The sequence below is a fragment of the Hibiscus syriacus genome, unplaced genomic scaffold (genome assembly GCF_006381635.1).
Source record: "Hibiscus syriacus cultivar Baekdansim isolate YM2019G1 unplaced genomic scaffold, ASM638163v2 tig00002919_pilon, whole genome shotgun sequence".
Classification (NCBI taxonomy): domain Eukaryota; kingdom Viridiplantae; phylum Streptophyta; class Magnoliopsida; order Malvales; family Malvaceae; genus Hibiscus; species Hibiscus syriacus.
In genome coordinates this window covers 227,753-369,600 of record NW_024061957.1, presented here as the reverse complement: position 1 = coordinate 369,600, position 141,848 = coordinate 227,753, and the positions used below count along the sequence as shown (strand labels likewise).

Below are 141,848 nucleotides of genomic sequence, written 5' to 3'. Positions count from 1 at the left end.
TTGGCTCCGAGATTTCCAGAATGCTCGGAGGGAACCGATTCCCCCCAAGGGGGTACCGATTCCCCCCTTGTACAACGGTCGAAATATTTGAATTTTACACTTAGGGAACCGATTCCCTATGAGGGGAACCGATTCCCCCACGCTCCAAGCTGTTTTATTAAATGTTTTCACACTAAAACGGCTATAATATCTTCTCTAATCATCCCCAACGTTCAGAAGTGATCCAAGGTGTATTTAAACAAGTTCTGAAGCCCTTGATCAGCAAGAAAATCATAGAGAAACAAGAGAGAAAGCATCAAACACAAAGTTTGTGCAATTCAAGCCAATTTTCATTCAATATTCATTTTGCTTTCAAAGAACACTTATTGTGCTCATTTGTAATTTTCTTTGAGTGTTCTTTTCTTGTTCTAGAATTGTGCAAACATCTTACCTTGTGAGGTTTTCTTGTAAGTTTGCAAATTTGTAATCTTCTCTTTGAGAAAAGAGTGTTCTCAAGAGTTGGGGTATACTCTTGAGGGAATTGTAAGGTTATCTCTTTGGCCTCAAAAGAAAGAACAAATTAGTGAATTTGTTGGAAAATCCTTAGTGTGGATAGCTAAGGTAGTGGACGTAGACTTTGTTTGAGAAAGTCGAACCACTGTAAATCGCTGTGCAATTACTTTCAATTTTCTGCAAAAGCTTCCACAAAATTTTTATTGCCAATTCACCCCCCTCTTGGCCAATTTCGTCATTCGATTAACTCAACAGTATTGTTTTGATGCTTATGTCATTTTTATGCCATGTCATAACACCGTTAAATAGTTAACGACAAAGTGAGCAAAATGATTTAATTTGTAAAGTTCAGTGAGCAAACTAGAAAAATAGAAAGTTGGTTGAGGAAAATATGAGAGAGAGTATAATTCAATCAATAATGGTGTAATTTACCCTATCTATTAATAAGGATTGAATTACACCCTTGTTATTAAATTAATTTGAATATTTCAATTTCATCCCTAAATTGTAACTTTCATTTTAAATTAGTCTTCACAAATTTGAATGTTCTAATTTTATTTCCAACTATAATTCTTATTCTAGAATGATCCTTAAACTATTGAATCTTCCAATTTCATCCATATATATATAATTTATTTCAAACATAAGTTAACCTAAATTAAATGATTTTCAAACATATAATAATATAATTTGTTTTGATAATTTTATTAACAAAAAACATGATTAGTATATATCAATAGTTTGGGATGAAATTAAAATATTTAAAAGTTTAAAAACCAATTTGAAATAATGGTCATAGTTTAAAAATAAAATTAGAACATTAAAAAATTAAAGATTAATTTAAAATGAGTCATGATTTATAGCCACTATAAATTTATATCGTCGCCTGAATCAAACCGATGACTATGCCATCTAAAACTCTTAGGGGTGTTTGGTTTAAGGATTGTAGATTCCCATGGGATGAGAATCCCACATTCCCATGTTTGGTTGGCCGGGAATCTCATTCCCGGTAATGTTTTATTACCAATAGTAGATTTTTTGGGTTATATTACCGGGAATGTCATTACCTCCCTTCCCTAAGGTATTGTAACATTACCGGCGTTTTAGACTAAAATGCCCTTAAATTTTTATTTTTTTTCAAAAATATCTTTCTTCTGTCATTGAATAATAAAAATTCTACGAAGGTTAAATTACAAATTTATCCTTAAATTATTTTAGATTTACAAAAAAAAAGTCTATAATTAAAATTTTTATATGAATTTCAGGGATTAAAAAAAATTACCCTTTCATTAAACCTTTTTTATATTTTTAATTTTGTAAAAAAAAACTATATAAATATTATGAATTTAATTTTTTAAAGAAAATATATAAATATTTTACAATTTGTAATATTATACAAATATATAATAAGGGCAATTTGGTCAAATATTCACACCAATAATCTTTTATTCCTTTAACCAAACACGGTAATCTTACATTCTTGCTAAACCAACCAAACACAAAATACAACATTCTCAGTAATCCTATTCCCTGGTAATCTTTTATTCCCACTGGTAATCTTACATTCCGTGAACCAAACGCACCCTTAGCGGTTGTTGGATAGCATACAATTTAGAATTTTTTTCTTTCTCTAGAGAAATTAAAAAATTTAGAGTACTTCTAAAAGAAATTTTAATAATTTTCATTTTGAAAAAAAATATATTAAGACACATGTAAAACAATCTTTAAATGATATTTTTAACTAACATTAACAATCTAATCTTAAAATGGTATAATTTGAACCTTTTCCAATTTTACGACTCTTTTTATAATTTTTCTTAGTTATTAATTTTTCATTTTTTTCTAATATGGTTGAACCAGGAAATGGAAATCCACCCAATTCTGTTACACTATAGGGAAAGGGAACATCCAACATATAAAGGGCAAAGATGCGTTAATAAAGCAAATACGATATCCGATATCTGGGAAGGATAGGAATAAATAATTTGGGACAGCTGAAACGGCAGAGCTCGAGCAGACGTTGCATCGACCCTACCAAAAATGGCAAGCCAGATTATCTCAATTTCCCTGAGATTATCTCATGGGATTTCCCCCTCAAGATCCATCATCTAGCAAGCAACAATAGAGAAAAACGAACAAAAGCAGGGATTTACAAAACCAGAATACGTCACACCCTGAAAATTAGAAACATAAAAACACTATTACGAGCATATTTCACCTCCCTGTTCTTTGCCCTGTACAGGCCTTTCTTCTCTACGTGGTCATTGTGTAACAAGTGCATAGTGTCCCCTGGATCCATCGTTATATTGTTTAAATATGGATAGCTAACGATCTATTGTGCCTTTGCTAAGACAGCCCTCACAATCCGCTCACCAATGTTGTAGGAAAATAACCAGTCTATGGGCAACACTATAAAAGCAACTAATAGCCCAACTCCACTACCTAAAGCTTCCAAATTCAAATACAGGCACTACATGTTGCACAGACCGGTTGCTGTCACCCGGAAAAGCTACTCTATGAGCACTTTAGATGAAGAAAGCAGCTAATAGTTACACTACTTCACACGACTATGAAGATTATGATCCCGATAAACCCACCAAAACTACCTAGATTTTCCGAAATTCAAACACAAATACTATAAGCGGTGGACTTCAACTGCTATTACCAGGAAAATCATTCTATGAGCAAACCATGTATGACGAAAGCAGCTAACAACTACCCTACACTACCCACTGATGCAGATTATGAATTCGATAAGCTCAAATTCGCATCAAGCTTCTAAAATTCAAACAAAAGCACATGTTGTTGAGTTCAAAACCAAGAATGTAATACAATGTATAATACCTACACTAAAAGCTAGCTCTCTCGACCAATGAAGATCATGAAAAACATCAATAACCAAGAGAGACCACATCTAAGCAGACTCAAAATGCAATAGGAACAACAAAAGACCCTGAAAATGAAGAATACACATTTGACGGGTTTAGCAAAAAACTGCCATTATAATTCAAAATCCACCTGTAAATTAGTGGAAATGATACGAATAAACATTAAAATATTCAATTCTCAGCCACCATTGATCTACAGATCCACGAAAAAACAAAATGAAAAATCATAAAAGACCCAGAATAGTTCAAAAGCTTAAATTTCTTGAAGAAACGAGCAAATCACGTACCATGATATAACAAAAATAAGAACCCTTAAATATCTCATCGAAACAGTTTCAAAACCGTCCTTAGATTAAAAAAATTCAAAAAAAATACATAACATTAAACATATTGTTCCAATAAAATGTTTAGAACCTGAGCTTCGTAAAAAACCACCTGTTTTTTCCAGTCTTGAACCTCTCTTCGAACCTCGCCTTAGTTGCCTTACAAGCGGCCACCTTTTTGTCCTTCGTCAGGAGAGCATCGACGGTGACCACATCTTTCAAGTCCACGTCGAGGGTGTAGCGCGTAGGCATCAGGTGCTGGTAATTGACGAGCTTGACGAAGCACTTGACGCGTGATTTATTGGCTGTTTTCTTGGCTGAGTCCTTGCGGATAACCTTGCTCGGATACTTCTTTATCCCTGCAACCAAACAGTGGCCATAGGGGCGGTCACGTGTGCCATCGTCGAAAGATTTAACAATGACGGCTTTGCGACCGGCGTATCGTCCCTGGAGAACGATAACAGCCTTGTTTTGTTTCAGAAATTTCACCATGGTGACGGCAGCAGCGACTGCTCTGATTCTCTTCTCCCAAAAACCATACGTTAAGAAGCAAAAACGAAAATGACGTAATATATACTGTGAAACCGTAGCTCTTTCGGATTCTCTGCGGGCTTGGGCTGAAGATAATTATGGTGATTTTTTGGGTAGATTCTGGCGGGCTTGATTAGATCCAATTATTTGGTACGTGTTCCGTATATTAATCGTTATGTATTTATATCATCCTATAATGTATATTGATATAATTATTTATACGTTAATAAGTCGTATTTTATATATTGTGTTTTTTTATGTGTTCTTATTATTATTTTTATCAGTTTTCAGTTCAGCTAATCTTAATTTTCATTTTTTATATTAATTTTAAATTCCTATATTTTATAGTTTTTTCAATGTTTTATTTTTTAACAAATGTTTTTTTTCAAAAGTTCAAATACTTTTACCATATATGATATAATAAAAAACAATGGATTGTGACAAAAATAGTTATATCTATATAATCTAAATTTATTTTTCATTAACAATGAAATTAATTTATTCAACCATAACAAGTATATGAAGAGAGAAACAAAAACTGTTTGATATCTCCATTTTCATAAATAATAGAAAAACCAAAGGCTACATAGCTCCGAGTGTTGATGAGAATCAAACAATGGGGATCAATAAACTCCGATGAACGTAAAAGCTGTGTGTAAATCTTCAAAAGCATGCATCCAGAAGGCAACAACAGCACAGTGCAGCAGCACTGCAGAAAAATAAAAATAAAAAACACACATATTCAAAATTTCACCCCCAAAAAGAATGAAAAAATGGTTCTGAAAAGACTTACCAACCCTTCCAGAATCCATCACCTCTGGACTTGGTTTCGACAGCAACAGGCTTTTGGGAATAGTCGCCTCCGTTCACCGGGTAACCGGCCGGCTGTGGAACTACATAGGGTCCTGCTGCTGCTGATGGTGGTTGGCATGCACCTGAAACAACAATTCAACAACTAAAACCGGAATTAGTCGCTGGTTTCTGCATCACTGCAATAGAGATCATTATTAAAACTCCCTCAAAGAAACAAAAAACGAGCAAGTAAAGGGACCTGAAGGTTGATTGATGTGCTGTTGCTGGTTATGGTTCATCTTAGAAGTTAGTTCGAACAAGCGGGAAATGAAGATGTGTGCTTTCAAGAACAGAGAAGAAAGTAATTTATATGGGGGAAATTTGGTATTGTATGCATATATGTATATTGGGGGGTTTTGCTAGAAAGTGGCATTTTCTCTTTGGAATTGCCGTCGGCGGCCGGCGGGGGTAACCACATGTAATCAAACAAACATCGGTTTAGTCGTCTCCTTCCCTGGGGCTTTCTTATTTTAATATACTCCATTCTAGTAATTTTGGCTTCACCTTTGGCAATTTCATTTCTTGCTTTTGGTTTTTTTAAAGTTAAATGTAACGGTGAAATTATATTTTAATTAAATAATAATATAACGTTATAACCCAATATAATAGAAAATTTGTGTTTTGATATATATATATTGTGAAAGTAGTTTGTTTATAAATTTTCTGTGCTAAATGTCCAAATTGTGTAGAAAACGAAGAAAGAAAGAATATATCAAATTGAAAAGTCAAAATCAAAGCTATTACGAGAAGAAGTAATATGTCAAATATGACTATTTACATAAATTAAAGCTATTTTAATTATTTAATTATTCTTGTAGTTACATGAACTAAACGACTTTAGTGGTTAAATAATTTGTTATTGTCCCCTGAGGTCTCAAGTTCAAGCATCACATATGTTAAGAGTATGAGCGTTCATTGTCAAGTGATTGGATTTTTAAACCGACCTTAGTGTCTAGCGTTTTCTCTGTTATACTTTTAAGTACCTATCGTTAAAAAAACTTCATTAGTTGACATGTGTCACATTTATATATTTTATTTTAAAAATAAAACTCTTATCAAAAAAAGAAAAAAAAATTAAAAAATCCCCTCCCCCACGTCGTCCCCTCTCTCCGCACCCTACTTTCTCTCACTCCCATCTCTCCCAGTTCCGAGGACGAAGGGTCACTACTACTTGAATTTTGTTCGGAACAGGACGAAGAATTCAATAGTGGCAGTCATGTAATTCACAGACAACAGGAGCCATCGGAATCGTCGAAAAAAGTAAATGAAAACTTAGAATTCTGACAACACTTCGCGGTGCTTTCCATGATAATCGATTTTGGTTGTGATGATAAGACGGTTATGATGGCATCAACAGTGATGATTACGGACCAATGATGACTGATCGGTGGTGGAGGAAACAATAATATGGGATTTTAAAAAAAATATATAATATTAAGTGTTTTTTAAAATAAATTTTATATGCGTGACACATATCAGATAACAATCAAAATTAACGAATATCACGGTCTATGCACCTAAAAGTGTAATGTTGAAAACGTTAGACACCTATTTTTAAAGAAAAATTCTTTAAGCACCTAAAATTAAATTTGAGTATAATTTGGGCACTTATTTTTATATTAAACCAAAAAAAATATTCTTGTAGTTTTATTTTATTCATCTAATTATTTTTTAAATCATTCTTAAAGTTATATTTTGATTTCATTTTGTTCACTTATCGTTAAAAAATAACGGTAATGTTAATGTGTTATCATAAGGTAATGATAAGTCATAGTTGAAAAATTTATCATATTAATAGTTTTATTTATTTTTTACGATGAGTGATCATAACATGATCAAACCCAAGCTTTTAAGTATGATTTAAAAAAATAAATAGTTAGGTGATCAAGAGGAAATCACAAAGGTAATTAGATGACTAAATGTATAATTTACCCTTAAGCATATATATCTGGAAGAAGAAATCTGCAAAAGTGTGTGATGGAAGCATGCGGGGAACGAGATGGAAACCCGAAAGCCAAGTGTGGGTTTGTTGTTGGGATTTAAATTCAGGATTACGTTTGTTCCTTGTCTTTTTCTTCCCTTTTTCACTTCCTATAATCACCAAATCCAAGTTAAAATTATATATTTAATTACATAATAGTAGTGTTTATTACACTAATATCTTCTCTTTTGTATTGTCTTTTCTTAACTACAGATTGACTTTGTCGCAATAATAACAGTAAAAATTCAGACATTTTTTCGCAAGTATTTTGATCCTTCTGTTTTTTTTAAAAAAAAAAAAAAAAATTGGTATTGTGATTCCACAATTGTTTAATGAAGCAAAACTTGATACGATTAGACAACTTTTCAGCTTCAGCTTAGAAGATCAAACAAACTATAGAATCATACGTCAACAATTTCTCGAAGTTCTTCAATTTTTAAATCTGGGTATTCTCGACTTCCAATTTGTTTTTTTGGGTTTTATGTGGGTATGGCTGTTTGCTCCTGTCTTTCTTGGTTCACTTATCGTCTGCTTGCTTGAAAAAGATGATAATTATGTGAAATTCATCGTTAATTTGGAACTTCTTTTGTTTAAAATAGACTTTTCTCGATCCTGTTCAGCTAAGAGTTAGTTATAAGCATCAGTTAAACGATCCTACCGACAGCTTTGATAGGAACCATATTTTGTCGTTCATTTTCTGTTTTATTTATTTATTTATTTATGTTATGGGTATTTCTAGCATACCCATGGATCATTTGGATAACTTGGATTTTTTTTTGAAGTCATTCTTTTAGGGATTTTCTTTTTACTTTTGATGATTTTGCTGTTAAGCCTTTTCTGGGTCACCTTTTCTGGGTCATGAATGATTGTTAGTTTTTGAATGGTGTTCTCATGCTTGATTTGGATGCTTCCCAACCTTTTCCTATCGGTATGGTAGATGGCTTAATTCTTGCTATCCCGTGTTTTATTGGCGGAATGTTATTATCGAGACAGAATGAGTGAAGGCTTCGGTAACGCAAGTGCAAGTTCCAGCTCAAGTTTGAATAGCAGTTTCCAAGATACAGAGGATGATCAAGCCATAGCAACCATGTTAGCAGAAGAGGAGAAATTGCACAACAATAGCAAGCTTGGAAAAAGGCTTTCCCATCTGGATTCCATTCCGGTATAATCATTTCTACCTCTTATTTGTTTGGTTGGTCGCTTTGTTGAAGAAGTATGTCAAATTATACCACATGGAATGGCCATAATAGTTTTGGGCCAAAAATGCATTCTTTTTTCTTCTATCTCATTCCTTAAGGACTATGTTCTACTGAGTGAGATGCTATAATATATAAACTTTAGGAATTACTACTATGGTAAGTGTGGTGGTTGTTGACAAATTGGATATATTGCCAGAAGCATGGTGCTTCTGGAGGGAAAATGTTGTGTTACATGTGTTATTTTCATCACTTCTGAGACCCTAACATTATTTCTTTCTTTACTTGTTATCAATTCAATAACTTCATTCTAAACTTTTCTTTTCCCGTTATGGCATGTTTCCCTAGTTCATGAGTTGTGTGCATTATTGTGGCATAATTGTGTTGACTGAAGCAGAAGTTTTTATGGCATGATTCGTGCTTATTTTTTGGTACAAGTGCCGCATCACTCTTATGGGATGATCATTTTTTAACTTCTCATATTAAATGTACATTTGTTAGAGAGCACACTTTACATTTGTTGGCATTATAGGAGTATTACTCGGAAGTGTGATATTGTGCCTTTTTTCTTTTAACTTTTCTTACCATAGATATAGGAGTCTAGTCTACCAACGAGTAATTTAGTGTCCTATTTTTACCCTTTTTTGTCTCTCTTGCACTTGATTAGGAAATTGTGAATTCTATTTAACATGGTTCAAAAAACTATACTGCCTCCTTTTGCTCCTATGTTTAATGATTATTTCAATGTCTGTTCTCACCTGCAGTTCATTCTATTTGGCTGATGATTTGTTGACGTGATCATTTTGTTGACAGCTCACTCCTCGTGTCAATGGGGAAATACCTGATGCGAATGACGCAACCTTAGATCATGAACGACTTTCTGAAAGGTTGCGATCTTGTCATATACACTATATCAATTTCACATTGATTGTTTCATCTTAAGTCGTTCACTACTTATAGTCTGCTCCCATTTAAGCTTTTACAAAACAAAAGTGGTTTGGACTTCATTTTATGCTTTAATTCTGTGGTTGCTACAATGTTTAATTTGTCTATTTCTTTTGAAAAACTTTGTGGCCTCTTTCCATTTGCCAAAAGGTCTCTTGAAATCTTGTTGGCTTCAAGTTTAAAAAAGAAACTCATTTTAGGCTTGTATTGTTAATAATTTTGTGCAATATATGACCCCTAAAAAGCTAAACCATTCCATTCTTACTGGCTTGGTATTTATTAATTTTGTGGTTAGCAAGAGTTCAAGCATGAGCTGTTGCATTCAAAATGCAAATAAGAAAAATATTATTTTTTGGAAATATCGAAATACAAATAAGAAAAAAGAGACAAAATAATTAAATTTTTTGGGTTTGGAAGTTGTATTCAAAAGAAAAAAATTCTCAGTTCAATTGCATGACTACTTTTCATCTTATTTCCTCACCAACTACCGTTTTGTTTCTTTTGTGAATTTGCTTCATTTTGCTTGGGTTTTTGTTAGTTAGGACACCCGACTCGTACCCAAGTCCTGGCAACATAGCAATATGACACGAAAAATAGACATACATCCTGACATGATGGCTGCAGATTTTGCATTTGATATCCGCCCTTTCATACTCTACATTTCAGATATCCATTTAAATGATTTGCTTTTATTTTGTTATGATGGTTTTCCCTCCTTGTTCAGGCTGGCTACATATGGTTTAGCTGAATTGCAAATCGAGGGTGATGGAAATTGCCAGGTCTTTCTTTCGGTCCTTTGATTAGTCTTTTCTCCACAATCACCTTTTATATCCACATTTCCATATAAACATGAACATATATGCAACAATGAGATTTTAATATTAGTCACTGAATATATATATATATTTGCATTATTACTGTTTTCTTGTCTACATCTGATGTTTTGCTTGATAATCTTCCATGATGGTATGTTTTTTGATAGTTTCGAGCACTAGCAGATCAGCTGTTCCGCAATCCAGACTACCACAAACATGTTAGAAGGCAGATTGTCAAGCAGGTAAGGTTAATGATCTCACAAATTCAAACATATCCTCACAGCTTCAGATATTATCCTATTAGATAAATATTAGCTATTGTGACAAAGGAGCCTTCCCTTTTCGAAATACCCTGACTGTTATTTCTCCTCATTAAATAATTGGTTTTCATGTCTTTGACTTTTATGAATATTTTCCCTTCTACTGTTTGTGAGATTTATGACATCTCTGTTTATATGGGCGAAGGTGAATGCATTATATAAAAGAAGAGTACAACTTCGGTGTATGCATTCCTGACAGTCTTAGAAATAAAAGCTTTCTTTTACCAACTCAAATCATATATTACACATCAATACAAGTTGAAGATCTCAAAGATCCGTGTATATATGTTGATGCCTTTGCTCCTACGAACAAGAGCATATAATATTTTTTGAAATACCAAACTAGCGAAAATTTCAATTTGGTATGTTATCTAGTTTCATTCACTCTATTATCATCGCTATCTCCTAGATCTAGGCTACATGAGCAATAACTGAGATTAGAATAATCATTTTTATGTTTACACCGACTATTATTCTTTTATGTTAATTTTATTTTCTTTATTTCTCAGCTAAAGCATTCCAAAAAGTTGTATGAAGGCTATGTTCCAATGAAGTACAAAAGCTACCTGAAGAAAATGAAAAAGTTAGACGTTGGTTCTTGTTGAATTTCCTCTTGATGAATATAAAAGATTTTTTTAATGATCTAAACCGAGTGAATTCCAACTCATTTAGTGCTAATTTTTCTGTTCCACTAGATCCGGGGAATGGGGAGATCATATCACTCTGCAAGCAGCTGCTGACCGAGTAAGCTGAAATTTCATCGTTTTGACTCCTTAGAATGACTCCTTGATACTGCTCCGTAGAAGCTCATTTTTTCCAAGCTATTCTCTATTGTTTGTTTCATCGTAAAAGAACTCAGATCTTCCACTATAGTGTATAATCTGTCTTTCACCCGAAATGGATACGATAATCCATGCAATACTTTGAGATTCTTGAGCGTGATAATCTGAAGTTCATTAAGTTAAGCTTATGCGGAAATGCTTAAACCTCAAAGAGTCCCCACTGCAATAATAAGCTTATTTTGTTATTCTATCTATTAACTATTTCATTGGGAAAACTTTTGATGTTTGACCTCTTCGGTATCATTTGCAGTTTGGAGCCAAAATTTGTCTAGTCACCTCTTTTCGTGACACTTGCTACATCGAGATCATGCCCAAACAAGCAAGTCCTAGTAGAGGTAGGTATTACAAAATCTGTCTTGCCTGATTTCTTACGCGGTCCTCCTTTCAGTTCCATGATAGAAATTTCATTTCTTATTAACTTTTTAATCGAGTTCATTGTCATCTGTTATAGTAGTTCTATTTTGAGCATTGATAATCGCATTCCTAAGCCACCATAGGCAATTTGATCCTCCTTTGTTTTACCAGCAGATGCTTAATCTAAGTTGCTTATTATTGTGTATTTCAGAAGTTTGGCTGAGCTTCTGGAGTGAGGTGCATTACAATTCACTGTATGCAAGTGGAGGTGAGACTCCATTTTCATCTCCTTTTTGTTTTATTGCATTATCTTTCATCCCAATTCTTGCTATTTCATTAGCCTGACTAATGAAGTCTCTCTCAATATATATTGACAGATGTTCCCACCAGAGCACCGAGAAGAAAGCATTGGCTTTTTAGGGGATCATATATATATAATGACAAACTTCCTTGTTTATATCTGTTATGTGTATTTTTTTACCTCAATGTTACCTTCAAAGCTAGGGTTTGCTGTTGTAAAACTTCATAACTATTTGATGACTCAAATTTTATTTCAACATACAAGTAATTAACATTCGGAAAATATATAGAAATGTATTGTCTGTACAGCCACTTCTACATTTCAATAAAATTTCCTACTTAATACAAAGAGTACTAATTATCAAACTATTAAAAAGGAAGAAAAAAGAAACACAAGTGAAGCTGTTGGAGCATAAATTGATCATGAAGCATGGATAGAAGCGCGAAAAGGCGGGCAATGGGAGTGGTTAAGTAGCCATGGATGGATGCAAGAAAGATGGTAGAGATGTGGACACTCGCCTAATATCCTGCAACGATCCCCTTCATCTCTTCCAGGCATATTGCTCAATTTGCTTCTTCTTCGTTGTCCTCTTCTTTTGCCGTCATTTCTTGGTTGCTGTCAGGGTTGTTGCCTTTAAAGAAGGCAGCGGCGGCAGCTGCTGCATGGATTGACGTAGATTGCAGCCAGTTTCAATGTCATTCGGCTATGATATAAACAATACATTGTTACTGGAAATGATGCGAAAACAATTGGAATTGGAACGATATTTATTGCTTTCTCAGCCTCAGCGCCTGCCAGAGGCATTGACATGTCTATCAAGTCTATACCCAAGACCGGATCTGAAACCTAATGAACTGCTTCAACGCTGGCTGTCTTCGCACTGCATGAGGACCTACCATAGTAATTTTGTTGGTGGTGCAGTTCCGATATCTTGACATTGGCGATGACAACATAGAAAATCATCTCCGCCCGCGGTTATTAACGAGCAAAGCTCTAAGAAGAGAACAAAAATGGCTGCACATAATAACTCAGAAAGAATAGAAAACAATCTGACAAGATTTGGTGGACGGCATATCAGATTAAAATCCAAAACAATGATTCTCTCGAGAGAAGAAAAGAGAATATATAAAACAAATATTGCTTGGCAAATAAGATTAAAGGCAAAGTTTTAAAACATGTTTGAACATTTTTTACATTATTACAGGTTGATTCTGACTGCTCAGAGAAGCCAGCCCTTCCTCCCACCACTTGAATACTCCATAGTTTCCAGCAAGGAAACACACAAAAGAAGAAAGAAAATAAAATCCAATTTGGACATCATTAGACTCCCTTGAACGATACCAATGAGGAGTGTTTCCAAAGGATCGGTAACAGACCGACTGTACATCCATTTTCATTCTAAACCACTAATACTACAACTGCTGCTGCTACTACAACGCCTCCAATCAGTATTGGAGTGTCTCAAAACAGAGCACCAAAATATCGCTCCCCAGAAGCTGAACTAACAACTTCCGGTCATCAATTCTCCCTCATCATATAACACATCATGTGTGTTACTATGATAAGTTCCATCAAATTACCCAATTTTTAGGGAAGGAAAAGAAGGGGAAGGGGGTGAAGAGGGGAAGGGGGACAATTAAGCAAATAATGTTGGCCTGCCCCCTCTAAACAAGACTCAAAAACTGTATAAACACATACCTCTTGCCTCTATTATCCCACTCACATCCTATTGAGTGCATTGTTACCGATCTTCACACACTACCCTTCCTTTTTCTTTACTAGCCCCTTACCAACTCGGAGTTGATTTGGCTAGTACTCACAGCAGGCAAATTGGATCCATTCATGGGCACAGATTGCTGAGAAAAGTCCATCAAAAGCTTCCTCTGAGACTCATTTGTGTGAGGAAGACTAGCTCGTAGAAGTTCACAGGGCATTTCACACCTTATAGCCTCTGAACCAATGACTTCTGTGGATGACTGAAACTGATTTCGTATTGATTGGATTATTGTCTCATATTTAGTCGCACAATACTTGGTCAGAAGGGTGAAAAATTCATCAAATGAAGCCCTCCAGAAGGCAAAATTAGGCATGCTGCAATTTCCAGAAGGATGACTTAGAAGTTTAGTGGCCCTTTCAAGAACTGATTTTAGAATAACAGAAGCACCATCCCCAGCTGAGCTTCCAAGGGCCCTAAGTGGAGGCTGCTTCGTAGAACAAACAACTGCAACAAGGCATGCACTAACCGCATGAAGATCCATTCCATTAACACACATGGAAACAGTCTTTGCAAGATCATTAGTTGTCTTGGTTGCTCCCAGATCCGAAGAAAGACCACCAAACAAGAATCTCAAGTGACGAAAAATGGTCATGCATGCTATTCGCATAAGCTCACTCCCAGGGATGAGAAGCTGAAGGAACCTAGTGATAAGCTTCCGGCCTTTTGCTAGGGAGACTAATCTTAGGAACACGATGTCATCTTTGGGAGCACAGCTAACTGCACGCACACCTTTGCTAAGTGGATCCACAAGCTGAAGTGATGCTGCCATGCCCTCAAGCAGGATCTGCCGCCTACATATGAGCTGAGCCCCACCATCATGGGGTTGACTAAATTGTATGAGCCGGTCAATGTCATCTAGTTCAAGAAGAAGACTGAAACCATCCTCAATAATGATTCTAACTGCAAGCATAGGCTCCTGCTCTAGAGGCCTCTCAGTTTTCTGATCAGAAGCATCACCTGAACCTAAGGGAGGACCGACTTCAAGTAGAGGACGCAGTCTACAAAGGGAAGAGAGAGAGACCTTCCCAAGAGCATCCACATTGAGATGCAAATGCTGCTCTCCACTGTTACGGGATCGAGAATGTGATTCCTTCTTACGAGATGGGTAAAAATGATGTTTAGCCCTGGAAGCAGAAGATCTTTTGGCAAGACAAGCTTGGTGGTAATAATCATCCACATAAGGATTATTACTATGTGTGGCAGCATGCTGTATCTTGAGAATGCTCTCTATCTCTTCACCAGTCATATACTTGGATCCGAATTCCACCAACCCACTCTCACTTTTCTGGCTACCAGTATCAGAACTTTGCTGAGAAAAACGCATGCTTTGCCTGTTTCTTTGTGATGATTTAGTTCGATGTTCCCTAAGATCAGCCAGTCCAAGCATCATTTGTGTGATGAAGGATGGGAATTATACAGTTGAGATTGCAATGCAGTAAAATGTGCTAAAGATGGTTGAGCTGAATGGTGTAGTCTCTGCTCTTGCAACTGCTGTTGAGGGGACATTAGGCCATTTAGATGAGGTACTTGCTGTTGCAACATATGATGCAAAAGACCAGCATGTTCTCCATGTAATAGACCAGACCGGTTAATCCAATTATTCTGCGACCTGCTACTAAAAGATTGGCCAGGAGATGTTAACTGGGACAAATTACCGCCAAAAGTAATCCGTGAGATAGACCAGCCAGATGAAGACTGGATGTGGAAATTGGAGCAAGGCTTGCTGCAGCGAAGGGTGACTGAGATCCAGTAGTAAGAAAAGGAATTTTTAGGTTGCCAGGCAAAGATTGTTGGCATCCACTACCAGGAGGAGGGAAAGATGTGAAGGTTGATTTGGGTCCCACAATTGGTTCTCTTGAGAAGTGAGGCTCTGGTTGCTGGTCAGGATATGATGAAGTTCTATACAAAGGCTTTGCTCCTGAAAAACGAGCAGAAGATGGTTGTGGCTGAGAAGACCATCTCTTGCCTTCTTGAACATCTTCAGTATCAAACATGAAGAGAGGCTCTGGTTGCTGCTGGGGATATGATGAAGTTCTATACAAACGCTTTGAGTCTAAAAAACAAACAGAGGTTGATAGTGGTTGTGAGGACCATCTCTTGCCTTCTTGAGCATCTTCTGTATCAAACACATGCTGATCCATCCAGTTGAAAAACTCTCCATCTTGAGCCCAGTCAATAGCAGAAGAACCTGAAAAGAATTTTTCACATGAAATATAAGCAATTAAAATATAAATGTTATCAACCACCATTGAAAAGAATAAAATCATAACTAGACAAATTGGCAAAGTTCAGATATTAACAATTCATGCGTTTTACACAAATGGAAAACTCTATTGGTTATCTTAAATGACTAGAAAGTTGAGGCTTAAACTAAAGAAAACTGTGCAACTGTAATTGCATATAATTCACCATGGAACTGTGCTGGGACAAGAAAAAGAACTTGCACACAAATTTTTCTTTTGGGGGTGGGGGCAATAAGCTTTTAAAAGAAAATGGAATAGAAAGTCAGCTCAGCAATATGCCAAGCATGTAATCAGGCAGGAATCTTTCCATTCAATCGAAATCCATTATCAGCTTTACATATATCCAATTCATGTGTTAAAGTTAAACAAATAGAATGATACAACATTTATGTTTTTTTCTCTGAAATTTGTGAGCATATATATAGAATTATTATCATATACAAAGTGTTTTCTTTTTTCAAATATCAACTGATATTATATGTTTTCACTCATCAATACAGATCATAACCACAACATACAGGCATAAAATATGGCATAATTTTACTTACTTTCCCTTGAAAAAGAATCAGATCTATCACCAATAACTCCTGGATTTTTTGGTCCCGCGACAACCCTATTCAACTGCAGGAGAAAAGAGATTATATTAAAATCCAATCACCATGAAAAGAAAAGAAAAGAAAAGCAAAATAGGTAGCAAGGGAACAACATAAAACAAACAAATAAGTGTATCTGCGGAATTACATGATTATATGCATGCTAAGATATTCAATCTGCCAACACCATGGTAAAACAACCATCTTCAAAATCTCCCCTCTCCCGTTTCAAAGTAGTTCATATAGGGTATGGAAGTAAAAATGGGAAGGCCAATAGCATCTCCGGAAACAGGCATATCAACTCTTATATACAACTGTTACTGAGAAAGGCTCATTATTGACATTCATCACACTACAACGTTTATAAATAAACAAAACATACCTTTGCAAAAGTACTAGCCAGATCATCCATGTCAGATAATGACCCTAAACCTCCAACCTACAAATTAAATAACCGGTAAATAAGAGCTCAAATAGTCATATTTTAAAATCAAGAAACATAGCAATTTGGAACCAAGGATAGTTTAGCACATGATTGATTACAGCATATAGATGAAGGGAAGGTGCCAATATCGTTAAGTGTTATATATATATAAGGCAAAAAAAATCAATTTGCATGAATACAGAAATCGATGGCATATTTTGCTTCATAACATGAACAGATTTCAACAGAAAGCTAATACAATTCACTTTGATGCAAGACAAAACAAATATAGGAAGGAATCAAATGTTCCATTAAAGCTTTAATTTTACGACCGCAACTTCCTGCATTCAGATATCCCTTGAAGTGTTGATTTGGCAAACTCGCTGAAAGGTTTAGGGCCAGAATCCGAACACAGATTAAATTTTAGGGTCTTAATAAGGATTCGCAGCTCAATTCGTAACCAAAGGAATGAAATTTCACCTCTCCCTTATCAAACAAACGGTACTCATCGTCTTCATTGGATGCAAATATAGGAGTTTCCTCTTCACCATCTTCCAGACCTCCAAACACCACTTCTTCCATAGCATTTTGACCAAAAAATTCATACTGGGAAGCATCAAAAAGCGCGTTATCTGCAAAATTCTTAACCAATTAGCAAATCAAACAATACCATACGAGTGAACATGCAACGACAATAAAACAATCGGGTTAAACGGTTAAGACTTAGCCCCGTTTGGTGGGTGAGAAAATGATGTAAAGATCCAAAGCTTCCAACGAAATATAATTCCTTTCGATCAAAATAATAAAAGGGATGGGGGGGAACGAAAGAGCAAACGGAAAAGAAACTTGCCGTCGGATCTGTCCATAATAACGAAACCAACCGGAAATGTAAACCCTACATACAGCAGCAGTTGAAAAAGAAGGAGAAGATGAGATTTTTTCGATTAAGGAGGTGAAGGGCAAGAAACGTAATTAAATGGGATTACGAGGGTTTTTATTTAGGTAGAATGAAGGAAACAGAGAAATAATTCTCAGTCTCTCTGACCTCTGTCTAGAGAGAGAGAAAGAGAGACGAGGGAGATAATAAAACTGAAAGAAAAATGGAACAGACTATTGATTTATTTCCTTGTTATTTAAATTTGATATTTTATGGTATTATAGTATTTAAATTTGATTTTTTATTAATAAATTAACATAATAAAATAAAACACTAAATTCTACATATTGTTCAAAATTTATTATTATTTATTTATAATTATTTTTATGATATTTAATTTAAATTATTTACTTTAAATGTTGATGATATTTTGTTAGTTTGAGAATATCACGTTATAACTTAAATTTTTAAAAATAATATTTTAATCACTAAATTATTTAATTCGAAATAAATGATTAATAATTGTATAAACATATAAAAATTGACTGTTGAATGAGATAAGATAAACCCCATTAATTAGGCCCACTTTTGTTTTAATTAAATTTTTAATATATATTATAAATGCCTTTAATTGTGGTTTTAATGCTAACGTTTTCGAATCTAAGTTCTATCGTGTGTTGACATTATTTGTAGAATTTTTAATTCAGATTTCAGATTTGTTAGGTATGTATTGTTAATTTTTTTATTTTAATAAATAAAAATTTATTTCTTGATAGTCCATCTCTGTTACATATTATGTTAATTTAATTTTAATTATATAAATATATTAATAGTAATTGGGATTCCAAATATATTGATATCATAATAACTTAAAAAAAGCACATTAGAAAGTAAAGATTCGATCTATATAAGAAAAGGAAATAAAGTAAAGATTCCGCAACAAAATAAAGTTGTATTCTTTTTTTTAACTCTCTTCACACAAAAAATTATATTTATTCATTTTCTTATATTTAAAAATATAATATAATTTAATTTAAATTCAATTATAATTTTTATTTAAATTGTGCTTAGGACACGGCCAATGCTATTCAAATTCGATGTAAATTTATTAATTATGTATATAATTTGTTATATGTATTGAAATAAAATATTATCATAATTATGGTACATAAAAAAATAAAAATAAATAAATAATGGAAGCAAAGTAAGTGGGTGTGTGTTAATGGGGTAAGCACATGCGAGCATTGATGAATTATTTGACTAAAGAATATCAAATCTTAATGTTTAAGGAATATTTATTTATTTATTTATACATGCATTGTATTTTATTTTTTAATTTTTTGATTATCGGAGGCCTTCCACGAAAGCTGCTCTCAACCTGACGTTGGAGACAACCTACTTCCCTACCTCCCTCTTACCCCATTACATATGAGAATAGAGTTTTGTTATTGTTATTGTTGTTGTAATGTTCAAGTAAAATCTTAAAATCGCATTTTACAAATTAAGTAATTTTAATGATTAAGAGAATTAGTGTTTTTTTTAGAATTTAACTTTGAGTATCGTGTATGTGAAAATATAAATGTTTTTATTAAATAATTAAAAATTAAATATTATCTTATATTTATTCTAAATTTATTTAAAAAATAAAATTGTTTTGATGTGCATGTATGGATTAAAATACGCAGTTAATTAACGGGACATCAAGTGCGCCGATTCACTCTTAAAACTGAGTTTTAATTTTTAATAAATTTCTAAAAGTTACGGGTTTAAAAGATTCCGTGAATTAATTGCATAGATCAATAGTTGTCACGTTGTATTAATGTATTAATTAACTGAATTAAGCTTTGTGGCCCATTGTACTCATTGATTATCTCTAGGCTTTTCGGCCAGCTGTACCTCTTCTTAACCATTAATCGATTGATGATTAAAAGAGAGTTAATTGTACAAGAGGTCCCAAACTATGACCCCTATTTTATACTGATTTTTAAACTTTAAAATGTTTCATATCACTCTTCAAATTATGATTCTTAAATTGGTTCTGAAACTTTAAAATGTTCTATATTAGTCCTCAAATTATCAATATTATTTCATTTTTTATCTTTCTATTAACGTGTCGTTAATTCTATTGATTTTTGAAGGTCTTGAGAATTGAACATGTAACTTTAAAAATAATAATTTTTAAGGTCATGAAAACTAAACTCGTGACATTCTAAAACAATTTAATATGTTTTTGAATGCCTTAAGAATATTTTAAATCACGAGTTCAATTCTCAAAACTTTAAAGAATATATTATTTTTTAACTAATACAATTAAAATATAATGATATTGATAGTTTGAAGGCTCATAAAGAATATTTTAAAAGTAAAGATCAATTTAAAATAATAATTATAATTTAAAAATTGAAATAAAACGTTTTTAAAGTTTAGAAGTCATAGTTTGAAAACATCGTTTGCGATTATCTCTTAAAAAAATTCAATACCCTTTGTCATTTAATTGGGAGAGAAGAAAGTAAAAAGAAAAGTAAAGAAATGAAAATCATATATATTTATGTTTTACAAAAAAGTTCAAATCTTTATTCTTTAATCATGCTTTATTCATCAACCAACATGGCAGAAGGGCTTTATTAGATTGCAATATGGTTCATGACATCTTTGTTAAGCGCTGGTACGTACAAGTGCAAGAGCCTCACCAGCTTGCAATTTCGTGGAGAGCCGTAGCTCTCTGTACTCCTCATAAGTAAACGATTTGTAAAGGCGTGGGTGGTCGGAATCAACCAGCTCCGGCGGCGGCTCTACCGTTGCCTCTTTCGGTCCCAAGAGGAACGTGGCGATCGACACTCTAATCGTTGCCTCCTTGCATTGCACTCTATGTCTCACAGTGTGTAACCTTCCATTGCTCCATACCTGAACGAGAAAAACAACAAGAAGAACCCAATCATAATACGAGAACAACAACAACACGATCATAATATGAGAAAATAGCATGACACGACACGAAAGAGAGTGTTAAGCTCACATTTGCCATGTCTCCAAGATTGACAAGGAGGCTGCCAGGCAAGGGATCAACAGGTACAAATTCACCAGATTTGTCCACTTCAAGGCCACCAACATTCTCATCGTCTTGAAGTATAGTTAGAAACCCAGAATCAGTGTGTATTTGAACCCAGTGGTGCCTATAGATTCTGGGGTGAAATTGTACTTATTTATCCTAAATTGACAAGGCCAATCCTTGCAGTAATCTCCATTCAATCCCATACTCTCAACTATTCTCCCCCCAATATCCATTATCATCTCATTTATTGCTTGAGCATACTTCTCAATTGTGTCTCTGAACCAAAATAAAAAACCAACCATTGAAGATTATGCATCAAAGAGAGGAAAATCTAAGATCAACAGATGAATCGAACATTAAAACGTGTGAAATCTTAAAACAAGAACAACCCCATCAAGATAAAATGAAAAAAAGGCAGACCTTTGTGAAGGAGAGGCTTCCAGCCGAGAACAGAAGTCACGAACAGCTTGGGAAGAGGCCATATCATAGAGACCCAGAGCTTCATAAAGAGGGTTTTTAGTGCTTGGAGCCCAGTAACCACTGCTGGCGATGACATCAGTGTTGTTTTTCTTGATTTCGATGGGGAGGTCAAGCAATGATCTCACGACTTTCTTCATTTCCTGCATCAATTCCAATGGGATCCTGTGATTCACCACCCTGAAACAACCCCACTCTTCGGAAGCTTTCCTTAGTTTCTCGTATTGTCCTGGAAAATCTGAGAAATCAATCGTGGGGATACTCTGGGTTTTTTCCATTCTTTCCACTCACTTTCCTCTTCCTCTGCTTTTTTCCCCCCCTTTATAATTCTTCGTAGGCAGTTTACAATAACTTGTATACAGAGTATATTAGAAATATAATAATGGTGAAAACGTGAGATTGGGCATGGATCAGACGGCAGCAGGGGACATGTTTTAGCTTCTTCCGACAAGGGTGATCCATTGTCGCAAGAAAAACAAAGAAACACACGACATGGTGTTTGGTTGAACGCAATGGCACATTGGCAATGGAGTACAAATACGGGAATGGTCAAAAGGAGGGGAAACATTTTTTTTTTTGGATAAGTAAATTTTTATTATCCAAAGGTCACAATATAAAGAATCCAAACAAGGATAAAAATAAGCTAATTACAATAAAATAATGATTATCATATGCTCCAATTAGTCATAAGTTGCATATTAACAAAATCAAGACTATTAGTAACTCTATTCCTAAGTTGAACGCTAACAATCTCTTTGATTGAAAATAGCAAATCATCAATGGTTCTAACACGTCATTGGAATAAACGTTTATTTCTTTCTTCCCAAACGTAGTAAATGAAAGAGCACCAGACAATCTTCAATATGGTTGTAAGGAGAGATTTTCCTTTCCAAGTCGAAGATGCCCAAGCAAAAAAAGAATCCCAAGACATATGAGACTTATCCAAAAGAGAAAGATTTAGAATTATATTCCAAATAGCAGCAACCATAACACAATCATCAAACAAATGATTCTTCATTTCAAGGCCATCATTGCATAAAATGCAAGAGTCAATGGTTGTAATTCCCATACGAGTAAGTCTTTCTCTAGTGGGAAGACGATCCAAGACTGCAAGCCAAGTAATGAAGTTGAATTTGAGAATATGAAGGGGATACCATACAATCTTGTGCCATAAATTTTTTCCATGCTTGATACGTATCTCTTCCCAAATGATTTTAGAAGAAGAAAGTCCTAAACTAAGAATTGGAATGGCCTCATATCTTAATTTAAAAAGCCTATTAAAACAATAGCTATAAGAGGGGAAACATTATTGGTGTCGACGTTTTCTCCTTTTTCATTGCATGGTAAACCGTGTCAGATCTATAAATATGTTTGAGGATGAACATATTAATAACATAAAATTTTTCATTAAAATAAATACAAATAAAATTTTAAAGTAGATATCATCAATAAATTAATTAATTATCGAAGAAAATTTAAATTTTAAGATAATTAGAAAATTTAAATTTCAAGATAAGTACGTGTTTAGACTCATCAAACAGTAGCATTTAGTCTTTTGTCGAAGCAGTGGTGATTCAATTTTTTCGAGGAGTTGATCCTTTCTTTTTCTAGTTTATGGCAACTCGGTTTGTCTGTGTTTGATTCAATGGTTTTATCGTCTTGTAATCTTCCATTAATTTCATGTGAAAGAATTAGTTGAAAAATTATTATCTTATTAATTTCATCTTTAATGATAAAGAAAAAGAAGCTCAAATTTTTTGTGTGTAAATAACAAAACGTTTGATGAATTATTTGTAAATCGTTCATATAACATTTTGTTTATATTCGTTTATTAAATTAAATAAACATGTATAGTTTTTTTATGTTCATTTAATAAACAAACGAACACAAACAAAAATATATCTGGTTTGTTTTGTTCACAAACAAATTCGTTTACCAATTCATTACCCAATTCTTCCACTTCTTTTTTTATATTAAGATAAACTTTGAAGTTTAAACTGTGAAGCCTAAAAAGATTAAAGATTAGTGGCAAAATTCATCAGTTTTCTTTGGCTTACAAAAAAAAGGGTAAAAAAGTGTTGGTTGCCAACATTAATCAAACATGTTTACAAACGTTAAATGAATTTATTTATGAATATTAAACGAATTAAACATACACATTTTCAAAAATAAATAAACAAACAAAAGCAACCTTATTAGTTCAAGCTCAATTCATTTACATACATCCTATTTCTAAATAATCAACTGATAAGTAAACCAACCCAAACTCAAAACTCTATTCAACTCGCATTGAACCACCCAACCGCAAAATGATTTGAGCAATTATACATCCACAGATGGAAAAGTATAAATCCAACCTAAAATGGTATGAGAAAGGTAAAAACAGTTTCTGGTCTTCATTCTACAAAACATAAGTTACATGCTAAACACACAAAAAATAAGCCATTGAACCAAAAATAGTAAACGCTAACTTCTATTTCTATATGTATAGAACAGTGAGAATACACTTAACGGTGTCCACCTCTACCTGGTTCCAATACTTCTTTTCGTCAGATGAGGCTCAAAATTGTGGGGAAGATGAGAACAGTTGAGTTTTTAGAATGGCTAGTGCAATTATGTCGAAGATAATTAAGTTGCTTTTTGTCGAACAAACCGCTGCAAGCTTTTTGGCATTTCGATTTCCAGATTGGTTTTCTGCTTCTTTCTGGATGTTTCATGTTCTTGTGTTTGTTGCTCCAAGAACGGCCTCTTCACTTCATCGATCATCTCTTCTCTTCTTTGCTCTCTTACTTGGCTTGTTCCTTCCCTTAGTTTTCTTTTTAAACACGGTATCCTTTGCATTTTCAATGGCAGCTTCCATTTCAGATTCTATATCCTTCTTTGTTGGTTTCTCTTTCTTTTGTGGTGCTCTCACAGTACCGACCTTTTGGTTGGGTCCAACATTATTGTTTCGGGTGGAAGCTTGCCGAGTAGAGAGTGCACTTCCTTCTCTCGCCTCTGTTTAGATGTTTCAAATGGGTTTGCCACCCAAGAATCAAAGTTGGGTTCCCCAGATCCCGGAATGAAAATACTAGACCAACCCATGGAGTGACCTATACCCAAAACATCTTCATAAGGCCGAAACAAGACTTTCCCAACCTGGTAACCTTTTGCCATGGAATGAGTCATATAGCTGCTATAATTCTGAGATCCAGAAAAATTGACTAAAATTTAAATAAATGATCCGGTTCCAGCAGCAAGCAAGCCTTTCTGACTGAAATTCAAGGTCTTTGCATGGCATGGCAATGTTTGGATAACCTCAAACTTCCTCAAGTCCCAAATCCTGATTTTATTTTCTCTCCCAGATGTAGCCATGAGATGGCCATTGGGATGGAATGCCAATGATGAGACAGGTCCAGGATGACACAGCATCTTTACCAGAGGGACAGCACTGGTGGGCTTCCACATTGTTACTGTACCACTTGAATGGCCTAATGCAACAACCCCGTTGTATGGATTGACCTGCATAGCATCAGTATGGCCTAAACCAGTCCGGAAGTTACCTATGATCTCACCCATTGTAACATCCTGATAATGATGCTGCCCAAATTTGTTTATGGATGCCAAGAGGAAGTGGTTTTTAAGAAACTGGAGTCTTAGTACTGCACCATGCTCTAAAGAGTAAAATAAAAAACAAAATATCTTACCTCAGTTTGACTAATGTATCTCGAGTAAATTTAACAACCAAGAAAAGAATGATGCCAAAGTTGAGTTGTTAATAGTGAATTTAGATTCTGAAGGTGTAGACTGTGCTAAAAGCAAAACATTTCCTGAAGGTAGTATATTCAAAGAATCGTGATCAGATTTAATGTGCCCGTGCATTATCCAAAGCGCAGAATAAACAGAAGCAACAAACACGACTGGGCCAAAGCAAAAACAAAATAGCTGCAGAAATAATGAGTAAGAATTTAATATTGGATTAGCCTTGTACTTATCAAGACTAGTAAATTTCCATACAAGTTTCTAACGAGTAAGAATTTTTAAGTTTCTTGGGAAACAATGTAAGCTAGGGTAAAGGGAGCCAGAACAGCAGCAAGTTCAGATACGATACACACCCCAACATTGCTTTTTATCTTCCTACTGTCTAATAAAGTATAAATAATATAAAAAACAAAGAAGAGCGTGGATGAAACTGATTAACCATTTAACTGGTTTCTAGAAAATGAGAATTGAAAAAAAAGACCATGTGCAATGCAACTAATTAAGTAAAACAGTTCATCGAAAGGTATACTGACCTTTAAACAATGGAGTTCAGTTCCATCACGATTATAAATATAAGGGTACCTGCACTAATTAGCACCTTAGCTGCTGTACTCTTATAAAGCTCTTACTCATTAGCTGCATAATTTTCATGTTGATGACATTATAGTAGAAATATGGCATCCTTAATAGACAGAATAAATTTTATAAAGATACAATTGATGAAGATAAATGATTTGCTTTCGTAAGACAGTGTTGCGTCCAATAGAGAGTAAGCACAAAGCACATGTACCAACTAATCGTAGAGATTTTGAAATGTACACTCCATGGATATGCAATCATAAGGAACAAAATTGAATTTTTGGGTCAAAATGAACATTTCACTTGTAATACGAGAAGGCTTACTTTTTCTGAGCAGCAGAAAAAAATAGTTATTTATGCAAGTACGCTGCATCCCGTACTGTTTCTCTAACCTGAGCAAAAAGAACCGGCAATTTTAGGTAAACCAAATCATCTCTTTACTAATGGCCAAAGAAAATATCACTTTAGTCAAATCTGTATCATACAATTAACCTTTGAGTAAGAGATTAACATTGAGCAATAATTGGTAACCTTGAAATACAAGAATAAAGTATAAATTGCAAATAATCATTTCAGTTATATACTCCCAAGCTAATTATATGATTCAGGATACTATTACTTTGCTAATACAAAAATATCAGCATCTCAGGATAGAATGATGCTGCAATAAATCAAGTTTGTTGACCACTTATATAACACTCGAAGCATGTGATCAAAGTTCTACTTCCCTCCAACTTGCTGAACTTCGTAGACACATGGGATGCTAGCTGAGAACTTAGACTAACAAAAAGCAATGACAAGACATATGCACATTCCAACATGACAAAATTATCTATATCCTTTTGAGATTGTCCTATATAATATAAAATCATGAATGAACAACAAAATCACAGATATCATCAATGTTTACCATGACCAAAATCATAGGTTCTCTATAACAAGACCACGTTGGATATTCAGATTCTCATACCAAGATGGCGCCATGGTTAAGCAATGGCTGTAAAATATAAGAACCAGAGAATGAGCCAATGAATCTCACACTACAAAAAACACTTGGATTCAAATGAACTTACTGGCTCTAGGTTTTAATGAGATTAGGTGCAACCTAAAACTTTTAGATTCCCCCACAGATCTATTCGACCATTTGATCCATACTATCATTTTCTTCGACTAAAATTGCAAACAAAGCCTTGCACAAATGGATGGAATGAAAAATAAAATATGTAACACATGCATTCATTTCCTACAATGAATTATAAGAAAAATTGCTCAATATGCCACCCACCTTCAAGAGCAGACATTAAATTGAAACCATAAAACAACCCATACTTTAAGCATTATGATAAAACTCAATAACAAACTGATTTAGGTCAAAGAATAGGTGAATTTCCTTATATACTATTCAAATGGGAACTTTCGATATGCAAAATCAGACTGCCACCCAATGCACAATATCCCCTTCAACTACAAAATTTGATTTTTTTTTGTTTTTGTTTTTGGCAAGAGCAGTGCATACCTGAATCTCCTTAATTAGGTTTAACGTCTTCATATCAACAATAGCCAGATGGCCCTTGCGTCCAGAAGCCACCATATACCGATCATTTGAGGTGAAATCTAGAGTGTATGGACCAAGTTCTGCACATGTAGATGGAATCAAAATGAGTACAATAAAATCGAACAGAACTAAAACAAGCAATCATTAACATCGATTTTATTGACTGATTGCTAATTCTATCTTATAATCCAGCATATAATGCTTGGTTCAAACCACTAAAAACCTTCTGCAAAAACCTTGTCGCAGACAAATTATAAACATTTGGGAAAGTAGGCACCTGGTAGAACAATATCATACTGGTTCCTTGAGCTTAAGATATCAACCTCACGAGAAATAGATTCTTGCTTGATCCTCCATGTCTTCTCAATACCCTCTGCCTCCAAATAGCCACCCTCAATCGGCAAAAGCCACTAAAAACCCAAAAATAGAAAATTTAAGATTAAGAATAATTAAAATACGCACAGACATGTGTGTTCATTAAGAAATACAAAGAACACATTGCTTAAAAAAGAATAGAAAACTCATTTTCTCGATCTTGGCTGCAGTTTTAGCAGATTTCCCATACAAATCTTCCCTTACAGCAAGTTGGCCTTTTAGTTTCTTGTCTTTTAAGCCCTGCAGAAGATAAACAAACAATAAATTCATAAATTAATTTGAAACAAAAAAAATGAATACAAACATTGATTACCTCCATATTAGCAGCCTCCCCTCTAAGATACTTCTTTACTTTCTCGTCCATCTCATCATCGCTATTCTCCTCTGTAGCACCCATTGTTACGAAATGAACGGAAGTTTGGTTGCTGAGGAAAACTCCTACTTCAGTCAGTGACGAAAGAAAAACCTTAGAAACCCTAACAAACCTTAGATGAAAAGTATTCATCACAGCCCGTATCCCCTTTAAAAAGACAAAAGGGATAAATACTATTTATACCCTAAAATAGAACTAGAACTTCAATTTAGTCTTTTTAACATCTTTTGTTATAATTAGGTGACAAATTGGATATTAGCCTTTTATTAAATTGTCACTTTATCAAACAAACAGTAATTCACGACAGCATGATCATTTTATGATTTATAAGTAAATTTAATGATCATAACATAACTTTTAAAACTTTAATGTTCAAATTAAAAATTTATTGATTTTTTGTCTAAAATAAAATCTTCAAAAAATGTCAAACATGTTTTTAATTTAGACAAACGTTATCAACACTATTTCAAATTCATATGATCATGAATGAAATGTACAAATTATACTTTAATTGAATCGAATTTGTGTACAAAGAATTCAAAATGTTTATAACAAGTTCAAATGCCTTGTATTTTCTTCGAATCATTTTCATGCGTAAAAAGATAGAAAGAAAGAAGGAACATTATTTGTTGGAAAATTTTTGATCTTTTGATTGTTATTTATGACAGTAGACATCAAGAAATCTTAATGGGTAGTTCTGATATACGACAACCTAATATAAGACTAAGGAAAGACGCAACCGGAAATGTTAAAAAATTATCATTAACATTATAGGTTGTAAAAATATTAAAAGATTAACATTTTAGGTTACGGTCAACACGAAAATGTTAAAATAAATTTAAATTTTCCGGTTATACATTTCTTTAGCCTTAAATTAGGTTGCGTTTCCTTACATTCCCAAGCCTTAAATTAATTAGGATGTCTTTCTTAGACATTCCCAAATCTCAATAAGTACCTGAATTGTTAAACATATTTGTAATATCTTTTAGGGCAAACTACATATTTGGTGATCCACCTATTACTTAATTTATATTTTGGTCACCCAACTATTATTTTTTAAAATCATGTCTAACATTAACTTTTGATTATGTTTTGATCACCCACTATTAAAAATTAACAATGATGTTAACGTGGTATTTTTAATTATTTTTAATGATGACGTAGCATTATTTTATGATGACACATCAGTATCATCGTTAATTTTTTAACAACGTATGATTAGAACATAACTAAAATATAACATTAAGTATGATTTTGAAGAAAATAATAGTTGGATGACCAAACAAAAACTAAGTAGTAGGTGGGTGACGAAATAGATAGTTTACCCTATCTTTTAAGATAAGCATGAATTAAAATAAATGATTTACCTAATATCTGCAAGGGTAAACTATACATGTCTCTTATTTTATCCGACATTCTCCTCCAAATTCTGAAAGGAAGAATTGCACCTTTTTGTTATCTTGGCCTTCCCTGAGCTTGTTGTGTGACCGGGACACTGTACAAGGACTTCAATTGCCTGCTTATCAATTTGCTCTTATTCAGAGCAAGTTGAAGATCCAACTCATCAGACCACCACTGCTCCAACCCATGAGCCTCAATAAACTTTTGTTTCCACGGCTTTGACATCACGAACAACTTCGCCAACGTGCATATCCATAGGACAAATTTCCGCATTTTTTTCCTCAATTCCTTCTGGATCAGTGTAGTGGAAACAGATATAATCTCTATTATTCACGTACAAGTGAGGCACCCATTTTTTCAATCCAACAGAAGTTTTCTCCCCATATATGTGGCCCAATCTCCCGATCGTTACTGGCCTGAGGTACACTGCTTGAAGGAAGCATCGACTTGAGCTGCTTCCAAGCGAACCCTGCTTTTTCTCCTATATTTCTCAAGCTCATGGCTAGTGAGATAAAAGGTGGATTAAACAAATGAGCATCCACGTATATTCCTTCTTTAGCCAATGCTTTTCCCACTTGTAAAGTAAAGCCAACTCCCAAGGAATGACCTGCAACACATACATTGTTGCTTCCATACCTGTAAGCAACTACTTTTAATGCCTCCAAAGCTACCTTAAATCTTACTGAACCCTTCAGTCTTTACCAAGCTATAAATCGGAGATCATCCTCGACATCCCTCCGGATAGTCGGGCGTTTAAGCAATGTTCCTCGAAGTGCTAAGACAGCCTTTGGTGCTCCACTAGGTCTAACAAGCACAAAGTCGACCAGGGCTGCCGACTGATCCCATTCTAGTACTGCTCCAAATATTGATCCATTCCTTTCATCGATCAAAGTTCGGGCTAACTTGTACTTGAAGGTCATCCACCAGTTTGGAGCAAGGGCAGTTTCCTTTGGTATGCTCTCTTGTCTGTCCAATTCAAGCAGATAAATTGCTTGTATGAAGCATGCGATCATTGTTCTCTTATAGTTTGAATCTTTCCTGTATTATTTGTGAATCGTTCACTAGAGTGATTTCAAGAATTACTCATCTAAAATTCATTCACAAACCTGATCAGTTTCATGAAATATAGAACAAATACCAGGATTTTGTATAAAACAGATGATCCAATGGAGTTGGAAGTGCAAAAGCGATATATGCACATGCAAATATAGCTATGAATTCTCTTGGGTCGAACATAAAATTCATAAATCCTGAACTACTCATGGAATCATTAAAATCCAAGGATCTTAATCAAAGACAGATTTGACGCAAAAAGGAAATGATCCATAGATTCATTTTTGAACAATACATTTGCAAATGTAAATCATACGGCTTCATTCAAAGAAAACTTCAATTTTTCGAGGTTCAAACATAAAATTTCCTATCACAACACAAGAATCTTTCTAAACGACCAAAAACAGTGAGAAAACCCAAAAAATAGGAGCAAATAAGAAAATATTTGTCTTAAATTAAATATTTAAACTTCGTTTTTCAGTCAAGATCGTACAGCATGAAATTATAACCAACTAGAATTGATGAGTCTCTCCAATTAGGTTTGGCGATATTGCGAGGACCGGACACGTGAAATGCATATGGGTGTTCTTCTTTCTTCTTCTTCCACTATCACCACCACTGCTTTTTCAATCCCAGCTTCTCCTCCTCTGCTCCGGGCTTCGCCATCACCAAAGAAACCTGAACCGATACAAGCTGAAATCTAATGCTTCTTCAATTCTCTGTTTTAGCAATCAGCTTAATTTCTTTGTTTGCAAATTGCATGGTTGACAATGTGAATTAGAAAGGGGAAAGCTTTCGGCTAACATAGTTTCCTTTTTGGGCGTTCGAAACCTTCGACTTAAGATGAAGTAACGAAAGGATGAAGTTAATTTATACTTGTAATTATGACTAAACTACACTCATATTACTAAAGTATGAAATTAATAGCAAACATGTCATTGTTTTAAAACATTTTCCTTTGTTAAATATTAGATGGAAATATTGGTTTGGTTGGTTTAGTAATTTTTAATTCTTATTTATATAATTATTAATTTAATCAAATCTAATAATTAATGAATTTAATCTTTATTTTAATTTTTTATTATTTAATCTTCAAAATATAGTTATCCAACTGTTGTTTTAACTATATGAACAAAATAGTTTCAATTATTGTTTTGATCATAAACTCATTTACTTGGCAATCATAAAAATAAATTAGATTGATATAATTGACAAGCATTGTAATTGTCAAATAAATTAACCTAATTCTCAATTTAAATAAAAAACAAAATATATAAATAGTATAGAAATATAGGGTCGATCCACAAGGACTAAGAAATTTTAACTCAATCAGATTTGGTCTTTAACTAATATAAATAAAAATGGTTTATCGAATTAAATTAATAAAATAACAAAGCAATATAAATAATAATTGAAAGAGAGAATGATACGAGATAGCCTATAACTTCGCTTGACTCAACTCGTATTGATCCTTGAAATAGATTTTACTTCGAAATCTTGTCAGTTACAGTCACAAGGTTAAACCCTTGTAACTTGCTCTCTCTCATGTGAATTATCCCCAAAATCATTCTTAAAATTAATCATTGTTGGATTTAACTTTGACTATCGATGTTAACGCCAATATCTTCTTTAATGCTAGAAAAATTCGTGATAGAATTACGTGTCTCAATGAGAATTGAACCCGATCTTGATTTCCCTTAGCGAACCGCCACTAATTTTGTTATTAGGGATTTAAATTTTACTAGTGATTCTCATTCCTAACGGTAAATCAAAACAACATTCAACCCAAAGTGCAATCTTTGAATTGAAAGTGTAAGAATTTAAAGATTAAGTTGATTACCTAACATTGTTTGCCAAAAATCAAGAAAGATGATGAAGCGTTTTCAATCTCACAAACGGATTGAGTCGTTGCTCAGCTATCGGCTAAAAGGTTTAAACAAGATGGATTGAATCATGCTTAGCATTATGAAAATAAAATAATGAAAGAAAAATAGAACTTCAATAAAGTAAGGGAATATAAATTCCAATATGAGTTTAAAGGTTGAAATTAGGGATTTATAACCTAAAAGTTCTAAATAAATAAAATGACTAATTCCTAATCAAACTAAAAACCTTACCAAGAGTTCTAATAAAATAATTAATTCCTAGAAAATAATCAACTAAAATCATAATAAAAAGGTTTATCACAAAAGATATAAAAATAAATTTAAGTCTTGTACTTCAAGAATACGCTTCATCTTATGGATAACCTTATACCAATTAAATTCCAATTAAATATTAAAGATATCAAATCTGCTACTTTTGGGCTAATTAATCCCATAAAACTTATGTACAAAATAAACCCAAAATAAAGATAAATCAATAATATCCATCGAAAATAAGGAGTAAATAACAATAATATATGCAATATAAATCACTCTCAAGATTTTTAAATATGAAAGTTTAAATTTATTAAATATTTTAAACTAAAATGATAGAATATAAATTTTAAAAAATTAAAAAAATTATAATACTATGATACGTTAACATTGGATTTGATTTTATCGACATAGCGACATGTTTGTAACAATTTAAATTGAATGATTTGTTTGTATTTTCAGAAAAAATGTACTTATTTGTTATAAACTCATAGTTAAGTGATTTGGGAGTAGTTTACCCAAAAATTATTTATTACATTGAAATAAATTTAAAAGCAATTTGCAATCTGAGGCTGGAACCTAGTTAGAGGTAAGTGGATTTGGAAGGTTCGGATTTGCAGGGATAAGGTCAGATGGCACAAGATCATTTGGTTTCCTGTCCATATTCCTAAATTTTTCCTTATTTCCTGGATGGCTATCCTTGATAGACTTTCTACCAAGGATAGGCTGATTCGTTTGGATTGACTATGGATGCTGGTTGTGTTGTGTGTGGGACTGGTTTGGAGTCCGGGACCATCGTTTGCAGAATGTCCTTTCTCCATGGAAGTATGGAATGATGTTCTTAGCTCATGTGGTTTTCGATCTGATCTGTTCAGTGGGATGATCGCCTCAACTGGCTGATTGATAACTGAGAAGCAATTCCCACCGTGTGCGGATCTCAAGCTTGCTTGGATTGCCTTCTTGTATTATATGGGAGGAACGCAACTACAGAAGCTTCGAGGTCTTTCTCGTTCTATTGATTGTATTGTAAAAGAATCAGGGAGTCTGTTAAATCAAATGTAGTCCTACATGTATAGGATTGATGATGTTAATAGGAGTCTGTGCATAAGTGAGGTATGTTTTAGCTATGTTTTTTGCCTGTATTGTTACAGCTAAACTGCATTCTTTTTGGATAGAATATAATTTACTTATCCAAAAAAAAAGCATTTGCAATCAAATGACCATACTAACCTCTTTGCTTCCTCGGAAGGAAACTAGAGTCGAATATGAATGTTAGTGGAGTTATAGAGAAAATACTTTATGGGAAATTACATTTGTTTAATATAATTTTAGTAAAATGGCCTTTAGATTAGTTGAAGCAATATGTTACTGTAATAAAGATGCACAACTAGTGCTTGAAAACCAACAACAATTGCTTTTACAGGCTAATTACAGATTACATTACAAACCACTTTCTACTGTTGAAATAATTATGCATACATATTTAGCTAAATTAATATATTAAATAAATTATTTTTGGAACATTTCACATACAAAATTGTAGAAAACACATAAAATCAAATAGTTGTCATAAGAACTGGAATTAAGATTACAATGAGCAAATGAATGCATCTATTCTAGCGAACATTCATTGATCCACTACCACTAGTAAACACATGATAATCAATGGCGGATGAGTCATTTGCATGATTCTCATCGTTCCATCACTTCACTTCTCTGCAGTTGCAATGCGAATTCAAGTCCGTACACCACTTCACTCATTGTCGGCCTTTTCACTCCTTCTGAAGCTAAAAACTTATAGCCACCACCAAATTTTAACATACTCGGAAGGTTGATCTTATCTCGTAAATAAGGATCAATGATCTGATCAAGGCTTCCATTGTTGTAGCAAAGTGTGCCCATTCTGCTAAACTTATTGCATATGATCCTCGGTTTCGATTGATCGTGGTCTTGCGCATATACTTCGCACAAACCACACCGAAAGAATAGACGTCGGATTTCTCGGTTAGTTTTTGAAGACGGTAGTATTCCGGGTCCAAGTACCCGAAGCTTCCCTTCACGGCGGTGCTTATATGAGTGTTGGATAAGTCATTCATTTTAGACAATCCGAAATCGGATACTTTAGCCACCATTTCTCACTTAACAAATATTGTGGTCTTCACGTCTCGGTGAATGATGGCGTGATTGGGACCCTGTGGAGATATTGTAGTCCATGTGCAGCACCAATGCACATCTTTAACCTTTGTTCCCATTGCAACGGGGGATTATCAGTGTTGTAGAGGTGACTCTCAATGTCCCATGAACCATGTAGTCTATACAAGGATCATTTCCTTGTTCTCTTCGCAGTATCCGATCAGAGAAACCAAATTTTGGTGTCGGAGTTTGGAAAGCATCTTGATTTCGGTCCTAAACTCGAGCACCCCTTGTTGTGAACCTGGATTCAAGCGTTTGATTGCTATCGGGGTGGAGCTAGCATTAATGAATCCTTCGTAGACGTCACCGAATCCTCCTCTTCCGATGATGAAATTACCATCGAAGTTGTTTGTAGCTGTTTGATCTCCTCAGTGAGAAGAGGCGACAAGTATCAGAAGGTGGAACAGAGATGCTGTTGTCGGCTAATTTATTGGAACGATTCTTGAAAATCACTACAAGCAAAAGAAAGGGTGACAAGCCGGAAATCGAGCACAACAGCAAAATTATGTCCTTTCTCATGATGGAAATTATTGTTTTGGATCGGGATTAGGTCCGGCTAAAACAAGATTGTTGCTCATTTGAAGATTTCTACCCCATTCAGGATTGCATCAGAAAAAAGAGTTCTCCAAGGTCGACTAGGATGCAAAGCAATAGAGAGATTTTGCTGCTTTGATTTCCTTTGGTCCCTATTCGAACAACATAATCCCGATACACTGGAACCCCGTTTCCACCACTCCATGCTATAACATCTGCTTCAGTTTCCGCAGTTAAATTAGCCATAAAATCTCAAAGACTCGATCACCTTGTTGAGTTATCTCATTTTGGAACTCGCAAAATGTAACCTTGCCAAGTAATTGAACCCATAATCAACAGGAAACTCCCATGTCAGATTGTGTTTTCATTCTCCGTCTTGTTCGTCCATGGTCCTCGCAGTACATAAAGCTCCCTTGGAGCAAGAACGAGGGATACTTCTGAAGGTGAGATTACTGGTATTAACAGGAAGAGCACTTGGTCTCGCTATGTCAATAATCGTTGTCATTAACCAGTGCCGGGACATCCCAGTATCTTCTCCTGGCGATATTTCCCTCCACCAACTCTGATACGATGCATCATCTCAAGGGCAGTGTCATTTCCTATGCGTACAAGGTTCCCGGACAAAAGGTACTCCATCTTCATCACCGGCTGCTCCATAATAATCGGTCGCATGGAAACGATTTCAATCCCGTTTATGAAAGCATACGCATCTGAGATAGCTGAACTTGGAGTGAATGTTATATTTGGGTCTCACCATCTTCAAGTTCGCGCAGAATTCTTTACCAGTGTTTGCTTTCCTTGAGCATGGAGTAAAGCACTGAAGTTCCTGAGAATGTAAATGACCTGCTTTAACAGTGAAGAAAGCCTTAGACAGATCAAGCCCGGGTATGAAATAGATGAAATGCAAGCGAATGAACTTGGCCCGCAGCAGATAGTGAATCACGTAGGTGAATCCGAGTACGAACGCGGCTTGTGATGTAGGGTTCATGGCCAGTACTAGGGAGGCACTTACAAACACAGGGTGTTTGTTTTGTAAATGTATGACGGGGAATTAGATTAATGTCTGCACTCCAGGGCGACCATCTGAAGCTACGGAGTCACGGGAGAGCCACAGTTAATTGTGATGTTTTCAATGGGGATGTAAGGGGTAACCATAAAGTCTCCGGCAACAGGATCGACAAGGTACTGAACAAAGAAGAAAAAGACAAGGAAACAGTATAGAAAAGCGGTTAAAAACACTTGTTTTGCTTGTTCTCCATTGTAGGGGGAAGAGAAAAAGAGAAGATGAATATGATGAAAGGAATCAACAATTGATGTCATAGTTTATAAGATAAAAATAATGATTGTAATACCAACTAAGTAATCTAAGTAGTTAACGGTTATTAATTGTCATGATCTTGGGTTTAACTTTAACATATCTTATGGTCTAATACATGTTTGTCTTTAAAATAGGTTGTTTTTTTCAATTCAGTGTTTTAATTTTTATCCAAATTAAGATTTAATGTTATTAATTTTTATTCAAAATAAATAAAATTTTATGATTAAAAGAACTAACTTTTATTGAAATAATTATACTGTTGACTTAGTCTACACCCAAGACTCGAGAATAAAAAATAATAAATTCCACACGCAAGTTTCTCCGAAAGGCTTGTCCGCGGACTTCGACCATGAAGACTTGGAAAAATCTATCTTTTTGTTGATAATTGTTATTTTTTCTTAATTAATAACTAGGGGTGTAAACGATCCGAGTCGAGCTCGAGTATTACTGAACTCGATCTGACTCGAAAATTCTAAAATAAGCTCGACCCGATTCGCGAGCTTAAAATTTTTAAGCTTGACTCGAACTCGAAATCTTGAACTGAAGCTCGTGAGCAGCTCGAAAAGGTTCGAAATGAAAAAAAATCTTAAACTTAACTAGATTGAAGCTTCAAACTCAAACTCGAACCTGAACTTTAAATACATGAAAGCCTTACTGTATGTTTTTTTTAAAAAAAAATCAACACATAAGTGTTAATATTATTAATAATTTATTTATTTTAAATAAAATCTTGATATATTATATTTTCGAGCTACTCACGAGCTTTTCGAGTCGAGTATCAAGTAGCTTGTTTCGGTTCGTTAAGAATTCGAGTCGAGCTCGAGTCAAGTCCATTCGATCCGAGTATTTATCGAGCCTTGACCAAGTCGATCGAGTAGCTCGCGATCTGTCTCGTCTCATTTACATCCTATTAATAACTGGTATCCAAAGACTCGAACTCAATACTTTAAGTGATATCAAATTGTTTACCACTTGAACCAACCCCTGTTAGTGAACTTAAATATTTGATATAGATAGATTATTTAAAAAATGTAAATTTTAAAAAGTAATATAATTAAAGGAAATAAAATAAAATAAAAAGAAATTTATATTCTAAAATTTTTATCAATTTAACATTTTCAAAAGAAATTCGTTGAAAAATTAAACAAACAATGTAGCTTGTTTCGGCTCGTTAAGAATTCGAGTCGAGCTCGAGTCAAGTCCATTCGATCCGAGTATTTATCGAGCCTTGACCAAGTCGATCTCGAGTAGCTCGCGATCGTCTCGTCTCATTTACAGTCTATTAATAACTGGTATCCAAAGACTCGAACTCAATACTTTACTTAAGTGATATCAAATTGTTTACCACTTGAACCAACCCTGTTAGTGACTTAAATATTTGATATAGATAGATTATTTAAAAAATGTAAATTTAAAAAGTAATATAATTAAAGGAAATAAATAAAATAAAATAAAAAGAAATTTATATTCTAAAATTTTATCAATTAACATTTTCAAAGAAATTCGTTGAAAAAATTAAACAAACAATTTAATTTTAAAATATTAAGTATATTAAATATAAAAAAATCAAAAATTTAATTCTAAATTTTTTTGGATAAGTAATTTATATTCATCCAAAGAAAAGCAGCAAAACTGCTACAAAGAAACAATCAACATACTAGATCAGACCCCAATTAGTGAACAGAACCCTATTAACATCAATCCTATGTATACATTCCTTATACAACTTGATTTTTACAGCCCTTTAATCCTATATACAACTGTGCCAGTTGAACGAGCATGTCCCCTAAACACCTATAGTTCCACTCCCAATGTAGTACAGGAAACCAGTCCAAGCAAGCTTCAGAATTTGCACCGAGAGATTACCTTTCAAGTTGGCAACCAAACAATCATCCAACTTGCATGTCATAACGAACTCACATAAGGATAGTCCTCCAGACTTCCTTAGCAAAGAAACAACCTGTAAAGAGATGGTCACGGGATTCTAAACCTATCCACACACAACACAATCAGTTTCTATAATCAAACCAAATCGAGCTAGCCTATCCTTGGTAGGTAATTGTTGAGGAGACATCACGAGATAAGGGAGAACTTGGGTATATGACCGGGGAACCAAACGATTTTGTGCATGTTAACCATCTCCCTACTGACTCTAATGTTGTCCCAAATCCATCTGCCTTTAATGTGGTACCAGTCTGTACCAGGAGAAAACAACCCTTGCCTCTTCTCTAGCCCCAGCAACTTCTTCATAATCCAGCTGAAGTGGCTTTTGCAGTCAACATCCCAGAAATTCTCATTTTTAAAACAGTACTCGTGCAACCATGCAATCCAAAGAGAGCCATTGTTAGCCAAAATATTTTTAATAAGCAGTAAACAGCAGGCTTTATTCAAAGAACTAGGTCCCTAAGTCCCAGGCCCCCTCTGATTTCAGTGAACAAATCTGGCTCCAGCCACGTACTCCTCTAGCTGGGGAGTCACAGCCTTTCCAGAAAAAAACGCATGCAAATATTTTATATCTTGAAATTTTCATCTACTTTCTAAATTCACATTTACATATTATTTCTCGAATACTATGTTCAAGAGCGGATTTAAAACACAGAAACAGAAAGACAAGATATGAAGAAAGTGATATACAATTGATGTATTAGATCAGATGAGACCAAAGAGCATTCACAATATGAGTTTTCAAATTTAAACATGGCTTAATAATGAAACCAAATATTTTTCAACAATTGTCACTACTGGATTCTTTGGCTTCTGTGGATGAAATATCCTGTTGTTTGACTGTTACTGATTCATCTCCAGAATAACTCCTTGCCTTTGCATGTACAACCATTGTCTTGAGACAAGTAAACGAAAGCAATCAGAGAGATCTCAGCTGTCAAAGTATGATCCAAAGCTTATGCTCCTGAAGTCTTTTCATGATATGCTACCAATCCAGTGTAAATGTTGATTATACCTAAATTGACACTGCAGTTCCCAGTAACCAGTCTGCAGAAAACCATCCACTTCTTCCTTTTGATCCCCTGTAGACAAAGTTTTATGCTCAATATGTTCTACAATGTCATGAACATCTCCTCTACATCCATTTTAGAAATGACAACTGGTTAAATATCTACAATTTCTACATATTCAAACTTAATAAGGTACCCATACAGATGTAAATGAATCTATGTTTGTTTGTTTACTTTTAAAAGTGATTATGTACAGTTCGTATTCTTTTAAAATTTTAATATCATGTTCGTTTTTTATTTCTGAAGTTGTTTGTGTTCATTTATTTATTGCCCGCTAACATGGTCGTTTATATGTTCATAAATGATTAAATTATGCCACTAGTATTTTAGCTCCTTAGGCTTCACAATTTGAACTCCAAAGTTCATCATGTGTTCAATTTAGTCTTATCTTCACTAATATTTAAATGTAAAAAGAAAAAGGAAATCGGATAAATGAGCTTACAAACGAGTCAATAAAGAACTTGTTCGTGAACATAAATGAACCGAACACACATTTGTTCATGTTTGCTTGTTATTAAATGGATATACATATTTTTTTCATGCTTGTTTATTAGCTTATTAAACATTTGGTATGAGAAGGGTTCACAAACAATTCATTGAATTTCCATTCATTTACACCCCTAGGTATCCGGTTGAATCGAATAACTAATTATCTCGAAAGTTTAATCCCAAAAAAGGGTTACGGTTGTTTACCTTGAAGGACGAAGAACCCCAGTCAATGCCTGCAACCATATGGTACCATATAAAGCTAACCCTAGTCTTTGATGATGATTGTTGAAGGAATCATTAAAGTTTTTGACAGACATGACTGCCCCAGCTGTTGCGAGAAGTAGAGAAAGAATCTGCTGAACAAAAATCAACAGTTAAATGCATGAAACAGATACTTTAAGAATCATGTCTTAGTAAATATCAGAATTGAATTAATTCTTCTCTAAACTATTAGTTTAATGTGACCTTCTTGACTTGAGTCTTAAGATACCTTACTGATCTCACAGTAATCATTTACAATACATCTGGTTGAAGATTCTGTGTATAAAAAACAATTGCCCTTTTCTTGCTTCTCAAGCATTCATAATAATATATATATCTGCAGACTATTATATTCATTTGGATTTTATTGGTACAGCAGCAGTAAAGATGAACTCGCCTGTGAAACTACATGAACATAGAAAAGAATCTTAAGCCTTCTTCCACATTCTTGCATATTTGACATTCGAATAGCAAGTATCGCAACAGGCATAAAAAACCCCATTGATGCCCACAGGAGGAATCCATGTAGTTTAACCTCGAACATCAGTTTATGATCCACCTATTGAAAAAACAAACCAGAAGCCAGAAACAAAAGACACTCAATCTTCTTGCTTTGTAATCAGAAAACAATGTGATAAGTCAAGAAACACATCAATCCCTTACCTTGTGAATGTTTCCCTTTTTATCTGCAAGTTTGCCAAGTCCAACGGGCGGCTTGACATGTTGTTGAGCCGACGAGCCGACGACCGGTGGCCCGAGTATGCTCATAAGACATACAAACATGACGAAATGAACCAGTTTCCCATTTAGAAGTAGCATCGTTGTTGTTCTTATTAGTGAAAGAGAAATGGAGCTGAAATATTCGTCTCTTATAATAGACCCACCCTTTACTTTCTTTGCCTCATACATAAATAATGGAAAAGAAGATTATATATATTCGATAAAGCTGATGTGTAGCTTTCACATGCCATATAGTGATATCTTTAACTACAATCCGTTTGTGTATATATTGCATGGAATATTAAACAGATTGATAACCATGTGGGGTTCACTTCTAGGATAGCTTTTCGGAGTGTTGCAGAAAGTGGAATTTCTGAGCTAAAAGGTGAGGATGGATTTTAGATAGAGAAGAAGAAGAAGAAGACATTCAGAAGAGAGTATGTAACACACAATCATTTGCTTCCCATTACTCTCTCATTCCACCATAATAGCTTATTATATATGTATTTCGTTTTATATTCTATATTAATGCTTTTATGTTTGAAAAAGCTTAATTACTCGTATTTCTGCATAAGGAAATTATGAGCGAAGCTGGTTTTGTTCCCATGGATGCTTCCAAAAGCAGATAACGATGTAAAGAAGAAACATAACTTTTAGGTTGTGGTGGGGATCTGTGGTCCTTGTTTACATCATCGAACAGTGCGCTGGAATTCCTTGAGGTCCCTCATGATAATCATTTGGATCTATTATCAGTATTGTTGGTAATCTGCCCATCGGATAAGTGTTTAAGTACCTGCTGATTGAATCTTGTTTTATCAGTTTTCTATCTGTGTACCCTTCAATCTTCTTCCCATTTTGCGTATAGGGTTGAAGATTCTCATACTTTTAGGCAAATAAGATTGTTTATTTTTTTTTTATAAACATGGATTACAATAAATTGGGTTGTTGGATTTTTGGTTAATTGAATCAGATCTAAAAAATATATTCCCTCCACTGGAATCCAAGCCAACCAATATTTAGGAATGTCACATTCAATCTGAAACTCGACTTTAATTTTTAAATAAAAACACGACCCAAATATAAAACAATTTCTTATTTTAATTTGGCAAGATCTAATTGAAAAAAATAGAGAGAGGAGAGTATTATAATAATTGTCTCTAAATATATAGAAGAAAATTATACTATTATTTCGAGTAGAGTAATTACATTCTAAACTCGAACTCGACCCAATTTGACCTCATCCATTATAAAAACCTGACTGGACCCAAAGTTGATTTTTTGAATAACCCTATTAAGTTAAATAATTCAAAATCTATCAGATTCAAATTAAATTATCATTCCTAATTACAAGATGTATATTATTCGGATTTAGAATGAAGATGTGTGTTTTAAGTATGATTATTATTTTATAGGAGGTTAAGTACATTTAATTTTATATATTATTGTATATTATGAAAATAACAGCATCAATCTAATTAAATTAAATCTAAATGTAAATATGATTGTGTAAAATTTTAAATTTATTTCAAATATGAATATGTTAATTTTCGATACGATTTGAGTAACATTATTACTCACTTGGTGTATTTAATTTGGGCATCACACATGACCCAATGATAACTATTTTCCAAGAGTTGTGGGGATCAGCCAATCCCCATAATCATGAAACTGGAAGAAGATCATCATAATTCATACATTTCACTTCAAGATTTAGAAAGTTTTGGGCAAAATACTCATAAATCCAACGCATAATTAAAGTAGTTAATTCTGAAATTAGTAGATTTGTTCATTTATTCGATGATTCTCCTCCTTTCTCCATTTGACGAATTGTCTTTGAAGCATAATCAAGTGCATTAGGGTTGTTTTCATTTGATTGGAACTCTCTAATTATTTTTAAATAATTATTATAATATATAAGGATATGTGTTCGAATATATTTAGATTTATAAAATTAAACTTAAATAATTCAAATTTTATATAAAAATATAAAATTAAGTATTAAAAAGTTATACATTTATTAATATGTTATTTAAATATTTAAAAATAAAAATATTAAATATTTATTTATTAATATTTTCCAAAAAAAAATCATTTGAAAAATTATAATGGTTAGGGAGATTATCTAATTCAAATTCAGCTTCAAATAAACATTGGAATTTAATCGAATTAATTATTTTCGATACAGAAAGTTCAGAAAAATACGAAAAAGAAAAACCAAATTATCAAATAGCTGCCATCCCCGATCTCACGTCATACTCTCTGGCTTCTCTATTTCTAATAATTCTCCTATTTTTCTCTTAATTTCTCTCACAATACACAAATGGCTAATGTTTCGGTGGCTGCAGAATGGCAGCTCCTCTACAACCGCTACTACCGTAGGCCCGAGCTCTACACTATGAGATGGAAGAACATTGACTTATCCCGCAACAAGGTCGACTGTTCTCCATTCGGTGGTCCGATCGCCGTGATCCGCGACGATTCTAAGATCGTCCAACTCTATTCCGAATCAGCTGTCCGGAAACTTCGCATCTTCACTTCCTCCGGCGTACTGATCTCTGACACCGTATGGAAAAACCCCGGCGGGCGATTGATCGGCATGTCCTGGACCGAAGACCAAACCCTAATCTGCATCGTCCAGGACGGCACCGTTTACCGCTACAACATCCACGCCGAGCTGATCGAACCCAACGTAACGCTGGGGAAAGAGTGTTTCGAGCAGAATGTGGTGGAATGCGTGTTTTGGGGCAATGGCGTTGTGTGCTTGACGGAAGGGGGGTTGTTGTTTTCCATCCCTGATTTTAAGGTGATGAATCCGTGCAAGCTGGCGGAGACGGGGGCGGACGATTTGCCCAATTGCATGGCAATTATCGAGCCAAAATACACGGTTTCGGGGAATGTGGAAGTGTTGGTCGGGATTGGTGATGGTGTTTTGATTGTGGATGAAGATGGAGTTCAAAGAGTGGAAGGGGAGGCAGTTCAGGGTCCGGTTCAGAAAATGGTCGTTTCTTGGGATGGCAAATATTTGGCCATTTTTACACATGATGGGCGGATATTGGTGACGGATATTAATTTCAAGGGAGTTCTGTTGGAGTATAACTGTTAGTTCGTTATTTTTCTTTCCTTTCTTCAATTGATTCAGGTAATTACTTTTATGATTCATGATCATGTCTTAATTGTAGAAATTCAATTAGGGAAATACATCTGAATGCTATAGATTAATTTTATTTGTTTAGGTGCCATTTGTTCTTGCTTTTGCTAATTGCTTTTCTCTTTTTTCATCTCTTCAAGTATATGAAAAAAGTATGTTTGATGGAAAGTATGAAGTTTGTTTTTGAACAAAATATATGATTATAGATTTATATAAGCCTGTTGTCAACTGCCAATTGTTTTTTAATGTAATTCTTAAGATGGGTTAGAACTCAAATTATTTGTTTCCTGCTTTTCAGAGTCCGGATGGTTGGTTCTCACATTTCTGTTGGTTTATTATGCTTAATATGAGAGGAAGAATGAAGTGATGTTATATCTTTACCTCCAACCCCCAAAAAAATATTTTAAAAAATCCAATACCGGACAAGTAGGACAATAAAAGAAGCTAGAGATGGAGTCTTCATTCTTCAAAAGCAAGATTTAGACTATATTAGAACAAGAAAATTCTATGACAAGATTGGAGATTATTGCTTGTCCCGGATTCCAACCATTATAAGCAAATATATTTAATTTTGTTTCTTTCAATATTCTTTTTAATTTTATTATAAAGTGAGTTTTCTACTAATATAGTACTGATGTACTTTTTCAAATACTTCTGAATGTTGCAGAATACAACACGAGTTGGAGGTAAGCACAAAGCAGGCCATATTTGTTGATTCAAGTATCAGTGATACTATACGTACATGTATTGTTCTAGGGAACCCTCGTGCCGCAATGAAAGTGAAGAATGAATTCAAGGTTCATATCTGACAGCTTGGGCATCTTGCTTTCAGATTGTTCTAATTACCTATTGAATCACATTTTTGCCTTTTTGCTTGTCTCAGGTTTCTGAGAAGAGGTGGTATTGGCTTAAAGTTTTTGCTTTGGCTACAATTAGAGATTGGGAAGCTCTTGAGAAGTTCTCAAAAGAGAAGAGACCGCCGATTGGTAAGCTATCAACATTCTTGTTTCAATTACAGGGAGTGAGATAGATGACATAATCGAGCATTATCTGCAAGTGATCTCAGCTACCTGCTATTATGAAACATATAATAATTCTGTTGTTTCCGTGTGATCTTTGTTACCTGATGATATTACCAAAGCTTAGGTTCTAAATGAACATCACTATTTGAAGTGATTCGGATAGGATTTTCTCAAGGTTTATGCTCTTCTCAATTTTTGTATCCTTATTGTCGGTTTGGCTGGGACAGAAGAATTAGGCAAAGGAAAAACCGTAGAAGATGGGAAAGTAAAAATATTTGTTTACATGAAACAGGATATAGGCCATTTGTTGAGGCATGCGTTGATGCTGATGAGAAAGGTGAAGCTCTAAAATATATCCCCAAGCTTGCTGACCTCCGAGAAAGGGCCGAGGTAACAGTGCATGTCTAGTTTGATCTCTGAGTTCTCCCTCCTTCAACGGGGAATTATTAGTTCTGAATTTTTGCTCGATTGCTAATCCATTCGATGCAAGTGGGCTCATTTATTGTCAGAATAGATGTAATAAGATCGTATCTTTTATACTCTTGCTCAAGATTTATCTATGGTTCTAAACAGGCATATGCTCGGATTGGGATGGCGAAAGAAGCTGCTGATGCAGCTTCTCAAGCCAAAGATGGGGAATTACTGGGGAGATTAAAACTAACATTTCAACAAAATGCAGCAGCCTCCTCACTTTTTGACACTCTTCGGGACCGATTGTCTTTCCAAGGCGTTTCATAGTCCTTATATTACCTGATCCCATTATTGTTGTCATCGTTGTTAATGCAAATGATTATGAAGTTTCGGTTATTGTTGTGTATATTCTTTCGCTTGTTTATCCGTGGAAAGCAAGTCTTGTTGTTCGCATACTTATAATGAGTCTATGCTGAGTCGAGATTCAAGGTTAGAGCGTAAAAGACAATGAAGTTGTCTCAGTTTTGCAGGTAGTCTCTGTTTTCCAATGAGATTGCTTCAGTTTACATTGTTTTTGAACTATTGGACCCGATGCTATGATTTCAATTTGAAGCTTACGGGTCAGATTCAAGGCTTGTTCCGGTGTTTATCTTCCCTAGAATGGTTCTCATTTGGAATCCGTAACGAATATTAATTATAATACTCGAACTAGAATATTATTTGAATCCGTAAAAGAAATACTAGTTATATATCTTATTTTTCCCCTCAATTATTCTAATCCTAACTTGGGATTAAAGAAAAACAATGGATAATCAATCCAAATATGAGAAAATATTTTTACCCTTTATTTTCATTTCCTTAAAATTAGGAAAAAAATCATAACATAAACTGCAAGAGCACCATTCATAGCAGAAACCAGAATCATCACTCATGCCACTCACCAACTAGATATTGCAAATATTATAAATTGTAATTCACCATTTATCACCAAATTTAAATTAAGCTCGTCAAAAAACTATCTTCAAAACATAAAACAAATGTACAAGTAAACAGAAAGTGTTGAAAATTTGATCACTCCTCCAATCTAACAAGGGAAGCAATCAAAACTAAAAAGTCTTTAGGCTTACCGATCATGGAGATAACAACTACATGAACAAGTTGGGTCTAGTTGCCTTGTAAGTCGTCTTAAGCTTCCTGGTTGGTGGCCTGACCTTCTTGACTACCAATGGGAATTTGATCTTCGAGTTGTGGAACTGCTTCGTGTTGTCCCTCTTGCAAAGTTTTGCTGGGATGGTAGCTGTCTTGATGATTTGGATACAAGGAAACCTCACCCTGTGACGAGATGCCATCTCAGTGTACATCTGTTCTACCGCACCATTGAGAGTCGTGTCTCTGTATTCCTTGTACATATTGTGATAACCTGTTCGACTTTGATATCGCAGCCAAATGCCATAGTTCTTTATCTTGGTAGGGTTTTTCTCAAAAATCTGCAACCTCAAACATGTACTGTGAGAAAATACCGGTACAGCGATACAACGGCATCTTAGATACAAAGGACATCGGTTTCTTTAAAACAACAATGGTGCACGTGTGAGCTCGCCACTCAGGCAGCTTAAACGATCCTATGGCTGTATCCATCCACAAAGAAATGAAGAAACACCTAAATATGTATGTCAGACATAACTCGGTATTTTCGTCTTAGGAATGATGAGTATAAGTCGAGCATAATCAAGTGTAAATCTCCAATCACTTATTGAAGCAACTAAAACGTAAGAAAAGTTTAACGGACAAAATAACACAAGGTAAAAATAAGCTAGCTCATATGACGAAATGAAATGCAATTAGCATGCTTAAGCTATACATTAATGAGGGTTCAAACTGATATATATTATTTTGTTTGATATATATTTTTGACTCTAATATTTAATATTTAAACTTTAAATTTCTATTTTTCATAACCATTGTAACCATTTTTGATATTGTCTCCTCGCAGAAAACAGAGTGAAACAAGCAAATTTTAGAGGAAAATACAGAATCCTCAAGTACTAGTAATAGTCCACCAGATACAAAGGACATCGACTTGTCAGATAACGTAGCCAAAGCTTGTCTCGGTGTTTCGAGAACAGCCTGGGTACCCGGTGAAAGCACAGTCCACGTGGCAGCGGATCAAGTTAACATCCAACCAGTAGATGATGGTGAATGGGGTGGTATTCAGACAACAGAGGCAAACTGGTATGTAAATGAGGGGTGGATAGGAGTAATGGTTATCTAAAAATTTTAAATTATCATATATTATATATATTTATATTTTTTATTAGTAATTTATCTTAATCTTTAATCTCTTAAAACTTTACAAGTTTATCCCTTAATTTAAAGTTCTATGTTCGTCTCTGAAGGTAAAATTAACTGATGTAAGAGAGATAGCCCCTGAGGCTGAGGAAAGCAGCCCATGATATATCTTTTGTGAGCCCCCCAATCGATAACCAGCACGAGCAGGGGGCAGTCTTTCAGTCTTTCCACCAGCATTGAGAAAAATATACATGTTTCCCATTCTAGGATTCCATGGTCAGTTTTAAGTATGAATGGTGAAATGACCGCTTAAGCCTGCTACCCTTATTTTTAAGGGCATTACTATAAATGGAAGGTCCTAATGTTTGTAGGATCTACATTTTCTGCAAATCCAATTGTTTGTGGCGAATTCAATCTCTTTAATCCAATTCACATATTTATATTTTATTCGCTTATATTATGAATATTTCGAGTAAGTTAAAAAAAGTCAAATTGTTTTATGTAAAGCTCTCAAAGGAAAATATATATTGAGAAATAGAGATTTGAAAATTTAAATTCAACTCTTTTTTACATTAATAGTTATAAGGCTCTTAGAATTTGAAATCTTTAGGAGATAATCTAAAATCTGCTATCAATCAGAGTTGAGAAGTTTACGGTACAATATAATTTATGAAGAAATATATTAGGAGAACGAAGATATGAGGTGAAAGCGAAGATCCTCGGGATATATATCTAAGGTATAGGGTTCGGTGTATTATCATATAATTTTCTCATGGATGGATGTATTCTTATTTTCCTTTTCATGTTTTGCTATCATTTATTCATCATTATCCATGACAAAATCCACTTTGGTTTTGGAATTTTAAGGATAGTAAGAGTAATTCTAATAAAGCCAAGTAGACTTGGAAAGGGGTAAGTTTCTAAACAAAGCCAATGAAGTAGTGTTAAAAGTTTCAAAGTTTGGCAACCAACTTTGGAAAATGTTTTTTCAAAGTTTGGTAAATGTTTCTTTGAAAAATGTTTTTCAAAGTTTGGTAAAATTTTGGTAGATGTTTGTTGAAAATAGGAATGGGTAAATTCACTTTAGTCATTGCACTTTAGGGTATTTTCAAAGATTAGTCCCTAAGTTTCTACTATAAATACCCTTACCCATTTAGCTTCAAAATCATCCCAAAACATTTCTTTCTTCCTATACTAGAGAGCTTTCTTGTGAGTAGTGAGTGTTTTGTAAACACCTGTAAATTTTCTCTCTTAGTAAAAGATCTGCAGCAGCCCGGAGACGTAAGCACAATTGGCTGAACTCCGTTATCAATTTTCGGGTATTATTTTTCCGCTTTTATTTCGCATTCTCACTAATCTGGTTATAGGGAAATTACTTGTACTCGGTTTATTTTCCTGACAACTGGTATCAGAGCTTTTGGTTGTGAATTTTGTCAAATTTTCTGCGAGGTTACTATTCATTACTATTCACGTGAATAGTGAATTTCGTGAATAGTGAAATTCGGTCGGCGATATGAGTTTGTCGACGGTGGTGTTCTAATACACGGTGATTCGCAAGAATTGTCAGAAACGATCCAAACGAAGCCAGATTCGAGTGGGAGCGATGGCTGCAGACGAAGGGAAGGTGAAAATTGAAAAGTTCGATGGTGCGGACTTTGGCTTTTGGAAGATGCAGATTGAAGATTTTTTGTACCAGAAAAATCTATATCAACCTCTCTCAGGAAAGCAACCAGAGGGCATGAAGGATGAAGATTGGGCTCTTCTCGACAGACAAGCCCTCGGAGTTATCCGACTGACGTTATCCCGCAATGTTGCTTTTAACATAGCAAAGGAAAAGACCACGGCGGGTCTTATGGCGGCTCTCTCCAGTATGTACGAGAAGCCATCGGCCTCAAACAAAGTTCATTTGATGAGGCGATTATTCAATTTGCGGATGGCGGAAGGGGCATCGGTGGCACAACACCTAAATGAACTCAACACAATCACAACCCAGTTGAGTTCAGTGGAAATTGAGTTCGATGATGAAGTTCGAGCTTTAATTCTCTTATCATCTCTACCAGACAGTTGGAATGCTACTGTTACAGCAGTCAGCAGTTCGTCGGGAAACAGCAAATTAAAATTCGACGATGTTCGGGATCTGGTATTGAGTGAAGAAATTCGACGAAGAGAATCGGGTGAAGCATCAACCTCCTCAGCCTTACACACGGAGTCTAGAGGGAGAACTTCAGAAAGAAATTCAAATCGTGGCAGATCAAAATCTAGAAGGGGCAAATCAAGAACAGGAAATAAAGATTTTACCTGTTATAATTGCGGCAAAAAGGGTCACTTCAAAAGAGATTGCCGAGCACCGAAGAAAAATACCGGCACACAGGAATCTGCCAACATGACGGAGGAGACAGGTGATGCCATGATTTTAAGCGTCAACAGTCCGATTGAATCATGGATCTTGGATTCAGGGGCATCTTTCCACTCCACCCATGTCGATAAATCATGGAGAACTATGTCAGTGGTGATTTTGGGAAGGTTCATCTTGCTGATGATGAAACCTTAAAGATCGTCGGAAAAGGAGACATCCGACTAAAGTTGCCAAACCAGACCACCTGGAAGCTGACAGGAGTGAGACATATTCCTGGCCTCAAAAGAAATCTGATTTCTGTTGGACAGCTTGATGGAGAAGGATATAGCACAACCTTTTCAGGCTGTGAATGGAAGATTACCAAAGGAGCACTCGTCATTGCTCGTGGTAAGAAGACTGGTACTCTCTATGTAACCTCAAATTTAGAGAATATCATTGCAGTAGCAGATGCTGATGGAAAATCAAACCTATGGCACCAAAGGCTTGGCCATATGAGCGAGAAAGGGATGAAGACACTTTTGTCAAAAGGGAAGCTGCCGGATCTAAAAAATGTAGATGTCGGACTATGCGAGGATTGCATCTTTGGCAAACAAAAGAAAGTCAGTTTTGCAAAGATTGGCAAGACACCCAAGGCAGAAAGGTTAGAATTGGTTCATACTGATGTATGGGGACCATCCCCAGTTCCATCTCTTGCAGGCTCACTATATTATGTCACCTTCATCGATGATTCAACAAGGAATGTGTGGGTTTATTTTCTGAAGAAGAAATCAGAAGTCTTCGATATCTTCAGAAAATGGAAGGCCATGGTGGAAAATGAGACTGGTTTGAAAATCAAGCGGTTGAGGTCTGACAATGGAGGAGAGTACATAGACAGTAGATTCAGAGATTTCTGCGCAAACAATGGGATCAAGATGGAGACAACAGTTCCCAAGACACCGCAACATAATGGTGTAGCAGAGCGCATGAACAGAACTCTGAATGAACGTGCCAGAAGTATGAGGATACATGCCGGCTTGCCCAAATTTCTATGGGCTGAAGCAATCAACACTGCAGCTTACTTGATCAACCGTGGGCCCTCAGTTCCTTTGGATGGCAGAATACCAGAGGAAGTTTGGAGCAAGAAAGAAATAAACCTTTCACACTTAAGAGTGTTTGGTTGTATTTCTTATGTACACATAGACTCTGCTGAAAGAAGTAAGCTTGATGCTAAGTCCAACAAATGTGCCTTTGTTGGTTATGGCGGTGATGAGTTCGGTTACCGGTTTTGGGACTATGAAAATCGGAAGATCATCAGAAGCAGAGACGTCATTTTCAATGAAAATGTGATGTACAAAGATAGATCAACCGCAGAATCAAGTAATACCGAAGCTGAAACAAAGGAATTTGCTGAGTTCGAGGAGATTTCTGGAAATGATGTTCAGATCAATCCTGAAGCAGTTCAAGAAGAACCAGGCACACCAGAACTGAGACGCTCCTCCAGAATTCCTAAACCAACCCAACGGTATTCTCCTTCTTTACACTACTTGTTGCTGACTGACAATGGTGAACCAGAGTGCTATGATGAAGCAATGCAAGTGGAGGATTCAGTCAAGTGGGAGTCTTCCATGAAAGATGAGATGGACTCGCTTATGTCAAATCAGACATGGGAATTAGCTGAATTACCACCAGGCAAGAAAGCGCTCCACAACAAGTGGATTTACAGGATCAAAGAAGAGCACGATGGGAGCAAACGCTACAAAGCAAGATTGGTTGTCAAAGGCTTTCAGCAAAAAGAAGGTATTGACTACAATGAAATTTTCTCTCCAGTCGTAAAATTGTCTACAATCAGACTGGTGTTGAAAATTGTAGCTGCAGAGAATTTACATCTTGAGCAGTTAGATGTAAAGACAGCTTTCCTTCATGGTGATTTGGAGGAAGAAATCTATATGAGGCAGCCAGAAGGCTTCATAGAGGCAGACAAGAAAAACCTGGTATGCAGGTTGAAGAAGAGCTTGTATGGTTTAAAACAAGCTCCTAGACAGTGGTACAAGAAGTTCGATAGCTTCATGAGTAGCAGTGGTTTTATCAGATGCCAAGCAGATCATTGTTGCTACATCAAGAGGTTCGACAACAGCTTCATTATTTTATTATTGTACGTTGATGACATGCTCGTTGCAGGCTCAGACATGCAAGAGATTATACACTTGAAGCAAAAATTGTCGAAGCAGTTTGCTATGAAGGATCTGGGCGCTGTAAAGCAGATTCTTGGGATGAGGATCAAGAGAGACACAAAGTCGGGGACTTTGATGTTATCACAGGCTGAGTACATCAACAAAGTACTCTCCAGGTTCAACATGCAAGATGCTAAACCAGTAAGTACACCTTTAGGTGTTCATTTCAGACTCTCCAAAGACCAATCACCAAAGACGGAGGAAGAACGTGCACACATGGTGAAGGTGCCGTATGCCTCAGCAATTGGAAGTCTGATGTATGCCATGGTTTGTACCAGACCAGATATTGCTCATGCAGTGGGAGCTGTTAGCAGGTATATGAATAATCCGGGCAAGGTACACTGGGAAGCAGTCAAATGGATCCTCAGATATCTTCGGGGTACCACAAACAAAGCACTTTGTTTCAAAGGTGGAGATATGATACTGACAGGCTATGTAGATGCTGACTTAGCCGGAAATGTCGACATCAGAAGGAGCACTACAGGGTATGTCTATACTCTAGGAGGAACTGCAGTGAGTTGAGTTTCTCAACTACAGAAGATAGTTGCTCTCTCCACAACTGAAGCAGAATATGTCGCTGTTACGGAAGCCAGCAAGGAGATGGTTTGGCTCCAAAGTTTCTTGGAAGAGTTAGGCAAGAAACAAGAAAACAATATCTTGTATTGCGACAGTCAAAGTGCTATCCATCTAGCAAAGAATCCGTCTTTTCATTCCAGGACAAAGCACATACAATTGAGATATCATTTTATCCGGTCTCTTCTGGAAGATGGGATTTTGAAACTTGAAAAGATTAGTGGAGCTCAAAATCCGGCAGACATGTTGACAAAGACGGTGACTACGGACAAACTGAAGTTGTGTTCAGCTTCAGTTGGCATGCTAGAATAACAAGACCAGACATGCTGTTGCATTGATCGAGGTGTGAAGACATATTAAAATCAGTCTTCAAAGTTTGGTAAATGTTTCTTTGAAAAATGTTTTTCAAAGTTTGGTAAAATTTTGGTAGATGTTTGTTGAAAATAGAAATGGGTAAATTCACTTTAGTCATTGCACTTTAGGGTATTTTCAAAGATTAGTCCCTAAGTTTCTACTATAAATACCCTTACCCATTTAGCTTCAAAATCATCCCAAAACATTTCTTTCTTCCTATACTAGAGAGCTTTCTTGTGAGTAGTGAGTGTTTTGTAAACACCTGTAAATTTTCTCTCTTAGTAAAAGATCTGCAGCAGCCCGGAGACGTAAGCACAATTGGCTGAACTCCGTTATCAATTTTCGGGTATTATTTTTCCGCTTTTATTTCGCATTCTCACTAATCTGGTTATAGGGAAATTACTTGTACTCGGTTTATTTTCCTGACAATATGACCCTTTAAAAACAGCATGATTTCTCAAGGAAGAAGCTCAACTGAGTGGCTCAAGCCAAATCAGCCATGATATTCTTGATTTTATACCATTGGTTCAGGTTTTAAAGGACTCAAATACATCTGTGTTTCATCAAATGTGTAAACCTGAGATTTCAAGGATAAGCTAATTAAGCTCTGGTCAGAACGAAACGACTGACTTGGAATGTGAGGAAGGTCGCAGCTGAGACAGAGCTGTGTCACTTTCATCATCCTCATCAAGATGTATCCGTGGTTTGTCAACCTGCTTCCTGTAATTAAAACCAGGAATCAGAATTAGTTTTGATGTAATGTTGAAACGGAATTAACGGTTAATAAGACAATTTCAACTTCAACTTCGTCTGAATGAGCGATCATATTACAAAGGACATTGTAGAGTTTCTAAACATTATAATCAGAACTGAAATAACCCTTCATCATCTACTTGAACAATGTTACTTGGAATGTAAGAGTTGAACATGGGTATCTAACGCGAGTATGTTCAACTTTTATAGTTCTTCCGTATGTTCGAGTTATATCCGAATGTATCATGCAGAAATACATTAGCAAACCAAGGGGTCAACGATGCAGACAATCCCACCTAATGTTACTCTCACTCTCACACCCTCTCTTGGCGTTCAAACAAAGATTAGTGCAGGAGCCGTGAATTTAATTAATTAGCTTCTTGCCTGAGACCTCAGCAATCTGTCTAGCAATTTAGGATGATGTTTGTTCCCTTTTTTTAAAAAAAGTTGTCAAAGCAAAGTAGATGTATTATTTTACCCAGTAAACTAACAGGAACCTTTTCGATTCATGTCAATCATTGTGAATATCCTTTACATTTTTGTAAATGGATACTAAAATCAACTCTGCCCCGCCCCCCCCCCCCAAAAAAAAAGAAAAGAAAGATATTTAGGACATAGAAAACAAAAGAGAGCTGATATTAGTTTTGAGTTACAGAAAGTATTGCAAGTGCATAAAATTTATGCAAAATTGTGCTTCTTGCTACTAACCCACGCTAGGTAATTTGTTAGCAAGAGCTTTTGAGGTAACATACTAATCATAGGCAATGAATTTAGCAAGCAAAAAAAAAACATACCTCTGAGAGATGAAAGTCTCGTCTGACAAAGCCTTTTCTAGCCTCTCTTCAAATGGGGTTGCATGCCAACTCACTTTCTGGTCCTGCAAATAGGACAAGGATCTATCAAACTCAAACATAGGTCCATACAGCATAGAAAATGCAGCCAGGAAAAAAACATTTACCTCCTTGTATTTAGTAGTTGAATTTGGGTTTCCATTGCCATCCCACCATTTGGGTGAGATGCGGGAAGACTCATCCTCTTTCCAGTGAGCAGCCACCAAACCAATGATGGGTCTATCCCCTGGGGTTTTACTAATATGAGGGGTTTTGCTGAATGTGACATGAAGATTCTTATTAGGATCGACAACGGCATTATGTTTTGGCTTCAGCCAAGAAGACAAGCCTTCTTCAACCTCTGAATCTTTCACGAGAGAAGATTGTTTTACTCCCACTTCTAGCCTTGGGATGGCACTTTCTATTCGTTGAGGAGATTCTTTCAGCTCATCGAACATCTCTTTGGAGCTAAATGGCTCTTCTTCCTTCATTGCATTCAACAGAGAGGCATTTCCAACTGGATTGAAAACCGAATGAACGTATTCAGACCGGATCCGAGTCTTCCCATTTGCCAAAGTTTTCATGTTTGAGGGAAAAACAGTTCCTGGGGTTTGCATTTCATCAGAAAGCTTTAACGGGGTTGGGTTTGGCGAGTACTTTGATGCACTTAGATAACCCAATAGTTCAAGCTTCTCAGGATTTTCAGATTTAGAAGAAGAAGCATCAGATTCACATTCAAACCGCACAGACTTGTTCCTTCCATAAACTGAACTTGAAAAGGCATCGATATTGACTGTTTTATCAGCAGTCATCGCCTCACTACTTTCAGTAGAACACATGGAGGGCATCCCAGTGTTTGCTGCAGTCGATATACAGCTAGAAAATAAATAACAGCAGCCAATTGTCAGGCAGCCATAAAATTACCGTGAAGATGTATCACAAGTTCACACAATAAAAATCGCAGATGGCGGTAGTTCAGTAAATTTTAAAATGAATACTATCATCCGCAAACAATTCTAAGTTCAATGAGAATCCAATTCAATGTTTTGATTACTTGATTAAAATTTTTAAGGTCAGAAGTTAAAACTGATAACCTGCTTGGAGTGTTCTCCGGAGAATCTGACCTCTCCAAAGCCTCGAAAACTTTATTCGGAGTGGGTGGCTGATCAGATTGTTTATCCAACTGAAACTTGTCAATAGATGTGTTTGGAAGCCAGGAACGAAATTTAGAAGTCTCGGAATCTCCACCAGAAGGAGGGGACTGTTTAAACTTCTGAGATGCTTTGCGAATTTCAACTGGAGTCTCTTGTATTGTGCCACAAGCTTTGAGGAATTTTGCCTACGGGAAGCTAAATAATTAGAATTTCAATTAGCATTGAACGTACAAAGCAACCTATCTAAATCAAATTGCTAGAAGAACATACCTCATCCTTGAGACCTTTACCAATTTGTGGAGACTCCAAATCGTTGGATGAAGTATCTCCTTTCTCTTTTAGAACCAAAACAAAAGTAAATAATGATTCGATTTTAAACAATCTAAAATTAAGTTTAAGAAAAGAAAAGGAATACTGAAATTAACTAACTCGACTAATAAGCTTAGATAGATTCTGTACGGATATGCTTACCATCTTCAATAAAGACAGATGATAATCGATCTCGAGAAACTGCACCATCCTGACCAGCGAAAAGAAAAATATTAAAAGACAGGGAAAGAAAATGTTTCTTGAACTGAATTTTCCGAGAAATCAAACACAGGTACGAGAAAACTGGAAAAGGAAAGTTACGTACGGTGGATTTCGAAAAGGTAGAGACGAGGTGAGGGCGGGGACGATCGTTTCTGACGCCAAGGCATTGGAAGAAACATCCCATGGCTCTGCACACCGTCTGATCAAGAAATCTCACCACTGATCTAGTGATTGTCCCTAACTCTCGATTCAAAAAACCGCACACCATTTGGTTTATTGATTTTTGGTCTTTGGATTTTTCTTGAAGAATTAACAATCGCTGATTTAACAGAGAAATGTTGAGGAATGAAGGAGAGTTGTTAGCTCGTTTTTTGAATTTTGAAATTCAAGAAAGCGAGGGAAAGCTTATTATGATTTATGTCTCTAAATGTTATTAAGCGGAAAAAAATAAACGTTTTCTGATTAAGCTTCTCAGCTGTCTGTTTCGTCATCGTACTCGCTTCATGGGAATGCCACGTATAAAATCGTTGAATTGTGGTAATGAAAATGACTAAATTATCTCTATACCCAAATTGTAAAAAAGTGCAAGGCTGGCGAGTACAACATATCTTGTAATATTGAGCAGGTGAACCTTTTATAGACGGAATGTCCTTTTACCATTTCTTCACTTCTCACTGTAACGCTTATTAAGCTCATAATCATAATTTTTTTAGACAATATATACGTAGGGAAAAAGAAGTCGAATTTTATAATCATAATTTTTTTAGACAATTTATATGTAGGGAAAAAGAAGTCGAATTTTATTTAGAATATTGAATTTATAATTTAAGAGAAAGAAAATACTAATCGTGAGTTTCATAATCATCTGCTCTAGAGATTAATGATTATAAAATTAAATTTTAATTAAATAATTTAGACAAATTACAAATTTCTACATGATTTACAATAACTTTGATTTAATGTTAAGATTAAGGTTGATGCTTTTTTACTTTTTATTTTTTATGTTTACATTCTATTATGCATTAATATATTATAAGTTTTTAATTTCATCCTACGTATAATCATTTTTTTTCCTTATTATTATAACGCTTATTAGACTTGTAATCATAAATTATCATTTTGCACTTATAATCTTAATTTTTAATTTTATTATAATTTATTATTTCATGATCACTTAATTAGAAGATTTTAATCTAATCATTGGTCTTTTAATTTTGTTAATTAAATTTTAATTTAACGAAGGATAAGTAAGTAAAAGAATGGTGTTGAGGGGAATAATCAAACTTGGGACTTGATGAAAAATTGGACACAACTTTCTTGGTCAAATCGGGTAGTTTTGTTGTACGACAACCTAATATAAGGATAAGGAAAGACACAACCGAAAATGTTAATATCCGGTAGAGTGCTACCTAAAATGTTGTTTTTATACCATAAATGTTAATTTAGTTACCTAAAATGAATATTTTCGGTATAAAAAATAACATTTTAGGTAGCATCCAATATTAATATTTTCAGTAAAAAATAACATTTTAGGTAGCGCTCTGCTGGAAATGTTAAAAAAATATTAACATTTCCGGTAACGCATTTTCTTAACCTTATGTTAGGTTGCCTTTTCTTAGACATCCCCGGCCAAATCCTACATTTGTGATATGGATTATAATTTCATAGAAATGAGATACCAAAATTTTACGTGAAAACTCTTTGCTAGGAAATATCAATGATGAACGCAAGATTTTATATTAGAGGACGAATTTATAAAATTTGAAGGGAATATAAGTTTATAAAATTTTAGGTGGATGAAAACATAATTTCAATAGAAAATACAAAAAAAAAATGATATCTTAAATATATTCAAATTTAAAAATTTTAGGAAATGATCGTCCCTACATAACTACATATGAAAAACCACATGCAGAATTTTTTTTTTTCTAATTTCGAAAATAAGGAGAATACCAGAGAATTATGGAAATCGACTTACTTCTAACATAATTCATAATATATGTTTACATGAAAAATAACTTGATTACAAGCAAATGTAAGAAATTTACCGAACTGAATTTTCTATTCTTAATCAACTACTAAGAATTTGATTTATTTACAAAACAAGTTGCATTATAAACTTTTCATACAAGATCAAACAGATCATTTTCACATGATGAAATCAAAGCTACCACTACCAACTTCCTTGGTGATTTAGTAGTTTCAGGCGAGTTTGGGAAAGTCTACAAAGGTTTGATGGAGATGTCGGTGACAAGAGAATGAGATGTTGTCTCAGCTCCGCCATGTTCATTTGGTGTCCTTAATTGGGTATACTTGAATGAGAAAAGAGAGATGATTATAGTGTACGATTTTATGTATCAGCTTTGCCTATGGAAGCAAAGGATTGAGATTTGCAAGGGAGCTGCAGTTGGATTGAACCACCTTACACAAGTTAAGCATGCTATTATTCACCGTGACGTGAAGGCAAAAAAATTCTCCTAGATGATAAGTCTACGGCCAAAGTTTTGGACTTGGCTTGTGAATTCTTTTCACTGTCGATACATGAAATAATAATCATATATATAAACAAAACAGACTTTTTTGATTTCCACAAAAAAGGAGGAGTGTGGAGATTGTTAATCAACCGCGGTCGATCTGCTTTTGATGTTAATGGGATTCTAAAGTAATAGCTTAGAAGAGCAGCGCGTTGGAAAGATGTCTTTGAGATCAGTAGGGCCGCTAAATGACTCATTATTGTCTGTTAAACTATTTGTTCACAATGTGTCATATTTTTTCTTTTTGGCCTAATACATAAATAAGTACCTAAACTTTTCTTCGAAAAATATTTTAGTGTCTAAAATAATTTTTACTAAAAATAGGTGTCTAACATTTTCTCAGTTATATTTTTAGGTGTCTACCGTTATATCTATTAATTATTGAAAAATATTATTTTAATAATAAAAATATTATTTTTAAAAAATTAAAAAATCTTAATTTATTTATAAAACCCCCAAATATTAAATGAAATTATAAAAAAAACTTAAAAACTAAAATATCTCATTTTAAACCCCATTACCAACCGTCGTCGGCCATCTTCGGCCACCCTCGTCACCGGCCATCTTCGGCCACCCTCGTCGCCGACCACTTGGGTTAATGTACGGTGGTTTGAATGGTGGTGGCGATGTGGCTTATGGACATCGGGATCGGCCAGAATCAACGAGAAACAATGACAGTGGCTTAAAACCCGACAAATCTTTAAACGTTTTTCCACGGCAAACAATGGCAGTTTACGACGAAAGGTCAACAGGGATTTGTTTGGGGGTGACGATCACAGCTGGCCGATCGATGACTATGGAAAGGGAAAGGGAAATGGGGAAGGGGAAGGTGGGGATGAACAATCACGTGCGGGGCTATTTTTTTAAAAAGAAAATAAAAATATATATTTTTAAATTTTTTTAAAATAAATTCTTAAAATTACTATAACGTGCCACTTGCCACTTAACGGTCAAATTTAAAGGCCGTTACGGTCCAACCACCTAAAAATCTCCGATGAAAACGTTAAATATTTTTTTTAACCAAAATTTCTTTAGTCACTAATATATTTTTCAAGGTAAAGTTTATTTACTTATTTTTGTATTAAGCCTCTTTTTCAGTACAGTACACTGCGTTGTGCTAATTTCACATTTTAATTCACCTTTTTCTAGCGTACGCTGAGAGACTATAATCCCTTGGTGGTGTTCCTCATTGAAACACGTTTAAATAATAACAGGATGACGAAGGTGAGAAATTTTTATGGATGTCCGAATGGAATAGACGTAAGTTCAAATGGCAGTGGTGGTGGTATTTCAATGGCATGGAAATCTAATTGTCAAGTCTCTTTGCAATCTTTCTCCGAAAGACATCGATGTTTTAATCTCCAATGACTCTGATGGTAATAGTTGCAGGTGTGCTGGCTTCTATGGTGCTCCTGAAGAACGCTATTGCAGTGATGCCTGGAATTTATTTCGCCAATTAAATGTAAGTTCGGGGATTCCCTGGTTGGTGATAGGGGATTTTAATGAGATATTGTATTCCTTCGAGAAAAAAGGTGGATTAGCGAGAAATGAGCGGCAAATGATTGGCTTTCGTCATGTCCCGGAGGATTGTGGCTTAGATGATATTGGCTATCATGGCGCTTGGTTTACTTGGGAGAAAGAAATACTCTCACTTACCTTATTCTTTTTGGGATCACTGCCCATTGTTGTTGGACACGATATTTAATTCGAACCCTCACAATAAAAAGTGGCAGTTTCGTTTTGAAGCAGTTTGGCTTCTAGAGGACACGTGTGAATCAGAAGTGAAGTCTTTATGGGAAAAATCAGTTGGGGAAATTCCAGATCGTCTCAACCAGGTTAGTGTTGGCATCGACTTGTGAATTGAACCCAACAGATGACTTCTTAGGTGAGTGTTGGAAACTGAAGTGGCTTTGGATCTCGAAATAGATAGAGAATAACTGTACTAGGAGCAAAGTGTGCGCCCAAACTGGTTACAACATGGGGATAGAAATACGTTCTTTTTCCATCGCTATGCATCTGAGCGTAAACGCCGGAATAAGATATCCATACTACATAATGGGCAAGGCGAATCCATTGAGGATATTGATGATCTTTAAGCTTTGGCACAAGACTATTTTTCTACCTTATTCCAATCTCAAGGGGTGGTAGATATAGACAGAATTTATGCAGGCATAGACAGGTGTATCACAGCCGATATGAACAATGAGCTGATTAGAGTTTTACTAATGATGAAGTATGGACAGCAGTGCAATCGATGAGCCCATTGAAAGCTCCAGGTGAAGACGGTTTAAGAGTTGTTTTTTATAATAATAAAAATCTGGCATGTGATAGGGTATGATAGTTTGAATTATTGTATTGCCTTAATTAGAGGAGATTATCCCTTGGAAGCTATCAATCATACACTCATAGTACTTATACTGAAGGTGGACTCTCCCACTAATATGTCTCATTTCAGATCTATTAGTATGTGTAATGTACTATTTAAGATGGTTTCTAAAATGGTGGACAACAGATTTCAGAAGGTTCTCTCACAATGCATTGATATTGCCCAGAGTGCGTTTGTCCCTAATCGACTTATTACAGACAATGTTATAGTGGCATATGAGATTCTTCATCATCTTCGAAATAATCGAACTGAAAAACATGGTCATTTTGCTCTCAAGCTTGATATGAGCAAAGCTTATGATCGTGTCGAGTGGGCTTTTCTTGAAGGAATGCTCTTGAAGATGGGTTTTGATGTTCAATGGATCAATTGTATTACTCGCTACATCTCTTCGGTTTTCTGCTAGGTAATTCTTGACGGTGTAGTCGGGGAGAGATTTTATCCTACTCGGGAGCTAAGACAAGGTGACCCAAATAGTTCTTATCTCTTTTTAATATGCAGTGAGGGACTATCATCGCTCCTCCGCCAAGCGGCACTTAGACATGAGATTCGAGGAGTTCAAATTAATCGTTATGCACTAAGGTTATCTCACTTATTTTTTGTAGATGACAGTCTGCTGTTTGGAGATGCAACAGCTGTTGGTGCCTCTAAGTTGAAGGAAATACTACAACATTATTCTCGAAGCTCAGGACAACAAATTAACTATGATAAGCCAGGCCTATTTTTTGGTTCAAACTTGTTAGAAGAGAATCAAGATGATGTTAGTCGCATTCGGGGGGGTTTCAAATACTTCTTGCCTAGAAAAATACCTTGGTCTTGTTGGTCAAATAATAGCAGCCGGTGGCTGCTTGAATTTTTAAAGGTGGGGGGGCTGCCTTAAATTTCAAAGTTAGGCAGCCCATATTTTTGAATTTAAGCAAGGGTTAATTATTTTTAGTCATTAGACTTTAGGGTATTTTCAAAGATTAGTCTCTAAGTTTCAACTATATATACCCTAGCTCATTTAGCTTCAAAATCATCCCAAAATCCCAAATCATTCTTTCTCCCATTACTAGAGAGCTTTCTTGTGAATAGTGAGTGTTTTGTAAACACCTGTAAATTTTCTCTCTTAGTAAAAGATCTGCAGCAGTCCGGAGACGTAAGCAAAATTGACTGAACTCCATTATCAATTTCGGGTATTATTTTTTCGCTTTTATTTCGCATTCTCACTAATCTGGTTATAGGGAAATTACTCGTTCTCGTTTATTTCTCAACAACTGGTATCAGAGCTTTTGGTTGTGAATTATTGTCAATTTTTTGTGAGGTTACTATTCATTACTATTCATGTGAATAGTAAATTTTGTGAATAGTAAAATTTTGTCGGCGATACAAATTTGTCGACGGAGGTGTTATAATACACGGTGGTTCGCAAGAATTATTAGAAACGATACAAACGAAGCTAGATTCGAGTGGGAGCGATGGCTGCAGATGAAGGAAATGTGAAAATTGAAAAGTTCGATGGTGCGGACTTTGGCTTTTGGAATATGCAGATTGAAGATTTTCTGTACCAGAAAAAATCTATATCAATTTCTCTCAGGAAAGCAACCAGAGGGCATGAAGAATGAAGACTGGGCTCTTCTCGACAGACAAGCCCTCGGAGTTATCCGACTGACGTTATCCCGCAATGTTGCTTTCAACATAGCAAAGGAAAAGACCACGGCGAGTCTTATGGCGGCTCTCTCCAGTATGTATGAGAAGCCATCGACCTCAAACAAAGTTCATTTGATGAGGCGATTATTCAATTTGCAGATGGCGGAAGGGGTATCAGTGGCTCAACACCTAAATGAACTCAACACAATCACAACCCAGTTGAGTTCAGTGGAAATTGAATTCGATGATGAAGTTCGAGCTTAATTCTCTTATCATCTCTACCAGACAGTTGTAATGCTACTGTTACAGCAGTCAGCAACTCGTCGGGAAACAACAAATTGAAATTCGACGATGTTCGGGATCTGGTATTGAGTGAAGAAATTCGACGGAGAGAATCGGATAAAACATCAACCTCCTCAGCCTTGCACACGGAGTTTAGAGGGAGAACTTCAAAAAGAAATTCAAATCATGGCAGATCCAAATCCAGAAGGGAAAAATCAAGAACAGGAAAGAAATAATTTACCTGTTACAATTGTGGCAAGAAGGGTCACTTTAAAAGAGATTGTTGAGCACTGAAGAAAAATATCAGCGCACAGGAATCTGCCAATGTGACAGAAGAGACAGGTGATGCCATGATTCTAAGCGTCAACAGTCTGATTGAATCATGGATCTTGGATTCAGGGGCATCTTTCCACTCCACCCCATGCCAAGAAATCATGGAGAACTATGTCAGTGGTGATTTTGGGAGGGTTCATCTAGCTGATGATGAAACCTTGAAGATCGTCGGAAAATGAGACATCCGACTAAAGTTGCCAAACCAGACCACCTGGAAGCTGACAAGAGTGAGACATATTCCTGGCCTTAAAAGAAATTTGATTTCTATAGGACAACTTGATGGAGAAGGTTATAGTACAACCTTTTCAGGCTGTGAATGGATGATTACCAAAGGAGCACTCGTCATTGCTCGTGGTAAGAAGACTGGTACTCTCTATGTAACCTCAAATTTAGAGAATATCATTGCTACAGCAGATGCTGATGGAAAATCAAACCTATGGCACCAAAGGCTTGGTCATATGAGCGAGAAAGGGATGAAGACACTTTTGTCAAAAGGGAAGTTGCTGGATCTAAAGAATGTAGATGTCGGACTATGCGAGGATTGTATCTTTAGCAAACAAAAGAAAGTCAGCTTTGCAAAGATTGGTAAGACACCCAAGGCTGAAAAGTTAGAGTTGGTTCATACTGATGTATGGGGACTATCTCCAGTTCTATCTCTTGCAGGCTCATTATATTATGTCACCTTCATCGATGATTCAACAAGGAAGGTGTGAGTTTATTTTCTGAAAATGAAATCAGAAGTCTTTGATACCTTCAGAAAATGGAAGGCCATGATGGAAAATGAGACTGGTCTGAAAATCAAGCGGTTGAGGTCTGACAATGGAAGAGAGTACATAAATAGGAGATTCAGAGATTTCTGCGCAAACAATGGGATCAAGATGGAGACAACAGTTCCCATGACACCGCAACAGAATGGCGTAGCAGAGCGCATGAACATAACTCTGAATAAACGTGCCAGAAGCATGAGGATACATGTCGGATTGCCCAAATTTCTATGGGCTGAAGCTATCAACACTGCAGCTTACCTGATCAACCGTGGGCCCTCAGTTCCTTTGGATGGCAGAATACCAGAGGAAGTTTGGAGCAAGAAAGAAATAAACCTTTCACACTTAAGAGTGTTTGGTTGTATTTCTTATGTACACATAGACTCTGCTGAAAGAAGTAAACTTGATGCCAAGTCCAGCAAATGTGCCTTTGTTGGTTATGGCGGTGATGAGTTCGGTTATCGGTTTTGGGACTATGAAAATCGAAAGATCATCAGAAGCAGAGATGTCATTTTCAATGAGAATGTGATGTACAAAGACAGGGCAACCATAGAATCAAGTAGCTCCAATACCAAAGATGAAACAAATGAATTTGATGAGTTTGAGGAGATTTCTGGAAATGATGTTCAAATCAATCCTGAAGCAATTCAAGAAGAACCACGTACACCAGAACTGAGACGCTCCTCCAGAATTCCTAAACCAACCCAACAATATTCTCCTTCTTTGCACTACTTGTTGCTGACTGACAATGGTGAACCAGAGTGCTATGATGAAGCAATGCAAGTAGAGGATTTAGTCAAGTGGGAGTCTTCCATGAAAGATGAGATGGACTCGCTTATGTCAAATCAGACATGGGAATTAGCTGAATTACCACCAGGCAAGAAAGCGCTCCACAACAAGTGGATTTACAGGATCAAGGAAGAGCACGATGGGAGCAAACGCTACAAAGCGAGATTGGTTGCCAAAGGTTTTCAGCAAAAAAAGGTATTGACTATAATGAAATTTTCTCTCCAGTCGTGAAACTGTCTACGATTAGACTGGTGTTGAAAATTGTAGCTGCAGAGAATTTACATCTTGAGCAGTTAGATGTAAAGACAGCTTTCCTTCATAGTGATTTGGAGGAAGAAATCTATATGAGGCAGCCAGAAGGCTTCATAGAGGCAGGCAAGAAAAACCTGGTATGCAGGTTGAAGAAGAGCTTGTATGGTTTAAAACAAGCTCCTAGACAGTGGTACAAGAAGTTTGATAGTTTCATGGGTAGCAATGGTTTTACCAGATGCCAAGCAGATCATTGTTGCTACATTAAGAGGTTCGACAATAGCTTCATTATTTTATTGTTGTACGTTGATGATATGCTCGTTGCAGGCTCAGACATGCAAGAGATTATACACTTGAAGCAAGAATTGTCGAAGCAGTTTGCTATGAAGGATCTGGGCGCTGCAAAGCATATTCTTGGGATGAGGATTAAGATAGACATAAAGTCGGGGACTTTGATGTTATCATAGGTTGAGTACATCAACAAAGTACTCTCCAGGTTCAACATGCAAGATGTTAAACCAGTAAGTACACCTTTAGGTGTTCATTTCAAAGTCTCCAAAGAACAGTCACCAAAGACGGAGGAAGAACGAGCACACATGGTGAAGGTGTCGTATGCCTCAGCAATTGGAAGTCTCATGTATGCCATGGTTTGTACTAGACCAGATATTGCTCATGCAGTGGGAGCTGTTAGCAGGTACATGAATAATCCATGCAAGGTACATTGGGAAGCAGTCAAATGGATCCTTAGATATCTGTGGGGTACCACAAACAAAGCACTTTGTTTCAAAGGTGGAGATACGATACTGACAGGCTATATAGATGATGACTTAGCCGGAAATGTCGACATCAGAAGAAGCACTACAGGGTATGTCTATACTCTCGGAGGAACTGCAGTGAGTTGGGTTTCTCAACTACAGAAGATAGTTGCTCTCTCCATAACTGAAGCAGAATATGTAGCTGTTACGGAAGCCAGCAAGGAGATGGTTTGGCTCCAAAGTTTCTTGGAAGAGTTAGGCAAGAAAAAAGAAAACAATGTCTTGTATTGCGACAGTCAAAGTGCTAACCATCTAGCGAAGAATCCATCTTTTCATTCCAGGACGAAGCACATACAATTGCGATATCATTTTATCCGGTCTCTTCTGGAAGATGGGATTTTGAAACTTGAAAAGATCAGTGGAGTTCAAAATCCAGCAAACATGTTAACAAAGATGGTGACTACGAACAAACTGAAGTTGTGTTCAACTTCAGTTGGCATGCTAGAATAACAAGACTAGAAATACTGCTGCATTGATCAAGGTGTGAAGACAGATTAAAATCAGTCTTCAAGTGGGAGATTGTTGGTCAAATAATAGCAGTCGGTGGCTGCTTGAATTTTCAAAGGTGGGGGGGCTGCCTTAAATTTAAATGTTAGGCAGCCCATATTTTTGAATTTAAGCAAGGGCTAATTATTTTTAGTCATTAGACTTTAGGGTATTTTCAAAGATTAGTCCCTAAGTTTCAACTATAAATACCCTAGCTCATTTAACTTCAAAATCATCCCAAAATCCCAAATCATTCTTTCTCCCATTACTAGAGAGCTTTATTGTGAATAGTGAGTATTTTGTAAACACCTGTAAATTTTCTCTCTTAGTAAAAGATCTGCAGCAGTCCGGAGACGTAAGCAAAATTGGCTGAACTCCGTTATCAATTTCGGATATTATTTTTCCGCTTTTATTTCGCATTGTTGAAAACATTTTGATATTTCGATATAACAAATTAAGTTAAATGAATTTTAAGATTTTCCAAATAACTTTCTAAAGTATATTCGATATAATCATTCGAATATCAAAAGATTACTCCAAATATTTCAAAAATCATTTTTAATCTTTACTTAAGTGTAAAATTAAGTTTTAATCTTAAAACAATTTCAAAATAATTCTACAAAGTATTTCGAACCATTTCAAAGCCAAAAATTTCAGATTGCTCAGAGGGAACCGATTCCCCCTGAACGGTTTGGCTCCGAGATTTCCAGAATGCTCGGAGGGAACCGATTCCCCCTATTCAACGGTCGAAATATTTGAATTTTACACTTAGGGAACCGATTCCCTATGAGGGGTACTGATTCCCCCCACGCTCCAAATATTTTTATTAAATGTTTTCACACTTAAACGGCTATATTATCTTCACTAACCATCCCCAACGTTCAGAAGTGATTCAAGGTGTATTTAAGCAAGCTTAGAAGCCATTGATCAATAACAAGAAACATCAAGCAACTAGAATCAAGAGAGAATCAAAGAGAAAGCATCAAACCTCAAGTTTGAGCATTTCAAGCCTATTTTCATTCAATATTCATTTTACTTTCAAGAACACTTTTTGTGCTCAATTGTATCCATCTTTGAGTGTTCTTTTCTTTGTTCTAGAATTGTGCAAACAATCTACCTTTTGAGGATTTCCTTGTAAGTTTGCAAAATTTGTGGAAAATCCTTAGTGTGGATAGCTAAGGTGGTGGACGTAGACTTTGGTTGATAAAGTCGAACCACTCTAAATCGCTGTGCAATTACTTTCAATTTTCTGCAAAAGCTTACACCAAAATTTTAATTGCCAATTCACCCCCCTCTTGGCCGATTCCGTCAATCGATTAACTCAACAATTGGTATCAGAGCTTGACTCATTTGAAGGTTTAACCACCTCTTGAGTAGATCCGAGAAGAGTTATATCGATAATCAAAGTCATCAATGACCTCCGCTTCAAACTTCGACTCCGGTCTCGATTCGATGCCCGTCAACAAGCCTCCTTTCTTCAATGGGGCTAACTATGCCTATTGGAAGAATAGAATGATGCATTTCATTCAAGCAAGTGACATAGGAGTATGGAATGTCGTAGTAGAAGGATACATCAAGCCTCTCACTCATCCAAGATTGTGGAGTGAAGGAGAGACAAAAATGTTCCAGCTCAACTCCAAAGCCATCCATATCATTTTTTGTGCTCTTGGACCAGAATAATATGGAAGAGATTCTTCTTGTACAACCGCCAAAGAAATATGGGACAAACTTCAAGTCACTCATGAAGGTACCGATGAGGTAAAGAAATCTAAAATTAGTATTCTAACGCATAGCTATGAAAATTTCAGGATGAAACCAAATAAAGATATCAAAGCTATGACGGATAGATTTTCAACGATTGTCAATGGTCTCAAATCATATGGAGAGATTATTTCAAATGAAAAACTTGTGAGGAAGTTAGTCTACTCCCTCCCAAAATCATGGCAATCAAAGAAGACGGCAATCATAGAGTCTAAGGACCTAACATCCTTAACTCTTGAAGAGCTAATCGGTTCACTCCTCACCCATGAAATGATGCTTGAAGATGAGGTGGACCTTGATAAGATTGAAGAGACACCAAAAGAGAAGGAGAAGAAGAAAAACATTGGAGTTGCTCTCAAATCCACAAAAGATGAGAGTGATTCGGATGAAGATGACGATGAAGAAGAAATGGCATTGTTTGCCAAACGGTTCAGAAAAATGATGAGACCTTACCGAGGAAGAAAATTCAAACGAAATGAGGGCCTCAAAAATGAACCAAAAGATAAGGACCCAATCATTTGCTATGAATGCAAAAAACCAGGGCATGTCAAATATGATTGCCCACAATTGAAGAGAAAGGGTCAATCAAAGAATAAGCACAAGTCTCATGTGGCTACATGGAGCGATGAAGAAGGTTCCGATGAAGAGGAACAAGAAGTAGCAAACTTGTGCTTGATGGCATTCGGGGAAGATTCTAAGGTAACCTCTAACTCATCTGATTTTGATAATTTATCTTATGATGAGCTATTAGAGGAATATAATGGGTTGGCTTCGGATTATGAGAAATTGTTTTTAAAATATAAAAATGATGTTTCAAAATTGAAAAATGAAAATAAACTCATATCCAAAACCAACAACGATCTTGAAAGTAAAATCAAAGATTTGCAAATCAAACTAGAAGAGTTTGAAAAGAAAAATTTAGATTTGCAAAATTTACTTTCAAAGGTCAATGATGATCATCAAAAGAAAATTGATGATCTTAAAACTTCTTTTGATAAAGTTGGAAACAAACGTTTTGAAATCGGAGAAAATTCGAAATCCAACTTTGTTAGAAAGAGTTTTAAAAACTACAATCATAGAGGTCCCCAAAGAGCCTCTAATGGAAAAATCGTTAGAAGAATATGAGTTCCTAAAGAACTCATTACTACTAAAGATAAGGATATCCTACACAAATGGATACCTAAGGGGACTAGGATTTTGGAAACTAATGAATATGGACCCAAAAGAATTTAGGTACCAAAAATAAAAAATTAATCTATGTTTGTAGGGAAAGGAGCATTGCTACAAGGCACGGGAAACAAATTCAAATTCATGGTACCTTGATAGTGGATGCTCAAGACACATGACCGGAGACAAAAGCCGGTTCATTAAGCTTAACGCCAAAAATGAAGGAGAAGTGACTTTTGGTGATGATTCAAAAGGTCACATTGAATGTATTGGTACTATTGGTAATACCTCTTCCATACAAATTAAAAATGTTTTATATGTGAATGGATTAAAGCATAATCTATTAAGTATTAGTCAATTTTGTGATAAGGGATTCAATGTCATGTTTGATATTAATGGTTGTAAAGTCATTGACATTGCATCTAATCCGATTATGCTTGTTGGTCATAGAATAGGAAACATATACATGGTGCATTTAGATTCTATTGATATGACTAATTTGTGCCTAGTTGCTAAGGATGAACATGATAGTTGGTTATGGCATAGGAGACTAGGACATGCTAGTATGAGTGTTTTGCAACGGCTAATTCAAGGTGATTTAGTTCGAGGGTTGCCTAAGCTTAAATTTGATAATGATAAAATATGTGATGCTTGTGCTAAAGGAAAACAAAAGCGTGTTTCTTTTAAATCCATTAATGACGTATCAACTAGTAGAGTATTACAATTGATCCATGTAGATCTTTTTGGGCCAACTAGGACTACTAGCTTGGGTGGAAAAAATATGCATTTGTCTTGGTAGATGACTATTTTAGATATACTTGGGTTCTATTTTTAAGTACTAAAGATGAAGCATTAGAACAATTCATCACTTTTTCAAAAATAATCCAAAATGAAAAGGGTTACTCTATAACTAGTGTTAGGAGTGATCATGGTACTGAATTTGAAAATCTTGGATTTATTGATTTTTGTAATTCTAATGGTATTAGCCATAATTTTTCAGCACCTAGAACCCCTCAACAAAATGGAGTTGTTGAGAGGAAAAATCGAACTTTAGAAGAAATGGCTAGAACCATGCTTTGTGAAAATAATTTGCCAAAATATTTTTGGGCGGAAGCCACAAATACTGCTTGTTATGTTGTTAATCGAGTAATGATTAGGCCAATTTTAAAGAAAACTCCATATGAAATTTTCAAAAATAAAAAGCCTAACATTAGTTATTTTCATCCTTTTGGATGTAAATGTTTTGTTTTAAACAACGGTAAAGAAAACCTTGGCAAATTTGATGCTAAAAGTGATGAAGGAATTTTTCTGGGTTATTCCTTAAATTCTAAAGCTTATCGAGTATTTAATAAAAGAACTTTAGTTGTAGAAGAGTCTATACATGTTGTTTTCGATGATAATCCCCTTCCGAGGAAGGATTCTTGTGTGAATGATGATGTAGGTGTTATAAATACAAATGACGTTAGACATGAAGTTGGAGAACCATCATCAAAGGAAGAAACGAAAAATGAGGAAACTCATGATCCTCTTGAGAATCCAACCATTGAAGAAAGGGAAGTATCTTATCCAAGAGAGTACAACTATGTCAAGGGTGGTGAGATTATAGGTGATCCATCCAAAGGGGTAACAACTCGATATTCTCTTAGAAATATTTATAATTATGTTGCATTTATTTCATGCATAGAGCCTAAGAATATTAAAGAAGCATTAAATGATGAACATTGGATTATGGCTATGCAAGAAGAATTAAATCAATTTGAGAGAAGTAAAGTATGGACATTAGTTGAAAGGCCTAGTAATAAATCTACTGTAGGTACTAGATGGGTATTTAGGAATAAGCTTGATGAGAGTGGTAATATAGTGAGAAACAAGGCTAGACTTGTTGCTCAAGGGTATACTCAAGAAGAGGGCATAGACTATGATGAAACATACGCTCCCGTAGCTATGATGGAAGCAATTAGAATGTTATTAGCATTTGCATGTTTTCATGAATTTAAATTATATCAAATGGATGTTAAAAGTGTATTTTTAAATGGTTTTATAAAAGAAGAAGTGTATGTGGAACAACCTCCAGGTTTTGAAGATTCAAAATTTCCAGATCATGTTCTTAAATTGACAAAAGCTCTTTATGGTTTAAAACAAGCTCCTAGAGCTTGGTATGAAAGATTGTCAAATTTTTTAATTGAAAAAGGTTTTTCAAAAGGAAAGGTTGACACTACATTGTTTTTAAAGCATAAAGGTAAAGATTTATTAGTAGTTCAAATTTATGTTGATGATATAATATTTGGTTCTACTAATGATGTTCTTTGCCAAGAATTTTCTAAGCTAATGCAAAGTGAGTTTGAGATGAGCATGATGGGGGAGCTCTTATTTTTCTTGGGACTCCAAATCAAGCAAAGAAAAGATGGCATCTTCATTAATCAAGCTAAGTACGTCAAAGATATGCTCAAGAAGTTTGGACTGGAAAATGGAAAACCTCATGACACTCCAATGAGTTCTTCAACAAAGCTTGACTTAGATGAAGGAGGTAAATGTGTAGATGTTAAATTATATAGGTCAATGATTGGCTCTTTGCTTTATCTAACTGCAAGTAGACCGGACATTATGTTTAGTGTTTGCTTATGTGCTAGATTTCAATCATGTCCTAAGGAATCACATTTACTAGCTGTTAAGAGAATCTTTAGATACCTTAATGACACTCCTAGTTTAGGACTTTGGTATCCTAGAGACTCTAGTTTTAGCTTGCATGCTTTTTCTGATGCGGATTATGGAAGATGCAAATTAGATAGGAAAAGCACCTCCGGTACTTGCCAATTCCTTGGAAATATGTTGATTTCTTGGTTTTCAAAGAAACAAAATTGTGTTGCATTATCTACCACTGAAGCTGAATACATTTCAGCTGGTAGTTGATGTGCACAAGTTTTATGGATGAAACAATAACTTTTTGATTATGGAATTGAAGTAGGTACTATTCCTTTCAAGTGTGACAATACTAGTGCTATTTGTCTCACTAAAAATCCCATCCAACACTCTAGAACTAAGCACATTGAAATAAGACATCACTTCATTAGAGACCATGTCACTAAGGAAGATGTAGTTCTAGAATTTGTTGATACTTTGCACCAATTAGCGGAAATCTTTACAAAACCCTTAGACAAGGAAAGATTTTGGACACTTAGGAGAGAATTAGGTTTGACCAACCTATATTCACTTAGTGTTTAAAATTATTTAGCACTTTTAATAAATACTGAAAAATGCTTATTATAATAATTTTTGATTGCATTCTTGCTATTAGTTAGGGGGAGTTTATGATTCTTGATGAAAAATTAATTTTATGTTCAAATATCGATTAAAGATTAATTTAATTGTTTAAACATAATTATTTTTCAATATATGAGTTGCCAATGCCACTAGAGAAGATTAATTTAGCATTTTGGATGTTTAAAATCGGATTTTAGCATTTTTGTGCAGAGGGAATCGATCCCCCCCTGAGGGAACCGATTCCCCCTTTGAAGGGGAACCGATTCCCCCCACAGGGGAATCGATACCCCCTGGGGTTCTGTTAAAATCGAGCAGAACCCTTCAAAACATCAAAAACCCTCCTCTTCTTCTTCCGCCGTTCTTCACCTCTAAATCTATCAAATCTCCATTTTTGCCTCAAATCAACGATATTAATCGGAATTTGCTTCAAATATCATCTTCTAAACCTGTTGGAATCATTAAAATCGTGCAAACAACATCAAAATCCCCTCAATCTTCATTTTTTAAGGTAAATTTTTCTAAACTCTCTATCTCATCAATTTATGAACATAGGACTAGTTTTAATTAGTTCTAGGATTAACTTAAGATCGGGCATTGATTGTTTAGTGATTAGAAACTAGATGTTACAACTAATTTCATCAAAAACACGAGAATTTTACAAATTTTTAAAATTTTCGAAATATAAAAAAAAAATCTTGATTTTCAAAATTAATGTGTTTTGATAAAATTATGTTGTTGTTATGAAAACTATATATATATTGTTTCTCAAAACCATATTTGTCAAAAGTTTTTCAAAAACTTTGCCCAATAGGATTGATTTAGAGAACCTTGAAATATTGAGGACTCAATTGAGTTTTGGGATTAATTGAATTGCATACATTTGTTTTTAAAATTGCAGGTTATTCAATCTATTCTGATTTCTTTCACCATGTCCAATCATAAACATGCTAGGTCTTCATCTAGTCGTTCTAGTCGTCAACCAAATCCAACTCCAAATCCTCCTCATATCCCTCAAAATCCTATTCCAAATCGTGATCCCAACTTGACTATCCAAAATTCTTGTTTCAATCAACCGGGTCCTAAAGGTTATCGTTTTTAGTTTTACCAATATTTTGACTCGTATAAGATTAGGGAAGAACGTATCCCATCTCTTCAAGCTATGGTTGATATTAACTTCAAATATCTCCCTATCTTGCATGAATGGAAATTTGATAAACTTTTCGAACTTGAACCCGTTGTCTATCATCAACTTGTTCGTATTTTCTATAGTAATGTCGTTTGTATCAAAAATCGTGACAAAACCAAAACCATAGGAGTACGTTCCTATCTCCTATGTCAATATTTTCATCTTGATCCGGCTTACATAGCCAATGCCTTAGGCTTGGATAATGAAGGTTTATCAAACGAAAAACAAGTTTTAGGCTCTCGCTATAAACGAAATGATAGTGCAAGTGTTCTAGATCTTCATGAGCGTTTTCTTCATCTCATGATCACTTGGTGGTTTCGACCATCCGGGGGTCGATATTCAACTCTTAGAGCTTTAGATCTTTGGTGGTTGCACTGTTTTGAACACAATATAAAAATAAACCTCTCCGAAATTATCTTTGCTGAGATTGTTGAAACCGTTAACCTAGTGCCAAATAAGAAACTCTGTTCTTCACTAGTTTACGGTTGTATCCTTAGTAATCTCTTTTCTAAAGCTGAACTCCGAGTTGGTCTAGATGCCTCATTTCCTCTTAAGAAACAAATCAATCTTCTTTCTTTAACAAGAGCGGGATGGGTCAAAAATAAGGAAACCGATGAATGGGTTCGATCTTCTACAAATACTCCGGGAGCTAGTTCTTCACAAGCTCCACCCGAAGCTGACGAAGATCCCAAGTTTGAACAATTAATGAGGGATATCGATGAAGCTGAAGATGAGCCTGAACAACCCGAGGAGCACGCACAACAATCGACTCAAATGCGTCCATATTTTCAATCTTTTATGGAGACATTTGATTTCCGATATGCGACAATGGATTCACGCTTTACCTCTATAGAGTCTCATTTATCCACAATGGGAGCTCAACAATTAGAGATTCTTCGGGAGATGCGTGCAAACAATGAAGCAACCAACGCTTGTATTAATGAACTCACTCACGAGATGGCCGCTATGCGAGCTCGTTTTCCTCCTCCCGATCCTCCTATGGATGTTTGATTCTATATTTTGCTTTGAACTTCAAACTTATTGTTTTAACATTTTGAATGTTTAAATTTGTGGATTGTGAATTTGTTTGGATTTATGGATGATGTGAACTTATATGTTTGGTGTGTTTTATTCGTTATTGCATCATTTACATCATTATTAGCAATATGACCAATTTTGCCATATCACATTGTTTATGAATATTGATTTTAAAACTAATGACTAACGTTTCTCTTGATTGTGATCTTAGCAACTTATGCATATATATACCTAATCAATTGGCTAAATGTTTTTCACGTTTCTTTGGATCTTTTTGATTTAACAAAAAGGGGGAGAAGTGTGTTTTGAGTATGTTTTAATTAAGTGTGTTTTAAAATGATAAATGGGAGAAATGTTAAAGTAAGGGGGAGTAATTTCAAAACTTGATTTCAAAATCTTAAAATTACTAAAATGTTTTGTTATATCAAAAAGGGGGAGATTGTTGAAAACATTTTGATATTTCGATATAACAAATTAAGTTAAATGAATTTTAAGATTTTCCAAATAACTTTCTAAAGTATATTCGATATAATCATTTGAATATCAAAACATTACTCCAAATATTTCAAAAATCATTTTTAATCCTTACTTAAGTGTAAAATTAAGTTTTAATCTTAAAACAATTTCAAAATAATTCTACAAAGTATTTCGAACCATTTCAAAGCCAAAAATTTCAGATTGCTCAGAGGGAACCGATTCCCCCCCAAGGGGGTACCGATTCCCCCCTGAACGGTTTGGCTCTGAGATTTCCAGAATGCTCGGAGGGAACCGATTCCCCCTATTCAACGGTCGAAATATTTGAATTTTACACTTAGAGAACCGATTCCCTATGAGGGGTACCGATTCCCCCCACGCTCCAAACATTTTTATTAAATGTTTTCACACTTAAACGACTATATTATCTTCACTAATCATCCCCAACGTTCAGAAGTGATTCAAGGTGTATTTAAGCAAGCTTAGAAGCCATTGATCAATAACAAGAAACATCAAGCAACTAGAATCAAGAGAGAATCAAAGAGAAAGCATCAAACCTCAAGTTTGAGCATTTCAAGCCTATTTTAATTCAATATTCATTTTGCTTTCAAGAACACTTTTTGTGCTCAATTGTATCCATCTTTGAGTGTTCTTTTCTTTGTTCTAGAATTGTGCAAACAATCTACCTTGTGAGGATTTCCTTGTAAGTTTGCAAAATTTGTATTGTTCTCTTTGGGAGAGAGTGTTCTCAAGAATTTGGGGTATAATTCTTGAGGGATTGTAAGGTTACTCTTTGTCCTCAAAAGAAAGACAAATTAGTGAATTTGTGGAAAATCCTTAGTGTGGATAGCTAAGGTGGTGGACGTAGACTTTGGTTGATAAAGTCGAACCACTCTAAATCGCTGTGCAATTACTTTCAATTTTCTGCAAAAGCTTCCACCAAAATTTTAATTGCCAATTCACCCCCCTCTTGGCCGATTCCGTCAATCGATTAACTCAACACGCATTCTCACTAATCTGGTTATAGGGAAATTACTCGTTCTTGTTTATTTCCCAACAAGTCTCCCCACATTTGTTGGAAGAAATAAAAAGAAGGCTTTTGTAGATCTGAGAAGTTGATTTGAGAAGAGATCAAAGAGTTGGAGCTCACACACTCTTTCACAAGGAGGTAAAACAGTGTTTATAAGATCTGTTTTGCAAGCTTTGCCATTATTTGCTATGAGTTGTTTCCCCCCCTAAATCTCTTTGTTATGAGCTTGAATCTATTATGGATAACTTCTGGTGGGAAAAGGATTCCGTTAAAAAAGGGATACATTGGTGTAAATGATCAAATTTGTGTTTATTAAAAGAAGATGGAGGAGTTAAGTTTCGAGACTTGGCAAAATTCAACATTGCTTTGCTTGCAAAGCAAGGATGGAGACTTATTCAAGATCCTTATTCTCTAGTTGCAAAGGTCATCAGAGCCAAATATTATTCCAATTCCAATTTTCTAGATGCGAAGCATGGGTCTTGTCCCTCACAGATTTGGCAAAGTATATGGAGTGCTTAAGGTCTGCTCAAGATGGGGCTTAAATAGAGGGTAAGAACTGGTACATCTATAGATATATGGAATGATTTTTGGTTACCGTGGACATCCCTTAACAAGATTAACTCTACTCCCAACAATCAAGTTAAAAGGGCGTCGGAGTTGATTAAACCGGGAGGTATTAAGTAACCAACTAGGCTTCTTAGTACCCCTCAATTCTCTAGCGTTTTATTGGTGCATCTTCTGTCTTCTTTGGATTTATTTTTCATAGTTCCTCATAGCTTTGGCTATAGATGATTACTTGAGGTCATGTCTGTTTAGATCTCATAGGGCGTATAGGGGGCGGGCTCGACAGAGTGGTGTCAAGGAGACTAGACTTAGAGTTTGTACGTTGAATGTAGGCACATTAAATGCTAGGCTACTGGAGCTGACCGACGTACTAAGTAATAAAAAAATAGATTTTGTATGTATTCAAGAGACTAGGTGGAAAGGGGCTCGCGCCAGAGAGTGTAATGGGTACAAGTTGTGGTATTCAGGCATAGATAACGCTAGAAATGGGGTGGGTATCTTGGTATCCTCTAGGCTCAAGGAAAATGTAGTTAAAGTTTGTAGATACCGTGATAGAATCATGATGATTAAGGTTATTATAAAAGCGGAAGTGGTGAATGTCCTTTCAGTGTATGCACCACACGTTGGCCTAGGGGAAGAGGAAAAATGTTGCTTCTGGGATTCGTTAGATGATGTACTTAGGAGCATTCCGGAGGACCAAAGAGTTTTCATAGGGGGAGACTTCAATGGCCATATAGGTAGTGAAATCGACGGGTATGACGGTGTTCATGGGGGTTTCGGTTTTGGTGGTAGGAACGAGGAGGGGCGTACATTGCTTGAATTTGCTACTGCACACGATATGGTGGTCACTAACTCCTTCTTTAACAAGAGAGATCTGAACTTGATTACGTTCCATAACGGGGGACATTGTACCCAAATCGACTACATCTTGGTTTAAAATCGGGATCGATGGGGTTGCATTGACTGTAAGGTTTTCCTAGAAGAGGCATGTGCATCACAACACAGATTGTTGATTTTGGTGTTCCGCATACGCCACGGGCGGAGCACTCATAGGAGGGCTAAACTAGATAAACCTAGGATCCTTTGGAAGAACTTACATGGAGTGACAGCTGATGACTTTAGGAGTAAGGTTTTGTCTCATAAAGGTTTTGGAACTACAAACTCAAATAATGCAGATATGTTATGGAATACTATGGCAAATTCCATCAGAGAGGTGGGCAAAAACACCCTTGGGTTGTCGACAGGGAAGGTCAAGGAACATAAAGAATCGTGGTGGTGGAACGACGAAGTCCAAACTAAGGTGAAAACAAAGCAAACTTACTTCAAGGAGTTGCTACAATGCAACGACGACGAAGAAAGAACGAGAGCTAAACAAAGATACAAGGAGGCAAAGCGGGAAGCCAAGATAACAGTGGCAAAAGCAAAGGATAAGGCATACGAGGAAATGTACAAGAGATTAGACACCAAGTAAGGACAAAACGGCATCTTCAAGCTTGCAAAATCCAGGGATAATAGGAAAAAGGATCTAGGTAGCATTAGGTTTATTAAGGACAACAATGGTGTTCTTTTAGTGAAAGATCACGATATTAAGAGGGCTTGGGGTAGTTACTTCTTTGGATTATTTAATAACAATGACTCTCCCTATAGAGATAGTAACATTGATGGGTCAGCCGACCATCATACCACGACCAATGACTGCCCTACAAGTAGGATTGGGATTGAGGAAGTCAAAATGGCCCTTAGAAAGATGGGGAGGGACAAAGCTGTCAGTCCATATCAAATTCCTATCACTATGTGGTTAAACCTGAGAGAAGAGGGAGTAAAGTGGTTGACCAACATCTTTAATATTATTTTAGAGACTGCCAGGATGCCAGAGGAGTGGAGAGAGTCTACGGTGATACCAATTTATAAGAATAAAGGAGATCCCCAACGTTGTGGTAACTACAGAGGTATTAAACTACTCAGTCATACCATGAAGTTATGGGAAAAAGTGATAGAGGATAGGTTGAGACAGGTTACTAGGGTTTCGAAAAACCAATTTGGATTTACGCCAGGCAGGTCTACTACGGAGGCGATTCATCTACTTCGACGGCTTATGGAGAAATATAGGGAAAAAAACAGAGATCTTCACATGGCGTTCATTGACCTCGAGAAGGCGTATGATAGCGTACCTCGCGATACGATCTGGAAGACCTTGGAAACGAGACGGATCCAAACTGCTTATATCCGGGTGATTCGTGATATGTACTGTAGATCTACTAAATACGTCAGGACTACAGTTGGCGATACCGAGGCATTCCCGGTGGAAATTGGACTCCACCAGGGGTCGGATCTTAGCCCTTACATCTTTGCCTTGATTATGGATGACATCTATTGTGCGACACCAGACGGTGTTCCATGGTGTATGCTTTTCACTGACGACATTGTCCTAGTTGCTGAAACAAAAAATGAGCTGAGTAGAAGGCTGACTACCTGGAAGACTGCTTTGGAAGAAAAAGGTCTAAAGATCAATATTGAAAAGACAGAGTATTTATGTTCAAACTTTAGTGGGAACCAAAACGATGAATATGTAGAATTATGCATCGAAGGACACGTCCTCCCCTCAAAGGATTATTTCAAGTACCTAGGGTCTATGATACATAAAGATGGGGGTGTAGATAATGACGTTACACACCGTATAAAGGCGGGATGGCTAAAGTGGAGGGTTGCTACTGGAGTTTTGTTTGACAAGAAGGTGCCTCTAAAACTTAAGGGAAAATTTTATAGAATGGCAATAAGACCAGCGCTGCTGTATGGATCAGAATGTTGGGCAATCAAGAAAGATCACGTAAGGAGGATGGAGACCGCAGAAATGAGAATGCTTCAATGGATATGTGGTAAGACTCTGTGGGATATGACACCAAACACTGTAATTAGGAAGTCATTGGGGGTGGTGCCTGTATCCGAAAAAATGAGAGAGGGAAGACTAAGGTGGTTTGGCCATGTCCTTAGGCGACAACCATCGGATGCGGTCAGGAGGGTAGAATTGATTATAGTCAACGGTTCCAGAAAGAGATGACGACCAAGGAGGAAGTGGGTTGACTGCTTGAGATCTGATTTGAAGGATTTAGCCCTTACTGAGGACATGACCTCTGACAGGAAAGTATGGAGACTTAAGACCAGGGTAGCCGAGTAGTTTGGATCACAACCATAGGGTGTAGCATCTCTGTCTTCTTTTTAATATCTTTATAGTAATTTCCATGACTTCTACTTTTTATATGGTTTTCTGTCATTGGAATTTATGAAGACTTAGAACTAAGGTAGCGGAGTAGTGTTAGCTAAGTTTAGGTTTTAACCCAATTGACTTTATTCCTTCTCGTAACTTGCTATCGCTGACTACTGTAGATCATTCTCTTCATGTTTACTTTTTTTTATTTAAATTTCGCCTGACTTATGTTTCTGTCTATATGTAGAGATTTTTACGCAGGAATTTATTTGCAGATATTACTTCCCATTATAGATGTGCATATGAAGACTACTTATGAATGATTGTTCAACTTTGTATTTATTTATACATGCATTGTATTTTATCTTTATTTTTAATTTTCTGACTGCCGGAGGTCTTTCACGGAAGTTGCTCTCTACCTGGCGTTGGGGGCAACCTACTATCCTACCTCCCCCTTACCCCATTACATATGGGAATAGGGTTTTGTTGTTGTTGTTGTAATAGATGGAATGAAGAATTACTCAACAGTCTTTTCAATTCTAATAAGGTTCAAGCGATTCTAGAAATTCCTTTATCTGCTAATGGTCGTGCATATATGTTAGTATGGAGCGGGGAACATACAGGATGTTATACAGTGAGAAGTGGCTACAAATTATTGCTTGACTCGCTAAATGTGCAACCAAATGATAAATTAGTATTTAAAGCATTATATCATGTAGATGGTCCTGCGAAAGTGAAAATTCAAGTTTGGAGATTTCTCATGAACTATGTTCCAACTAAGAGCAACCTATACACAAAAAGAATTGCTAATGATCCGTATTGCCAGAACTACAACCATATTGTTGAAGATACAATTCATATTGTTAGAGATTGTACTTTAGCTTATAATTGTTGGACTGCTATGGGTTATATTTGGCCTATATCAGGTTTAGTAATGCCTTTTTTTGATTGGTTTTGGTGGCTTTTTTTATCACTTTTCAGGGGCTCGTAGAACAGAAATTATAATCCTAATTTGGTCTCTTTGGATAGCAAGAAATAAACAGTACCATGAAGGCATTAGACAAAGATATAAAGATGTCATTACCTTCGTTCGTGGCTACTATATTGAATGGGCTCTGTTATCAATTCGGGTGTAAAAAATCCATCCCCAACAAATGACTCGATGGAAAGCTCCACAGGAACCTGCAATGAAAGTGAATGTCGATGCTAGCTATGTTTCTGCCGATCGAAGGGCCATAACAGGAGCTATCATTCGAGACCATGAGGGTTATGGAGCCTCTCGAAGAATTTGTCCTTCCACCCCTTCAGCCTTTGCAGCAGAAGCTACTACTGTTCTCCATGGCCTTTGCCTAGCTGCTGATTTGGGTTTTCGATCAGTTTGGGTTGAAAGTGACACTTTAGCAATTGTCAAAATTCTTAATTCAAGTTTAGTTGACAAATCGGAAATCGGAAATCGGAAATCGGAGCTATTGCCTGGGATTCGAAGGTGAAAGCAACCCATTTCGAAGAGTGTAAATTCCTTTTTGTTTCAAGGCAAGGAAATCGTGTGGCACATGCAATAGCGTTTGAGGTGCATTCGGAGATCACTGAAGAATTTTGGGTGGAAGATCACTTGAAGACAACTTAAAGGCTTTTATTTCTTGAAGTCTGTTTTAAGCCTTTAAGTTGTCTTTAAGTTTCTTTTGCTTTTGTAATATTCTCTCTCTTCGATAATATACCAGGCGGTTTTATGTGGGAAAAAAATATAACTTTATTTTTCTTATAAAAAATTGAACTTATCAAATAACATTCTACAAATTTAATAATTCCGTTTAGATATAAAGGATTAAACTTTTAATCGTATTTAGGCACTAATATTTCTCCTCTAAATAAATTTTACACATGGAAGCCATAAATAGAGTTCATGCACAAGCTTTACCCTCAAGTAAAGAAACTAAGCTAGAAGCATCCACGACGCTTGTTAATACCGCAACGTTCTGACTTTATCCGTTGGTTTTCAGCAGGCAAGCACGACGCATATACATTTCCTCTGTTGCAAATCACAATCGGCCGCCTACGGATGTGGGAGCGACTTATCAAATATCTAAAGTTGAAAAGCATTCTACCGATATCAGGGTCCATTAAGAACTCCGATTCCATGTCGTCGCTCCCGGCTAAAGTGGCAGTGGAGTCGACCTTCTCCGTCAGTGAATATTTACCAGTAGTGGGAGTCCAGATAGGTATCGCATGCATTGACTTGTCAACCGGATTCAATTTCTGTTAAACAAAATATTCCATTCTCAAACAAAGAATAAAAAAGTAGATAGAAATTTAATGCTCCAGCAGATATCTCTCACTGCATCTTATTATTTGGAGAATAGCACCAACCAAGTCCGGCCAACAGGTCCATCACCAACTAGTCCTCCATGACCGATACGCAACAGCGTAATGATAGTAACATAACAAAGATATTTCCAAATGGTTATCAAATCAGTTTACAATTTGTATATAGAAAACAAATGTGGAAATATGGAACAAGTGAAAGAGAGAATGTTGCATGAAAATTCAAACGTGGAACAAAGGAAAGAGTATTCATTTTCAAGCTTTGTTCATCTTTCATCCCTTTCTTCAATATGCATCTTTCTCTGGTTCTCTGTTTTTCCCCAGCAATGGAGAAATCAAGCAAAAGAAGTAATTTTTCCCTTCAAAACCTCGTATTTCTCCTGCATCTTTTTCTCTTCTTCCTCATTGAATACCTCGCCGTTCCTGTTACAGGAGATACCCCTGTACAAAACATCACGATTGATTGTGGTTCTTCCACGGGTGGCACATCTCAAGATCAACGTCCTTGGCTCGGAGATGGCAATGGGAAATTCAGCCCCATAGAGCAACCGAACAATAAGAACAAGTCATTAGCGATTCCATCTCAATCGCCCTCAAAAGTTGATCCGGTCCCTTACTCCACAGCTCGTGTATCTAACTCAGAGTTCACCTACTTAATTCCCCTCACCACAGGGCCAAAGTTCATTCGCTTCTACTTCTATCCAACTTCATATTCAGGCTTTGGAGACCTTTCTAATAAAGCTTTCTTCTCTGTTAAAGCTGGCCAGTTTACCCTTCTTCGGAATTTCAGCGCTGTACTTCATGCTCGAGGTGAACTTACACTCGTCAAAGAATATTGTGTAAACGTTGATGAAGGTCAGAGGTTAAACTTAACTTTCATCCCAAGTCCTGATATCACTGGTTCTTATGCCTTCATCAATGGAATCGAAGTTGTTTCCATGCCAGCCAATCTATATTATAGAGCACCCAATTATGAAGATGGAGTACCTTTTCTGGGCCAGGCCCAGGGAAAATCATACCCCCTAGGAAACGACACTGCCATTGAGCTGATGTATCGAGTCAACGTTGGTGGGAGGGAAATCTCGCCAGGAGAAGATACTGGGATGTTCCGGCACTGGATATATGATCGCGATTATTTGACAATAGCGAAACCAAGTGCTCTTCCTGTTAATAAGAGTATTAATCTCACCTTCAGCAGTATCCCATCGTTCTCTGCTCCAAGGGAGCTTTATCTAACTGCGAGGTCCATGGGCAGGAACAAGACCGAGAATGACAACTACAATCTGACATGGGAGTTTCCTGTTGATTCCGTGTTCGATTACTTGGCAAGGTTACATTTTTGCGAGTTCGAGAGAGAGATAACGAAACAAAGTGATAGAGTCTTTGAGATTTTCTTGGCTAATTTAACTGCGGAAACTGAAGCAGATGTTATAGAATGGAGTGGCGGAAACGGGTTTCCAGTGTATCGGGATTATGTAGTGGCAATAGGAAACGAAGGAAATCAAAAGCAGCAAAATCTCTCTATTGCTTTGCATCCTTCGCCAGCTTGGAGAACTCATTATTCTGATGCAATATTGAATGGGGTAGAAATCTTCAAATTGAGCAAAGATTTGGTTTTAGCCGGACCTAATCCTGATCCAATCCTGATAAATAAACAAGGAAATGCACCACCAACCTCAAGCAAATCCAAGGACGACAAGAAAGCAGTATTCGGCATTGTGGGGGGCGTAATATCGGGCTTCGTTGTTCTTTCTCTTCTTTGTTTCTTCATTTTCCTTCGAAATATGAGAGTCAAAGATACCGGTTCCAATAAGGGAGTTTTACAGTTGACTCAGGTTTCCTCTACAATGAAATCATCCAAACCAACCGAGCCTCGTGGCTCATCTCTGCCTTCTGATCTTTGTCGCTGCTTTTCACTAGCTGAGATCAAAGGAGCCACCAACAACTTCGACGATGTTTTCATTATTGGTTTCGGAGGCTTCGGCAACGTGTACAAAGGATTCATCGATGGTGGTGCTACCCAAGTTGCAATCAAGCGGTTGAACCCGGGGTCTCAACAAGGTGTTCATGAATTCCGGACTGAGATCGAGATGCTTTCCCAGCTACGCCACATTCACTTGGTCTCATTGATAGGCTACTGCAACGATGGAGGCGAGATGATCCTCGTATATGATTACATGTCCCATGGGACACTTCGTGATCATCTTTACAACACCGACAACCCTCCACTTCCATGGAAACAAAGGCTAGAAATTTGTCTTGGTGCAGCAATTGGGTTGCAGTATCTTCACTCAGGTGCTAAGCACACAATCATTCATCGAGACGTCAAGACAACAAATATCCTGTTGGATGAGAAATGGGTGGCTAAGGTTTCGGATTTCGGGTTGTCTCGAATTGGCCCCACGAACATGTCCCAAACCCATGTCAGTACGGTAGTTAAAGGCAGCTTTGGTTATTTGGATCCCGAGTATTCCCGTCGTGGACAGCTAACTGAAAAATCCGATGTATACTCATTTGGGGTGGTCCTTCGTGAAATTTTATGTGCTAGGCCACCACTCAGCCGCTCGGCCGAGAAGGCTCAGATAAGCTTAGCACAATGGTTTCAACAATGCCATCAAAATGGAACACTTGACAAAATCATCGATCCATTTTTGAAAGGTAAGATTGTACCCGAGTGTTTGAAAAAGTTCACTGAAGTGGTAATGAATTGCTTAGATGATGAAGGAACAGAGAGGCCATCGATGGATGGTGTCGTATGGGGCCTACAGTTCGCACTGCAATTGCAAGAACTTGTGGAGGAGGGGCTTACGGAAAATGCCGGTGCCGGCATCCAAGGAGACATCATTGCGGAGACCCCTTATACAGGCTACGAAATGGAAGATGACAGTGGGGAAGTGTTCAGTAGCATTGGCAGTCATGTCATGAATTCCAAGAGCATTAGTACTTTCAGTTTAACAACAAGTGATGAACAAAGTTTTATGACAAAGGATTCTGATAAAAACTTGTCCAAGGCTGTGTTTTCTGAGATTAGAGATCCCCAAGGGCGATGATCGAAACATAAAAGCTTGTTGATGAGGAATCTTGAGAGTAATGCCAAGTTCATTTGAGAAAGGTCCAATAGATATTTTCCAGAAAAAGAAATCGTATTTCAATAGTAGATATTTCAAGGTAGTTTCATGTAAGTTTAGATCAACGAAACAATCATAACAAATCAGCAGTGATAGAACTGCATCTCAGTTGCCCTCATCATTGGATAAGGTCTCTCATTTCACAGCTCGTCCATCTCAAGAGTTCACCCATTCAATTCCCCTCACCGCAGGCCCAAAGTCCATTACTATTTTTACATTATGATATTTCATTTCGTGCAAAGTTATTTTAAGAGAAAAATATAAGTCAATATAGATACAATGATATAAGCATATCGATTACGATTAAGCATCAAAGATCTCACTAAACAACCCAGAACTAAATGAAAAGAAGAAAAAAGGAAACAGGTGGATACTGGCAAATGTACCACTCATCTTTTTAATTTGTGGAAGCCACGATTGAACGTATTCCCTCCACAATTTTCAGATCTTTTCACATTTATTTCCCGGTGGAGCGCATGAGTAGCCGTACTTATCACGATCACAAGCTGCAATGTGCTTAAGGGCGTTACTCGACGGCCGTCCACCACCTTTCTGCATCATTCTTCTTGTTTCCGACTCCACCAAGTTGAATCCTAGTCTAAAGCATTCAGCGGACGAGCCGTTGCAGTGGAAGAAGCCGAGGATGTTACTCTTCTCCGGTGAATCTAAAGCATAATGGCTTTTGCAGCATGGAATCATTATCAGAAGCAGAATTGCTAGATGTACAGTACTAATTTGGGCTTTAAGGTGATAAGGATCTCCCATGTTTTCCCGTAACTTAGCATGTGAGATCACTGGTTTAGAAGATGTGATTTATTAATGGATATTAATAATAAAGACATATGGGGTGGATACAGTGATTTATTATTTTTTGACTGATACAGAGAAAAGTGGTTGCCAAATAATTTACAAGGCCCGCTTGACTTGAAGATCTGTCGTCATCTGCCGACTGTCGATATGTTTTTTGTCCTCTTCAACGTGTGTTCGATGCAGACGTGTCTTCTCTTTCTTGTGAGAATATAGGTGGATTTAATTTCATTTTGATTCATCTGTACAAGTTCTAACATTCATCAAAGATTCAAAGTACCCAACTGAACTAGGGCCGGTTAAACATTAGTATTGTTTTTGGAGGAAGAAATATTTAGTCTTTGATTATTTTAATTTAATTTTAAAACGATAATTAATTTTTTTACTCAAACATTCTTAACCATATGTTTAATTTACTCTAAATTATATGATAACATGTATCTAAATATTTTAAAATTAAATTTATTTAAAAAATTTAATAGAATATCGCCGGCTATTATTAATAAAAATGAAAAGAAATGAGAGCCATTAATAGCTCAAAACCACGGTTCGCAAATCCACAGAAATAACAGTATAAACGTGTATATTTAGTATTTGATTAAGTCGGTGTTAATGTCTATATATTTTTTATAATTATAAGTATTTAACCTATTAATTAATTAATTTGAATTAAATAATATAAAAACAATAATAATTTTTTAACCTAATTTCATCTTTATTAGTCCATTAATCGACTAATTCAAATTATATTTAAAATTTGATTAAGTTGGAATCGCATACTAATAGATACCAATTTCGTCCTTATTTTAAAAATATGCCCAAGCGAGTAAACTGAAGATTAAAAGTTTTAATTTGAGGACAGTTGGTTGCCGATGGCAAAATGGCCCAAATAATCCAAGCGAGTAAATTATTTAGCTTAATAGGACGATTCAAAAATTATTTTGAGATATATATTAATTGTTACGGTATTTGTGGAACTTGTCACGTCCTGTAACGAGTTTCATAAAATGTATTAAAAATTGGAACTCGTCACTTGATATGAAATAAAATTGTATGAAACTAGTCACGCTCCTGTGACGAGTTTCACGTGTACTGCTGTAAATGACCTAGATCCTAAAATAATTCTCAACCATTCCTATTTAAAAAAAATCGTGCTTGTATTATTTTCTTAGTTTTGTCATTGCCGATAGATTGTTTTATAGGAATGTCTAAAGAAAGGCAACCTAGTTTAAGACTAAGTAAATGTGCAATTGTAAATATTAAACTTTTTTAACATTTTCGACTGAGCATAGCCTGAAATGTTAATCCTTTAGCATTTTTATAACCTAAAATTTTTTTAACATTTCCGGTGGCAATAAAAAAATGTTATAAAAAATGTAATATTTTCGATTGTTACCGAAAATGTAAAAATATTAACATTTTAAGTTACGAAAATGTTTAAAAATTAACATTTTAGGTTGCGCAGATATAGTATTTATGATCAGTTGCAGTGCAATATAAAATTTACAGCACCCAAGACTTTAAAGTAGAATTAAGAGTCAATTATGCATTTAGTACCTAAATATCAATTTTAATCTATTTTAGTATTTAAACTTTTAATTTTTTAAAATCATACCTAAAGTTTTTTTTTCATTTTAATACCTTCGTTTAAAATTTAACTCATTTAGTACCTAAACTGTCCGTTTTAATACCTAAATTTTATTTTTTTTTCAAAACTTAAGTATGATTTAAGTACTAAATGTGTTTTGGTACTTAGACTTTCATTTTTTTTCAAAATTTAACTGTGGGTACTAAAATGAAACAAAAATTAAACTTTAGGTATAATTTTTAAAAAATTGAAAGATTAGATACTAAAACCAATCAAAACTAATAGTTTAGGTCCTAAATGCATAGTTTACCCTAGAATTAATTACATAAAACAGTTCAATTCAGCAGCACACACGGACCACGGTTGTACTTGTAAGATCCACAGTTGAGTTTTCTATCGTTCTTTTCGGCGATTTTAAATCCCAGAGTTTCCGGTGGTTTGGTGCCGGGGTTTCGTTCCGGGGTGCAGGCCTTATAAGACGCACCTCTCCCACAATCTATTGCTGGTTTATCGCGATTGCGTGTTCCGTCAGTCACAGGGTCACCACTTCTCAGGAATCTACTGCTATGAGAATCCATAGGAACTCCAAGTCGTCGTCGTCGGCGATGATCGAGTTGCTGCTGTTGGTTTTCATCAACATAGCTCTAAAGGGATTCACTGAATCCCAGATTAAAAGCACAAAAATTGCACAAGAGAGAGATCTTTTCACCATTTTAGCTTCCATGTTTTCTTTTTTAAACTCAATTGCTCCCTCGAACGTCAATGACAAAGCATAAACAGGTCGTTTTAAGCTATTCGTTTTTCTTTTTTCTTTATCGTTCATCATTATGTCGGTGAATAATTGAGATGGTTAGAGGAATAGCTTCCCACTAAGCATTGATGTTACACCGCACATATACAGTAGATGAAAATCACTACTACTTTAATGGGGCACATGCCAAGCACCAATTCCTATCTTCGACCACATAATCAGAAATGGCTGAAGAAACAGTCTGCACCAGCAACAAAGATTCTAGATCTTGGCAGAAATTAGGGATTAATCCATCTGTTATGATTGAAGCATGGTTTTAATGATGGTGTGTGTTGACTTCTGTTGACCACCTTGGATTTAGATGATATAAAATTTTATTTGAATTTAATCACAAAATATATAAATATTAGTATTTTTTATAATAACAAATATTCAATTAATCGAAATTATCTAATTTAAATCGGATATTACATCGACTTGTTGTGGGATGATATTTTTAATCTAATTTGTTTCCTTTACAAAGTTAATGTACAAACCTTATATCTTATTTGAGGATTGAATCTCATCTCACAAGATTAATTGAGTTATTATTTATATGGTTCTGGTTATGTGACTTATATCCCTAGTAACTTTAAATATTTTCGCCATGGGAATTATTCTAACAAATGCAAATTATACACTTTTTTATTTTGTATTCTAAACTACTTTATTCTTAATATGTTTTCTAAACTATCGTTTTCGTTTTATTTTATTATAAAAATTATTGACTTTCAATAATAACATATCACATGTCAGTTTTTATTGATATGAAAACAATAGTTCGAAGGGTAAACTAAGAAGAAATAATTTAGGGTACAAAGAAATAAAAATATATATTTTTAAGGAGAAACTATGAATGAAACCTACTAGAAAGTAGAAACAGTTGAATATGTCTTTCACCTTCTGCATAAACGGTCGAATCATAACTTTTTTAAGATTATCACGATACTACAAACTACATCCATAACATAAAAACATAATTATTTAGAAAATTAATCACATCGTAAAGGTCGTAACATCCACAACTATGATATTGCAGCTGCAATGACAACCACAATTGCAATTTAGTACTATTAGCACGATCCCCCACGACGATTGTAGACCGAAGGATGTTCTGGCTTACAGGTTTTCTGGTTTTGATTCGGAACGCAATAAGGATCACTTGGTAATCTCTCACATTTTGCGGGCAATGTCTTAGCATAAAGTGAATTGTAAGATGGCTTTCCATTCCCTTGGAGGAATCTACTGCTAAAAGAATCCACGAGGAACTCCAAGTCGCCGTCGTCAGCGATGACGGAGGTGCTGCCGTTGGTTTCCACTGACATAACTCTAGAGGAATGGCATAATGCAAGCACTATAATCGCAAGACAGAGAAAATGTTTCCTCATTTTGGCTTCCATCACTCTTTCAGTTCTCTTTTCTCTTCCAAGTTCAATCAATGAAAAAGCTTGAAACATGTCTTTTTATGGTCATGCAATGTATATACAAGTTGTAACAAAGACAACCCACGTGAATCGATTTAACATTTGAACCTCCATTTTAAAAGTCCAATAACATCAAAATTATTGTATGCAGACGCTAATACAATGAGAAAAATCCAGTAGATCTTGACCAGCATGGAATCGACCACCCAAATGCATAATCTACGTCCCCTCTTTGTTTGTTGTCACACTTTTCCTGGCACGTGATTCCTCAAGGAATGGGGATTGTATCTGAAAAGGAATGAGATCAGAGAGTTGGCAACTTGACATCCACATAAGTGCTTTAAGGGATAATTTCTCTACCTCTTATAGATTAGATAAAATTGCATAAATAATCTTATAATAAAAAAAGATGCTTTGGAATGTTAATTAAGGGCCTAGATGACAAAACACTGCATTCTTCTGAAAACCACCGTTATTTTAAAAACATATATATGATAAATAATATATTTAGATTAAATATACGATATATTATCCAAGTATTTAGATTCCCTTTGATTTATTAATGTTAGAGTATATTTTCAAAATTTGAATAGTGAAGAGGAAGAGAAGGAAGAGCAAAATAATATATCTTTGTTCCACCTTGATTAAATGATAAATATTGTAGATCAAATTAATATAAGGTTTAAGTTTTTATATGAACCTAGTCAATTTCAAGAGGAGTTCATGAAAAATCAAACTAAAAAGAAGAGGGAAGAAAAGATAACGTTTTAACACCGATTATGTTCAATAGTGATTGAACATAGGTGGAGAAGAGGCAGAGAAGAATGCCAACCAAGAAGAAGAGTGTTAAAAGTTTTAGGTTAACTTAAAAAATAAAAAGTTCTAACACACAATATTTTAATATCGGCGCTAAACACTTGGTGCTCGAATGAAAAATAAAAGAGTGAGAAATTTAAAAGTTTAATGATAAAATTAAAAATTTTGAAAGTTAAGTGATAAAAAAATACACTAAAATTGGTGACCAAACATGTAACTTATCCGAATATGATTTGACTGGGTCTAAAAAAGATTGCTGAGGAATCTTATACAGCCCGTGAGCTTAAGAAATGTTGGGTCTAAAAAAGTTCTGAAACTTTATGTCTCTGTCCCTTAGCTGTATCTTCTAGGGATTCTTCGGTGCCCCCACCTCTGCCACTAACAACAGAACAATGGACACATTCGTCATTGCCAGCATACGATCCACTTGGGTTTCACTACATTTCTCCTCAACCAATCTAACGGCTTCTATTTGCTTAAAAAAAATATTACTTGTTCTGTTAATTTGGCCATTGACTTTGTCTGATTTTTCAGACTCTTGGGCGTTCTTTGAGGCCAAAGAGAAAGGAAAATGAAGATTGCAGGACTGTCTTCTTTTTTGTCTCTCTCGGCTGTTTCACCCTGAATTCAATTATCTGAGTTTATCATCCTCGACTATACACCATGAAGAATTTCACCAAAAAGCTTTCAGTCTTAACCCTTTTCCATTTCACCTTCCTCTACACCCTAACCATCGCCTCCTCCGATGGCTCGCCTAAGCCTTACACGCCTCATGACAACATCGCCCTCGATTGTGGCTCCACGGCCAACAAAACTGATCTTTCAGGCCGATCCTGGATCGCAGACAACACCATTTATTTAGATCACTCCAATAAGGTATCTGTTATCTCAACCTCTCCAGCACAGGGAAACCCCATACCATATGCAACAGCCCGCCTGTCTCGCTCCCAATTCACCTACTCGTTCAAAGTCACACCGGGACCAAAGTTCATTCGCCTTCACTTTTACCCAACTTCATATCACGAATTCGACCGATCAAGTTCCTTTTTCGATGTCCATGTTGGTGGATATACCCTCCTACGAAACTTCAGCGCTGCCCTTGCTGCAGATGATCATAAACTGGAGGTCTTTTATCTTGAATTTTGCATGTATGTTGATGAAGGAAAGCTGAACATACTGTTCAGCCCGAATCCTAATGTGCCGGATTCTTATGCTTTCGTGAACGGAATCCAAATCATGTCCATGCCCGGCGACCTTTACTATACTTCCGATGATGATACGGGGTTCAATTTTGTTAACCAGGTGAACCCTTATAGGATCCTGAAGAACCAGGCTCTTCAAACTTTATACCGAGTGAATGTCGGCGGCAGCTCCATTTCACCTGAAGGCGATACTGGTATGTATCGGAGCTGGTTCGAGGATGGTGAATACTTGGCTAATGGTGGACCTAGTGTTCTTCCTGTTAATCTTAGCATTAACCCCAGTTTCAGCGTGATACCAAATTACAGTGCCCCGACCCCAGTGTACAAAACAGCCAGGACTATGGGGACTGACAGAAATGTGAACGAGAACTACAGACTCACTTGGGAGTTCCGAGTTGATGTCGGGTTCACTTACTACGTCAGGCTACACTTTTGTGAATTCCAGGGAGAAATATCAGAGCCTGGCGACAGAGTATTTCAGATTTACATCGACAACATCGTGGCCGAACATCAAGCCGATGTAATTGCTTGGGCGGGTGGACGAGGGGTGCCGGTCTATCGAGACTACGCCGTGATGATCGGTAGAGCGGGAAAGGAAATGGAAAGGAACCTATCCGTTGCAGTTCACCCTGCTCCGGCTTTGAGGACCAAATACTCGGATGCTATCTTGAATGGGGTTGAAATCTTCAAATTGAGCAATGAAGGCAATCTGGCAGGATCCAATCCTCAAGGAATACATATCAGCCCACCTATAAAATCTCTTCCACCACGGAGGCCGAAGTACAATATCAGACCCACATTCCTCATTGTTGTCGGAATTGTATCGACCTTTGTCGCGGTTTCTGCTCTATATATCTCGATTTTCCGACCGAAATCCAGAGTAGAAGGATGTTCATCATGGTACGAACTCTCAAATAAGGATTACTCTTCGGTGGATAGAAGTGGTAAAGTGTACACTAGTGATGGCAAACATTCCAAGGATACCAAGGAGTGCGCTATCCTTTAATGAAGTGTTTGCTCAATTTTACTAGTCTAGTTTCTCATTGTCTATAAGTTAGAGGGCTTCTAAAACATGTTAAAGCTATCTAAAGGGGATTGTCTTGTTTTTTTCCCTTTCTTTTTGAATCAAATATGTGAATCACTGAAAGTTGAAGATATATTTTACTGATAAAATATTTTCTATGAATGGTTAAAGACTAATATAAATTTGATTTTACCTCTATTATGAGTGTATAAATGTAAGAGTATTGTATTAACTTTGAAAGTAATATTCAATTTTAACGATTTTAAAATAAACATATTTTTTCATTGTTATGTTGGAGTCTCTCGTTGTTGATAACTTGATTCAAACACCGTAAAATGATTTCCATAAATTATTTTTTAGGAAATGTAATTCAATTTAAGGAATTCATTTTTTAGAATTTGTTTTCCGTGAAACAAATGGACCCTAATTTTAAATTAGTTGAGAAACGATCATGAAGTGTATTTACATACAGGCTTTCATCTTATACACGTACAAGTCCAAATCAAAAGGAATAAGTCATTATCGACATTTACAACTATCATCTCTCTTAAACACGTTTACAATCCCTTAAAAATCCTTCACACTTCAATGGAGAACTTTATAAATAAGTAAATTAACTTTTAACTGGTAATATAAATGCCTCTTAACAACCCAAAAACACTCATGAGTCGACCATTGAAATCGTTGACTCATTAATACACTTGGTGAACTACAAAGTCAGTACTCTTGAAATTTCTTACATGCGACAAGTCTGTGGAAGAGTTAGCCACAAATGCTGTTTTCAGTCTTTCACATCCTTAGCTGGTTTATCCAGTAATCCTTAGCTGGAACATATAGATCGCTGTTGGATTTGATATTCAATCGACCTTCAAGCATACTCTGCTATAAAACTTTTCAAAGTTGCGCGGCTTCTATGACACCACACTAAAACAACAATGCTTTTCTCAATTACTATCGTCTTCCTCGCCCTTTTCTCTTCAGTTTCCACAACAAGTTCAGCTCCTTACACTCCTACTGATTACATACTTCTGAACTCTGGTGCTTCATCAAACACTACATCCGATGACGGAAGACAATGGACTGCTGATGCCGATGACGACCGACATTCTAATACTTCTTTTGCATCCATTGCCTCCTATCAAGAACCCTCTGTCACTGAAGTTCCTTACATGACAGCACGTATCTTTAATGGTGAATTCACATACAAATTCCCCGTTTCACCGGGCGCCAAGTTTCTTCGTTTATACTTCTATCCAAATAAATACTCTGGCCTAGATATAACCTCTTGCTTCTTCTCTGTTATTGCTAACAATTACACCCTCATGAGCAATTTCAGTGCCTATTTACTTTCTTCTGCAAGTCCTCCACAAGCGTTCATTGTCAAAGAATTTGTCATCACTGTTGGTAACAAGCAGATGCTTCATGTCACCTTCGCCCCTTCACCGGATTCTTTCGCTTTTATCAATGGGATTGAAGTCGTTTCGATGCCTGAAAACCTCTACACAGGCCAGACATATGGCTCTGTTACCTTATTGGGCACCAATTACTTTTTAGAGCTTGAAAACACCACTGCTTTAGAAACTGTTAATCGGCTAAATGTTGGTGGAAGAGATATTTTAGATGTAGACGACTCAGGGATGTTCCGGACATGGAATCAAGATGTTGAATATATCTTCGGGGCAGCATTCGGAGTCACGGAGCCTTATCAGCCTAATGCAACAATCGGATACACCGAGGCCACACCGGTGTATATGGCACCGGAAGTTGTGTACGCAACCGCTCGTACAATGGGGCCGACTGCAAATATTAACTTGAACTACAACCTTACTTGGCTTTTCACGGTTGACCCGGGGTTTTACTACCTAGTTAGGCTCCATTTTTGCGAGACCAATCTGCAGTATGTGAATCAGCGTGTATTTGTTATATTTATCAATAATCATACCGCTGAGGAAGCCATGGATGTGATTAGTCGGAGCGGTGGTAATGGCATTCCAATCTACAAAGACTATGTGGTATGGGTGCCACAAAGTGTAAATGATTTATGGGTGGCATTACATCCACAAACCAGTGGTAAACCACAGTTTTATGATGCGCTTTTGAATGGTTTAGAGATTTTCAAGTTGAACAATTGGGATTGTAGCCTTGCTGCTCTGAACCCTCGACCGGAGATGGTTCCTACAATGCAAAAGCATTCGATGAAGACGGGAAAATTTTCAAAACAAAAAAGGGTCATCGTCGGAGCTACACTAAGCAGCATAGTATCAATGGTTCTGATACTCGTTTTCAGGCTGAGGAAACATCTTTTGTCCAGAACAGAATCCTTAAACAGAAAAGAAGTTTCACCTATCCGATGCAAGCACATCTCACTTGTCGACATCCTCACCGCAACAAATAACTTCGATGATGCTCTCATTGTAGGGCGCGGAGGCTTCGGGAACGTGTACAAGGGTCACCTTCCAGGTACACAATACGATGTGGCGATCAAGAGACTCAATTCCAAGTCCCACCAAGGTGAAAATGAGTTTTGGGCGGAGATTGAGATGCTCTCTCAGCTTTGCTACATTAATCTTGTGTCCCTGATAGGTTATTGTGACGAAAACCATGAGATGATTCTTGTTTATGATTATATGGTGAATGGAACCCTCCGTGATCACCTCTATAACAACGATAACATCCCTCTCCCATGGAAACAGAGGTTGCGAATTTGCATGGGTGCAGCTCGTGGATTAGAGTACCTTCATTCAGGAGCAGTTAAGAGAATCATTCACCGAGATGTGAAGACCACCAATATTTTGTTGGATGAGACATGGGAAGCTAAAGTCTCGGATTTCGGGTTATCTAAATCAGGACATGTCCTCATGGAAAATGTTCCAATCACAACAATGGTGAAAGGCACATTCGGATACATGGATCCCGAGTATTATCGGAGGCTAAAACTGACAGAAAAATCAGATGTATACTCATTCGGAGTGGTGCTATTCGAAGTGTTGTGTGCTAGACCAGTAGTCGACACAAGATTGGAGGAGGATCAAATAGGTTTAGCTGGTTGGGCTCTCAAGTGTGCAGAGAATGAAACCATTGAGCAAATCATTGACCCTTACCTGAAAGGTAAGATAGCAGCAGAGTGTTTGAGAGTATTTGTTGAGATTGCCAAAAACTGCCTACACGACGTCGGAGTTGAAAGACCAAAAATGAGCGATGTGGCGGGAATGCTTGAGTTTGCACTGGAGTTGCAAGAAACTGCAGAAACAAAACTGATGGTCATCGAAGCTGGTGATACAATGGATGGGCCCCATACCATGGATGAGGTTGTGTAATTTTCTGATGTGGTGTCTTTGTAAACGAATTAATCTTCGTCAATTCAATAGCCTCCACTTTCTTCATGTAGTCTAATCTAATCAATTGGAAAATGAGCTGGAGCTTGGGAGAGTGCCAAGGAAAATGACTTGTACGGTTTTACTTCCGTCAATTAAACAAATAAGCCTACCAATTTTTAGATTAAAAAGAAGAAAAATCAGGACTTTCGTGGTGTTTGTGTATGGTTTGGTTTATTCCTACCGACACCCCACAGCTATTCGGCCTCCTCAATAATACGTATCAACTACGGTTCCTATTCCCTGCTTGCTTTCATTTCTTACACCAACTACGTAAAATAATATCAAAATTCATCGATTTTGAGTACTAATTTGCATTATAAAAATGATTTCATATACCTCATTCACCATACCTACAATATCTAATTCGCTAATTCTTTTCCAAGAAAGAAGCACATAACTAATAAGCATTGACCTTGGGTTAGTTCACTGCCACTGGCAATTGCATCGTTGTTTCAATTGATAATTTTCCAAATTTTTTTAAATCAAAAAAGGAGCTTCATTTAGACTTTAAGGTCTATATTCTGATTGAAAATTTTAAGAGATAAAAATAGACTATCAATATAAAATAAAAAAAAAATACTTAAATTATATGAAAATTTAAAATTTTTAAAAAGAACATAATCAAGTCAATCCCCTTAATCCATCCCTATCTACAATGATATTTGTGAGTCATATTTATTTTCTTTATCATTTGATCAAGTCTAGATTCAACTACTCCCTAACCATAACTATTTCCACACCATAACACATAAGTAACAACAAAAAAATAAACAAAAAATGCTGTCTCTCTATTGCTCAACAAACTAGTTGAAAGCTAAGAAACATCTCATCTGCTTACATCCAGATTGCATATCTTTCGGTGTCTGAAATTGAGTCCTCAGTTTCGAGCAGTTGCATTTGCAGTACACGTGCATTGTCAATACGTCCACGGGGATCGAGCCACTCCATTTTGATGTCTGCTCAGTTTTGCAGCTCCAAAACAAGCTCTAATGTCGTCTCCACTTCACCGAGAGCAGGTTGTTTATGTTCCTGAACATGGACGCAGCTTAGAGCAATCTCCAGAAATTTCCCTAAGCAACTCGGAGCTATTTTCCCTCTAAGACACGGGTCGACAATCTGATAAAAGGTTCCGTTCTTTATGTGTTCATTAGCCCAAGGAATTATATGTCGATGATCATGAAAACCCGCATCAAACTTTATTGCTTTTCTACCACTAATCATTTCAAACAACACAACCCCAAATGAGTAAACGTCTAATTTGTCTGTCACAAGTGTAGCATCAACGAAAAGCTCAGGAGCCAAATAACCCAAAGTTCCAAAGAGCCTAGTTCGACTTGTTTCTATTTCGATTTCATCGAGAGGAGGTAGCTCCGATTTCATCGAGAGGAGGTAGCTCAATTCTGATCGGAGCTTTCGATAAACTAAAAGGACCGATCTTGGACAATGTGTAATCGGCAATCTTGGCAACCATTTGGTCGTCCAAAAGAATGTTTCTGGTCTTGATGTCACGGTGGATCACTGCACGCTTTGCTCCAGCATGGAGATAGTGTAATCCACGAGCTACACCTATGCAAATCTCTAGTCTTTACTACAACCTTACTTGGCTTTTCACGGTTGATCCGGGGTTTTACTACCTCGTTAGGCTCCATTTTTGCGAGACCTATCTGCAGTATGTGAATCAGCGTGTATTTGTTATATTTATCAATAATCATACCGCTGAGGAAGCCATGGATGTGATTGGTCGGAGCGGTGGTAATGGCATTCCAATCTACAAAGACTATGTGGTATGGGTGCCACAAAGTGTAAATGATTTATGGGTGGCATTACATCCACAAACCAGTGGTAAACCACAGTTTTGTGATGCGCTTTTGAATGGTTTAGAGATTTTCAAGTTGAACAATTGGGATTGTAGCCTTGCTGCTCTGAACCCTCGACCGGAGATGGTTCCTACAATGCAAAAGCATTCGATGAAGACGGGAAAATTTTCAAAACAAAAAAGGGTCATCGTCGGAGCTACACTAAGCAGCATAGTATCAATGGTTCTGATACTCGTTTTCAGGCTGAGGAAACATCTTTTGTCCAGAACAGAATCCTTAAACAGAAAAGAAGTTTCACCTATCCGATGTAAGCACATCTCACTTGTCGACATCCTCACCGCAACAAATAACTTCGATGATGCTCTCATTGTAGGGCGCGGAGGCTTCGGAAACGTGTACAAGGGTCACCTTCCAGGTACACAATACGATGTGGCGATTAAGAGGCTCAATTCCTAGTCCCACCAAGGTGAAAATGAGTTTTGGGCGGAGATTGAGATGCTCTCACAGCTTTGCTACATTAATCTTGTGTCCCTGATAGGTTATTGTGACGAAAACCATGAGATGATTCTTGTTTATGATTATATGGTGAATGGAACCCTCCGTGATCACCTCTATAACAACGATAACATCCCTCTCCCATGGAAACATCGGTTGCGAATTTGCATTGGTGCAGCTCGTGGATTAGAGTACCTTCATTCAGGAGCAGTTCAGAGAATCATTCACCGAGATGTGAAGACTACCAATATTTTGTTGGACGAGACATGGGAAGCTAAAGTCTCGGATTTCGGGTTATCTAAAACAGGACATGTCCTCATGGAAAATGTTCCAATCACAGCAATGGTGAAAGGTACATTCGGATACATGGATCCCGAGTACTATCGGAGGCTAAAACTGACAGAAAAATCGGATGTATACTCATTCGGAGTGGTGCTATTCGAAGTGTTGTGTGCTAGACCAGTAGTTGACACAAGATTGGAGGAGGATCAAATAGGTTTAGCTGGTTGGGCTCTCAAGTGTGTAGAGAATGAAACCATTGAGCAAATCAGACCCTTACCTGATGTTCCTACCACCAACACATGTGTAAGCCTTAAACATCTTTTGAAGGTCTCTTATTTAATAAGGTCAACATATAATGTGCTTCAGAACCGGTATTTCCCACGGAAACTTTAACTTGCAACAAAGACATCTGTCGTGTTGTAGATTTTGAAGCTCCGTTGAATCAAATCGTACAACTCATCTTTATTAATCTTGGCGAGGTAGTCTTACGTGTGCAGTTTGGATGTATTTTTTCTAATAAATCTACTAAGGGATATTGTTAAAAAATAATTAATGAGATTTGTAATATAATATTACCCTTGATGTAAATAATTAATGGAAACTGAGCTGGACCTTGGGAGTGTCAAGGAAAATGACTTGTACAGTTTTACGTCGTCAATTAAACTAATACTTAATCAGTCAAGAAAGTATAAGAACAAATAAGTCTACCATTTTTTAGATTATAAAGAAGAAAAATCCCGACTTTCGTGGTGTTTGTGTATGGTTTAATTTATTCCTACCAACAACCGACATTCTAGGATAGCTATTCGGCCTCCTCAATAATTCGTACCAACTACGGTTCCTTCTCCCTGTTTGCTTTCATTTATTATACCAACTACATAAAATAATATCAAAAGTCCTCGAATTTTGATTACTAATTTGCATTATAAAAATGATTTCATCGACCTCATTTCGTGGTGTTTGCTTTGTTGTTTCATGATCAATTTCCATTTATTTTTGTTAAAAAAAAGGGTTTTTTATTAATACAAAAAGCTTAGGTTAAGAATGAGTCTAGAATCAAGGTCTACTTAAAATCTAATTAGAATTTATATATGAATTTACGGATTGCCCACCTAGAGTACAATGCTAGGATTCGAACTTTACATTACAAATTTAAATTCTTGAATGATAATCACGTGTGTAAATACTTATCCGCAATTTTGTTTACACTTTAAGGTTTAATTCTGGTAGAAAAGAAATAAAAAAAAGCTTTTAACATCGCTAGCATGTAGAAATAACAAAGTTTAGAATGGCATTTGTCCAACAGAGTTATGTACTTCATGATTTGATCAAGTGTTAGTCAACTACTCCCAAACCATAGCTATTTCCACACCATAGCACATAAAAATAACCTAAAATGCTCTCTCTCTATTGCTCAACAAACGTTGCTTGCCAAAGAAGGGGGTGAAAGCTAAGAAACATCTCACCTGATTACACCCAGATTGAATATCTTTCGGTGTGCGAAATTGGGTCCTCAGATCTTAAGCTATCTGCACAACTCTTCCACGTCTGACAATATCCCATCAGAATTGCAGCTAAATGAATACTCAAAGTCAAATTCTCCATGGGGATCGAGGCACTCCAACTCTTCCATGTCTGACAATATCTCATCAGAATTGCAGCTAAATGAATACTCAAAGTCAAATTCTCCAAAGTCAAATTCTCCATGGGGATCAAGGCACTCCATTTCGATGTCTGCTCTGTTTTGCAGCTCCAAAACAAGCTCTAATGTCGTCTCCACTTCACCGAGAGCAGGTCGTTTATGTTCCTGAACATGGACGCAGCTTAGAGCAATCTCCAGAAATTTCCCTAAGCAACTCGGAGCTATTTTCCCTCTAAGACACGGGTCGACAATCTGATAAAAGGTTCCGTTCTTTATGTGTTCCTTAGCCCAAGGAATTATATTTCGATGATCATGAACACCCGCATCAAACTTTATTGCTTTTCTACCACTAATCACTTCAAACAACACAACCCCAAATGAGTAAACGTCTAATTTGTCTGTCACAAGTGTAGCATCAACGAAAAGCTCAGGAGCCAAATAACCCAAAGTTCCAAAGAGCCTAGTTCGACTTGTTTCTATTTCGATTTCATCGAGAGGAGGTAGCTCGATTCTGATTGGAGCGTTCGATAAACTAAAAGGACCGATCTTGGACAATGTGAAATCGGCAATCTTGGCAACCATTTGGTCGTCCAAAAGAATGTTTCTTGTCTTGATGTCACGGTGGATCACTGCACGCTTTGCTCCAGCATGGAGATAGTGTAATCCACGAGCTACACCTATGCAAATCTCTAGTCTTTTTTTCCAAGGGAGGGGGTGATGATGAGTACCATGGAGATGATCGAAGAGCGATCCCTGGCTCATGTAATCGTACACTATGATCTTCTCGTCTTCCTCATCGCAGAACCCGATCATAGGAACAATATATTGGTGGCGCAGCTGGCAAAGTAGCTGCACCTCATTGTGAAAGTCTTCGAGTCGTTCCTGTCTTGAAGATCCGGCCAAAAAGCGTTTCACAGCGAGAACCGATGCCCCATCGTCGAAAAACCCTTTGTATACATCTGCACTGCCACCTTTACCGATAACCAAATCGGAGTCGAAGTTGTGGGTAGCAGCTCTGATCTCGTGGAGTGAAAATCGAAGGCATAGGTGTTCTGGAAGTGATGATTTAGCTAATTTCCCACTGCTCTTCGGGTGTTTGATCTTCTTTAGTTTCCTTTCAGATACTTGACAAAAACATAACAAGGATTGCAGAGGATTTCTCATTAGAAAACCAAGATCATGAAGTATGAGACAGAGGATCGAAATCCAGCTAGTAAGCTGTGTGAACAATCATATGCTTTCAATTTGATTGAAAATGTGAACAATCTTCTGCCAAATAGCAATAAGATGACGTCCAAGCCCTGGCTGCTGCTTCTCAGAAGCAACCTGGATTATTCACCAAGAATGACCAAGTCAAAGGGCATTTATGACACAACAATAAATTTTACGCTATTAACAGAATGAAATTTCACAGATAATTCAGTTTTAGTATTTTACTTTTTTATTATTATTGATATTTAATCTATTGATCAACTAATCTAAAATGAATGTTGTATAAGTTTTAAAGGGCATATAAGAAAGATTTTCTCAACTCAATTACTTTATTCATAATCTTAAAATTCGAACATTTAATCTTATTTAAGAGATCATTGTGACGGTACAAAATTATCTTTAATCGAACTTGTTGTTATAATGTCTCAATGATCAATTTGTAAATAATCAAAACATTTAGCGATGATTTTATAACTTTAAAAAATTCAGTAACCAAAATAATCATTTAAATGTAATTTAATGATTTATAGTGTATTTTATTAAAAAATTTATAAAAAAATTATTAAATAATTATGTATGAAGTAATAAAAAAATGTACATAAACTTTTAATCATGTGCTTAATTGTTAAATAATAATTTGTAATTTTTTTAAAAAAATTATAGAATTATGGAAAACACAACACTCTTATAATATAACATATAAATGGGAGTATTTGAATTTATTATCATTTCAAATTATTCAGAAAAATAACAATATTTTTATCTGAATTAATATATAAATTTAATTAAAATTTTAAATATTAATATAGATAACAAATATAGAATTATTTACTTTTTCTTTCGTTTAGTATCTCGTCATTGAAAAACTTAGCGGGACTCTTATAACATGACATTTTGTTATGTGTAAATTATATTATTCATCACTCAATTATCTTCTGACTCTTGTTTTGGTAATTGAAGTTTATTTTTTTAATTTAATTACTTAAATTTTAAATTACTCTTAATTTAATCACTCTAACTTTCAAATTTATTTTTATTTTAATTATATACTAAAAAAATAAAAAAAAATGTCATGTCACAAAATTATTAATAAAATAAATCATAGTGATTAAAACATGAGCAATTTGTAAGTTTAGTAGTTAAATTGAATTTTTTTTAAACTTTAGTAACCAAACTAAGAGTGAGAATATAGTTAAATGATGAATGTTCGGTATGATTGTGAAACAAATAAAAATTTAGGTACTAAAAAGAAATAAAATTAATAGTTTAGGTATTAAATGTGTAGTTTACCTGGACTTTATTAGAAAATGGTCTAGGTTTGATTAACAAATTCCAAAAGTGAGCAAAAGAAGAGTGATCGAATCGGCAACCTGCAAGCAAAAGATGAGCAGTCGGCGAGGGCCACCGAAGCACCAAAACAGTTACGCCTGGAAGCCAAACGCCGGTGTTAAAATCAACGAGAAGGTAACAAAATACCACCATTTGGTTTAATCATATATTTTTGTATTGTATTTTTAAATATTTCAATTTTTTTTCTAATAGGAAGTTGGAGGGAAGCTAAGGCCTTACTCTGAAATAACTGGAGTTTGCCCTCGATGCAGAGAACAAATCGACTGGAAGCGTCGTTACGGTAAATATAAACCCCTAACGGAGCCTGCAAAATGGTAAGTATTTCTTTTAGAAAAATAATGGTTTTTTTGTGGACTCTTATAATATTTATTTTTTGGGTTTGGTGTTTTTGGCAGTCAGCTTTGCACCAAACGTAATGTGCGTCAAGCCTATCATAATCTTTGTTCTGGTTCGTTTCCTCTGCTATTAGTTCTTTTCTTGTTTTGATTCCACAGTTTATTGTCAAATTGAGCTAAATGTATGTCAAATCTCAATTGTAATCTTTTATGAAAATTAATCAATTGGATTTGAATATTTTGTTTTAGGATGTGCTAAGGAGCAAAAAGTATGTGCAAAGTGTCGATGTCATGTTGATCAAATAGTTGGGAGGTTTATTTTTGAATCTTTTGAGGAACTTTTGATTTCTTGTCTCCAATGCATATATTATGGGCAGAAGGTCTAACATTGAACGTGTGATTGTGTTGCTCGCACAGGGATTCTGCAGATGTGGAGGAAGAGCAAAAGATGCTTGAAGAGGTTGGTTTGGTGCAATTTTTTCGGTGTGGTTTTTTTTAGATGTTACATTTGTGTCTATTGATTTTCCTGAATGTTGTTTCAGGCAATTAAAAATGCTCGAGAGAGGGATAGAAGAACATTGTTACGAGCCGTAAGTGTCCAATTACGACTCCTACATTGCTTTCAGTTTTTTCCCCCTAATTGTGAGTGATTTAAGTACGAGTTTCTTGATTTAGGTTGAATTTTTCTAACTTTTAAATCATGATTATTGATAAGTTCTAGTGAATCAAGCTCTGTGTTGTTTACACCTCTATGCTAATTTCTTGACATGACTCGTGAAAGAAAGAGTTAACTAAATGCTTAGAAGTTATATAAGTCTTTCTTGAATTGGATTTACATTGATTGAGATGATATGGTTCCTTTTGGAAAGACCCAATGGCGTGCTGGTATTTGAACCTTAGATCCACAACTGCTACTGGCTGTTACCTACTTCATAAAAAAGATATATCCTTGTTAGATAAACAATTCAGTCTTTGTCAGCTTGATAAGGCATGCGACTTTCTTCTTATGCCTCTCATGATTCAGTCCATTGTTTTTGTTCAAGGAAAAAGGTAATATGCAAAATTTGCCTTCAGTATACCTGTGCATCGGCAAGTTTAGAATTGAGATCCAAAAATTTAAACATATGTTATGTTATTTTTAAGTTAATTGTTTCTTAGCTGAGCAGGATATATGTACTTGAAGTTATTCTTGATATATCAACGTTGTCAATGAACTTGGTATCTGATAGCTACTAATATGTATACCGTACACTTTGGCAAAGTAAATTACCTAAGTACGATAATTTGTTATTCCCTGGTAATTTATTCTGCCAAATGCCTTAATGCTGATCCACCTTTTGCTTGTAACAAATGAATAAAAGTAGTTCCAAAAGTTCATCGAAAACCACAGCCAACAAAGAAAATGGTAGGGTGGGTGAAATTTTTCCTTCTACATCACTTGAGGAATATGCCAAGCTAGGTAGAAAAGATGGTGGAAATCATGATGGTCAATATGACTCCAAGAATGATTGCATTGGTGACCACGATGATGATGATGAAGATGAAGATGGTGAGGATGATGCTGACAATGAAGAACCGAATGCGTAACTGAGAAGCCTGTGAATAACTGGTGAGAAAGAATCTGTGCATACAGCAGAATCTTTAACATTATTTATTGACCTTTTCTCCAAGCCGTTTTCTACTCAGCTATCACTATACTAGCAGGTTCTGTGATGCCCTTTCGGCTTCAACAAGTTCTTACAATTTTGTCGTAAGATTAAAATTCCTAGAATGTAGTTGATTGTGATGATATTACTTGCATTTTCTCTCCTTTATCCATTAGAACTTCCTAGCTGAAGATGATACTTGGTAATTCTTGTGGCATGGATCTACTTCAGTCATTAATCTTTTACTTTTTAATTGTTTCCTATTCCAAGTAACCTTTTTAACTATGCAATTATTGCTTTACTTTTTTAATTTACTTCAGTCCTGTAATGTGTATGTGTCTGCTTGCAAGCATCCTAACAGTTACAATCATACTTCATAAGCTTCAATTTTTTTCTATTCCCAGCTAATGTTTAGAACCATCACTTCCACGAAGAAATTAAAAAAAACACCAAACAAAATTGAATCAAATCCAAAGTTGAGTGACCAAATTTTGAACCTATTTATAATTGAGTGGTCAGAATGTAAAATTTTAGTTAATGCTATAATGATGGAATGATTTTTTTTGGTTAAAATCAATAAATAGAGTGATTGGTATAATTTTTAAAAGTATAGTAATCTAATTATAAATTATTCATAATTAAGTGATCTCTAGTGTTATTTAACCAAAGCTGTCCCTTTTTTTTTAAATGAAAAGGACAAACGGAAACCTAACGGGTTTAGGAGGGCTTTTAGCACCCTTTGGAGACTGAAAGATGATATAGCAATTAGCATCCTTTGCTCATTTGAGAATATTGATGCTGCTAAAACGAAAAAGACCGACTTTAGTAAATTAACAGACAAACCATTACCAAGCATTGCGTGGGAGCACCGGGCAGGAAGTCAAACTCCATTGGCATAGGTTGTTTCTCTATAACGCACGACAAGCTGTTTATATTATAAGCTGTCATTTTCTGTTATCTCACAAACAACTGTCACGCATCCATCTATTATTTTCCCCATTGAAGCAGACATCCATGCACATCATTTTCTGTCCACCTGCTTTTTCTAAGCAGATCGTGTTCCATACGCCAATTTTTCCTTTAATTATTGTTAAATACATATCATGCGTTCTACTTTTTAATTTAACTATTTTTTCCCTTCATTATATCATCTTGGTGTATGCAGATTGGACAAAACCATTAACTAAAAAGTAATGTTTTGAGAAAATGAATTTGGCATATGCGTTCAACTATTTAAGTTGGAATATTTGGTTTTATTAATGGTATTTTGATTCTTTAATGAATTTGGTAAATGGGGTTTCTTTAACTGTGTGAAATATCTTCTTTTATGGTTTTCGAGTCTACTTTTTTATGTTTATGGTAATGGATTTTGCCTGGGATTTAACTCTGTAAATTATATTCCATAATAGGCTATGAATATTCCATCAAAATCTTGTTCAAAGAGCTTGGCTTTGTTTGTCTTTATCTTGTGATAGTGATAGTGTTTAGTTAGGAGGGTTGAAGAAAAATTCAGCTGTTAATGATGAGATTTGAGTAATTAATGGTCTATACATAATATTCAATCTATTTAGAATAATAACTTTCCTTTCACTTGAAGAGAACTTGAATATGTTTAACATGCAGTTTCAATGTCATTGGTTTCATTGCTTGTTGTGGACGAGATTAAGATTTACACAAGTTTTTGAGGTAAATGCTAGCTAGGCCGTACCATTGGTTTGTTATTTACTTGACATTAATGGTTTAATCAGAATATGATTTTGCTGTTTCTGCCTAGTGATTTTCTGATACTGGTTTGCTACTTCAAATTCTTAGCTAGTGTATATTTTATCATAATGGATGATTAGGCATTGAAAATGTATGTGTTTGGTATAATTCTCTCCTCTAACTCATTTTCAGAAGCCTATGATCCGTTGGACCCGAATGGAAATATCACAATCAAATGGGAGATCATGAGTTGGACCCCTGATGGTTATGTTGCAAGTGTTCTTTCATCTGTTATTACTTATAAATGCACGGGCTTGTGTGCGCATGATGTTTGGATTTGATGATTTTGCTATCTAGTGTGGGGTAGTATGATTGCGTTGTAATTTCGAAAATCTTTTGAGCTAACGCTATAACACTGAAAATCGTTTAATAGGGAGAATTAAAACTTTTGGCTTTGGTTAAGATTTGACAAATGGAGAAACAATGGTTTGGAGAATGGGTGTCATTTTGGCTTAGGCATGATTTATTTATTGTCCCCATTGGCTGAAACTGTGATTAAATTCTGGATAAAATGAGCAGGCAGTTATCACAATGTATAACTTCCAGCAATACCGTCATATCCAAGCACCGGGGTGGACATTAGGTTGGAAATGGGCTAAGAAGGAGGTGATTTGGAGCATGATGGGAGGGAAAACAACCGAACAAGGGGATTGTTCGAAATTCAAAGGGAACATTCCACATTGCTGTAAGAAGGATCCGACAGTTGTGGATTTATTGCCGGGAACACCTTATAATCAGCAGATTGCGAATTGATGTGAAGGAGGAGTGCTAAACTCTTGGGTGCAAGATCCATCCACCGCAGCAAGTTCATTCCAGTTGAGTGTTGGTCAAGCCGGAACCACAACTAAGACTGTTAGAGTTCCTAAGAACTTCACTTTGAAGGCACCAGGGCCTGGTTACATGTGTGGACCCGCAAAAATCGTGAAACCCAGTAGATTTATGACTGCAGACAAAAGAAGAGTCACGCAAGCTTTGAGTAAGTTATTCACTTTCTTTTAGCTGTTCCACATGTCAAATTTCTCATCGCTAAACTTGGTAGAAATGGCTTTCCTTCAGGACGCTCATTTTGTTGACATACAACATTAATTATTATACCATTTGAACTTCTATTTGTGTAGATGGTTGTAATTGACACTGCTTCTTTATGACAGTGACATGGAATGTTACATGCACATATTCGCAATTTCTAGCTCAGAAGACGCCTAGTTGTTGCGTCTCGTTCTCATCCTTCTATAATGAAACCATCATACCTTGCCCTCAATGTGCTTGTGGCTGCCAAAATACTTCTCAGATGGGGAGTTGTGTAGAGTAAGTTAATTCTGCCAAAAAAAGATTATAATTATTGCCCGGAGTATGTTTGTTGGAGCTGATTATTATCTCGATTCTATATTGCCTTTCTGAGCTTTTCATTTTCAATGTGCACTCCAAAAGCTCCACATATAGCGTCGGTTGTTCCAGCTACAGGGAAAAACAACTTGGCACCTTTGGTCCGATGTACAAGCCATATGTGTCCGGTCCGAATCCATTGGCATGTTAAGCTTAACTACAAGGAGTACTGGCGAGTTAAGGTTACAATTACCAATTTCAATTACAATATGAACTATACTCAGTGGAACTTAGTTGTGCAGCACCCCAACTTTGACAATCTCACTCAGATTTTCAGCTTTAACTAAAAGTCTTTGACCCCATATACAGCGATAAGTAAGTTCATTCGATCTTGGCTTTTCTCATTTTTCGTACTTTTTGCATCTTACCAATAAGAGTGAAATGATAGTGTTTACACATCTCTGCTCAATATTGTTGTTTCATGGTAATACATTGCAGCAAATGTTATTTTCTTTGGCTTCGAAGCTGTTGAAGAATGAAATTGCAGATTCTATTATTTTAAAAGGTGAATAAAGGGTAACTTTTGTTGAAGCAACAGATGATACGGCCATGTTATGGGGTGTTAAATTCTACAACGATTTGCTTTCACAAGCCGGTCTGCTTGGTAATGTGCAGTCGGAGCTACTTTTCCGTAAGGATAAAGCAACTTTTACTTTTGAGAAGGGTTGGGCTTTCCCAAGAAGAATCTACTTCAATGGAGATAATTGTGTTATGCCACCTCCCGATGCCTATCCTTGGTTGCCTAACGCCAGTTCCCACCAGTTTATCTCCACACTTAGTCTGTTGACAACTCTCGTGGCTGCAATGGCATTTTTATTCGGATACGCATAAAGTCCAACCATTTTTTATACTGCAAAATCTGCTACAATTTTTTGACGGAATCAGTTCAAGTGTAGAACCACGCACGGCTTGCACGGTGAGAAGTTCTGGTTTGTGCTGTTGTGTGATGCTTGGCAGTTCAAGCGAGAGTAAAGGTGCAGTTGTTTCATTTAAATGTATGGGTCAGTGGATTCACTATGATTTTATCAGTTGTGCTGCTGTATGCATGTCCATTTCTGTATTTAAACCAGTAACCATCTTCATTGTAGAACTCTCACCATTTTTATTACAGTAGTAACAAACATGGCATTAACCGAGAAACTCATCTATGATGAATCTGTCCGAAGAACTTTTGGATTTGTATAACTCTGTTCTTGCTGAAATGTCCAGAACTTTGAATACAACAACATACAGAAGTATAATTTTATATTAGGGATAAACTTATAAAATTTTAGGAGTCGGAATCAAAGGTCTAGCCCCGCAGAATGCAATTTTGTTGCATCTCTAATCATGACGGGCGCAAACATTTAAGTTGTATATTAAAATTTTATAAAATTTTAAGAGAGATGAAATAGTTTATCGAAGAAAAATATAAAAAATATTTAAATTATATGAAAATTTAAATTTTTTATAGAATACGATTATTTTTAAATATCCTTGAACCATCCTTTTTCGTAATTATAATTTATCACCATTAAAATACTGAAACACACACGGGGTTAGCCAGCTCCCATGTGCAATAATACACAAACAATATTTTGAAAGACTATAATTTATCACCATTAAAATACTGAAACACACACGGGGTTAGCCAGCTCCCATGTGCAATAATACACGAACAATATTTTTCTAATTAAAAAATACAGTAATTAGTAGAAAATGTTAAGGTGATGATATTGTCTTTACATGCAACAACTTAGATTAATAATTAGCTGATTCTTTTTTCTTTAAAAAAATCATTTTTAGGATTATTTTCTATACTATCATATGATTCATATCCAATAAGATACAAAACTTTGTTGTCATGATCTAAAAGTCACTTGATTCGTGTAAATTTTTATTATTTTTAAATCCGTCAAACATCGCATATTAATTAATTATGATCACATGAAGCAGTTAGTTGCTTTAGAGCACAAGGAGGGCTAAACCATTTTTCATACGATGCATCATGGTATAGCCCTCGTTATTGATTATTTTTCGATAACTAGTTGCATTGGAGCACAATGAGAATGAGGGCTATACCATAATGCACTGTGTGAAAGATGGTCTACAAAGATCAGCTAAGGTAGTGATTAAAAGGTGGTTTAAAATTTTAAAATAAGGAAAATAACAAATACAAAGGAAGAATCGTTTGATAATTATACGTTCAGCCCTTTGCAACCATAGTGGCAATGAGCATCTAGCTTCCCTCCATGGCCCGACATATTGGCCTAAACTCGTAGGCCGATGAACCATTCATCTTTCCTTTGTCCATCTCAATAATAGACCTTTTGTTTTTCTTCTGAATTCATCGCTTTTTCCAAAGTAATATGTATGTATCATCGTGTCTTTCATTAACTTTCTTGAGTTCACGTGAAGGACTTGGGTTACATGCTTTGTCATGTCACCAATCAATTTATCTTATTGAAAATGCAGTTTGTTGTATCACCTCTGGATATCAAGAACCCCATAAAATATATTCGCGTATTCACGATGAAGGCCTCAAAAGAGCAACTTCGGTCTCCGGAGCCTTATCTATCGGGAAGGCATAATCTTTCAATGCGACCTCTGATAGATCCATTTGAACCACAAGAAGTTATATCGGGAAGTCATAACCTTTAGATATCACTCTTCTTTCTTTTACCTCCTTATGGAGACAGAATATCTCAATACTGACCAACAATCATTCTTTAACTGGTTGTGTGCCGCTTAAATAAAAAGAGATGAACTGTCTATGGTCGTCGTAAACTATTTGTTCTTATCAGCACAGTTTAATTTACACACACTGCAAAAGAGATATATGATTATATAAACTAATGTTAATTACAATACATTAATACTTACCAATTTTGCCAACCGATATGCCAACTGAAACTTGAAGGAGGACTTGGTTTAAAGGACTTAAAAAAGTGGAATAAGGCGTGTATGATCCAGCTTATTCGCAATATCCTAGCAGGTGAAGGCTCATTGTGGGTTGCATGGCTAAACAACTACGTCCTCAACGATAAAGACTTCTGGCACATTGATAGCGGTACTAATACCAGCTGGACCTTAAAAAAATTACTAAAACTAAGGAGTGAAGCCAACGTTGTTTTCTCAACCGGAGCAACATATCAGTTCGTGCAATTTGGGAAGAGACTAGGGTTAAGAGAGACAAAGTTCACTGGAGTAATCTGATTTGGTTTCCCCTCCACATTCCTAAACACAGCATGATCACTTGGATGTCTATTTTGGACAAACTTCCTACTAAAGCTAGATTATAACATATGGGTATTGCTACTGATGGTTTATGTGTTTTATGTAAAGAAGCACAGGAAACAAGAGATCACTTGTTCATGGAATGCCCACTAGCAAGCTCTCTATGGAAGGAAATCTTACTACTAACCGGCTTGCGGAGATCTTCATTGTCCTGAGATCATCAAATGTCCTGGGCATGTGGTTCCTGGACAGATAACTCCCTCCTAATAAATATTCTGAAGCTTGCATGGACTGCATTTATTTATTCTCTTTGGGAAGAAAGAAACAAAAGGTTATTCCGAAGAAGCTCAAGAACTGTTGATGAAATCCTTAAAGCTATTAAGGAGTTTGTTAGAATTCAACTAAGAGATAGGATAATCAATAGAATAGATAAAGTTGATATCTCTCTTTGTATCCAATAGGGGTATTGACTAACCTTTATGTTGGTTGTTCATGCTCCACTTTGGTTGTTTTGATGTCTATACTGTATATATATCTGTTTTGATGTTTGTTCTATAGCAGTTTACTGCTCTCTTTTGGGTAATAATATTCTTTTATTTATCTAAAAAAAACTTTGCGATCATGAGATAATTAAGCAATCTTTTGTGGGAAAACCATGTGAGGTGTTGGTTGCAATCTTCGGAATAACAATAAAAATGCAAACACACTCTTAAACGTTTTAAAAAAGCTATACCCTGAAGTATTAAAAAAGATATCAGTTTGGTCCTATGGTGATCCTAAGAAAGTTTTTTTTCCAAATAATATGAGGTGATTACAAAGTAATATCTATTTATAGTATCTCTTAAACATTGACAATTTGCACACTCTTAAAAGTACAGTAGGCACTTTGATTATCCAAGCTGAAATTCCCAGCTCAAAGTTTCCAAGGAAAAAAGATGGACAGCTACAAGTCTCTTGAAGTTAATAATTGGAAAATAAAAGAAGTCAACACGAGAATCATCAAATTTCATGCTTTGAAAAGCTGCAATGAAATAGAAAAAAAGAAAACGGGAAATAGATTTCATAAGAGAAACAAACATTTATATACAAACACCATAGGCATTGGGAAAAAGGAAAAGAAAAAAAGATGAACATAAATGATAAAGCATTTTTCGCATAATCACACGAAAAACTTGAAAAAAGAAAAAAGAAAAAGAAAACAAATGTTTTGGGGGTGACTTAAAGTGTCAAGTACTTGTCAAAATGTCTGCAATGTGCAGCAAGGACGAGTTTGATACGAAAAACCCACGAGGGGGCAACGAGCAGTTGGGGCATTGTCGAAAGGTTTAGTCCCACAAGAGCTACGCTTTGATCCTCGTTGTGGCCAAGCAGCGCCACCAGATCACATGCTTTTTGGTACCCTTTTTTCAACATAAAGTTACCTAATGCTGGGTTAATATATATATATATATATATATAAACAAGATTGACAAAGAGAAGAGAAGGAATTAATGAAGGAATTAATATATATATATATATATATATAAAACATATAAGTAAAGTGCTAACACTTCGTGGCTGTGGGGTGAGATAAGGAGAAGGGAGTCTCATGTCCCATGGTAAAAGGTAATTTGGTTCCCTTTACACGTTCCTAGGCATTCGATCATTGCCTGGTTAGCCATTTTAGACCGGTTTAGCACAAGAGATAAGCTTTTGAGAATAACTATTTTGGTCGATCCTAATTGTGTGATTTGTACTGCTGCTTTAGAGATTAGAGATCATTTATTTTTCAATTGTCCATTTTCGTGTTGTGTTTGGGTGAGGTTTCGAGACTTTGTGGTTTGAGAAGAGATGTTACAGATTGGGAACGGGAACTTGTTTGGGCTGCTTCTTGTTTGAAGGGGAAGTCCTCGTTGGTTCTCATTTTGAAACTTGTCTGGTGTGCTCATATCTGTTATGTTTGGGAAGAGAGGAATTTTCGCCTATTCAGGGGTAGTTCTCGGATTGTGGAGGAGACTGTGGAGGTTATAAAGCAGGTTGTTAGGGTGAAGGTTAGCAGCAGTTGGTTTTATTGCTCGGACGTTGTAAAGAGTAGGCTTTGTATAGCATGGGGTATTCCCTAAAACTTCTGTTGGTGATCCCACTTACTTTGTAACTTTGTAGCGGTATTCTGCTTCTTGGTAATACAATTTGAAACTTATAAAAAAATGTTAAAAATCCAATCAAACATGATACAAATAAACACCATTATTAATCAATGATGAAGGATAAACATCATTAATCATAACATAAAAAATGCATTTAATAGTGATAATTCGTTGACAAATTGGTATTATCACAACTTAATTGTGAACTATCTTTGATAATTGTGAGTGTTTATTAACGTCGAGTTTGATGCTCTATATCCAAGATAGATCAATATGATAACCAATTAAACTCAATCTAAAAATATGACATCAAACTCAACTCTTAAAAAATTATGTGTTATAAAAACAAATAACATTATATACCATTTTAATAACAGTTGATACCAATAAATTTGGATAACTATGGCTTAAGCATAAGAATGAAAAGTGAAAAGAAAATGAGTTGACATGGAAATCGGGGAATTAGGATTAAGGAATGATTTGAAATGACAATAACAATAGTATTAAAGCATAATTGTTTGATTAATGAAGAAAAGGATCATAATATGACTGCTCAATATTACATGAATGATTGGGGTAATTCTGTTTTACGACAGTTTTAATTGGTTAAGGAAATATTAATATTTTTTAATATTTATAGTAAAGCGTTACCTAAAACATTATTTTTTATCGGAAATGTTAATTTTGCTATTTCCGGTAGAAAAAAAAACATTTTAGGTAGCACTCAATATTAACATTTTTTGTAAAAAAAAATAATGTTTTAGGTAGCGTTTTACCGAAATATTAAACATTTTAGTAGCGTCCAATATTTAACATTTCTGGTAGAAAAAAATAATGTTTTAGGTATCGTTTTACCAGAAATGTTAAAAATATATATTAACATTTCTGATAGCGTCTTTTCTTAGCCGTATATTAAAAATGTTGTACCTTAGACATCTCGAATGATTGAAGGTCCTCCAATATGGAATTATTAATCCAATAATGGTGGTTCCAGCATTCATTTATAATTGGAGGAAACTCTATGCTAATTTGCCAAATGATTTTTGTTTTATGTATAAAGTCAGGATCCCAGCATTGGCCCATTTAACACAGCTATGTAGAAAGGCATCTTACACGCTCTAGGAAATTTTCTTCAAATCAATAATAGTGCTATTACATATAGATTCGCATGGTTTTTCTCATCCTTTTAACATGATTTCAATCTTTTGGTCGTTGTCTTTGTTTATTTTATAAAAAAAAAATTAAAATCGTTATTACTGATCAAGATGACGTTTATTTATTATTATTATGATATTTCTTGTTACCCTCATATTAAATTTGAATATGCGATTTGCGTCCGTAAATAATGTTCTTGCGTCGCTCGACTCTAATTGCAATAACTATTTTTTGTTCGAACTTTTTGATTAGATTCTTTAACCTTTTTTTTGTGTGGCCCTTGTGATTTTAAGTGATTAGTTTCTTGTTCAATAACTATAACAAAATGTTATAATTATATGTTTAGTCTATAATTATACCTGTAAACATTCATTATAATTTTAAATATTTTTATTTTTAATAAAACTAACTTGTATTCTATAAGAAAAAACTATCCAATAGTCATTCATTTTCAGCGCACTATCAATTTATGTACTTAAAAAATATTATAATTGAGCCATTCAAATTTTAAATTATTATCAATTTTAATAATACAATTTATAAAATATGAAGGGAAAAAAAGTAGAAAGACAAGAAGATAGGACCAAATCTGTTGGCAAAATGACGAAAAGAAAAAGGCAAGGAAATACTAAAAACACAAAGACAAAAATCAATCAATTTTTGAGTGAATAAAAACAGATGCACGTGGACACAAGTAACCACACGTGCACTCAATCATCATATCTTCTCAACCCCACAAAACCAATCTCTTTCCTCTTTCTTCTGTGATCGAATTGAGGTGAATATAATATTAATTCTCAAGTTAGGGGCGAGCAGGCAAAAATCCAACCATTCTAACTCATTACATTTCAATTTCATAAGTCTTTCAAGTTTCACAGTTATTTCAGTTTAGATTTAAATATATTTTTATTATTGATTTGTTTGTTTGTGTGTGATAATAATTGACTCTAATTATAGTTATGTAAATGTATTGATTGTAATTTGAACAGGTACCTTATCAGAGAAAGAAAATGGCTAAGCATGCGCTAATAATATAGGTAATTCAATTTTGTTTACATGCTAATTACTCATCATTTCATTCGGACAAAACATCCATCCACGCCTCCACCTCTACATATCACGAAAGAAATCTCATTAAATGCAAAACCTTCGTTCCGGAAATTCATCAAACACCTTACCATCATCTTCTTTGCCGATGAAAAACTATTTGTCTGCGCCAGTTTATCGATTAAGATTGCTCATGCAAACAAGTAAGGCAACATTAATTTCAATCCTACGGGACCTACTGGTACTTGGCAAACATATCCGTTAGTAATAGTATCATTCAGATAAGTTGTATGAGTCTAATAATAACACATTGCCGACAGGGTCGGTCCTAACATTTTAAGGGTCCTAAGTAAAATAAAAAATAATGACCCCTAAAAAAATAACTTGGGCCCCTAATATTAATGTATAGTGGAGCATGGGGCCTGGATGCTTCGTCTGGTTCAGCTTCACTATCACCGTCTTCCAGCACTTCACCCTCGGTTTCTTGTCAATGGATCTGCTTAAAAGCTAAAAATATTTTCAAAAATGGGCCCCTCTAAACCGGGGCCCTAGGCGGTCGCACCCCTCGCCTACCCTCAGGGTCGGGCCTGATTGTCGAGTGCAAGCCAATTTTCAATCAAGTAAAATCTCTTAACCCGCTTACTTTTTGTACTTTTAGTGTAGGGTTTCAATCATGAACTAAATTGAAAAAATAGAAAATTTGTTGTAAGAAAAAGAAGAATTAAAGTTATATATGTATTCTACACTGATTTAGTAGAATGTGATTCAAATTTTGTCAAAAATGACCTTAAAATGCATGAAGAATTGAAAAAAATAAAGAAACTAGAGACCAAATCACAAAATCGTCAAATTTATTAGCTAAAATTTTCATTATTCAAACTGTATAAATTTAAATTCGATTCAAACTCAAAAAAAAACCGTTTTCTCTCTAGGGAATAATTGTTTTCTCTCTCGATAGCAGGTCTATTGATTTTGGGTTTTAGGGTTTCTTTCCCTGGTTTTCATCGTTCGAATCTACTGAATTTGCTGAGATGGATTCTGTTTGACTGCTCTTCGGCCATGGATTGGAGGAGTTTATTTTATGGCGTTGAGGAGAAATCGCTGGACTTCTTCCCTCCGGAGTGCTGTGAGGGTGCTACGACGGTGGTTCCTCCGGTTGATGTTTTTGAGGAGGGGATTTCGGAGTGACAATTCTCTCTGGTGGGGTAATTTATTGGGTCGGCTCCCAATTTTGGTTCCTTGCAGAAACTGGTGGAGATTATGTAAGGAAATCGATGGTCAAGGTTAGTCTGGCTGGTTCTAACCTTTATGTTTTCTCATTTGTTAATGGGGCTAGTCGCGATTGGGTGTTTGAGAACGGCCCCTGGCATATTCAACACAAGTCGTTGGTGCTGAGAAAGTGGGAGCCTAATCTAAAGCGGCTTGATTTTAATCTGGAAAGGATGCCAGTTTGGGTTCATCTTTTCAATGTTCCTCTTGAACTGTTCTCCAAGAACGGGCTGAGTTATATAGCTAGTGCCCTAGGTGTTCCATTGTACATGGACTCAATCACGGCTGCTAAGGAACGACTGGAATTTGCTAAGGTTTGTGTTGAGGTTGAGGCTGGTTCTAGGTTGCCTCGTTCGGTTGCAATCAGATTACGAGATGGGTCTATTTGTACTGTGAAGGTGATCATTCCTTGGTTCCCTTCGTTCTGCTCTAAATGTAGAATATTTGGTCACTCGGATAAGATGTGCACTGTTGGTGGAGTTGAAGGAAGGAAGGAGTGGAGAGTTAAGGATAAGGCTCCTAAAATGTCATACAAATTGACTGTGTTGGGTAATTTAGATCAAGGGAGAGTAGAAAGTAGTGTGGGACTACCTTTGGTTGAAACTGGTCTGCAAGCTAGTATAGAAAAGGAGAATGTTGGGCAGAATCATGCTGCTGATAATGATGTTATTGGGTTAGTTCTTGAGAATAATGAGAAGGCAGGGGAGTTGTCTCTTAAGAAACAGTTAACTACTGCTGTAGTTAATGATATGTCTAGGCCAGTTCAAGTTGATAATGAGAAGACTGGGGAGCTTTCTATGGAGATTCAATCAGTTGTTGGGCAAACAATGACTAATATGTTATCAAGCAAGGTTGCTGGATGTTTCGTACAAGGGAATTCTAAGGGGGATGATGCTTTGCCTCTTGATCATGCATCTAATCGAAGAGGTAGGGGGAAAAAGGTGAAAAGAATAAGGGGCATGTTGGTGGCTCTTCTAACAAATTCGAAGTTCTGGGTTCTCTGTTGGAAGAGGTCGAGGGAGTGGGTAGGAGGCCTAGATTAGCTTCCCAGGGTGTTTCTAACATCCTCCAGGAAATGAAAGTAAAGAAGAAGGATAATCTTGATAAGACAAAGAAGCTTGGTGAAGTGGGAAGCACAAACATTATCTCTGTCTCATGACTGTGGTCTTTTGGAATGTTAGGGGATTTAATCATCCCAAAAAATATAAAAGTGTTATGAGTCGTATTGATAATATGCAAGCTGAGGTTATATGTTTGCTTGAAACTCGGGTTAAAGAGAATCAGTAGAAGGCTAAGGTTGACTGGCTACTTGACGGGGATCAGTGTACTATGTTCTTCCATTCTCAGGTAGCAGTCAAAAGGAAGAAAAACACTATTAGAGTCCTTGTTGATGAGGATGGGAATAAATTGGAAACTTTTGATTCCATGGCTGCAGAATTGGTGAACTATTTTACAAGGCAGATTGGTTCTATTGATGACAATGTGCAGGGGTGTTCTGCTTGTTGTTTTGAAGGGGTTGGGGCTACCTGACCAGTTTAGGAAATGGATTGTGGCATGTGTTATGGACTCCAGATTCTCTATTGTTTTGAATGGCAGCCTTGTGGGTTTCTTCAGAGGTAAAAGAGGAGTTAGGCAAGGGGACCCTCTATCCCCTTACTTGTTTGTCATAGCTATGAACATCCTATCCAAATTGTTGAACATTGTTGCCTCAGAAAAATATTCCAGTTTCATCCTAAGTGCAAAAGAGTACATTTAACTCACTTATATTTTGCAGACGATCTGCTTATTTTTTGCAAAGGTAGTTTGGACTCTATAGTAGGAGTTAAATGTGTATTGGATAGGTTCTATGAGATGTCTGGGCTTAGGCTTAATGCCTCTAAGACTGAAGTTTTCATTGCTGGTGTGAATGGTAATCAAAGGAGTTTGATTCAAGAGATCACTGGATTTACTATAGGTTGCCTTCCAGTAAGATACTTGGGGGTTCCCCTTGTCCCCAGGAAGTTGATTGAGAAAGATTGTGCTAGTTTAGTGGAGAAAGTTAAAGCAAAGTTGGAGCTTTGGTCTAACAGATGGCTGAGTTATGCAGGTAAACTGCAGCTGGTGAAGGCTGTTTTGTTCAGCATTGCCAACTTCTGGTGCAGGCAACTAATTTTGCCTGCTGCTGTTGTTAGGAGAGTGAACCAGCTTTGTGCCAGGTTCTTTTGGAAAGGAGGGGATGTCCCAGCTAAGGGAGCTCGTGTGAGCTGGGAGTTTATTTGTACTCCTAAGTCTGAGGGGGGGCTTGGTCTTAAGCATTTACAATGCTAGAACAAAGCATGTATTATGCTATTGGTAAAGGAATTGCTTATTGCTGAGGGATCTTTATGGGTTGCTTGGGTGAGATCCTATGTTCTTAAGGGGGTGGACTTCTGGTCTATTAAGAGCAAGCCTTCTTTCAGCTGGAGTATGCGAAAGATCCTGAAAACCAGAGATGACTTGCAACCTTTGTTCTCAGGTACTATGAATTGGGGCAAGGTAAATGCTCGCTGGATATGGCAGGAGATTAGGGGGAGAAGTGCGAAGGTTGATTGGCATAAGGTTATTTGGTTTCCAATGCACATACCAAAACACTCGCTAATTGCTTGGATGGCTATTTTAGATAGGCTGCCAACTGCTGATAGACTTGCTCGTTTGAGAATTGAGGTGAATGAAAAGTGCAGATTGTGTGAAGCTGTGTCTGAGACTCGTAGTCATATTTTCTTTGAATGCTCGTTCTCAAAGGCTATTTGGGAGGGAATTGCACGACTGTGTAACGTTAACAGAGCTGTGGGGACTTGGGAGGAGGAGTTTAGCTGGACAATTTCTCGATTTAAAGGAAAATCTTTCCCTATGTTTATCCTTAGAGTTGCTTGGTGTGCTTACATTTACTGTGTTTGGGAGGAGAGGAATCATAGACAGTTTAGGGGAGTAGTAGAGATATTGAAAATGTGATAAATTGTATTAAAGAGATAGTTAGAGTAAAAGCTGCTAGAATAGTGATTAAGAGCAGTGTGATTAATTGTAATCTTTTCCTTGCTTGGGGGATTGCTACCTCCTAGAAGGTTTGTTTTGGTCTGTTTTGTGGGATCTGTATTTGTTGTAGCAGTGTGTTTTTGTATACTGCTTCTTGGATAATAATATGAGCAATCTATCCAAAAAATTCAAATTGACTTTAATAACATGAATAATTCAAAATTAAAAAAATAGTTAAATCAATTCTATTCATTCTAATATCAACAAGTAATTTAATCTTAAATAAATATAAAAAATTAATTAATTAAAAACTAAACAAAATTAAGATCTGGGAAGGATAATTGGTCATCCTTTTCAAATACACTGCACGGACGCATGTGTTCGGACTATAATGATTGATGAATTTATGTGGGGGAATCAATAATGAAGAGAAAAATAACAAATGTAAGCAAGGAAGAAATTAAGTAGTTATCATATATATGTATATTCTGGCGGGAATTGCAGAAGAGAACAAAAAAGATGCCCTCGTGCAACAACTTTAATGCACATCACAACTTTATATTTCAAAATTTATTTATTTGTTTATTATTAATTTAATGGCAAAAGCCAAAACGGCAAATGAGACTCATGTGTGCGTGTGGGTTGATATTCCTCTCCTTCCCTTCTGCCTCCTTTATCTCTTCCGTATTCCAACATTTCATCTAAAATATGTACTAATCAAACGTTTTTAGTGATTAAGAAAATGGTTGTTATTCTCAAAGGTTTTATATTTAAGCATCAACGACGACAAAATATTTAAATATTCATTGTCAAATGATCGAAAGTCTTTGAAACATATATTACTACTTATAAGCACCTTATATTAATCGAAAAACTCGCGAAAAATTCAAAAATAATACATTAAATTTTTTAAAAAAAATATTAATAATATTAACATTTATATGATGATTTTTTTTAAAAAAAAAATGCAATATAAGATTTTCGTGTACCTAAGATTCAAATTAAAATTCGAATTTAAGTTTTAACAGAGTTAAATTTATGATTTTTTTTATTTCAAGCTTTTTCAAGCTTAAACCAAAGAATAAATATCATACCATCTGATAAATAATTAATAATTATCATACCATATCATAAATAATATAGATTAAGTTAAAAATATCATTTTATACATTATATTTCTCTCTCTATTCTCTCGTTTTTTTAATCATACTCTTTAACTATTATAATAAATTAATTTATCTAAATTAAAATAAGTAAATCGTCACCGACACAAAGAACCATATTTTTCTGTTATATAACAATAAATATATATAATAAACAATATAGTAATTTAATGTTAAAAGAATAATAATAGTTATTTTTCTATTTTTGTTTTTCAGTATTACTTTATCCTTGTTATCTGTCTGATTTCTTTCCTTTTCAGTTTGTTCTGAATATATTGATGGGTTCCATTCCCTTCTTTGCGTTCTAATCAAATACCAATCCTTGTGTCGGCAATATTTCTCTCAATTAAATTTTATCTTATTTCTGTGCAAATTATTAACATTAAAAGGTGCTTGCCATGCCATTTGTCACATGCTAGAGATGTCCACGAGCATATGCTTTTTTTAATACATAAATTTAGTTTTCTGCATTTTAACATATTCATTCGTGAATATGTTTATTTAATATATGATAAATAATTTAAAATGTAATTAAACATTTTCATGATTAACTAAAAATATATGTATAAATGATAAAGGAACAAATCATAAATAGATATAATTCTATTTTTATATTTAAAATAATTAAATATAAGTATTAATAATTTTATTGTAAATACGTAAAATATATATAAATTTTATGGAAAAATATCAAATGAGATAATAAACAAATTAATAAACAAGTTTATTGACGAATTTATTTATGAAAATAAATGAATACATTATAACATGTGTATTGGTTCAATTTTTTAAAAAAGAAATCATAGAAAGATATTATCGGTTGTCTATGTTATTTGTGGATCTAAGGAGAGAGATAATTATTATGATGGATTCTAGATTGATTATCATTCGAAATTTATATATTGTTATTTTTAATTCATTAATTGTTTATATATTGTTATCGTTAAACACGTTTAAATTATTATATATGAAATATTAAGACATAAACATAAAATAAAAAGTTGGACGTATAATTTATTCTTGTACATGCTCAAAATCAATTAAATTGACTGCGAAAATAAAATATATTTTCCTCGTCGATCGGAACTATAACATATAGAAAGCACTTGATTAATCGATGTTAAAGATTAGATTCTTAAATTTTGTGACATAATTTAATTATAATATTAGTCTATCATATTATATTTTAATTATTATTATTTATATATCTTTCTTTTGGTATTTTGTAATTCCATGGGCAGATCCTATTGGCAGACATGTTATATATATATATAAATAATAATTTAAAATTTAAGTCCAATAGAGTGGTTTGCATGTGCATCTTCACACACTTCCTAACTCCTTTTATTGTTAATTTTTTATATAGTTTTCATACTAATTATATCCAAATCATTCTTCATCATAAAAAAAATTATTACAAATTTTAATTCAATCCTTTAATTTGTATATTTGATTCATATATTCTAAATTTACAAAATTAGATATTGAGATAAAAAAAATATTAGATTTGGTCTCTATATTTTATTTTTAAAATATAATAAAAAAAAATTTTAAATTAAATAATTATTGTATTAAGTAAAAACTCTTCGAGAATCTTACAATAATATTAATGGTATCTCTGACCTTAACCATCAAACAAAAATTCATACTGAACATCTTGAAGAATGAGTTGTCCTAATCTACAAATTAATATTTTAAATCATATTTAAGTGTGAAAAGAGTTTAAGATTCAAATATATTTCTACTTAATTAAGAGGGTTGGCTACTTAGCTTAGTAAAAAAATTGTTCAAATAGACATGGATTCTTGTATCAATTTTTATTGGACTGATTATATTACTTTTGAGGTCCTTAAGGGTAGGGTCCCTTCCTAGTGTACTACATGGTTTGGCCTATAGAAGTGGGGGTAGTATATATATATATATATATATATATATATATGTATGTATGTACGTATCATTCTTGCTAATTTAGAGTTAGGAGGGAACCGCCATAGCCATTGAAGAGAGAGCTTCTTGGGAGAAACAATGGGTGTTTTCATGGTGATTATTGGGCTGTTTGTAATGGTGCTCTGTGTATGCGCTGCCGTTTTGAGATGGAATGAGATGAGGTACAGGAAGAAAGGTCTGCCCCCTGGTACAATGGGTTGGCCTGTCTTTGGGGAAACCGCCGAGTTCCTCAAGCAAGGCCCTAACTTCATGAAAAACCAAAGAGCAAGGTGATCTTTAACTCCGTTTTCTTTGTCACTTAAAAAAAGTAAAATCATGGGTTTTTTTATGGAGATTTTGGTTATATTTATTACACACAGGTATGGCAGTTTGTTCAAATCCCATATCCTAGGGTGTCCTACTGTTGTTTCCATGGATCCAGAGCTCAACAGATATATTCTAATGAACGAAGCCAAGGGGCTTGTTCCCGGTTACCCACAGTCCATGCTTGATATCTTGGGCAAATGCAACATCGCAGCCGTCCATGGAGGCACTCATAAGCAAATGAGAGGCGCCCTCCTTGCCCTCATTAGCCCCACTATGATCAGACAACAACTTCTGCCCAAAATCGATGGATTCATAATAGATTTCCTCAGTAATTGGGACAACAAAGTCATTAACATCCAAGACAAGACTAAAGAGGTTTGTGTCTTTGTGTACTTCACATTCAAAAATGTTCCTCTGTTTCTAATATGCTTCTTTATATATATATATATATAGATGGCCTTTTTATCATCACTTAAACAAATCGCCAGCGTTGAGTCCAGTTCGGTAGCTCAAGAATTCATGCCTGAGTTCTTTAAACTCGTTTTAGGCACCTTATCGCTTCCTATTGATCTTCCCGGAACAAATTATCGTCGAGGATTTCAGGTATAATTTCACAAGCCTGTCTTTCATTTCGGTTCATGTTCTTACAGTCTTGACTACGATTTGCAGGCAAGAAAAAACATTTTGAAGATACTGAGACAACTGATAGATCAGAGAAGAGATGGTGAAGAATCATCCCATAAGGACATGCTTGGTTACTTGATGAGAAACGATGACAGTAATCGTCATAAACTAAGTGATGACGAGATCATTGATCAAATCATTACAATCTTGTACTCTGGTTACGAAACTGTTTCGACTACATCAATGATGGCTATCAAGTATCTCCATGATCATCCAACAGTTCTTGAAGAGCTAAGAGTAAGTTCAAGTTTGAGCTGTTTTATATCAGTGTTTCATTTATTTCCTCTGGTTTTGATTTTACTGTTATATCCCCCCCCCCCCACACACACACACAGAAAGAGCATATGGGAATTAGAGCAAGAAAAAAAGCAGATGAACCAATTGATTGGAATGACCTGAAGTCAATGAGATTTACAAGAGCAGTAAGTAATTTGCAACTTTTTTTATCTGAAGAACCCTTCGTTCTTTTCTAATAATTAATGATTGGTGTTCTGCTTTTGATGCAGGTGATTTTTGAGACTTCAAGATTAGCTACAATTGTTAATGGAGTTTTGAGGAAAACTACACATGAAATGGAACTAAATGGTGAGCCATTAAAATATTGAAATAATTCTTTTTGATCCTTTAACTTTCTAAATTTCAACTTTATGGGCTCAAGAAGCTGAGTTTGCAGTTCACTGCACTTTTTCCAACCTTTTTTTTAACAATTCTCTTATAAAAAAATGTAAAAGAAAATGAGTTCATCTTGCTTTGGTGGACCTTACCCCTATCATGATTAACAATGACATACCTACCAGTCCAGCTGGACTGTTCCATGGATGATTCGTTGTCTTGTTTTGTCAATGATTGAATTTTCACCAATGACTAATATTTTTCTTTCAGGATTTGTAATTCCTAAAGGGTGGAGAATTTATGTTTATACAAGGGAAGTAAACTATGATCCTTTCCTATACCCAGATCCATTAGCTTTCAATCCATGGAGATGGATGGTTAGTAACCCTGATTTTTCCTGCAATTCTTTTCAACCAATGAATGAAATCCAATGTTTAATTTGAAACGATTGATGGATACAGGACAAGGGCTTGGAATCTCAAAGCTATTTCTTGGTATTTGGAGGAGGCACCAGGCATTGTCCAGGAAAGGAGCTTGGGATTGCAGAAATTTCTACTTTCCTTCACTATTTTGTAACTAGATACAGGTAATTTAATCAACTAGAAATAAAATCATTCTGAAAAATAACATTAAAAGAGGAAAGAAAATTGATTATGAATCTTGTTTTGTGGGTGCAGATGGGAAGAAGTTGGGGGAGAAAAATTGATGAAATTTCCAAGAGTGGAAGCACCAAATGGTCTACACATTAGAGTTTCATCCAACTGACAGACGCATGTACATAAGAGATATATAGAGTAATCAAACACGAGGAGATTTTGTACAATTCAAACATGTTCTAACCAGACTAGGAAATGATTTATTTTTTCCTGTTTTCATGATCTAATGCAGGCTGTGTGAGTTTCTGAGCTGTGTTCCTCCGTTTCTTCTTTTGTCGGGATAGAACGAAACCATGTTACAATCAAAGAGAGAATTCCATACATCTGCAAAATTTCGACCAAATTATACAAAATGATTCAACCAATGCCTCAAAATTTAGAAACCACCGACTGCTATAACTATACAAAATGTTCATTATCATAACAGAACGAAACATATAAGTTTTTCTTCTTTTTTTTCTAAAACAATTGTTTTCTTCAAACTTACCAACTAATCTGGTTTCCAAAGAAACCAGCGGGTAGTATGAAGGCTTCCCTGCTCAATAATGCAGAGGCAGGATCGATGCACGACTAGAGTTGGCATATCAGTTGGCATCATCAAACATACGCACATTAATCTTGTCGATCCCAAGATCGGAAATGGGTTCGATCGGATGCTCATCTTCCTCCATATGAGACAATAAGCTACAAGGTTTTCTGCTAAATTCATCTACAAAGAAGTGTGAAATAGGATAAAAATGCCATGCTATAGCAGTATATATATATATATATATATAGTTAAATGCTCATTTCCAATATTTACACATATTATACAGTTGATCTTAATCTTTGTCATTTTGGTTTAGGAAGTAAAACTAATATATTTTTCCATTAATTAAAGTAAGTTCGTAAGTATTGTCTTGTTGAAAACCCTTTAAATTTCTTTGACATATATCTATAAAATATCATACGTCAAATAATTAATCAATCAAACTTTAACAAATGATATTGTCTTGTATTGGGGTTTTTCTTCTTGTAGTTGCAATGGTGGAGATGGATGGAGAAATTGGTCTTGATTGTTTTTGTTATAAGATGTATGATAATAATGATAAGTACAAAAATCATCGTAAAAAGAAAAATAAATATCAAGATTTTACGTGAAAATTTCAAATGAAAAAAAATTATAAATAAAATAGGATAATTTTTATTCATATTCAAAAAAATGCAAAAGGATTTTTAAAAAAAATCGATTTAATTTTTTACTTTAACCCTTATTTTAAGTATGCTTTGGACTAAATTTGAACTACATACTCCTATAGTACTTCAAAATACCTGCATAACTAAAATGTTGAAGTCAAACTCAAAGAAGAGTGTAGAAAACTTAGGTGGTCCCATAAAAAATTATAAAATGGCTGCAACTTTTGGAAGCATGCTAATGCTTAAGAACAAAAGAAATAACGTGGCAAGCAACCATGGAAAACTAAAGTGTCGGCAACACAGTAGTACAAAGATTTTTAATGAAAACAAATGAATACAAGCAAATATGTTCATCATGTAAGGCGGCAAACAATGGAGAAATTGAGAAGCTTCTAACATTTTCAAAGTCGGATTATTACATGTATATATATGTGAGCAAAGCAAGCATGTAGATGAGTGAAGAAAAAATAAGAGTGAGTGAAAGAAAAATATACGAGAGAAAAATAGAGAGAATTGAGAGAGCTTAGGAAAGCTTAAAATATTGGTGAGTTTGTAAACTAGCAGCAGCTAGTATTGCAGTATTGTAATATTGAGGTAGTTTTATTGTAACGTATTTTGTTTGAATAGAAGTTCGAGTTATAAATTATTGTGAGCCCATCTACGCTTCCAACAAGTGGTATCAGAGCTTGGTTCGAGTTCAACATGGTGGAAAAGATGACTAACAGGATTCAACCATAAATCCCGAGATTGACAAAGACAAATTATGGCAATTGGAGCATTTAAATGAAGGTGTTACTAGGCTCCCAAGATTGTTGGGATATCATCGAGGATGGTTACACCGAGCCTGCAATGCAGCAGCAGAAGCAACCCTGACCAATGAAGAAAAAAAGATATTGAATGAATCCCAGAAAAAAGATAAAAGATTGTTGTTCTTTATTTTCGAGGAGTAGACAAATCTACTTTTGAAAATATTTCTGATGTGAAGACCGCAAAACAGGTGTGAGAGATTTTGCAAAAATCTCTACAAGGTGTCGAAAAAGCAAAGAATGTACGCTTACAAACTCTTATAGCTGAGTTTGAGATGTTAAAAATGAAAAATACAGAAATCATCGATGATTATATTAGTCGTGTGAAAGCGGTCGTAAATGAAATGAAAAGAAATGGCGAATCACTCGATGATGTTAGAGTGATGGAAAAAATTTTGCTGTCATTGAAAAGAAAATTCGAATACGTGGTGGTGGCAATTGAAGCATTAAAAGATTTATCCCAAATTTCGATTAATGAGCTTGTGGGTTCACTTCAAGCCCATGAGCAGAAAATGAAACAAAATAAATATTCTGAAAATCTGAAGCAAGCTCTATAAAGCAAGATTAATGTCAATGAAGGAGAAGCTAGCAGCAGCTACACACGAGGTCGAGGAAATCGTGGCGGTTATCGTGGAAGATACAAAGGAGGACGAGGAACTCGTGGACTTGGTGGTCAATCATATGACATCGTTCAAATAACTGAAAACAATTCAACATCAGGCTGTGGACGAGGATTCAAAGGCCGAGGTAGGGGCAGATATCAACAAGGAAGTAAATTTCAGGTACAATATTATAATTGCAATAAGTATGGTCATTATAGTTATGACTGTAGATCTGCTCCTAAACAAGAAATAAATAACGTAGCAGCAGCTCAATAAGAAAAAAATTGAAAAATCTCATGTATTCCTCACTTATAAAGGAAATAAAGAATACAAGAAAAATATTTGGTATTTTGATAATTGTGCCAGTAATCATATGTGTGGTCAAAGGGAACTATTTGTGAAATCAGATAAAATAATCCATGGACGAGTAACGCTCGGAGATGGCTCGTACGCAAAACTAAAAGGAAAAGGCGAAGTCATGATTACTCAGAGAAATGGAGAAAATAAACACATTTCAGATGTTTATTATGTACCTGCTTTGAAAAGCAATATCATCAGTCTTGGTTAACTCCTGAAAAAAAGATATGAAGTGCAGATGAAGAACCGCTCGCTTGCCATCAAAAATAAAGAAGGATAATTGATAGCCCAAGCTGATATGACTAGAAATCGTCTCTTTACAATTGATATCGAGTCGGGAGAAGTCAAGTGCATGAAGACCACGATCAAATAATGGCTATGGCATCTAAGATATGGACATCTTGGATTTTTTTGGTTTGAAGTTGTTATCAAAAACAAGCATGGTGAAAGGACTACCAGAGATCAACCCTCCAAATCAAATAAGCGAGGCTTGCATCAAAGGAAAGCAACATAGACAAAGCTTTGAAGTTGGTAGATCCTGGCGTGCCCGAAGACCACTGGAGATAGTACACACAGATATAGTTGGTCCTTTTGATATATCATCGCTTGGCGGTAACAGGTACTACCTAACTTTTATTGATGATTTTAGTAGGAAATGTTGGATTTCATCTTGAAAGAAAAGTCAGAAGCGTTGGAAAAATTGAAAGAATTTAAAAGCAATGACGGAAAAACAAAGCGATCAATATTTGAAGATACTCAGATCAGATAGAGGAAGCGAATATACATCAAAGTTATTTGAAGAATTTTACAAGGAGCATGGCATCATCCATCAGCTGACAGCCAGATACACGCCATAACAAAATAGAGTTGCAGAAAGAAAGAATTGCACAATTCTTGACATGGCGAGAAACATGATAAAAGGCAAGCAACTACCGAGAAATTTATGGGCTGAAGTAGTTCGATTTGCAGTTTACCTATTGAACAGATGTCAAACAAAAAGTGTGAAGTATATGACGCCAAACGAAGCATAGAGTGGTCAGAAACTAGGAGTTGAACACCTCAATATTTTTGGATACATCGCATATGCCCACGTTCCTGAACAGACCAGAAAGAAGCTTGATGACATAGGAGAAAAATGTATTTTCATTGGCTATGATAAAAGAAGCAAAGCTTACATATTATATAATCCTCTTACCAAGAAGATAATTATTTCAAGAGATGTTGAGTTCGATGAAGCAGACCATTGGAAATGGAGCAAAGAGAAAAAGAAAGTTGAAGGACTATTTTTTAATGAAGATAAAGATGATGAACAAGTTGATGATCAAGGTCTTCAACAAAATATACCATCATCGTCAAGCAGCAGCAACGATGCCAGCAACATAATAGAATATTCTGAAGCACCTCCCACAGAACTTCGAAGATCCATAAGAGAGAGAAGAATGCCAGAAAGGTACAACGATTATGAACTAAATAATGTTTCACTTTTCTGCTTACTTGTGAACAGTGATCCAATAACATATGAAGAAGCGGTTGAAGATGACAAATAGAGGAATGCAATGGATGAAGAAATTGCATCAATAGAAAGAAATGATACATATGAGCCAACAAGACAACCAGGAGGTCATAACCCAATTGCAGTAAAATGAGTTTACAAGACAAAGACCAATAAAGAAGGAAAAATCGAGAAGCACAAAGCGATGCTAGTTGTCAAAGGCTATAAGCAAAGACAATGAATAGACTATGATGAAGTATTTGCTCCAGTAGCAAGGATCGAGACCATCAGACTTCTCACAGCAGTCGCAGCAAAAAAATGATGGAAAATTTATCAAATGGATGTGAAGTCATCATTTCTAAATGGCTACCTAGAAGAAGAAGTTTATATTGAGCAACCACCTGGATACATTAAAAAGGGACATGAAGACAAAGTTTACCGATTGAAGAAAGCACTATATGGTCTGAAGCAAGCCCCGAGAGCATGGAACACGAGAATTGATGAATATTTCCAGATAAATGGGTTCATGAAGAGTCTATACGAGCATGCCTTATACAAAAGAAAAATGAAGACGGTGATATCATGATCGTGTGCTTATATGTGGACGACATGATTTTCACAGGAAATAATTCATGTATGTTCAATGATTTTAAGAAAGTTATGACTAAAGAATTTGAAATGACAGTTATTGGAGAAATGTCATACTTTCTTGGAGTTGAAGTGAAGCAAATGCAAGAAGGAATATTTATATCACAAAAGAAGTATGCAGAAGAAATTTTAAGAAAATTCAGAATGGAAGATGTCAAGCCGGTAGCCACTCCAGCAGAACCAGGAGTCAAATTAAGTGTGAATTCAACAAGAGAGCAAGTGAATCTGACGTTGTTTAAAAGCATCGTTGGAAGTCTAAGGTATCTGACTATCACACGACCAGACATAACATACGATGTGGGATTGGTAAGCAGATTCATAGAGAATCCGAAACAAGATCATTGGATTGCAGCAAAAAGAATCCTCTGATATGTCAAAGGTACAACAGGTCATGGCTTATTCTACACGCGATCAGAAAATTCGAAGCTGGTTGGTTATTCTGATAGTGATTATGGGGGAAATTTAGACGATCAGAAAAACACAACTGGATATCTATTTCATATCGGCTCTGCAACATTTTCATGGTCATCAAAGAAGCAACAAACGATAGCTTTTTCAACATGTGAAACAGAATACATAGTCGCAACAGCGTGCACTTGCCAAGCAATGTGGTTAAAGAATATTTTAAACGAGCTAAATTTGACACAAGAAGAACCAATTACAATCTATGTCGACAACAAGTCTACAATTTCTCTTGCTAAGAATTCAGTCTCTCATAGTCAAAGCAAGCATATTGATACAAAGTATCACTTTATACGAGAGCAGATGAAGAACAAAAATGTGGAGCTAATTTACTGCAGAACTGAAGATCAACTAGCAGATATTTTCACAAAACCATTGAGAGCAGATATATTTAACCGACTCAAAGAAAAGCTTGGAATGAGAAGTCGAGTTTGAGGGGGAGTGTTGAAGTCAAACTCAAAGAAGAGTGTAGAAAGCTTAGGTGGTCCCATAAAAAATTATAAAATGGCAGCATACTAATGCTTAAGAACAAAGGAAATAACGTGGCAAGCAACCATGGAAAATTAAAGTGTCGGCAGTATAGTAGTACAAAGATTTTTAATGAAAGCAAATGAAGACAAGCAAATATGTTCATCATGTAAGGCGGCAAACAATGGAGAAATTGAGAAGCTTCTAACATTTTCAAAGTCGGTTTATTACATGTATATATATGTGAGCAAAGCAAGCTTGTAGATGAGTGAAGAAAAAAATAAGAGTGAGTGAAAGAAAAATATACGAGAGAAAAATAGAGAGAATTGAGAGAGCTTAGCAAAGCTTAAAATATTGGTGAGTTTGTAAACTAGCAGCAGCTAGTATTGCAGTATTACAATATTGAGGTAGTGTCATTGTAACGTATTTTGTTTGAATAGAAGTTCGAGTTATAAATTATCGTGAGCCCATCTACGCTTCTAACATAAAATTTCTATTTTTTTCAATTTAGTACTTTAACTTTACATTTTATTCAATTTAGTACTTTAACTTTACATTTTATTCAATTTAGTCTTCCGCATGCAACTCTTTGCAAATTCTTTATTCCCATTAATTATTTGGCATCTTTATACTCCAATCAATATGTAATCTTCAACCTTCCTTGTTTAAAAATAACATTATAAACATATTATATAATTTTAAATGATATTTAATTTATTAAATAATATTATAAATCTTATTTACACAAGTGAAATAATATATATATATATATATATATATATATATATATTATGTGATTAGACAAAATGATTTAAATTAGAATCAATAAAAACTATAACATTATAAATAATTCTATTTAAATTTTAAAATACACTCAAACAAATAAATTCAATTTGAATCGATTTAAAAGATCATTTGGTTTGAAAAACTTCCGAGAAGAAATTAAATGAATTAATATCTAACCATGGATTTGAACCACTTAAAAGCAAAGCAAAACAATAAATCATACACCCAGTAAAGAATGAAGGGATGAATCGAAGGAGGAGAAGGTAATCATTCATTTGAAAATTTTAAATTAATATATATTTTAGATATTTTTTAAATTTTTAATTAATTTTATATTTTAATTTTTTTAAATTTTATAAATTTGTCATATCTTAAAATTTAAAAGAGACCCAACACCAATCCCACAAACTTTTGTTACATCATTTTCACCACCATCAAATCAAGCCTTTGTCACTACTTATAAATCTTACAACTTTACAAGACAAGATCTTGATGAGTACATTGAACACGGAATCTTTTGACGTACCCTTTTCCTTTTTATAATATTAATGAATAGTTTACATGTTACACATCAATACCTATATGTAGGCATTGTTCATTAAAATATTAACTTTGGTCCAATTAATTAATGCCCAAACATTCCACACATGCAATATATATTTATACGGCGTAAAGGTACTGTAAAAATTCCAGATGTAGCATGAATGACTCATCAAAAATCTTGCCTTTTATCGTATATTTAATTCCTCCATTACCTTAAATGACATCCTATAAGCTTCTTTAGTAATAAACAATTCCTAAAGCATGCATTTAAGAATTGTTTAGCCAACAAGCGTTCCATAGTTAGTGGACGATAAGCCATTATCAAGGAGACATCAACAACCCACTAGCTTTTTTTCTTTCTATCCTTTCGATCGACGTACTGTCGAATATTAATTATTTCAATTTTTTAAAATTATAAATATTAAAATTTATTTTCTTTATTAATAAAAATACGATGTAAATATTGAGGTTTGAACTTATAGCTGCTTGAAAATAGACTCCGTTTTTCAAAGTAAATAAACTTGTTTTCCTTTAGGTCTAAAAGGAGTCATATTATGTCTATCTTGTTGTTATGACAAGACAATGTAGTTCGAGATCGTGTTAAGGAATCACGATCATGTAATAAACAACAACTGTCGATTTGTGATTGGTTAAAAGAGATTGAGCTGGTAAGCACTTAGACATTTAACACTTGTACTAAATCGAGAGGATATTATGAAGGACAAAAACAAAAAAAGGAATTCAAGCTGAAATTTCATTTCAAAGATCCTGTCTTCCTAATGAGATCATCAAAATGTATTAAAAAAAGGTGGAAACATTGAACTGACATGATTGAAGAGATATATAAGAGGGTTAAGCTAAGAACTTGTGTCATACAATCTGGAGACAACAATTTTTATTAAGTGAAAGTAGTGGGTGAAAAAAAATAACTTGTAATAATGGTTAAAATGATGGGTTGGAAAGCTCCAAAAATAGGGTTGAAGAAGGGTCCTTGGACTCCTGAAGAAGATAAACTTCTTACTGAGTATGTTAACTTGCATGGAGAAGGAAGATGGAGTTCAGTAGCTAGGTCTGCAGGTACAATTTAACTATTATACATGCATATATATAATTTCCTTGGATAAATTAAATGAAGAATATCAAATGAGTTATGTGTTTTTCCCCCTTCTTTTTTTCAGGTTTGAATAGGAGTGGGAAGAGTTGCAGGCTTAGGTGGGTGAATTATCTAAGGCCAGGTCTTAAAAGAGGTCATATAACACCTCAAGAGGAAGGGATCATTATTGAATTACATGCACTTTGCGGTAACAAGTAATAATTCTTTTTTTTGGTTCTCTTTTTATATATATATTACGATTATGGTGTTTAATTTGTATGTGAAAAATCAAACAGATGGTCTATGATTGCAAGATACTTGCCGGGGAGAACAGATAATGAGATAAAGAACTATTGGAGAACCCATTTCAAGAAGAAGGAGAAGTCCTCTCTGAAGCAACAAAAAAGAAAAGCTCAGATTCTAAAGCTAAAACAACAGCAACAGCAGAAGGAAAAACCAGATAAAAAAGAGGAGATAAAAGTATTTCAAACAGAAGAAGCTGGAGATGATGGCAAAGTAAACAGTGAAGCAGTCGAGATCACTGATCAGATACCGAAAGGGAAACATGAGATGGTTTTCATGTACCCTACTTCAGAGGATCAGTGCTTGTCTCAAGAGCCAGCTTCTTATACTGCTAATGCCGCTTCTTGGATAGATCAGTATCTGGCGGATGAAGGGTTATGGGGTGTGGATGGTGGAACCTATTATTTTTTAGGGGATGCAAGCTATGTATATAATGGAGGGTACATTTTCTAATCATATAATTTTGGAACCTTGCTGAGTTTTGGGTTTTTTTCCCGGAACTTCTCCATTATGTACTCGTTGAAAAGATTAATTAATTAGTACTTGTTTTAGGAATTGCGATAGGTGTAACATTGCTAGCCTAAGCAGTTTTTCGACATAAATCACTATGTAATGGTTCTACAAATAATACAAATCAAAGTAAAATAATTAAGTACAATACTAAAATCCTACCGTAGATGTCGATGCTTTGACTCGAACAACACTAAAATCTAAAATAATCGAAAATTAAATTTACAAAACTAAATAATACACAACTATTCAATAACACAGAGTAGTATTAAACAGAGGCACGAGGTCTAGGACATGTAACCTCGTTTAGGTCACATAAGAACATTGTAATATTCTTGGTCTAAGTGATCAAAGGTATTTATCAATTGAAACTAACAAGCATTAGAATAATATTCATGTTTATCGTGATTTACTTTGTAAATCAGAAATGAGCTATCACAAATAAAATTAGTTTTCACACAATGATTGAAACTGTGAACAAATGGTTACAAAAACGAAGGTTGTAGTTATTAAAATGATCAATTTATTATTTACATAAATTAACTCATGAAAAATAAAATTTTAATATAAAAGAATATAATATGGATGTTTGATTTCATATATTTAAAATATTATTTGTTACTTACCAATGCAATTAAGCTGTTTCAAACAATTAGATGGGTTTTCGGTTTTTCGCTGAGCAATCAATTACCAGAATTTGGCCCAAACTGCCACAACTCCATGACAAAAAATAACAGATAAAAAGATTGCTGGCCTATGCAGGTCTCGAACCTGCGACCTTCGCGTTATTAGCACGACGCTCTAACCAACTGAGCTAATAGGCCGATTTATTTTAAGGAAAATAATTTTCATATTAAAAACGGAAGTGCTTTAAAGTGAATCACTGAATCGATAAGATTTTAGATGTCTGAACCGAAACAGAGCAAAAAATGGAACACATAACAGCAAGCGAAGTTGCAGGCTTTGGAGTTGGTACTTTGTTACTGTGTGCTACAATCGCTGCACCCAAAGTTGATGCTTTCATCTCTGCTTCACAAAGAAGGTATCTGAACTTTTCGAAGCCCATTTTTTGTTTTGTTTCCAAGCTTCATCACTTTTATTTTTCACTTTGCAAGTAAAACCCAGATTTCTAATACTATTGAAACATGGAAAAGGTTAACTTTTTTGGTATTGGGTTTGGGTAAAATTTGGTGTTTTTGACTATTAGCTTGGTTCAATGAATTGTGAGTTGTAACACCTTTTGTTTATTTTGATATAGTTTTTGTTGTTCATTTTGTTGGTTTACAATTGGATGTCCTGTGGAAATGCTATCATTGTACTTCAACTCAATGTCTTTTGTATTCCTATGATAGATTTTAATTGTGGGGTTGTTTGAATTTTTGTGAAATGATTGCTATATCTTCTTGTTTGATTTATGTTCTTTGTGATGATTCTATCTCAAAAGAATGCACTGGCAAACAATGAATTATGCAACAAAAAAAAAATCTCCCCCTCCAGAAAATTCTGGTGGTGCAAGCAATTATTATGTAACAGAAAAATGTCTTTTATTGTCATGTTATGCTAGGGCAAAACAAAAGTGGCCTGCCAGGAACGTAGGATTTAGCATATTTGGTTCACACGGTAACTTTTAAGGGGTGATACTTAGCAGGTTTAGAGTTCGAATTATGAAATCCATAATCCCTCACCTGTCTCCAAGTTATGACCTCCTTTGCACGAAATTTAAATATAATCCATTTCGTAATCATCAGCTTGCGGCTATGTTGTTTATCGTGCTATGGTACTTGTGTTTCACTTATTTTAGGAAAACTTGTCTGCTGTGTAATGCATATAGAGGTTGCCTTTTTGTCTTTTCTGATAATAAACTTAAGGATCAAGCTAGGAATGCTTTTTTTTTTGTTGGGGGGGGGGGTAACGGATAAAGCTCTAGACTCATTGTCGAGTGAATGAACTGATTCGATTTCTTCCTAAATATAAGTTTCACATCAGCTTTATTTTATTAAGGTAGGTAACATACATGATCTATAGCATGAGGTTCCCCACTTTTATTCAACTCTGATAGGAAAAAAAAACCTTCTAGGATATGTTCATTTGGCTGCTGTAATCTACACGGTTAGTATCGTTGTTAATACGGTGCACGAGCTGATATGCAACCTGTTAAACTTGCAGTTCATTGGGCTTGTGCAAGAGATGTGGTGGTCTACAGGTGATAGCATGCTCAAGATGTAGAGGAACTGGATTAATCAAAACAAATGGACCATTCAGTTTTAGCCTTATCGATTATTTGTATCAGTCCGAGGAATTTAAGGTAAAATCTGTTGAATGTACAAAATGTCAAGCTAGAGGTCACTTCAGCTGTCCTGGTTGCTCTAATACATCTACAGATACATATATGATTATGACATATGATTATTATCCACTTGCAGCATATTTTTCCACCACAAATTCGTTTTCTTTCTTTGGTTGAACTCGATTCTAATCACATCCCAACCCAAATGTACCGAGCCACTGTTGAAGAATGGACAATTCACATTCACCTCATTCATCTGTATTTTATAAGCTTTTCATTTTCGAGCATTTTTTTCTTTTACTGAATTCTCCCAAAGTGATGATCATGTCGTCGAGTGGATATGCAAATCCACCACTAATATATAATCTAGTCAAATGCTGATCATTTTCACTTTTGTTTTATTGTTCATCATCTGCTAATGCCCGAACAAGTTCAATTTAAAACACGATATATTATCTCGATTTTTTATTTTCTCAAAAGTATTCGTGTAACATGGCTTGTATTCGTTGAATGATGTGACTTTACATATGGGTTTTGTTTTCCTACTAGCTTTTGCAGCGTGCATTGAATCTAAACCCTTCAAATTGGCATCACATTGATCTTGAATAACTTTAGGGTTTAGCTTCTTTTGCAAATCCCATGTTCTCAAACAGCACTGAGATTGAGATGGTGTGCCAAAGTTAAGATGAACTAAAGGGTTAAAAAGGTTGATGTGATCAGAATACTAAAATTAGCATTGTGTCATTGATATGTCCTTTCTCCACTTTTCGTTCATGATATTCTCTCATCGGGTGGTGGGACATTTCAGACCAAGTTAATTACATTAACCAACATTATTCGATTTGGTCAGTTCGATTTTAGTTTACATCGAACTATGTTTAATAATGATTGGTTTATGTTATCGATAATTAATTAGATCAATTAATTGATTTAAATGTTACTCAGAGAAAAAGTATAGCTGAGCTCTGGAAGCGTCTTTTGCCTGATGCAATTATTGTTCAGTACTTGGGCACGCGACGAAAGAAACAGAAAAATCAGAGGACTTGGGAAAAATCTGACGACGGTGTTTCTGCTGTCAAAAATAGACACGTGTCGTTCAGTATTTTTATTTTATTTTATAACTCTCTAGATTTATGCCGTCGTTATTTGTTGTGCATTCGTACGCACCTCATACTCTGACAGCCGAAAGGTTTTTCTACGGACCAATAAAATAATGGCACGTGTTATGACGAGTAATCTTTATAAGACTTTTGGACCAGATCCGACAAATTTGATTGTGGAAAGCCAAGATTCAGGTACTTTTAACAAGCGTTTTACAATCTAATTTTACGGATCTTTATATAATTTGTATTTAAATCTTAAAGAAAATAAATATTGAGTAATTAATGTTATATATATTTTTAACAAGATTTAGAGTTTGAATATTTTCATTGTAAATCGAGTTTAAGAGTCGTACTCACTCAAAATATATATCTAACGTATTAAATTTAAATTAATTGATTAATGAATCAAATATCAATAGTTAAATAATTATTTTTAATTTTGATTAGTACTATGGATGGATGTATATGGCTCCTTATTTTGGAAAAAGTGTTAAATTCAATTTAATTTGTTAATGAAATGAAAATAAATTACATACCCATTTTTTCTAACAATTGCTATAAGGGAGGAGAAGGTGAATTTTACTTCTAATGGATGTTGAACTTATAACTTAGGGAAGAGAAGATGTGTCAATTAAAAAACTTAAACTATTTACTCTAAAGATTATTGACGCATACCAAAATATTTTTAAAATAGAGTATTAAAATTTTAGACTTTTATTTTTTAGTTTCTAGATTTGCCCTAGATTAGTACATGATTAAATATATCAAAATAAAATATATATTATTTATGTTTGGTATAATAGGTAAATTAGTCCCTAAAAAATACTCAATTTCGTAATTAGGCTTTCTATATTTTCGAATTAATATTATATTCGGATAATAATCGTAATTCTTTTATGTCACATAAAATTAAAATGTGTGCTATTTAAATAATTTATTTATTTTAATATATTTAAGTAAATTGGCCGTAATTTCAAATGTCAATTTACGCCAATTTACTGATTAAGTCCCTTTTTTCCCTTTACTTAAAAGATGACCTTAAAAGTTATATCAAATCATTTGTCATATCTGAGAATGATCAGAATTCAGAAACAACCAATGGACATGTAATAATATGCTGAAATCTTATCACTTGAAAAAGAAAATTTGTTATTTTTAGTTTGGAAACGAAAAGAAAAAAATTGCATTGCTTCTGTCTGTTGCGGCTATTGTCAAACCCATTGATGGTCGGATGGCGTAATCGTTCTTTTAAAAATTTAAAATAATTATATATTTTAAATTTTTATATATTTTTTATTAAAAAAATATTATTGTTTCTTAAAATTTTATAAACTTATTTCTTCTTAAAATTTAAAAATTCAACTCTAACATAAAATTATACGTTCGTTCCTAATCACACCATAATATAGGATATATACCAATCTTTGATGTGACCAATTCATAATATAGTTACACCATATGTGTCGTCATTTTAATTTTTATTTAAAAGTATATGATTTTAATGTATGAGATGTTAAGTAGATTACTGACACTAGTTTAATTTGATTTAAAATCTTCATTTATTAATCTAATTTTTTATAGGTAATATAAGATGAGTAATATTAATATATTAAAATATTTTTGATAAGTAATATAAAATGGTGTAGTTGTACATTACAATGCGAAGAAATAAATATATAGAATATAATTTATTTTTTGGTATAATTTGAATAATATATTATAGATAGTTTTATACTAATTTCATTAGTACATTAAATTAAATTATTTTGTAATTTTAAAAAGATAAATGTACATATTAGACGCGCATAGTAAGGATTACTCAATAATATTCTGGTTTTATTGACAATTTACCTATAAAATATGTTTCTTTTCTCAACTTGGTATCTAACTTCTTCTGTTTTTTTTTTCATAACTGCTCTTAAATTATTCTTCGTTTTCAAATCATCCTAAACTTTTAAAATATATATAAATTAATCAAGTTATGACATGTTTCATTTTAAAACGTATTTAATTTAATAAAATTTATAAATCATAATAGGTAACACCTATATAATTATACCGTAATCTATTTTTTTTGGTAAATTACGCATTTAGTACTTAAACTATCAGTTTCAGTCGGTTTTAGTACCTAAACTTTTTATTTTTTAAAAATCATACTTAAAGTTTACTTTTTGTTTCATTTTAATATTCATCGTTAAAAACTTAACGCGTTTAGTGCATAAACTATCAGTTTTGATCCATTTTAGCAACTAAATTTTCAAAAAAAAATCAAAACTAGAGTATGATTTAGGTACTAAACATGTTATGGTACCTAGACTTTCATTTTTTATAAAACTTAACAGGGGTACTAAAATGAAACAAAAACTAAACTTTAGGTATAATTTTAAAAAAATTGAAAGTTAAGATACTAAAACGATTAAAACTGATAATTTAAATACTAAATATACAAATTACTCTTATTTTTTTTTACGAATAAAAAGCCTCTAGTTTTATTAAAAATAAAAAATATTCAAAATTACAATGAACATTTACCATTATAACTATAAACTGAGCATATAATATGAAATTTTCGTATAATCATTAAAACAATAAACTTCACTTAAAATTGCAAAAGGATTATACAAAAAAATATTAAAAAAATTAATCAAATAAACGCGAACGAAAAACATATACAAACAAAATTAACCGTGTGGACAAATAAACCCTAATCTAATTTTATACGACTTTCAAACATACTCTAAGAATTAACATTACTGTAACTGGTATTTAATTTAATCAATCATTTTATAGTAACGTGCATATATAAACCTTATGTTTTAAGATATATGCCTTTTTCAATCTTACTTACATCTCTAATGTCTAATCATACGGAGAGAGAGAGAGAGGTGACAAATAGGATAAAAGCATATTAATGGCGATGATTTACTACACAACATATTAATTATTCTAAATTTATTTCTTCTTTTATTATGTTCGTAATTTCCTTTTTAAGCGGAAATGTTTTTAAAAATTAAATTTTCTTGAA

General features: G+C 35.2%; 17 protein-coding genes, 1 non-coding gene and 6 pseudogenes across 19 annotated transcripts; 10 read left to right on the top strand and 14 right to left on the bottom strand.

Annotated features, from left to right (window-relative positions):
- Window positions 1-3,638: 3,638 nt before the first annotated feature.
- On the bottom strand, window positions 3,639-4,234 carry LOC120162968 (60S ribosomal protein L27-3-like). The gene has a single exon (XM_039173006.1). It carries the CDS (start codon window positions 4,193-4,195, stop codon window positions 3,788-3,790), a length of 408 nt encoding a protein of 135 aa, XP_039028937.1. The 5' UTR covers window positions 4,196-4,234; the 3' UTR covers window positions 3,639-3,787.
- Window positions 4,235-4,860: 626 nt separating this feature from the next.
- On the bottom strand, window positions 4,861-5,345 carry LOC120163823 (cysteine-rich and transmembrane domain-containing protein WIH1-like). The gene is made up of 3 exons (XM_039173651.1): window positions 5,286-5,345; window positions 5,028-5,169; window positions 4,861-4,943 (listed from the first exon to the last, which is right to left on the bottom strand). Exons 1-3 carry the CDS (start codon window positions 5,323-5,325, stop codon window positions 4,898-4,900), a joined length of 228 nt encoding a protein of 75 aa, XP_039029582.1. The 5' UTR covers window positions 5,326-5,345; the 3' UTR covers window positions 4,861-4,897.
- A 2,009-nt stretch (window positions 5,346-7,354) lies between these two features.
- LOC120164176 (OVARIAN TUMOR DOMAIN-containing deubiquitinating enzyme 11-like) lies at window positions 7,355-12,083 on the top strand. Of its 2 annotated transcripts, XM_039173932.1 has the most exons (10): window positions 7,356-7,513; window positions 8,061-8,229; window positions 9,077-9,150; window positions 9,933-9,987; window positions 10,191-10,265; window positions 10,853-10,926; window positions 11,039-11,087; window positions 11,436-11,520; window positions 11,751-11,807; window positions 11,917-12,083. In XM_039173932.1, the coding sequence occupies exons 2-10, from the start codon at window positions 8,062-8,064 to the stop codon at window positions 12,066-12,068; spliced, it is 789 nt and encodes a 262-aa protein (XP_039029863.1). In that variant the 5' UTR covers window positions 7,356-7,513; window position 8,061; the 3' UTR covers window positions 12,069-12,083. The 2 variants fall into 2 exon arrangements, with proteins under 2 accessions (XP_039029871.1, XP_039029863.1); XM_039173940.1 differs by lacking the exons at window positions 9,077-9,150; window positions 9,933-9,987 and having other exon boundaries at window positions 7,355-7,513.
- Window positions 12,084-13,019: 936 nt separating this feature from the next.
- Window positions 13,020-17,986, bottom strand: LOC120163320 (protein PAT1 homolog 1-like). Its single transcript, XM_039173290.1, has 7 exons — window positions 17,728-17,986; window positions 17,358-17,509; window positions 16,836-16,892; window positions 16,409-16,481; window positions 15,258-15,805; window positions 15,145-15,147; window positions 13,020-15,028 (listed from the first exon to the last, which is right to left on the bottom strand). Exons 1-7 carry the CDS (start codon window positions 17,741-17,743, stop codon window positions 13,619-13,621), a joined length of 2,259 nt encoding a protein of 752 aa, XP_039029221.1. The 5' UTR covers window positions 17,744-17,986; the 3' UTR covers window positions 13,020-13,618.
- Window positions 17,987-20,362: 2,376 nt separating this feature from the next.
- On the bottom strand, window positions 20,363-21,625 carry LOC120164165 (2-oxoglutarate-dependent dioxygenase DAO-like). The gene is given in 4 exon segments (XM_039173921.1): window positions 20,363-20,658; window positions 20,771-20,916; window positions 20,919-21,082; window positions 21,227-21,625. Coding segments are annotated over 4 exon segments (894 nt in total). The 5' UTR covers window positions 21,562-21,625; the 3' UTR covers window positions 20,363-20,409.
- Window positions 21,626-23,666: 2,041 nt separating this feature from the next.
- On the bottom strand, window positions 23,667-31,185 carry LOC120164159 (annotated as a pseudogene).
- On the bottom strand, window positions 29,362-30,320 carry LOC120163309 (GDSL esterase/lipase At4g10955-like). The gene is made up of 3 exons (XM_039173279.1): window positions 30,010-30,320; window positions 29,646-29,943; window positions 29,362-29,598 (listed from the first exon to the last, which is right to left on the bottom strand). Exons 1-3 carry the CDS (start codon window positions 30,318-30,320, stop codon window positions 29,362-29,364), a joined length of 846 nt encoding a protein of 281 aa, XP_039029210.1.
- A 2,975-nt stretch (window positions 31,186-34,160) lies between the features above and the next one.
- Window positions 34,161-35,210, bottom strand: LOC120163299 (annotated as a pseudogene).
- On the bottom strand, window positions 35,057-36,213 carry LOC120163288 (annotated as a pseudogene).
- A 3,055-nt stretch (window positions 36,214-39,268) lies between these two features.
- On the bottom strand, window positions 39,269-41,145 carry LOC120164190 (annotated as a pseudogene).
- A 2,148-nt stretch (window positions 41,146-43,293) lies between these two features.
- LOC120163278 (protein VACUOLELESS1-like) lies at window positions 43,294-46,073 on the top strand. Its single transcript, XM_039173254.1, has 5 exons — window positions 43,294-44,129; window positions 44,813-44,972; window positions 45,059-45,161; window positions 45,490-45,587; window positions 45,771-46,073. The coding sequence occupies exons 1-5, from the start codon at window positions 43,348-43,350 to the stop codon at window positions 45,933-45,935; spliced, it is 1,308 nt and encodes a 435-aa protein (XP_039029185.1). The 5' UTR covers window positions 43,294-43,347; the 3' UTR covers window positions 45,936-46,073.
- A 679-nt stretch (window positions 46,074-46,752) lies between these two features.
- LOC120163268 (60S ribosomal protein L18a-like) lies at window positions 46,753-47,246 on the bottom strand. The gene is made up of 2 exons (XM_039173241.1): window positions 47,197-47,246; window positions 46,753-47,150 (listed from the first exon to the last, which is right to left on the bottom strand). The coding sequence occupies exons 1-2, from the start codon at window positions 47,244-47,246 to the stop codon at window positions 46,754-46,756; spliced, it is 447 nt and encodes a 148-aa protein (XP_039029172.1). The 3' UTR covers window position 46,753.
- A 6,718-nt stretch (window positions 47,247-53,964) lies between these two features.
- Window positions 53,965-56,926, bottom strand: LOC120164150 (protein JASON-like). The gene is made up of 7 exons (XM_039173900.1): window positions 56,762-56,926; window positions 56,599-56,647; window positions 56,398-56,462; window positions 56,068-56,312; window positions 55,102-55,849; window positions 54,938-55,020; window positions 53,965-54,110 (listed from the first exon to the last, which is right to left on the bottom strand). The coding sequence occupies exons 1-7, from the start codon at window positions 56,924-56,926 to the stop codon at window positions 54,002-54,004; spliced, it is 1,464 nt and encodes a 487-aa protein (XP_039029831.1). The 3' UTR covers window positions 53,965-54,001.
- Window positions 56,927-83,176: 26,250 nt separating this feature from the next.
- On the top strand, window positions 83,177-86,112 carry LOC120164140 (receptor-like protein kinase FERONIA). The gene has a single exon (XM_039173892.1). The coding sequence runs from the start codon at window positions 83,221-83,223 to the stop codon at window positions 85,978-85,980; it is 2,760 nt and encodes a 919-aa protein (XP_039029823.1). The 5' UTR covers window positions 83,177-83,220; the 3' UTR covers window positions 85,981-86,112.
- Window positions 86,113-91,995: 5,883 nt separating this feature from the next.
- LOC120163257 (receptor-like protein kinase FERONIA) lies at window positions 91,996-97,088 on the top strand. Its single transcript, XM_039173236.1, has 2 exons — window positions 91,996-93,688; window positions 94,636-97,088. The coding sequence occupies exons 1-2, from the start codon at window positions 92,147-92,149 to the stop codon at window positions 97,024-97,026; spliced, it is 3,933 nt and encodes a 1,310-aa protein (XP_039029167.1). The 5' UTR covers window positions 91,996-92,146; the 3' UTR covers window positions 97,027-97,088.
- A 958-nt stretch (window positions 97,089-98,046) lies between these two features.
- LOC120163249 (probable serine/threonine-protein kinase PBL22) lies at window positions 98,047-98,466 on the bottom strand. The gene has a single exon (XM_039173227.1). It carries the CDS (start codon window positions 98,464-98,466, stop codon window positions 98,047-98,049), a length of 420 nt encoding a protein of 139 aa, XP_039029158.1.
- Window positions 98,467-98,680: 214 nt separating this feature from the next.
- Window positions 98,681-100,073, top strand: LOC120163240 (annotated as a pseudogene).
- Window positions 100,074-100,881: 808 nt separating this feature from the next.
- LOC120162959 (receptor-like protein kinase FERONIA) lies at window positions 100,882-102,617 on the bottom strand. The gene has a single exon (XM_039172994.1). The coding sequence runs from the start codon at window positions 102,484-102,486 to the stop codon at window positions 101,206-101,208; it is 1,281 nt and encodes a 426-aa protein (XP_039028925.1). The 5' UTR covers window positions 102,487-102,617; the 3' UTR covers window positions 100,882-101,205.
- Window positions 102,618-103,844: 1,227 nt separating this feature from the next.
- On the top strand, window positions 103,845-131,834 carry LOC120163233. Its single transcript, XM_039173213.1, has 13 exons — window positions 103,845-103,998; window positions 104,077-104,198; window positions 104,280-104,332; window positions 104,469-104,532; window positions 104,637-104,679; window positions 104,762-104,809; window positions 105,199-105,269; window positions 105,386-105,437; window positions 105,570-105,768; window positions 112,116-112,120; window positions 117,827-117,842; window positions 130,431-130,578; window positions 131,735-131,834. Exons 1-13 carry the CDS (start codon window positions 103,918-103,920, stop codon window positions 131,832-131,834), a joined length of 1,002 nt encoding a protein of 333 aa, XP_039029144.1. The 5' UTR covers window positions 103,845-103,917.
- On the top strand, window positions 107,637-110,161 carry LOC120164129 (annotated as a pseudogene).
- On the top strand, window positions 123,983-126,482 carry LOC120164120 (cytochrome P450 85A-like). The gene is made up of 9 exons (XM_039173876.1): window positions 123,983-124,198; window positions 124,289-124,610; window positions 124,689-124,838; window positions 124,905-125,156; window positions 125,255-125,341; window positions 125,426-125,504; window positions 125,802-125,908; window positions 125,993-126,117; window positions 126,209-126,482. The coding sequence occupies exons 1-9, from the start codon at window positions 124,008-124,010 to the stop codon at window positions 126,294-126,296; spliced, it is 1,401 nt and encodes a 466-aa protein (XP_039029807.1). The 5' UTR covers window positions 123,983-124,007; the 3' UTR covers window positions 126,297-126,482.
- A 2,481-nt stretch (window positions 131,835-134,315) lies between the features above and the next one.
- LOC120163224 (MYB-like transcription factor EOBI) lies at window positions 134,316-135,376 on the top strand. Its single transcript, XM_039173207.1, has 3 exons — window positions 134,316-134,604; window positions 134,706-134,835; window positions 134,917-135,376. The coding sequence occupies exons 1-3, from the start codon at window positions 134,466-134,468 to the stop codon at window positions 135,374-135,376; spliced, it is 729 nt and encodes a 242-aa protein (XP_039029138.1). The 5' UTR covers window positions 134,316-134,465.
- An 807-nt stretch (window positions 135,377-136,183) lies between these two features.
- On the bottom strand, window positions 136,184-136,257 carry TRNAI-AAU. Its single transcript has one exon. It is a non-coding gene; the product is annotated as a tRNA-Ile (tRNA).
- A 44-nt stretch (window positions 136,258-136,301) lies between these two features.
- Window positions 136,302-137,925, top strand: LOC120162949. The gene is made up of 2 exons (XM_039172985.1): window positions 136,302-136,475; window positions 137,600-137,925. Exons 1-2 carry the CDS (start codon window positions 136,363-136,365, stop codon window positions 137,895-137,897), a joined length of 411 nt encoding a protein of 136 aa, XP_039028916.1. The 5' UTR covers window positions 136,302-136,362; the 3' UTR covers window positions 137,898-137,925.
- Window positions 137,926-141,848: the final 3,923 nt, after the last annotated feature.

Coding starts and splice junctions, on each gene's coding strand:
- LOC120162959 (XM_039172994.1), bottom strand. CDS start 102,486: ATGAGAAATCCTCTGCAATCCTTGTTATGTTTTTGTCAAGTATCTGAA.
- LOC120163257 (XM_039173236.1), top strand. CDS start 92,147: ATGAAGAATTTCACCAAAAAGCTTTCAGTCTTAACCCTTTTCCATTTC. Junction 93,689..94,635: donor CCAAGGAGTGCGCTATCCTT/TAATGAAGTGTT, acceptor TGACACCACACT/AAAACAACAATGCTTTTCTC.
- LOC120162949 (XM_039172985.1), top strand. CDS start 136,363: ATGGAACACATAACAGCAAGCGAAGTTGCAGGCTTTGGAGTTGGTACT. Junction 136,476..137,599: donor ATCTCTGCTTCACAAAGAAG/GTATCTGAACTT, acceptor TTAAACTTGCAG/TTCATTGGGCTTGTGCAAGA.
- LOC120162968 (XM_039173006.1), bottom strand. CDS start 4,195: ATGGTGAAATTTCTGAAACAAAACAAGGCTGTTATCGTTCTCCAGGGA.
- LOC120163268 (XM_039173241.1), bottom strand. CDS start 47,246: ATGGATACAGCCATAGGATCGTTTAAGCTGCCTGAGTGGCGAGCTCAC. Junction 47,151..47,196: donor CCTGAGTGGCGAGCTCACAC/GTGCACCATTGT, acceptor TTTGTATCTAAG/ATGCCGTTGTATCGCTGTAC.
- LOC120164150 (XM_039173900.1), bottom strand. CDS start 56,926: ATGGTGTGCGGTTTTTTGAATCGAGAGTTAGGGACAATCACTAGATCA. Junction 56,463..56,598: donor ATCTGTCTTTATTGAAGATG/GTAAGCATATCC, acceptor TGGTTCTAAAAG/AGAAAGGAGATACTTCATCC. Junction 55,850..56,067: donor CCGGAGAACACTCCAAGCAG/GTTATCAGTTTT, acceptor TTTATTTTCTAG/CTGTATATCGACTGCAGCAA.
- LOC120164120 (XM_039173876.1), top strand. CDS start 124,008: ATGGGTGTTTTCATGGTGATTATTGGGCTGTTTGTAATGGTGCTCTGT. Junction 124,199..124,288: donor ATGAAAAACCAAAGAGCAAG/GTGATCTTTAAC, acceptor TATTACACACAG/GTATGGCAGTTTGTTCAAAT. Junction 125,342..125,425: donor CAATGAGATTTACAAGAGCA/GTAAGTAATTTG, acceptor CTTTTGATGCAG/GTGATTTTTGAGACTTCAAG.
- LOC120163823 (XM_039173651.1), bottom strand. CDS start 5,325: ATGAACCATAACCAGCAACAGCACATCAATCAACCTTCAG. Junction 5,170..5,285: donor GCACATCAATCAACCTTCAG/GTCCCTTTACTT, acceptor TTGTTGTTTCAG/GTGCATGCCAACCACCATCA. Junction 4,944..5,027: donor GATGGATTCTGGAAGGGTTG/GTAAGTCTTTTC, acceptor ATTTTTCTGCAG/TGCTGCTGCACTGTGCTGTT.
- LOC120164176 (XM_039173932.1), top strand. CDS start 8,062: ATGAGTGAAGGCTTCGGTAACGCAAGTGCAAGTTCCAGCTCAAGTTTG. Junction 9,988..10,190: donor AGGGTGATGGAAATTGCCAG/GTCTTTCTTTCG, acceptor GTTTTTTGATAG/TTTCGAGCACTAGCAGATCA. Junction 11,088..11,435: donor TGCAAGCAGCTGCTGACCGA/GTAAGCTGAAAT, acceptor TATCATTTGCAG/TTTGGAGCCAAAATTTGTCT.
- LOC120163320 (XM_039173290.1), bottom strand. Junction 16,893..17,357: donor GTTTGTTTGATAAGGGAGAG/GTGAAATTTCAT, acceptor TTTAATTTGTAG/GTTGGAGGTTTAGGGTCATT. Junction 15,806..16,408: donor TGATTCTTTTTCAAGGGAAA/GTAAGTAAAATT, acceptor AATTCTTTTCAG/GTTCTTCTGCTATTGACTGG.
- LOC120164140 (XM_039173892.1), top strand. CDS start 83,221: ATGCATCTTTCTCTGGTTCTCTGTTTTTCCCCAGCAATGGAGAAATCA.
- LOC120163233 (XM_039173213.1), top strand. CDS start 103,918: ATGAGCAGTCGGCGAGGGCCACCGAAGCACCAAAACAGTTACGCCTGG. Junction 105,438..105,569: donor CAACGTTGTCAATGAACTTG/GTATCTGATAGC, acceptor TGCTTGTAACAA/ATGAATAAAAGTAGTTCCAA. Junction 130,579..131,734: donor GAGAGAAGAATGCCAGAAAG/GTACAACGATTA, acceptor GGGGAAATTTAG/ACGATCAGAAAAACACAACT.
- LOC120163278 (XM_039173254.1), top strand. CDS start 43,348: ATGGCTAATGTTTCGGTGGCTGCAGAATGGCAGCTCCTCTACAACCGC. Junction 45,162..45,489: donor AGAGAAGAGACCGCCGATTG/GTAAGCTATCAA, acceptor TACATGAAACAG/GATATAGGCCATTTGTTGAG. Junction 45,588..45,770: donor ACCTCCGAGAAAGGGCCGAG/GTAACAGTGCAT, acceptor GGTTCTAAACAG/GCATATGCTCGGATTGGGAT.
- LOC120163224 (XM_039173207.1), top strand. CDS start 134,466: ATGGTTAAAATGATGGGTTGGAAAGCTCCAAAAATAGGGTTGAAGAAG. Junction 134,605..134,705: donor TTCAGTAGCTAGGTCTGCAG/GTACAATTTAAC, acceptor TCTTTTTTTCAG/GTTTGAATAGGAGTGGGAAG. Junction 134,836..134,916: donor CATGCACTTTGCGGTAACAA/GTAATAATTCTT, acceptor AAAATCAAACAG/ATGGTCTATGATTGCAAGAT.
- LOC120163249 (XM_039173227.1), bottom strand. CDS start 98,466: ATGAAATCGGAGCTACCTCCTCTCGATGAAATCGAAATAGAAACAAGT.
- LOC120163309 (XM_039173279.1), bottom strand. CDS start 30,320: ATGATCGCATGCTTCATACAAGCAATTTATCTGCTTGAATTGGACAGA. Junction 29,944..30,009: donor GATCTCCGATTTATAGCTTG/GTAAAGACTGAA, acceptor AGTTGCTTACAG/GTATGGAAGCAACAATGTAT. Junction 29,599..29,645: donor AAAAAATGGGTGCCTCACTT/GTACGTGAATAA, acceptor ACACTGATCCAG/AAGGAATTGAGGAAAAAAAT.